Source organism: Rhamphochromis sp. 'chilingali' (genome assembly GCF_963969265.1).
Source record: "Rhamphochromis sp. 'chilingali' genome assembly, chromosome: 7".
Classification (NCBI taxonomy): domain Eukaryota; kingdom Metazoa; phylum Chordata; class Actinopteri; order Cichliformes; family Cichlidae; genus Rhamphochromis; species Rhamphochromis sp. 'chilingali'.
Window position 1 is genome coordinate 3,466,596 of NC_137934.1, and position 144,179 is coordinate 3,610,774.

Genomic DNA, 144,179 nt, shown 5'->3' on the forward strand with positions numbered 1-144,179 from the left:
GAGACACCAGAGCAGCTTGTAGCTTTTGGCCATATCAGTTTGAGGTCCAGTTTGGGTCAGAACGCCTCCGGGCCATCTTTTTATTGGTTTGGTTCGCTCCGTAGCTGATGCTTTGAGAGACATTTTCCTCTGATATAGCATCAATGCATAGACTGTGATATGAGGGGCAGACAATATTGGCTTTATATGCATTAGATATCAGGCAGCTGCTATCAACCACATCTAATACAATGTGAGTCCCTCAGGGATCGCTGACACAAAGAAACTGATTGGAAACGCTGCAGTAAAGCTTCTGTTTTTAAAAGAGGGGTTTCTAGTTCTGCTTTACATGATAAGTAAGGATTTATTTGGTGGTATGTAGGTTTAAGTATGACAAATCAGGAAATGTGTTTCCCATTTCTGAATAGAGTACGCCACTGCTTCTGGGCAAACAGCTAGCTTCCATTATGCTAAGCTAACAGCATCTGGTTAAAGCCTTACATTTAATGGATGTGCATGTGAATGGTATCAAGGTTCATTTTATACTAAATTTTATGTGGTATTTCAGTGTGTGCATGATCCAGTGGACTTTGTGAAATACTGATATTTTTGATTAAACAAGGACTTGTTGTTCTAGTAGTTATGAAGGATAAACTGTTCATATCTTTTCTAAACAGTCCCTCTCACATCTGCACACCGTGCTAGTTGTTCAGTGCTGTTGGATTCTCTGTTTCATGGACAGAAGGCTACCTCATCTTTAACAATGAATATGTTTTCCTACAACCTAAACAAACATTTGAATGAGGCGAGTAAAGACGAGAGGAGGGAGCAGGAATGAACACAGTTGGATGCTTTTGTCTTACTAAGAACTACAGCGCTGTAAAAAACCAAGTACACTATCGTTCAGTAGCTTGTAGCCTTTAGCAGCAGTAATGTGAACTAATCTTTTTTTGTGTGACTTTATCAGTTTATCACAAAGTTTTGAGATTTCGGTCGGGCTGTTCGATATGACGAAATATATTCGATGACAAAATTAAAAGATCTATTGTTTCATATTATAGGCTATCGTTTGTCACAAAATACACTGTTTACGGAAATATTTTTTCATCGTTTGGATGGTCACCACGTGGATGCAGGCACAGAGAATACCAGCATGGCCAGTAAAGATGAGGCAGAACCAGTTAGGTCCAAACAGAAGGACCAGTCCAAATACATTGAGGACCTTATTCCTAAACGTGGGGCTACCTCTGCAGCATGGACATGGTTTGGTTATGAAAAGTATGACACGGACCAGAAAACTGTACTATGCAAATTATGCTGCAAACCGGCCCCCACCACAGTGTGGATTTTATACCAGTTTTTAAATTGTGTTGATCGGTTATGATAAAATTATATGCAATGTTTGTTTTTCTTCCTGAATACTATCGTTGTTTATATTTACTGTGGGAAGAAACTAAAAACTGTGTTTTATAAGGAAAACGCTCCAAAGCTCCGCTGTGAGCAAAAACAACACCAAAAAAACCCCACCCTTTCCTATTGGTCGAAAAATGTACCATGTCAACCAATCAAAAAAATGATATGGCAACATGGCATTTAGATGTTTAGGGAGGGGGAAGTTTTAGGAGTGACACCATGTTTTGACGTGAGAGATTTGCGACGTTTAGCACAGATCTTGTGTAGTTAGTGTTCAAGGTTCAAGGTTCTTTATTTGTCACATGCATAGTTATACAAGTATAACACACAGTGAAATGTAGCCTGACACGCTCCTCGACATGTGCAAAAATTGGGGGGGGGGGTGTAGAGGAAGAACATTATATATATACATATAGTATATACACTGGGTGAATGTGCAGTAGTAGCAGCAAGCAGGTGAATTCTGTACATTAATATGAATAGATATCTGACTATTTTACAGGATAGACAATATAAACATATTTAAAATTAAAGGAATTTGAAATGTACATTGTGCCTTGGTTTAGAGTGTCTGGAAGAGTCCTGTCTCAGTCAATTATAGATGATGTGAGAGGGCGGGTGTGTGTGTTTAGGGCACGGATGGCTTGGGGATAGAAGCTCCTCTTGAGTCTCTCTGTCCTTGCCTGGAAGATGCGGAACCTTCTACCAGATTGCAGAAGTTGGAACAGTTTGTTGCCTGGACGGGACGGGTCCTTCAGTATCTGCGCTGCTTTAGTCCGGCATCTCCTGGTGTAGGTGTCCTGAAGCGGGGGGAGAGCAATCCTGCAGCAGCGTTCTGCTGTACGGATCACTCTCTGGAGAGCTTTTTGGTCCTTCACACAGCTGTTCCCAAACCACGATGTCATGTTCTGTGTGAGGATGCTCTCCACAGCACCTGTATAGAAAATCCTGAGGATCTTTGGAGAGACCCTGAACTTCCTCAGTTGTCGTAGGTGATACAGGCGCTGCCTAGCCTTTTTGGTCTGGACCTGAATGTGGGCAGCCCATGTCAGGTCTGAGGAGATGTGGACACCAAGATACTTGAAGGACTGCACCCTCTCCACTGGAGCTCCATTGATGATGATGGGCTTGTAGTCTCTGTGCTGACCCCTTCTGAAGTCCACCACCAGCTCCTTGGTCTTGCTGACGTTCAGCTGGAGGTGGTTGTCCTGGCACCACGATGCCAGATTCTTCACTTCATCCATGTAGGCCGCCTCATCGTTGTTGGAGATGGCACCCAACACCACTGTGTCGTCAGCAAACTTCACAATTGTGTTGGAGCCGTGGGTGGCCACACAGTCTGAAGTGTAGAGGGAGTAGAGCAGTGGCGAGAGGACACATCCCTGAGGTGCTCCTGTGTTGATGGTGATGCTGTTGGAGAAGCACCTGCCCACCTGTGTGTAGTGTAGTCAATAGTTTTGTTGTGTGTGTCAGAACAATGAGGCCACTGCTGAATGTTACAGGTGTTACAGGAGTGATATGTCTCCTGCTGTCAGGCCTGCAGGTATCAGGCTGTTGTTCTCCTTTATCTCATAGTGGACAGAAATTATTTTTTGGAGTGCCACAAATAATTTGTGTGGCATCAGATTTGATGCAGAACAGCTGATTGTTCTGTAAATAGTTTGAAATGTTTATTTAAAAACGCCTTGGCTGCATTTGTAGGTAAACAGCTGCAAAAAACTTTGTTGTTTGCATAAGTCAGTTACTTTTTTGAAGAAGTAACTATATAATTAATTGTCCAACATTGGTCATTATTTACTGTATTTTGCAGACAGAGAGTTACAGACTCTCTCCCAGACCACAGACTCACTACACAGGTCAATTTTTTTTTTTCATTGTAAGTGGGCTAAAGCAGTTAATTAAAAGTAGCCTAACATAAATGTAAATAATAAACCATGTAATTTGGATGGATTCGATGCTGGTGTCACCACAGTGCAGACGTCTGATGTTGCTCACTGTGGTCCATGTGTCCGCTCAGGGAGTTTGTGTGTTCGCTCAGACACATGAAAAATTAGAGGGAACATTGCTCGTGAGCACAATCGCTGTGTGTGTCGCATACTTTACAGTTGCGTTTGTTTTTAGTGCACCTTTTTTAAACAAACAATTCCTTGATCGACAAATGTGTCAGATCAGTTCGGTGTATCAAATTAGGGCTGTCTGAGAGTAAATTCCCACTGCAGCAGTCCACACTTGAATATGCAAGTACGACTGGATGTCAGAGTTAAGCCGGTAGCCACACAGCTGTGAACGAGCCAGTGATTGCAACGCATGAATGGAACAGCTGATGCCAATCAGCTAATAAAAGCACAACGTTTGCACTCTGCTTCAAGCACTGTTCCACTATTTTACTTCGCTAAAATGTCTTTAGCGTAAAAAGATACTTAAAAATACGGTTATAGAGCACATTTTTATACAGTACCAAGCATACAGTTCCTGATGAGCATTTAAATAGGTGTTTTCATGCATAAAGCATGAAAAACATTCAGAGTCATGAATAATATATAAAACCAGTGAATGCTTTATACATCTTTAACTTTTCCCCATTTTTCCATAAATATTTGGCTGCTGCTCGCATTCGAGGCATATTTTACATTTGCTGCATAAAATCTACCTTTCATAAGGTTATAAAAAAAGTGGTTGGAGTGTGTTTATAGAGTCCTGTTAAAAGGCGAGAGACAAGAGAAGCGTAGGAATAAAAAAAGGATTGGAAGCAGCTGGATGTGCTGCGGTTACAGCCTCAATGCAACATCAAAGAATGGCTACATATCCGCTGGGCCGCCCGTGTCCCTTCAGTGTTTAACCTAATATCACAACATTGTTAGTGAAGTGCGCTTAGCCTGAGCACTAGTATGACAGCTAATTGCCAACCGGCAGCACTCAAAGGAGGCTGACCTGAAACTCTGCAGCTTTACAGGGAATATGGTTTGACACTGTTTTGAAGGTCAGCTTCTTCTGCATTCAAACCCCAACAGGTCCTTCCCCCTGGGGTGCCCCATCCTGCTGAAAAGGCGATCACAGGAAACTGGAGAGGCGTATTGTTCTCTCTTTGCTTGGTGACCCTCACCGCCCCATTAAAATCTAGCCTGAAACTCTGCCTGAGGGTCTTCAGCCATCATCGGCACGCATAGCCTCGCTGATGCATTGCATACTAATGAGACAGCGGGGAGCGGGCCATGTGGAGTGGGCGACAGGATGGGGTGGGGGCATCTTTGAAGTGTGAGTTTTCATTGGTCACCATTAACCAGAATTAATATGAGAATGATGCGTGATTATTAGTGAGTTAATTATTGAGTTTGATGCAGGAGGAGCTGCACTGTGAGTGCAGTGAGAGTTGTTGGTCCCATCCAGGTGATTTTGTGTGCTGACTGTTAATGGAAAGACACACTGAGATATTATTCATTCTGCTGACTTGCTGAAGCATTATTGCCTCCACCTTGGAGGTTCTGTTTTCATTTGGCGGTTTGTTTTTGTGCCTCTGTGTCAGCAGGAAATTTGATATTTGAAAAACTTTTACAATTTATAAGCTGGGCATCAGACTAATGAGACCACTGATCATTTTTTTGATGGGATCAAACTAATATAGCAAAGAGAGTCTGGTGGATTATAACTTAGAATCAATATATAATTATACTTGTAATTAAAATTAGGAATATTAATGTCTTGATGCATGTTCAGTCATCCAGGTAAGTAAATCCCCAAAAGTTGATTCTGTTCATCTCATTTTCGGCGTTCTCTCAATGAGCTTCACGAGGTCATCACCTGAAATGGTTTTCCAAAAGTCTTGAAGGAGAGATGCTGAACACTTGTTGGCACCTTTGCCGTTAGTCTACGGTTCATTGTCATAGGTTAGGTGACTGCAAGCCAGGCCATCTGACGCATCACTCTCCTTGGTCACATAGCCCTTACACAGCCTGGAGTGTGTTTGGGTTCATTGTCCTGTTGGAAAAGAAATGATGGTCCAACTAAATGCAGGATGCTGTGGTAGCCATGCTGGTTCAGTGGGCCTTCAATTTTGAATAAATTCCCAACAGTGTCACCAGCAAAGCACCTCCACACCATCACTCCTCCTCCTCCATGCTTCACGGTGGGAACCATCCGTTCACTTTTTCTGCGTCGCACAAAGACACAGCAGATGGAAGCAAATTTGGAGTCATCAGACCAAAGCACAGATATCCACTGGTCTAATGTGCATTCCTTGTGTTTCTTGGTCCAAACAAATCTCTTTTGCTTCTTGCTTTTCCTTAGTCGTGGTTTCTTAGCAGCTATTTGACCATAAAGGTCTGATTCAGGTCTGACACAGTCTCCTCTGAACAGCTGATGTAGAAATGTGTATGCTACTGGAACTCTGTGACATTTATCTGGGCTCTAATCTGAGGTGCCTTTAAATTGGGATTTCTGAGGCTGGTGACTCAGATGTATCCTCAGCAGCAGAGGTGACTCTTGGTCTTCCTTTCCTGGGGCGTCCTCATGTGTGCCAGTTTCCTCGTAGCATTTGATGGTTTTTGCGACTGCACTTGGAGACACATTCAAAGTTTTAGCAATTTTCCAGACTGACTGACCTTCAGCTTTTAAAGTAATAATGGAATTTGGTTCTTGCCATAATATGAATTCTAACAGTTGTCAAACAGGGCTGTCAGCTGTGAAACAACCTGACTTCTGCACAACACAACTGATGGTCCCAACCCCATTAAGAAGGCAAGAAATTTCACAATTGACCCCTGACAAGGTGCTCCTGTCAAGTGAAACCATTTCAAGTGATAACATCATGAAGCTCATTGAGAGAAGGCCAAGGGTTTGCAGCGCTGTCAACAAAGGGTGGCACTTTGTGCAAATCTAAAATATAAGACATATGTAGAGTTATTTATGAATTTATTCTTTGCTACATAATTCCATATATCTTGCATGATATATTTGATGTCTCCAGTTTGTATCTACAATATAGAAAGTAGTAAAAATAAAGAAAAAACAATACCTGAGAAAGTGTGTCCAAACCTTTGACTGGTAGTGCACATCTGTGTTATTGTCAAAGAAAACCACAGCCAACATTATCATAAACATATAAGTAACACTTAATAAATTAAAGATGCACTAATTGATATTTTGATATAATTATCAGTATGTTCATGTGTCCAGAGTCACTCTGTTAAGCTCTGAGCTTTTTAACATTTTCCAGTTTATTATTTTTGCAACCACCAGCTGCAACGGATATTCATGCCATGTTCTGTACGTGCTGGACAGTGTTTAAAGTTTTATTTAACAGAAAGTAATGAATTACATCCTTCCACAAGTCACGAGAATCATTAGTCCTCCTGCAGTATTGGAAGGAACTTAATTAAATGTGCATATAATGAATGATTGCCTAATATGTCTTCACCCAAACTGTAAAGACCACATGTGGTCTTTACAGTTTGGGTGAAACTGGTTTGGATCATGAGGCAGATGTACTACTATGTCACTGACATGCTGATTTAAAAAGTTCTGGGTTATGTTACTTATTTGCTTCCTACAGACCACAGGTGGCTTTTCCTCCTTCTTTGGAATGTTTTTCACCAACTTTTATGTTTACTTTGTTACACTTAAGGATTGTGTGTGGCCTGATTAGGGTAGGAATTATTAATGATTGGGACTGTAACTATATTATACTGTTAATTTTTGAATTATGTGATTTTGTATCTCAGGTCATTTTGCGGGGTAACATAAAAGTAATGTAACGAGTAGTTTAATGAATTAGTGTCTATAGCAGGGCCGGTATCCTTAAACTTTTCCATGTGTCTCTGCTGCAGCACACCTGAATAAAATTAGTAGGTGATTAGCAAGACTCTATAGAACTTGACTGCAGGTGGCAATTCAGCCATTTGATTCATGTTACAGCAGCTCATGAATGAATATGGTTCAATAAAACTAGTTTTAGAAGTGCTTTTTAAAAAAAAACAAAAAAAAACTTAAGTACATTTAAATAAAAGTGTAAGTAAGGTTAGGTGTTGCCACCTCAGCATGCAGTCAAGTCTTGCTAATCACCTACAAATCTTATTCAGGTGTGTTGCAGCACGGACACATGGAAAAGTTTCAGGATATCGGCCCTGCTATAGACACTAAGGCTACATCCACATGTACCCGGGTATTTTTGCAAACGCAGATTTTTCTATGCCTTTGCACCTTTCGTCCACACGTAAACGGCGTTTTCGGTCACTGAAAACGGAGATTTCTAAAAACACCTGCCAGGGTGGAGATTTTCTTAAACTCCGTTTTTGCATTTACGTGTGGACGAGAAAAACGGAGAAAACGCAGCGTCAAAGGTGTGCGCCTTTTTTGACGTCACACTGTGCGCCACGTTATTGTTTCGGTGAAATTAATTTCTACAATACTGTTACTTGTACTCTCTGCAGTGTTTAAATGCTCACATATACACACACAGTTACTGTCCCTCCACACATACGACTCGGTTCTGCTTCTATGCCCCATCTTTGTTTACTATTTCCCACCGAGGCTTCTAGACTTCTGATTGGCCAACATTTCTACACGGTTAGGAATATATCGCCACCTGTTGCTTTGGCATGTTCCTAGCAGCATTTTCCTTCATTTCTGCGTTTACGTGCGGATGGGATTATTTTTTAAAACGAAAACGGAAAATCTCCGTTTTCAAAAATACCCGTGTACGTGTGGACGTAGCCTAATTCATTAAACTACTCATTACATTACTTTTATGTCACCCTGCAAAATGACCTGAGATACAAAATCGCATAATTCAAAAATTAACAGTATAATATAGTTACAGTCCCAATCACTGATAATTCCTACCCTAATCAGGCCACACACAATCCTTAAGTGTAACAAAGTAAACATAAAAGTTGGTGAAAAACATTCCAAAGAAGGAGGAAAAGCAACTCTTGTATCAACAGAATCAGACAGAAATGGAGTCTATAATGCTACATGTAGCATTATAGCTACATGACTGCTCATTCCTGCTTTTGTCACCTGTTGAATTCAGCTGCTCGGCTGGCGTCAGCATTCACTCCCTTTAACATCACTCGGCACTTGCCAGACTTCATATATCTACAGATCTATAGCTTTGTGATAAAATGATGTCTTTGCATTTGCTTACAGAAGAGCTAATTTAAGTCACGTGGAAAGGTAACTATGTTCTAGATCAACTAGCCTTCTTTCTGACAATAGAGGAGTCGCCTCCTGTTGGCCATTAGAGAGAGTGCAGGTAAAATACTGCTAAAAACCTCACAGGTGGAGGCTACATTATGTCCATCTTTATATCCAGTCTGTGGCTTGGTTTAACTTTCATTAGCTATCAGTCAAAACGTAAAATCATAAACAAAGTCAGGGACAATCGTTCATTTGAATACATACATAGTTTATTTAGCTAATGTGATTTGTGATATCTTTATATTAGTTACAAAAACATAATTTAATTTTCTATACCCGTGTGGTTCTGTTCCCCACTCTGACATGACAGTTGCAGAGGTAGTGGAAATAAGTGACGCAATCTGAAAAAGGATCATGTTGTACAGGATAGTTGCCCTGATTGAAAGCGCATATTACATCTGGTACTCGAAGGATGAAAGACACTGAGATTACTGCTGAGACAAACTACAGTATGAAGGTCCAAACACACCACACGCACAAAAAAACGTACATGTGTACATACACAGAAATATCTGGATGTGTGACTATGTGTACAAAGCTCCATAAACACAATACATAGTGAGTTCTGTCAGACAAATGACAAAAAAATACTTTTCCAGATTCAGTGCATACACATTCTCACATCATCAGCGTATTTGTTCATATGTGGTTTAAATATGGAGTGAATTTCTTTTTCCTTTCCTTTACACAAGTTGATCGTTTAGAGTAAAAAGAAGGACTGCAGTGATGTGTAAACATACACACAACATAAGCAAGGGGAGAAGTTGCACTATTGTCCATGTTTATATCTGTCAGTTTAAAACAATAAGGCACAGTTAGCTTACATTTCCTCCTCCTCCCAGAAGCAAATGACCTTCTATACAATCAGCAGCAACACATACTGATATCCACATCAACATAAAGCAGTGTGATACACGTGTGGGAAGATTCCACCTGCAAGCTGGAATTTTGTTTGCTTGTGTTTTTTAAAGGTAATTTGAAATGCACAAAAAGACAAATTTAACTGAGAATAAACCTCTAATTCCCCAAATTCTCATACAAAAAGAAAATAATTTTATTGAAATGTAATACACATTATTCAAAGAAAAACAGATCATTATAGTTAACAGTTCACGATTTGTTTTATATTATTTAGTATATGAATGAAAAGCTCCAATCTGCTGTCATTTCAACAAGCTAAGGGTGTTAGCTGCAAAGTGCTGTCCAGTGTCCAACAACGTTAGCATCTGCATATATCTTACAGCGAAGTGACACCTCCTCCACACACCAGGATAATAAATTAAGCTGCTTAATAGTTAACTGTGTTTAAAAAAATAATGCCACAGGGGGAGGAGTCATTATTATTCGCTTAAATGTCATCGCTCTGCTAAAATTGGTTTTAAGCAAACTTCAAAATAAATGTCTTCTTTCTAAATATACACACATAAAAAGAAAATAAACACAATCTTTGAGATGCTACACCTTATAATTGATAATAAACGTAATTTAAAAAAATACACAAAATGCTTGTTTTGGATGTCAATATGTAAATATAAGAACATTCCAAGCATGTTATTTACCTTATCACACATTAAATTTAATGGTATATGATTTTTTTTTTTTTTTTTGCATAAATAACATTATCCATACTGCATCATTTTAATTACCGGGAAAATTGGGCATTGGAAAAAATAGGAATGAAACTGAAACTGAAATTAATTTATATTCCCCTTATTTTCACATGACAAGATTTTGCTTTGTTATTTGTGTATAATTCAACCTATAAATATCAAGAAAATATAGTTTAGAAAAGAAAAATGCTCATGCATTTATCCCATGAAAAATTAATTGTTTTTGATATTATAAATAGGTAAATGTAACAAACAACAACCTGGCTTTCTTGACCTTTCATGTGGCTTGAAACCAGCAGGGGGCAGTGCTATTTGATAGAAGTGATTTTGCAGCATTCATAGTGAACCTCTTTCCACTAATTAAGTGCAGGCTGAATAAAGTAACATTCACAGACTTTAAATGTAGGAGGGTACAGACATGACAGTATATAAAAATACTGTGTGATACGGGAATGAAATGCTGATGAACTAAAGTGCATTTCTGGAGACAAGCGGCCATAACAGGAGATTCAGATTAAGTGATTCTTAAAGGAAAATATATGTGAGACTAAGTCCAGGACAAAAAAGAGCTCAAAGAAACTGAACAATCTTACTTGCAAGAAACAAAACAAACAAAGAACACAGCAGTGGTCAATACTCATACCAGAGTTCACACAGACAAGCAAAACAGCAGCCGATTCAAACCCACCTACAGAGGATATCACAGCACTATTATCATGAGTCTTAGATAAAGACAAGATATGGTTGAACCACTGATACACAGCTTGATATCAGGATTTCAGAGTTCTGAATACACATCCCACCATTTATAAAGGGACCAGTGTGTATGTTCATGATTACTTGCAAATGTGTTTGGCTTTCTTATCTGTGGCAGGATATCATTTGGTCATTTTTAGCTCCAGGTTTTCAGACAAAAACTGATCAGCAGCACAGCAGGGTGACGTTTACAAAAATACACATGTAATGGATATCATACTGAACAACACTGACATTTATAACAACCAAAATATCTGAGTGAACACGACACACTTGGACACAATTAGCTTTTCTTAATTAGTGACGTGTTCCTTCATTTTGTTAACATACTGGTGCGCGGGTTGTTAGTGAATTAGTTTGTTAATGACTACAGCATATAGAATACAATTACTTAAAGCTTTATCACGTAGTATATACACGTTACATTGATTTCTCATGAGTTGGGAAGTTAATCAAACCAAAGAGGTGGACCACGTTTAACACAAAGATTTATCAAGATTCATCAAGTTTTCACTGTCTCCCCTGCACTGATTGCACTAGATTTAAGGCAATGTATCACAGTATGGAGAGGCAATGGTCACTATAAATATGTTTCCCTGTATAGCTGTGTTACAATGTGAGCATATTGCTTATGGGCTTCATATGTAGAAAACCACTCGTAATCGATGGTTTTTGGTCATTAATACCTTCTTAAGGCCCACAGAGGAAATTACATTCAACCATAATTAAATTCACTGAATTGCAGCAATTTCATAATGAAGTCTGGAATGAAGTGTGGCCATTTCACTTTTAGTGCGGCACACGGTATATGTGAGTATAAGAATATGGGACCCAAGACATTTAACGTAGCATTTTATGACCCGATCAGAGCTTGGACTTTTTGGCAGGTTTTACTGCATAAAGTTAGAGTTCTCAGATGGACAGCATAATACACAGGCGCCAGCTGTGAACACATCTGTACCTTATTTATGGAAGTTGGAATTTTAGGGCACCCAGTTGCCATATAAAGCACAGTGCAATTAGGTACAGTCCCATTCTTCACAACTTTGCATTTAAATGTTGATACTTGTAGAATGGGTGTGTTCATTACTATGGCCAAAGGTGATTCCTTCATCTGCCTTTTCTGGTAAGCTATTTGCACTAGCAATTTAGCACCCTCCATTTAGCTTGTCCAATATGGGTGTAGAACCTCAAACAACCCAGATGCTGAAAAAAAATGCAATGAAATTGCTTGTTGGCTGAAGCCAGAGGTTGAAATTAGTTCAACTTCAAGAACAGACTGTATATAAAAGATGGATTTAACCACCATGTCATTAAGCATCAGTTAAAGAAGTCCCAATGCGAAGCCTTGAGCTAAGCATTTTTTCCATCGCTACCTTTGAGCTTTGAAAGGATTGGTTCCCACAAAAAGGAAGTCCTGCAATGTAACAATGTGTCAATCACAAAGCATGCCCAAAAGGATACTCTTAAGTTTTATATGCACAATAATTAATGAAAATTTATGTCATTTTAATAAGATCTAGTGATCTGTATTGACCTTCATTAAACTGGACTACTGTTTGCACCCCCCAGTGGCCATTAAAAAAAATGCATATTTAAGGCACTTCCATACTGGCTTTGCGTTTATGAATCAGAAGTTATGTCCATCTTTTATCAGCAGTCTGTGGTCAAGACATCACAAGTAACGGAGACTGGTTTAAGTGACGGAAATGTCTTTGAATGCCAAAAAACCCCTATCTTATTTACCAGTTATGTTGTTAAGGAGGCTTATTTATTTTAAACATGTGGTTGCTGGTGCTGTTGGAATTATGATGCATTCAGGTCAGAAGACGCAGCAGGAAGAATGGAAAGATATTTTCTGTTGGGTCACACAGAAAATCTATTTAAAACAGAGTCAGTACTATTATTATTTTAATAAACGGCAGCAGATAAATCTTTGATGAAGGTTTCAAAATTATCTGCCAATTTTTTTTAATTTGCTGCTACAATTGCTCCCACTTGTCCTAGTTTTATAGGACAGAAACAATATTCCCTTGTACTGACTCAAACAGCCACTGTGTCATGTGAGTGTTTCTCCACACGCCACAGTTTATAGTATTTCCGATACAAGCTCAATGTTGGAAAAAAGAAAATACAGTTAGTACTACCACAAACATTTTGACTTTTAGCCTCTTCACATGCAAACAGTATGTTACACTTTACTTTTTGTCAAAGAGAATTTATCCCTCACAGCCTCTCCTACAACACTGCTGTTGCTTTGGCTTTAGAGAAGTAGAGGACCCCAGATAGAGCCTGGCGGAACACCGGGAGGCACCTCTTAGCTCGGAGCTCAGTCTGATCATAGTGGAGGGTGTGGCAAGATTGCAGCAGTGGTGACAGTGAGGTGTTTGCAGAGTAGTACAATCTAGATGTTGGTTTCCCGCTGCATAGGTTGCTCGTCTTTCTGACTTTCGTCGACCAGTTCTTCAGTGGCCTGGGCTTCGCCATCACCCTCCTTTTGATCCAGAGTTTGGTCCGGATCTTCTGTCTCAGTCCGTTTGTACATCTCTGCACGCCTGCGCTCACGATCTAAGAGTCTGTAGTTAATGAAGTTTCCGATGAAGAGCCAAATACTGGCCAGAATCACAATAGCTCCACAGCAAAAATACATATACTTGTAATTTTTTGTGACATCGACCAGTTTCCCTGCAAGACAACAGAAAATATTAAGATATAAATAATATACATTTTAGAGTATCACATGTAAAACTGAGGTACACTATACCGAAAACATGTTTCAGCTAATGTCACTTAATTTTGAATTGTGGGTTCGGTCAGTGTTTTCCTTAAAGTTGTGTTGCCAAATCATTTATTTTCCATTTCTGGGATTCCACCAATCAGCTGGTTAACTTGTGGAGGGCAAAATACTAAAGTGTTTTTCAGGACTGGTATCATTTTCAACTAGCTGCAGTAGTCCAGGATCTATTGACTGCAAATAGATGCTATCATTCGTTGTTCTTGACAGCATTAAATTGAATGGAAACAGGTAAATGAATGAAATATGCTCAAAAACAGAAAGACTGTACCTGCTAATGGTGGCCCAATGAGAACTGGGCAGCACTCCACAATGGTGGTCAGTCCCACAGCACTGGAGAACCTCTGAGCTCCAACCAGGTCCATCAAGGTCTCAAACAGCACTGAGCTGACCATTCCAAAGGCAAAGCCAAAGAATATTGCATACACCACCAAACCAGTGTAACTTTCAACCAGTGGACAGAGGATATGGCATACTCCATTGTACAGTACAGCAAAGCTGAAGAAGTACTGGATCTTGGGTCTGACCCAGCGTGAGTTGGCCAGTAGCCCCATGGAAGGCCTGGCACCCATGTCCACAAAAGCCAGGATTGAGAGCAGGAAGGCAGCAGAGTACTCATCTACACCCATGTCCTTTGCATAGGCAGCAAGGAAAACAATAGGTGCGAAGAAGCCTACGAACATGATGACATTGCCCGACAGGTAAATGAGAAAGCCACGATGCTTGAACAGAGATAAGTCCAGATACTTGTTAACTATTTGCAAAAAACTGCGCTTCTCCTTGCTCGTGGTAGCAATGGCGGCCAACTCTTCATCCTTCTTGACCTTGCCAGGTGGAGGTCCTAAAGGCCTCATGAGCGAACCTGCCACACAGCAATTCAGCAGCAGGCCACCCAAGATGAGGAAGCTTCCTCTCCAGCCAAACTGATTGTAGAGATACTGGTTGAGAGGAGCCAGGGTGCTGAGGAAGACTGGACTGCCTGCCATTGCCAGCCCATTAGCAATCGGACGCTTCTTAAAGAAGTATTTCCCTATCATAGTCAACGCTGGCTGCAGGTTGAAGGCCAGCCCCAGTCCTATATTGAAAGAAAGGCATTGAACTTGAAACAACTGTGCTTTAACTGCAGTTACAATAATCAATACTACAGAATACTACTTTTATTTTTTTGTTTACCTAAATAAGAACTAAAATTAAAATAAAGTTTGAAAAAAAAAAAGACTTATAAGAATAGCTTTAAGCAAAAAAGGATTTTTGTTGATGTTGCTTTGGTGCTTATAGCTATGCTACAGCAGCAGTTTGGCTTGAATCTATAAAACTAAGGACATTCCTGTCAGCCACAACTATAATTTGTGCTTATTAGGAGGCTTGATATTAGCAGGCTAATGCACGAAATGAAAAAGGTCATCATTATCCCTGCTGTGGAACAGCATTAGCAGTGTGCACACTGCCTGCACAGAGAAAATACCAGCAAATAGAAAAATGCTGCAATAGCACAAAAATTTGAATAAAACACTGGATATATTTAAAAAAAAAACAGAATGGAAAATGAATAAAACACAGTGGAAGTAAAAAACAAAAACAAATCACAAAACATAAGGAAATTGCAGCTGGTTTTTTTTGTTGTTGCTGTTTTTAGTATTTCTGTTGTTTTTGTATGTTTTTTTCATGCTTTTGCAACAGTTTTCTATTTGATGGTGTTTTCTTCAGTTGCACTTGAGTTTTATTCATAAAGAGGTAAGAAAAAAACCCTTCCTAATGCAATGCACTGCGAGCGAATGATTTAAAAAGCTATTAAATAGTTTAACAGTACAACAGGACACTAAATGGTTTGTTCCCCACATGTGAATATTGATCATTAGATGGTAAATTTGTGACATTTTAATGCTCTGTATTGATACTGTTGTACTGTACTGTAGCTGATTTCTGGAAAACATGAAACAAGTGCCACGTCCAAATATGGAAATGATTAATCTTACAAAATTTTAAATAAAAGAAAATGACTTAAATATATACAGCAAACTATTTTCTTTTCTAACCAGATTCCAATGAATAATCAAATTAACCCAAAATGGATTTAAACGGATTCAGATGGACTTACCAGTAACAACTCCCATACAGATGTAAAGCTGCAACACGTTAGTGCAGAAGGAAGCTGAGATCATGCCCAGGGCACAGAGGCAGCCCCCCATCATGACGATGGGCCTGCAGCCATATGTGTTCACCAGTATGCTGCTGATGGGACCTGCAAAATATAGAAGACAGAAAATCAAACCACATGTTTGCATGTTTACAGCTGTCAGGATCACTGAAAGTGAGCGCATAATGACTTAATCTTGTTAGCGCCGAACACCACCCAGAACCCAGCAGCTATTAATAGCAGAAACTAGGTTGTTTCAATTTTTAAACGAGGCACTCCCACCATCGTGTGTCAAATTAATTTAAGTAAAGTGACAGTGTGATTAAACAGAATAGACTTGCATGTAAAATTACTTTTTAAATTCCATTTGACAAGTTTAAGTTATGTAAAAAAATGCATTGTGTCGAAATACATTAACTAATGTTTTATTCTCCCGGCTGCACATTTAGAGGCTGTGCAAACAAACAGCCTTAAGAAAACATTCAGTTTACTCACTGAATCCAGATTTGTAAGGGATACAAAAGAGTTGCCTACTGCGAGCATGTGAGGTCACTAGAATCAGAATCAGAATCAGAATCAGAATACTTTATTGATCCCTGGGGGAAATTATTTTTTACTAATTATGCACTAATTATTATTCACTAATTATGCAACTTCAGCATGTAATGACACTGAAAGCTCACAGCCAAAGTCTTAAATTAGGTTAATTAGGTTATAAGAAATCCCTAATGTAACCATGTTATCTAAATGACTTAATGAAAAGAAAAAACAGAGGTCTGTGTGAATATTATTAAACAAATGTTAATAGGAAAAGACTGATTAGATCTCACAAAGGCACTTCCATAGTTTTACTATGCTATGAGCTGTAGGTATGTATGACTTGTAATAAATCTCCGAATGCACCTTCATTATGAAATCCATGAATCTCAGCACTGAATTCATCAGCCAGGATGCACTTCCAATGTGAAATCCAGCACTGAGCAAGACTTTCAGTGGAGCCTGCCTGATTTATTCACACATCGATATTATCAGCCAACGTTTTAATGGAAGAGAATTGAATAGAATAGGTTTTTTTTTGTTGTTGTTGTACATGTAGAACAAAATTGTGGGCAAAGAAATTTTGAAAAGTCGAGACTGGAGAAACACCCTTCAAGCATTCAAGCACTGTTTAGATTGCTACAAATGTAGCAAGCAGTTGATCCCAGCAGAGTTGGGAAGAGTGTAAACAAGCAAATGCTTAACTACACATAACAAATGTTAGGGAAATCGAATTACATTTCATGTGTCAGAAAGAACAAGAATCATTTTTTTCTTTTTATCACCATTATCGTCATTAGTCTCAAAAATTCCACATCAGTCAGGCTTTAATTTTTAAAGCTGTAGTATATTTGGACAATTGTGGTCAACAGGACACCATGTAATCACATTACTGACATATAATGATCTAATAAGACTAGTAGACTAGTAAATTTGAATCCAATATTAACCCTCAGCCTTGGTTCAGCAACTCATGAAGGAAAATATCTGGCTCTCTAGCTGCTAACTGCTATCTCACCGCTTTGCCAGCTTAATCGGGGTCCTAACTGTTAGTACAAAGTTTTCACTGTATGCTACTAGTTACCATAATGGAAATAGATGCCTGGTGCTAATGGAAGCAAAACTCATAAGAGTTAAACATGAAGCTATAGCTGTAGTGTATAGAGTCAGAAAGTAAGACAAGTTGAAAGATGGAAATTGAAGCTATCGCTCTATTAAGCTAATAGAAACTGGAGTTGGGTCAACAACACAAAAAAATCATCAAATTATTCAGGGTTAAAATGAAAATATTTTAAAATATTAGTAAGGATGATAACCACAGGTATTTACTGTATTATCTCCGCCAAGGAGGTTGTGTTTTTGGTGTGCATGTCACTCTGTCTCTAAACACAATAGCTTGAAAATCTTTGAATGAATTCAGATAAAACTTTGAAGGGGAGTAGAGTGGGGTCACAATCCATCCAAATTTGGCTTGCATCCACCAAGGTTTTCAAAATAAACTCAATGATTTATTGGTGGAAAATTTACAAAAAGCCTTGTAACTTATAAACTATGATTGGTGCAGGTGGTGTGTATTGTCAACATGTAAAAAGTACCGAAATATGATTTAAAATCATATGACATTTCAAGGTCAAGGTCAAATAAGGTCAAACGTTTATATCTTTTATCTTAAAAACTATGCTTAAAATAAATTCTGCCTTTTTGTTCGTATTAGCAACATATAGGAAATGACACTGTTTATGATTATTATCTAATTCAACTCAGTTCAATTTATATAGCGCCAAATCACAACAACAGTCGCCTCAAGGCGCTTTATATTGTAAGGTAATACATACAGAGAAAAACCCAACAATCACATGACCCCCTATGAGCGAACACTTTGGCGACAGTGGGATCGAGAAACTCCCTTTTAACAGGAAGAAACCTCCAGCAGAACCAGGCTCAGGGAGGGGCGGGGCCATCTGCTGTGATTGGTTGGGGTTAGGTGTTATGTACTTTACAGTAACAGCTTGTAACCAACAATATGTAACAACATTACTAATAATTTTACTAAACAATGAAATGAATGCTACAAATGTACTACATCCACATAAACAAATAACAATTATATACAAAATGATGTCAAGAATGTTGAAATGGGATTCATATAACAAAAGCCTGCATCTTGCACTTGCTTTAAGTGCACTTCAAAGCTATTGCAGTGCTTCTTGCTGTCATTAAAATCTAGTTCTTCCTGCATTAAAAAAAAAAAAAAAAAAAAACCGCAGAGAAAGTCCATTTCCGTTCTAATAACAGTGATGGGAAAATCTCCTCTAACTTAATGACTTACTGTTTGTTATTCTCTGTTGGGCCTGGAATGAATTTTCATTCACATTTTTCTGCTTTGCTGCTCGTTTCACTGATTTTAGCTAAAAATGGTTGACTCAACAACTCAGATTATATTGCTGCTGTGGCACTTTATGTTCTATTGTTTACATTTTGTTCCACTTGAGATGTGTGAGAACATTTGATTGCTTTCTCTGTACAAAGCACCCTGTTTATAATGAGGCAGCAATAAGAATTGTTTGAGAAATCTAAGCATCTTTTAACTCACCCCGTCTCCTAACCTTTTTGCTGAATTTTAAGTGCAGGAGTTGTAAATCGAACAGAAAGAGAAAAGTAATGAAAGATGTTTTTTCTTCTTCTTCTTCTTTTTTTGAATAATGCTCTCATTACCAGGCAGAAGGTGTATCATATTTCTGCCAGGCCCAATGCAATTTAAAAAGCCACACTGGGCGAGGAGTCATCTCACTTAATTTGCTCTGCATGAATCTTTTTTCGACCTTGAGGAAAGTTCCCCTCATTTGCATCCGCAGCAGTGATCGGTATTCTCGGGGGCTTGGCGGGACCCGAATCGGCCAAGATGAGGAAGCCCCTGAGCCTGCACATTACCTCTCTTGCAAAAGGGCTTATCATCTCCTGGCCAGACACAGCGTGGACTTCATTACACAGTGGACAAAGACCCAAACTAAATATAAGCACCTAGATCCCAAAAGGGAATGACACATATAGAGACGCGTCTAACAGGGTTTTTTTTTTTTTTTCCACGAGACTTTAATGTGAGCTGCAAGCGAAGAGGCTGGTTCAGCTCACGATAGATGCCGGCTATCCATCACACTTCAAACAGGATAAAGAGTTGACAGAAATGGAGGCAAACAACTTTTAAAAGCTGTTCTGCGGTTTTTTGAAGTGACTCACCGCCGACCCATTACACGGATGTTTTAAGGGAAATAACGGAGAGTGAACCAGCCCGAAACCCAGTTTATTTATGTGATAAAAGTTTATCCAAATTTTCGGGCTCACAAGAGGCTTTGATGTAAAGTTTACACTTGTAGAGCAGTAAGCAGCAACATCCTGGATGATGCTAACACGGTGGCTTTAAGCCGGAAAAAAAATAAATGCAGATTTTTAAAGGTACTTGAAATTCACTGGCATGATCAGTCAGGGCGGGTAAAGTTTTCACCACAGAGGTGCTTCTGAATAAGTTACATAAGTTCTCATTTTTAAAGAGACGACAACACTTACATGTTTCCTCACAATATCCACATTTCTAATGATAATTCATGCACGTCACTGGCAACAGTTCTCTTTTCAGCTACTGTGCAGTGTGGTAAAAAGGACTGCTCAATCACTTTGACATGCAGCAAATACAGCAACCTTAAGGTATTAATGAGGTGGAAATGACATCTCAAGTTCAAGAAACAAGGTTCCCATTGACTTTTTCCACTGAGAAATAAGAGTAAATGAATGTATAAAAGTATATTTACTCATCATCATAAGCAATATTATTGTTAATATTTTTCTAAAATGACCAGGTAAAACATTAAAAACAAAATATTTGGCTGTATTCCTTATGAGAAACCAACCTTTGTATCCTGTCTTTAAGACTAACCGTGAGAGTGATACAGTGTGCAGCGTTTCCACAGCCAAGGTCAGCGCTCTCTCTCTCTCACTGTGGATTAGCGACACTAATCCAACATAAACACACAGCATGCAGATTAAACACATCATCACAGTGCGACACTCGCTGTGCTGAGTGGATCATTGGCGGTTGCTTCACTGCTGCCTGATGTAATACGAGGCAGGATTGCACTCTAGGGCTGAAGTATGCCAAAGGCCGTCACAAAAGATTTCCCATGTTGGGTTTACAGCTTTTAACCACACCTTCTCTTACAGAGAAACAAAAGAATAGCATCGATAGTTCTTTTGTTCTGGAAAACATGTTGTCAGCCAGGTGATATGCACATCAGGGCAAGCAAATGACTACGCAAATTTTTAGTAGCAATATCTGTAGAGCTTCTGTAGAGGAAGCTCTGTCATGCAAAAACTGAAACTGAAATGTAGCTACACAGTTGTACTGCCACTCAAAATGTCTGGTTCCATAACTGAATGCTCAGGGCTATAGACCCGCAGCGAAAGATTAGCTTATTATTTATTATTTTAGTTATTGTTTTTGATTTTTCCTATAAAATAACAACAAAAGAGATCAATACAAATATCAAAAAGTAGCCAAAGTGGCGATATGGAGCGGGGTTCTGTGAAACTGAAGTATAAGCCTAATGCTAACCTCCTCTGACAGAAGGATAGCTTAGCATGCTAAGGTTGACATGATGTGGATGATAAACTGGGTGCCATCAGGACGCTACAACACAGAGCGAACACCATCCCCACAGACACAGCGGCCAGGGAAGCAGAAGAACATCACATCAAGAAGTCCCTGAGTAAATGTGATTATCTCAGCTGGACATTTGTCAAAGCTGGGAAGGCGCCTAAAGAAAGCTCCAGCTGATCCAGGAGAGAAGAAAGATAATTCCTGCCTAAGTGAAAACCTGTAGTGATCCCTTATGTGGCACAAACAGAGTAATGTAGTGTACAATGTTAAGTGCCAGCAGGTCTTACACATCGAGGAAACCAAACAAGCAGATGGCACAACACAGAAGAGCTAAGGACTAAACAGTCTATTTACACCTACAGGCCAGTGGACACATCCTGGACAGGGAGGAACGCTGGTTTGAGGGCGGAGTCAAGGAGGCCATTTACGTTTAAAGGGAAAGACCATCTCTGAATCGAGGTGACAGATGGCCTAAGGGTCCATCTGTCACCATCCTATATCTCTGTGATTACAGCCATTCCCCAACTCTCTGTGAATGTAATAATAGCCCAACTTGCCTCATTGTCTATAACTGCTTTCTATGTATCATTCACCAGCATTCATAGGCCGATTGATGCATCGCAGAACAACTTGGGGTTAGTATCTCGCCCTTGACTGGAGGAGCCAGGGATCAAACCAGCAACCTTCCACACACATCTCATGTCGTGTGGGACTTTACAAATGTGACCTAACTGGCTTATAAACTATAATCCACTGAGCCAAAACCATCATTTTCAGTATTTTGTTCATCAAAAAGCTTAGCAGGTTGAAGAGACACAGGGTAGCTCAGGGTAGAGGTAATAAGTAAAAGGTCATTTCAGTCATTTGGATCAATTAGATTATTACTTGTGGGTGTCTGGGGCTGTCGGCTCATTACCAGGCAGCTCCACAGTAATGACAGGGCCATGCAAACACCAATACACACACGAAAGCAGCAGTGGGGAATTAGAAAGGTGTTAAACTCTGATTGAATCATCAGCGTGAGAGTCAGAACAAGAGAGCAGGTGTTTAATGAATAGCTGAATGGCTGCGATCAATGTGAACGAATGAGAAACAAGAGCGGCTCGCTCAGTAAGCGCATGTATTGATGCCGTAACCACGTGATAGCGGCATATAGACACTGCTAAGCTAAAGCAGCAGTTAGCGATCGGTTAAAAAGCCAAGACAATCAGCAATAACCACTCAAGTTTTTTACTGTTTGATAAATATGTTTCGCTAGGAACATTAGAGAGGTTGTGTCATTACCAGAACAGCAACCATTAGCTTGTTTCAGCCTGATGAACGCCACCTGTCCATAAGGTGTTTACTCATAATCAGAATTACTCACAATCCCAAATTACTTTATGAAACCACAATACTTAATTTTGAGCAGAAGACTTTACCTTATAGTTACTGAATGAAAATTTGTTTTCAATTGAACACAACATAGGAAATGAGCTTTGCGGGTCTGACGATGATAACAGCACACGACAGAGTGACAGGAGGATTACAGCGTGGACAGATGGCACTACCGAGCCGGGAAACTGCAGGCTTGAAGCCAAAGTGGGGAAATACAGCAGGTGATCAGAGCAATATGGTGGAGAGGGCGACCTGCTGAAAACAAATTCCAACCCTTCAAAGGTTCCTTTTTTCAAAACAAAATGAGGGGCCAGCTGCAGCAATGTGGCAGCATTTTGAGAAGATAAAGGATTTGTCTGAATCGTGCTCTGAATTTGATTAGAGGCTGAAAACTATTAGAAATTCTAGTACGCGGAAATAAAAATTCTGCCTCAGTGAAATGAAAATTCGCCTCTTTCCATGTCAGAAGACAGATCAATTTATTTCAAAATCCAATCAACAACCAATAGATTATTTTTTCCCAATTTCCAGGCTGTAAGTGATTCTGACTCACAAGGAATTACAATTTGTTGTTGTTGCTGTTGTTCGGCTTCAATTTCTCTGGTTATCTGCAGGCTGTGCATGTGATGCTTTGCTAGCATCTCGTGTGGATTCAAATCCAGGTCATGATCCAATGACACAAACTAGTTCCATTTCAATTCTGTCACTGCATATTGTGTTTACAGGTAGAAACAGTGTGACAATGATGAGAGAAACTATTGAATAAACCATGTCCCATCCTATGTGCCTTTCCTCATATCGTGCTTTTCAGATTTCAGATGGTGCATCTGCTAACTCCAACTATCTAGATTCAAGTTATTTAGCATTATTAGGTTGTAGCATTGACAAAAACACAAGTACTCAGATATTAATTAATAACAAATTATTACTGAATAAAAATACTAATTTGCAACTGTATCAATACCAACAATAGCATCTTTGCCTCCGTCAGCTCACACACAACAACCCAAAGCAAGGCTGCTAGCTAACAGCTGCTAGTTTACACTGAACAACACTTTAGAAAGAACTTCAGAAGTCAGTAAAGCTCTCGTTTCAACAGCAGTAAAGTATTAAACAGTTATCATAAATTTTAATCTGGCTGGCAGACATGTTGACGTTCGCTGTTTAACAATTAGCAATTAACCCATAGCTGTGTTAGCCATCAGTTATTGTTAACGGAGCAGCAAGTGGACTTTAGTTAGATCCAAGAGAAATAGTTATTGCAGGCAGCCACGATAAAGCAGATTATGGACATATGGAGAACAAGCCTGTTCTTTTCTACTTTAACAATGATTTAATTAAACGTTCTCTGGGTTAAATTTTGAAAATGCAGACAGAGACCGGTTCAATCAGTTTCATAGTGGGAGGTCTGTTTTTATGTCTTCTTTAGCATAACTAATATGACGCCTTATACAAAATTCATTTGTAACTTTTCCATAATACTTTTATGCAATAATTAAATGATCTATGTTTTACGTCGTGTAGTTGCTGTAGCAACAACCCATGACAACCCCACTCTAGAATACCAAATTATTATTAGAGGCTTTCGAAACATGAACAGGTTTAACTATGTTAGAAAAATTTCATTTAGCTTTTCCTTTGTTTTAACCAGTTATTTACCTGCAGCATACATGACGGCGAGCATGATGGAGGAGATCCATGCGATCTGACTGTAGGAGGCGCCGAAAATGTTCTGGATTTCTTTGAAGAAGACTGTGATGGCTTTCGGGAAAGCGTATGAGAATCCTATGGAGATGAAAGATCCAAGTACCACAGCCCACCCCCACCCACCATCTGGTGGGGGCACAGCAGGACTTGTGGCTGGGGTTGGCATCACTGGCCCAACTCAATGCAGATTTGCTGAACGCTGGAAAAAGAAAGAAAGGAGGATATCAAAACTCACAGAGAACTTTAAGGTTACGGAAAAAATGACCCGAGAAGTTCTGTTTCTAGGAAAATGTCATCGATCATTAGGGGTAGTATATCCTGTAGATAAATCACAAGCTGTAGCTCATATTGACAGTATACAGACACCTGTGGGATGACAAAGGAGGTTCAAATGTTTGTTCTCTCTGTTTTTCAGATGCGCAGCTGCAAACAGTAATGTGACACAAGAGCAAGGAGGACATGCCAGAGGCCCTTATCCTTTATAGGGTGTGGGCAAACACAGGATCACGAGATTCCAGAGGGCATGCACTCATTATACCTGAGAGGCCAGATCTCCCCCGCCCACTGCTCACCGTGAGCACACCTCCTTCCCACAGGCATTAATGAAACAAGGGTAGAGCTTGACTTACAGAAGTGTGGTGGCAGTTTAAAATCACGTGGTGTGTATACAGAGTAAACCTGACCTAATTATACGTAAGGGAAAAAAAAAAAACAAGTATGGAAACTATCTACTGCCACACATCGCTGTACTGATGCTACAAGTCAAGTAAAGAAAGATGCACTTATATTCACGGACACGTGATAAACCAAAAAGGCCAGCTGCTATGTTTTTAGCTCTGTGTAAGCTCATTAGCCTCACCTCTGTCATCAGTCAGAGGTGAGGCTGTATAATTTACAGCTGTATAATTAATTTGAGGCACCCACTGAGATGATGGCAGCTAGTGTGGCGTCACAGAAATGAGCAACCTGTCGAAGAGTCAACATGTTTGCTCATGTCAGCGGTGCAGAATCACAAGTGAGTAATTATTGAGATTAACACAGCCAGACTCGGATTACCGGGTACGAGTCTGAAATAATTGGCACCGCTGATTTCACTTCAGCTTTGTGTTATTATGTTTTCATTAGAGAGCGAGACCCATTTTAAGGTTTAAAAGTCAAACTGGTTCCCTGTTGATCGCTTAATGATGACCTGTTCCTAGCAGACAGGTATCAGCAATAGCTGGTTGCTAGAATACCTGCCAGTCAGAACAGTCATTGTAAGCTTAAAGACAATCCAAGCGTTTAAATCCACCATGAAGTTGTTAGTAAGGGGGAAATTAGCTATAAAGACCTCAGGTCTCAGTCATACAAGCCGAGAGTACGGTCGGCGTCCCTTTGGCAACCACCAGTCTCTAGGGAGGAAGCTGCATTCCTACATGTGGTGAGCGGTTGCTGGAAGTTGCTGGCAGGTGTAACTGGTTGCAAAGAGCTATGTGGTGCTGCACTTTGGTTGCGTACTGCTAATACTTACCAGCTACTTGTCATGAATAGACCATAAAACGTGTCTATAATTCTTTCAAACTGGAAGGAATTAATTAATTAAATGTGTCAATAATGAATTACAATTAAAATAAATACATAATTATTAAATGTTTTAAATTAAATTAATTAATATTTTATTAATTATTTTCTACTTTTATTTGTAATTTAATCCATTATTTAATTATGTATTTAGCTAATTCATTTTGGCACCCATGGCCATCTACAGTCCAGTGGTAGTGAAGCTGCAAAACCAAAAATGGACAGCATGCTTCAAGGTAAGGTTTACAAGTTTTGAAGCATGCTGCATAAGGCAGAGAGTTTCCATTCAGTACAGGTATCTGCCAGCAACCTCCAGCAGCTGCACACCAAGAAATCCACATTTTTACCTAGCGACAGTTTCTAGGCCTCTCTGACCGAGGGCTAAAATGTTTCTTGTTGTAGACTGTGGCTGAAGTTGGGCATTTATGGGGATGGAGTTCTTTTTGGAGTCAGACTCCAGTGGCCATTAAAGGAACTGCAGTTTTTTGCATTCTGCATTTGATTCATTGTTTAGGGGAAGAGATTGCTGCTGGGGTAGCCGTCACCCGCTATTTCTCAGACATCTAAATAATTGTCAGTGTTTTATTATTTATTTAGAAAAAAAACAATGGTCACGATTAAAACTCAGACCGGCACAGTGCATATCAAGTTTCACCTGTCTGTGCGCTTAATGATAGCATCTTCCCCGTGCCAGTTGACTGATCAAGCAGAAAATTGACTAAACATAAACATCATACGAAACCTCACTATCCAGCTTTGTATCTGATCAAGCGACTCGACCATCAGCTCTGACAGTTTCCTCTACAACACAACAGGCAACCACTGGAAAATTCAAACCACAACTTTAAGTGAAATACAACATCATTGTTTTTAACTTTTACATGAAAATATTCAGCTGGCTGATCCAAACGTACCGGCCCTGAGTCGACATCTTACCAGAGCAAGTTTCATTTAAGAACATCAAAGGATTTAACCAGGAAACATATGGTTCTCCTGTCCGAGTGCATCAATGACTCGTAAAGACCAGTGTAAATAAATGATGTCACTCTGCTTCCTTGTTCCAGCTCAGGTATGAGCAGACTGCATTGTTGTGGAGACTCGTACATTTGCTACTGTCAATAATTTTGAAAAGCTAAAGAAAGTCAGGAAGCAGGAAATAAAAGACAAGATTATTTCTTGGCAGGAGGCCAGAGAGTGACATCCCAATGAACACTTTTAAGGCTTTAAAACGAACGAACTACAGTAGCAAATTTGGAAAAGCAAGTTCAAACAGGATTTGTGCTGTTTCTTAGCAATGTAGAGCCATTCGTGCATTATTAGCATGACAGCACAATACCTGCTGTTCTGTGCTTAAAAAGTTCACAGAAAGAAATCTGAATCGGAGCGGTGTTTCATTTGGGAATTTCGACTTGGATGTCTATGGATTTCTAACTTTCCACTTCAACTGGAACGCACCAGTAAATAAGAAACTTCAGGGGCCCTGAGACGTGCGGCTGTAGCAAGTCTGTAGAGATTTTGTGTAGTAGATGCATTTCGCTTTTAGCCAACTAGAACAGTTCCTCCAAGTAGATTTTCAACTCATATAACAAGTAAACTATACTAACAATGTTGTATGGACTTTTGTGACTAAATGAGCCACACAGGCACTGACTAGTTTCAATGTGCATCACTGTGTTCAAGTGATAAAAAACAGGCACTGTGTTGATGGATGAATGACTCTACCTGGCTAGCAAGCAAAAGGAATATTGTGTTTTTCCTTCCTTTTGTCTGTTTTTCCTTTACCATATTGGCAGATATATTGGATATCCAAACTGATATCGTATTGGTACTGGTCTTAAAAATCCTGTATAGTTCAGATAATAATAATTAAAAGCCAAAGGGGAATGATTAAATTTGCTTTTATTTTGGAATTCAATAGTTGTGGAACTGTGTTTTAAATAAGTGAATGATTTAAGCAAAACATCACTTGTGCTAAAAACTGTCCTCTATATATATATCTTGTATTGCCCCTTTAATCAAAGTTAAAGATTAGTCTTTCTTCCCGGAGTTTCATATAGTAGGTCTAATCCATGCTAATCAGATTACAGACTGTCCAGAGCGGCAATTGGTGGAAATACTAGTTTTGATTGATTGAACGTGACAACAGTGCACGAAGGATCCTCAGAACCCATAAGCAGCTTATAAATTGATGGCTGTTAATATGAAGCTCCAAACAGATTGGTCATAAAAGATCTAGTAGGTAAAAAAAGGGAATTGTCCGCACAAGCTTGATGGATCTGGTTTATGATCAACCATATAAGTACACAAGAAGTCAAACAAAGTAAAGTCACTGTTCGGTCGTTACAAAGTCAACACTTACTTCCTTCCAGATCAGTGTCATGTGCCGTCTCCCCTGTGCCCTTCACACCAGTGATCATGAGAGCAGCTACTACAGCCCTGACTGCTGCTTGGGTCAAAGCTGGTGGGTTATAAAACAGTGCCAAGGAACAAGTCAGGTGACAACAACAGGACTGTACAACCACACCCACTTGAAAGACCACTTTTAGAATAAAACATTCCAACTCACCAACCAAACATAATTCATTGTCAAGGTGCTAATAAAACTTTATTGACTCCTGTCTGGAATTTTTTTCAGATTTGTCTTCCACAGAGGTCAGCAGTTACAGACCAGTATGCTAGTTTGACTAAGTACCAGCACTGATGGGCTGATTGCCATGGTGAGTATTTGTATGTTTCACATAATAAATAAGGGCTCGTTTACAGTGGTCATAAAATATGACTGTAGCTGTGAAGTCTTTCCAAAGCAGCATGTTAGACACAGAGCAGCTTCTGTCCTCCATCTGCGTATACATTCACTGGGTCATCGATCATTTAGCCCAAACCTATGAAAAACCCATTGTCCATTTTCTAGCAGAACCATGTCAGAAAGATCCACAGTCATATTATTTAGTGGTCCAATGTCAGTGAATTAAGATTCAATCACAATCTTTCCTGAAGTTCTTATGTCTTCTTATTATATGTTTTTTTAGCATGTTTCCTTGGCCTAGCAATGTTTTCCACTGAGTTCAGGAAACATGATTAGGAAACATATTAGCACTTTTCTTCTTTTGCTTTTTATATATATATGACTGCTATGTTATCTACCTAGCATTAGCTCAGTGACATGAAACAGCTATCTAATAATAACACAAAGGATACATGAAGCTTACTTTGTGTTTTGGCAGAAACCAACGTAAACAGAAATCTTGATTGGAAGACGGCAATAGAAGACAAGTCAAAATGAGCTGAATTCATTATTTTCCAGTAATATCTGCCAAGTATTTTTAAAGATATCTCACTCTGACCCAAGAGGAAGGATTGGCCAACTGGCACTGATTTGGATTAACCGCATTTTTCAAGCATCATAATAAATCCCCCAAAGAATCCATCACAAGTCACCATGTTAGAAAGTGTTCTACAGAGCGACTGTGAAACCGCATTTCTCAACAAGTGTGGAGCCATGCACAGAGTCGCTCAAGCTGAACAGACTGAGTTTTTTTGGGCCTGTGTGATCTCAGTGCACTTGAATTGACCACCTGACTTCACCCTGATGAGTCTTATCCGGACAACAGAGCTCAGTGGAGGGGGCAGCAAGGACACGGCAAGGGGAGCAGAAACCAAAATAGAGTTTCTATAATCAAATCATAGAACTGGCAAAAGCTGGGTTACATACTGGACAGAATGTGTGTGCTGTTTGAGCTACAAGTCTTTGTTTGTAGGGTAAGGTTAGAGTTTGGTTAGTCGTGACAGGTTAAGGTTACAGTAACTGTGCATTATGACAAGAAATGTTCTCCGTGCAAACAGGTCTGCTCACATCTGTGTGTTTGTGTTTTTGTGTGAATGTGTATGTGTGTGTCCTAGAAAGACATCACTTAGTGCCTTGGTAGGAAGCCAAGACATGAAGAAGAATGTCAGGTTTCATTCACAACAAGGACAAAGCTGAGACTCAGTGTTGGATTTCATGTCAGTAAAGAGGAATAAATGAACTTTGCCCTCTTTGAGTTGGCACACCAGACCTACTGCATTTCCTGCTAACGGTAGTAGCAGCAAATCAATGACTACATATGATCATGTGTAGATCCAAATCTGACATTAGCATTCTGCCAATCTATTAGTATCTGAATTTATAACACCCGATAACTGAATGATGAAGAAGCAGATGAGACGAGAGAAACATCCTCCAGCCACGTCACGTGTGTTGACATTGAAAACTTTGTCATCCACACCAAAAACACAACAACCAGATGATCCGGGCAGAATGGTGCAGAGCTAAAATGAGTAAATAAATAACTAAACATAACAAATTGAAGTGAAAACTGTTTATTTGATGTATCTCAAAAATAAATAATATTGTCTCATATATCAGATTACCTAATATTGATATCTGTATCAGGCTTAAATATCCTATATCGGCTCTGCAGTAAAGCTAGAGGCCATAAAAAATCACATTAGAAAAGCTTAAAGACTCTAAAACAGTAAGTGCAACAACTCCTTGTACAAAACACATTGAGAACTTGATTTATTGTTATTACAAAAACACTGATTACCACAGGTTTAAACTTTAATATCTCCTTAAGGGAATCATGATTCTCAAACTCTGCCAACACAACTTCAACATCCAGTTATTATTTTTAGATGGAGGTTAATTATAGTTTCCTGAGAGAGATATTGCAGACACCTTTTAAAGGTAGCCTTCAGGGGCCATTAAAGGAGGATGAAAAGAACAGCAAAGACATCCTTCAGAAGAGCAACAATTCCACATTTTCATGTTCACATCTAATTAAAAGTTTTCTTTGAATTCTTATATGTTGAAGTACTTTTTCCACTTTTACTGATAGTGGAAGGTTGAGCAGTGGTCAATTACTAATGTTTTTTAATGGGCTTTTGTGGAGCCTTGTAAGACTTGAATTGTAATGAAGGACAACAGAAGGTTAACTAAATCAGAGTTACGGAGCAAGAGGACACCGGTTTTACCTGGAGGAGATAAATTAAAGCGTAGGATTTGTCTGTATTTGTGAAGACCTTGAACAGAAGAAATACTCAAAAGCTTCACTTAAAAGCTATTCAGGTGAACATATCCTGTAAGTACAAAAGGAAACTTGACCTCTACACTCAGCTTGCCAGCATGCCCCCCGCCTCCTCCTGACTCCGCCAAAGCCTCATGCTGGGACTTGAAGTTATGGCAATGGAAGATTAGCTCTAAGGTAACCTCCAAGTAACAGTACACCCATTGTTAAAATAGAAGTTCATTATTAACCCAATAAACACCTCTCTAAATGTTGACTAAAGCACACATGCCATCTTCTTATCATCACAACAACAATCTAATCTCACTTCAGCAGTCAGGCAAACACACTCGCCCATATTCTTTCACAAAGAAATAATTCCTTTAAAATCTGCTTTCTGATTAAAAAGGCCATCAGGCAGAGGGTCTCCCCATAAAGTACACTAACACTGTAGTTCCCTTTCTCCTCAGCTTCTGGCCTTTTACTAACTCCGGGATGCCTTGATTTAGAAAATAAATTCCATGTGTGGACACAAGAGCATGCTGGGAGGCTTATTCACTTTTCCATATGGGCTGCCAACACCCATATTAAACATCCAATCCTGAGCTCCCTCTCCGCTACACACCTCTGACCATGTCATGAAGGTCACAGAACTGTAATCATGTTATATTTAGTAGTCAGACAGCAAACGTTAGTCATGTCTAGAAATGTGTATGGGGGGAAGGATACTAATGTTATGTAATGATACTAATTCTGTTGCTCAGAATATTTGTACTTTTTGTACCTTATTACTTGACGAATAGGGTACCAAAAAAAACTTAACTAGCCATCATAAGAGTCCAAAGAAACTGTTTTTGTAGTTTTTGATCAGTGCCGAGTGGTTCTGTGATGGTGTGTCATGGGTGGGTTCACATCTGGCATGATTTCCATCTTTCAAATAAGAATCAGGTAGAATCAGTTTGAGTCTGCTCTTTGCTCTTTCTTTTCTCTTTTTAATGTAGGGAGCTAACTTTTTTTCATTTGTGAACTATCACTATTTTTCAAACCCTTGCAACTGTACTGCTGATCCATCAAGGTATGGAACTTCTGAGGGTGACCTGTGGTACCAGATCCTTTGGGTCTTGTGGGTTAAGCTTCTGGATAGGCCATGTTTAGGGACATCCTGTGGACGTTTTATCGAGCTGATCTGTGGAGTCTGGAGGCTTGCTCCGTACTTGGAATCTTTGACCCTCTTACTTATTCTTAACTGTTGTGTTTTCGTGATTTGCAGTACACTGTTGAGGAGGCAGCTGCTGTCAGAGTGCATTTACATGGGTTTTACATGACAAAATAACAATGCTGAAACCCAAGGCCTGGCTGTAGTTTGACTATTCTGGATGTTAAGTGATTAACAGTAAGTAAGTAACATATTTTCTCAGTGTGGAGTATACGCCATGTTTAGTGTTCATGAGGTCATACTAATGAAACCTAATCCAGAGGTTTAGCAGGTTTCCAAAACAGTCCTGTCCTGTTAGAAAACCCAGTTGTGTCCAAGTTTCTATCATCCAGCTGTTGATGTGAAGTGAAGTTAAATAATTTGAAGGTAGTCCTTCTTCATTATTCCATCCACTGTGCAAAACAGGCCCAGAGCATGATGATACCACCACCGTGCCTGACAGTTGGTACGGACGATCTGATATCCTCGTGTTCGTGTTGTTCCCTTGTCATCATAAATAATGTTGTTCCAAGTTCAACATTGCAAGTGACCTTCTGCTGACGTCATCCGCGACATCGAAAAAAAACAAACGCCTTCAAAAAATCTACTTCACTTGCGGGAAGAGAAACCGCCTCTGTAAGGACAATATTGTAACGGTGGACCCAAGAAATACCAGCCGGAGCGACTTTGACAATGCAGAACTTTTTATTAAACTCGGGGTTGTACGTGGACACATATACTCCCGCGCTCTCTTTCTCTGCTGTCACCTCCGTCTCCGTCTGTCACTGCCAACATATAAAGAGACACAATCACTGTCAGATCCCAGCACACCTGTTCACCCCGCCCCTGCGCCGCCCCGGGAGCTCACTGCGTCACCCCTCCTCTGCAGCTGGCCAAGGACCACACCCACGCCACACATCCCCACCGCCCGACTGAGGCCGGGGCCCATCCGGCCGAACCTACTCCCCCCCCCGCGAGCGAGAGAGGAAATCGGCCACGACCATCTGCGCGCCCGGCCTATGGATCACCTTGAACTTAAAGGGCTGCATGGCCAGATACCACAGAGTGATCCGGGCGTTGGCATCCTTCATGCGGTGGAGCCACTGCAGCGGGGCGTGGTCCGAGCAGAGGGTGAACGGGCGGCCCAGGAGGTAGTAGCGAAGGGAGTCGACCGCCCACCGGATTGCCAGGCACTCCTTCTCCACGGTGCTGTACCGTGACTCGCGGTCCGTGAGCTTCCGGCTGATGTAAGCGACCGGCCGGTCAACTCCCCCCACCTGCTGGGACAAAACGGCCCCCAGCCCTCTGCTCGAGGCGTCAGTCTGCAGACAAAAAGGGAGGGAGAAGTTAGGTGTGAACAGCAGCGGCTCTCCACAGAGAGCCCGTTTCACCTGCACAAACGCCGCCTGGCACCGCTCCGTCCACTGGACCAGATCTGGGGCACCCTTGCGGGTGAGATCAGTCAGGGGGCTGGTCAGGTCCGCGAACCCTGGGACGAACCGCCGGTAATAGCCGGCCAGCCCCAGAAACCGTCTCACCTCTTTTTTCGTCTTGGGACGCGGGCAGGATGCAATCGCCGCCGTCTTCTCCACTTGAGGTCGCACCTGCCCGCTCCCCAAGTGGTACCCCAAATACTGTACCTCCCTCCGTCCAACCGCACACTTCTTCGGGTTGGCCGTGAGCCCCGCCTGCCTCAGGGACTCCAGCACCGCGGCCACACACCGCACATGCCCCGCCCACGTGTCACTGTAAATGATGACGTCGTCTAGGTAGGCGGCAGCATAGGCAGCGTGGGGCCGCAGCACCCGGTCCATGAGGCGCTGAAAAGTGGCAGGGGCGCCGAACAAGCCGAACGGAAGCGTCACGAATTGGTACAACCCATACGGAGTGGAGAAGGCCGTCTTTTCCCGGGACTCTGGAGACAAGGGAATCTGCCAGTAGCCCTTGGTTAAATCCAGAGTCGTAAAAAAGCGAGCGGTGCCCAACCGGTCCAGGAGCTCGTCGACCCGGGGCATGGGATAAGCATCAAAACGTGACACCTCATTCACTCTGCGATAATCGACACAGAACCGTATAGACCCATCCTTCTTTACTACAAGGACGATGGGGCTACACCAAGCACTGTGTGATTCTTCTATTACTCCCAGCCTCAGCATTTCCTTCAATTCCCGGAAAACAATTTGCCTTCTATGTTCCGGCAGCCTGTACGCACCGTCACGCCAGGCCGCGTCTCAAAATGGTGCTCTATGAGAGAAGTACGGCCGGGCAAGGGGGAGAACACGTCGGCAAAGCGCTGTTGCAATGCAGCAACATCCGCCCTCTGGGCCTGTGTGAGATGGTCACTGCAATGGAGGGAGGCGGGGATGCTAGACTTTGGCGCCTCCGGCCCCAACTCATCTCTCCCTCTTACCAAGCTCACTAGAGAAGCGGTCTCCGCCTCCCTCCAGGCTTTGAGGAGGTTGAGGTGGTAAATCTGCGTGGCCCCGCCCCTGTCCGACCGTACCACTTCATAATCAATGTCCCCCACTCGCTGTGTGACCACGAAGGGTCCTTGCCACTTGGCGAGCAATTTAGAGCTGGAAGAAGGAAGTAACACAAGCACCTTATCTCCCGGTGAAAATTGCCTGAGTCTAGCCCCTCTGTCGTACAGGCGTCGCTGCCGCTGCTGGGCCTGGAGCAAATTCTCCCGTGAGAGCCTCCCCAGTGTGTGCAGCTTTGCTCGCAGGTCCAGCACGTACTGAATTTCACTTTTCGCAGGGCTCGGACCTTCCTCCCAGTTTTCCTTAATCAGGTCGAGCACCCCCCGCGGCTTCCTGCCGTATAACAGCTCGAAGGGAGAAAATCCCGTGGAGGCCTGGGGCACCTCCCGCACTGCAAACAACAGAGGGTCTAACCAGCGATCCCAATTGCGTTCATCCTCGCGAATGAACTTACGAATCATGGATTTTAAAGTCTTATTCAGCCTCTCCACCAACCCATCAGTCTGAGGGTGGTAGACGCTGGTCCGAATAGATTTAATACCCAGTAATTCGTACAGTTCCCGCAATGTGCGCGACATGAACGACGTGCCCTGGTCAGTCAGTATTTCTTTCGGAATACCGACTCGGGAGATGACCTGAAACAGTGCCTGCGCCACGCTCTTCGCTGAAATGGTGCGTAGCGGCACTGCTTCCGGGTACCGCGTTGCGTAGTCCACCAGGACCAGCACAAAGCGATAGCCGCGTGCACTCCGGTGCAATGGCCCGATGAGATCCATGCCAATACGCTCAAACGGGATCTCCATCAGCGGTAATGGGCGCAACGGCGCCTTTGGCACGGCCGGCTGGTTAACCAGCTGGCATTCGGGGCACGACGCACACCAGCGGCGCACGTCGGCCCAAATGCCCGGCCAATAGAATCGGGCCATTATGCGCTCCAGAGTTTTCTCGCCACCCAAGTGCCCTGCCATGGGGTTCGAATGAGCCGCCTGGAAAATCATTTCCCGGCGGCTTTGCGGCACCAATAACTGTGTGCGGATTTCATTAGTGTGAGTGTCACGGCTCACTCTATAAAGCCGATCGTTCCGCAATTGGAAATGAGGGTACGTTCGCGCAGCGTCGGGGCGCACCGAGCGACCATCAATATCCATCACTTGGTCATAGGCTGAGCGTAGGGTGTCGTCCCGAGACTGCTCTAGTGGAAAATCTTCCGTGGGGTACACAACGGGAGGCGGCGGGGCTTCCGTGGAAGTCCCCGCCTCCTCCTCCCCCCCAGAGTCAGCGTCGGTCGACCCCGCGTCACCGCCGAGCGCCGCGCAAACGTCACACGAATTTACAGACCGCGATCGCATCCCCGCGTACTGCCCCAGTAAGCTGTGGAACCCCGGCCAATTCGTACCCAAAATAAGGGGATGCGACAGGCGCGGGCTAACCGCCGCCTTCACTCTATGCGTTTTGCCCCTGAATTTCAGCAACAGTGACACTACTGGGTACTTGTGAATATCCCCGTGCACACATTTAACCTCCACCCAGTCAGCCTCCAACAATGCCCCGGGGCGAACCAAACTTTGGTGGACCAGAGTCTGCGTGCAGCCCGTGTCCACCAAAGCATGGCGAATACCCCCTTGACACCTTACCGGCACGCGGTACGTCACTCCTGGACCGGGGGCGGGCGCTGGAGCGCCGGCAACGCGGAACACCTGCCCCACCTCCATGAGCGGACAGTCTCGGCGCAGGTGCCCCGGCCGCCCACACTTCCAACAGTCCGGCCCCGGCGTCTGTGCGGCTCCCCGTGGCTCCGGGGCAACCTCGGCGGCCGCCGGGGTTCCGGCGGGAAGCAGCGGCCGGAACGGGTTCCTGGGGCTCCACCCTGCTGCCTGCTCCGTTCCCGCAGGGCCGCCGCCTCTCCTCTGCGACGCCGCCGCCGGTGGCCTGGGCGGCGGAACACGGGCGCCCCGCCGCGGCTCCTCACGGCCCGGTACCGGGTCGGCCGCCAGATGGTCCTCTGCCAGCGTCACCGCCGCCGTCAAATCCGCCGGGCGGTGGCAGCGAACCCAACGAGCCGTCGCCTCGGGCAGGCCTCCCACGAACTGCTCGAGGACGACCATGTTCAGCATCCGCGTCTCCCCAGCCGAGGGGCCCGGTCGCAGCCACCTTGCTGCCGCATCCTCCAGCTGCCGAGCCCAGGCAAACGGCCGCTCCCCCCCCCGACATCCTGCTGGCCCGGAACTGACGGCGGTAATCCTCTGGGGAGAGCCCCAAACGATCCAGCACCGCCCGGCACACGTCCTCGAACACCCCCCGCGAGCCGGGGGGCAGGCTCAGCGCCGCCGTCTGGGCCTCACCCGACAGAAGCGGCAGCAGCCGGGCGGCCCACTCCTCCTCCGGCCAACGACAGGCCACCGCCGTGGCCTGGAAAGCCTCGATGAAAACCAGCGGGTCCTCCCCATCCCGCATCCGGTGCAACGTCACCGACAGCGGAGGGGCGGGAGCCGGCGCGGCCGCATTCCCCAGCAGCTGCCCCAGAGCCGCGGTCTGCTGCTCCGATTGCAGGCGAAGCAACGCCAACTGTTGGTCCTGCGTGGCCGCCTGACGAGCCGCCATCGCCGCCATGTCCACCATCATCTGGCCCAAGATCTGCAGCGGCTGGGCGGGCGGCGGGGCGGGCGGCGGCGCCGCCGGGGGAGCAGGGGGAGCCGGCAGGGGACCGGACATCACGACTGGGTTTCGGCACCAGTGGAGCGACTTTGACAATGCAGAACTATTTATTAAACTCGGGGTTGTACGTGGACACATATACTCCCGCGCTCTCTTTCTCTGCTGTCACCTCCGTCTCCGTCTGTCACTGCCAACATATAAAGAGACACAATCACTGTCAGATCCCAGCACACCTGTTCACCCCGCCCCTGCGCCGCCCCGGGAGCTCACTGCGTCACCCCTCCTCTGCAGCTGGCCAAGGACCACACCCACGCCACAAATATGTATAATGCTTACCGTTTATTAAAGGAAAGTATCCTGAAATGCAAAGAATTCAAGTTCCTGGATCGGCGGACAGAAGCGGTTTCTCTTGTCACAAGTGAAGTAGATTTTTTTTAAGGCGGTATTTTTCAAAGGCACAAAAGGGGGACGTCACAACAATGTGATTGGTCACTTGCAATGTTGAACCTGGAACAACATTTATTATGATGATTTGGGAACAACATCGACACGAGGATATCAGATCATCCCAGTTGGAACAGTGTTCTCAGGTTTGACAGCCTCACCTTAACTCCATTTGTCACAGTCTGGCGAGGGCAGACTGTATGAATTGAAAAAGGACCCAAAACGCAGACGCCAAGGAACAGGGAACAGAACTTGAAATGTTAACAAAAGGCGAGCCGTTTAATAAGGCTAGTAGAAGAGGTACAAACAAAGGGCAAGGCAAACTGAAGCAAAATTAACACAAACCTAAACTGGGGAATCTAAACAAGCAATAAGAAAAACCTAGGCAAGAAACTTGGAAGCATGGCATGGGAAACATGGCGTGGACAACAGACGACCTGACAATCACACACTGAAAACAGAGGACTTAAATACACAGGAGGTGATTAGGGGAAGTGGGAACACATGGAGGAACAGCTGAGGGTAATAAAGCAGGACGAGGCAAGGGAAGCAAAACTAGAAACACTCACATGAGACATGGACCTTCAAAGTAAAACAGGAAACACACTGACTGAATTCTAAACATGCAAACTTAACAGCAACTGGGGAGACAGAATATAGGAACCTGAAATATGGTACAAAACCATCACAGTGGACATAACATGGAACACAGGGAAGCCATATGACGAAGCCAAAGAGCAAAACCTAAGATAACCATAACTGAGATCTAGGGAAACACGAAACAGTACCACAAAGGACTCAAAACATAATCCATAATATAAAAACACGAGATCTCTCCAAAATGAAACAGGAACATGAGAGGCAGACATAACAACATAAGACAACAGACATGAAACACACGAAGGGCAAGGGAGATTTAACATAGTTGGAACACGAGGGGGAAATAATAAGAACTAGAAACACTTAGGCATGATAACAAATAAACTTAGGAAACCTGATAAGCTTAAACATACACTATGAACATCAAAAGAACTGAAACTCAAAACACTGGGTCATAAGACCCAGGACCGTGACACCATTCAAACATACTGTACCTCTTGTTAATGTGACCAAAAAAAAAAAAAGCTATATAGGCATTTTGTTTTTTATGTGTATAGCTGCAAATTTCAATTGAGCTTGAAGTTGTGTATTTTGGAGCAAGGGTTTCTTTTGCTGGTTAGCACCCTTGGCCCATGTCCATCTAAAACTCACTTCTACGTGGACAGTTATGGTGGGGTTTCAGCACTTTTCAATTCATGGCAAGCCGGAGCCGTGGTGATTCCTGGATTGTTTCTGGTTCTCCTAACCAATTTCCTCTCACCTTAGATTGACGGTTTAGCTCTTCATGCAGATTTTGGAAAAGTGATGACACATAAAAACAACTTGTACTTATGAACCTCAAGAGACTTTCCTAATTTGTGTCAGTTTGAAAATTGTGGAGTTAGCTGGACTTCCCCATTGTTTTGAGTATTGGAATGCTGTCAAACAAATACGTTTTATGCTCGCAAAGATAAACTGAATAAGCCTTTGAAACCTAGCCCTAGAACCAATTCAATTATTAATTGATTTAAATGAATCTATATATTTGAGTCTTTATGAATACTGGCCCTGTGTGCATTAGAGACAAATATAAAATGAATTCAAATTTGTTCACCTGATTCTTGTTTTTCTTAAAAAACATTAAAGATATATGCTGTACAATCATTCCACCCAGAAAAAAAGTTCAAATAAATTACCATGACATTCATGCTCATGAAGAGTGAATGTAAACTTCTGACCACAACTGTAAGTATAACATTTACAACAACAATCTCCTCGGGCAAAGACATAAATGCTAGTCAAAGAGTAACTTAGTTAAAAACAAACAACAACACACATTTTAAGATTTCTGCCCACATGGTCAGAAAGGTCACTGCTTTCGGAGAAACAAACAGTGTGGACATTGTAAACTGCAGACTGTTTAGGTTAAATCTACAGACAAGACAACATTAAAAGCAACAAAAATAGGACGGAGACTAAATAGAGAAAAATGCTAACTTCGTTTCTGATGGAAGGGCATGATATGACAAACTTAGGATATTAAAAAAAAGCTAAAATGGAAATTCTAATCATAAGAAAATTCCGGACATATCAGTAAAGTAAGTTAAAGGAGCACAGATGACTAATATCACACGTATTACTTTATAGCAATTATAAGTTTTCGCTGGTTAGCCGTGCTTGCACCTGGTCAAAAAACTGTCCCACACATCTCCTCATAAAACAACACAGATGTACAGATTTGACATGTTAACTGGTGAGCTTTGGAGGAGCTGAAGCATGTTTTATTTTTCTTTCCTTTGGTACAAAGCAAGCTAGCTGCTGACCAGTTTATATGCTATACTAAGCTAACTAGCTGCTGATGGTAGTTTCATTTTTTTGGTGCGGGTAACAATATTATTATCAGACTCTCAGCAAGAAAGTTAAAAACAGTATTTCCAAAAATTGTGAGCTTTTTAAAGTTTTTTTTTTTTTAAAGTTTATGCATAGTCCCATGTAAATCTAATGCAAATAAATAATGGATGCAAAAGACCTTTTCATCTGCTAGCAAAATGTCATTAAAATGACGTTACTTTTTAATAACAAATTGTGACTGAAAAGTTGTACTCATGAGACATTTAACACACTGAAACTCGACTCAGAACATTTCAGTTCTGCTCCTATGGCCACAAGTGGTTTGATAAATCCGGTTTATACTAGCTACTGTAAGCCACCTAGAACTTAATGATCTTCAGTTTACAACTCTGCCTGTGCTTTAGCATTTTAGCATCTCACCACGGAGGGCGCTGTTACAACCACATATTTGATAACCTGCTAAGATGCTCTGTCACAGCCAACTTGCACGACAGGATCATAGATTACAAACTACAGACTTCATTTTTTCACTTCTACTCAAACCTAAAACTGGGGTCGTGTAAGCTTTTTGCCATTTAAGCTAAATACACATAGGGTATTCATCACATGCAGAATGTGAAGTTATTCATACAGATCACCAACTGAGCAGGAGTGAACCAGACCTGACGTGGACATAAATACTTGTGACATCCTAAGATAATAATATACTTTTTTCTCTTTCAAAGTTCGACTCGATCAGAAATGCCTATAGCTGGAAAGGCGCAGGAACCGGAGAGTGATTCCTCAGCACTGCAGCCTAATCATATGATGCTGCTGATTGAGACCGGATATTGACCGGATGAAGCCAGTCTTAATGCTCACGGCCTGCTAAACCGGATGCTTCAAAACAGCCCAAAAATCAGTGCAAATATATTTTAGGACTGTGCACCTCAGCTCTTCCACCTGCGACAACTGACAGCAAAGCGGCAGATGGGTTTCCCTTCTCTCCTCTCTTCAAAGGCTCCTGAACGCATCATAAAATGCGGTCACCCATCCGACTGGGACACTTGCAGCGCCGCAAGCCGCTGTCTTGACAGGCTACAGCGCTCATTCGCCGCAGCACACACGCATCCCTGCATCGCTCGGTTAATCCTCGGGCTCACCGGCAACGTCGGCGCGTCCTTCACTGCAGTCAATGACAACCGGCCACTGGATGTTACTTTACCTTCTGAAGGAGGCTGTGCGTGCGTGTCCTCCGCGGGCTGCCGGCTGCGATGACCTTGGAGCATAAAGATGCGTGCGGCTGTGTTGTGGACAGATCGCTATTTGAATTTCCTGAGTGAGCCGCTGCCTGACGTTGAGCTGTTGCGCACCACAGAGGGCGGCGCTGCCTGCCCCGTCTCCGTTTTAGATCGTGATCCGAGCAGCCCAGCTTTTTTGTTTTTTGTCACCATCCCTAGACCCTGATTTGGAGTGGCGTGGAAACACCACAGCGGAGAAAAAGACAATAGATTCTGGCGTTTTAAGCGTTTAAACAAAGTACATGTCTTTAATATAATAATTTAATAGTTATATAATATTTTAATAATTAATTATAATTAATAATTAGTTATAATTTAATTATATTAAATTCATATGGATTGCTTCTGAAAATGTCTGTCTGGTCTACTGCTGCACTTTAATCTCTGTCAGATGAGCTTGGCATTGTTATGAATTTAGCTTTAATTATATTTCCTCTTTGTAATGTAAGGAAAAAATGAGGATGTTATACATTTTTGTGTGTTTATTACAAACACACACACAAAGAAGGATAAGAGTAGTGCTGTGGGTTACTGCAAATATTGGCATGATCTATGCCAAGTACTGAAGTAAGTATTGCCAGTACCAATACTGATAACCATCATAAGCAGCTTGTGTTGGGGAGATCAGAGTGGCAGGACTTATTACATGAGTTGTCATCAGTTTCTGAACACATTTTAATGACCACTAAATCCACAATAGACAACACAACAAAGAATAAAACACTCCTTCCAGTTATTCATGTATTCTAAAACAGGGTTTTGTTTCTTTGAAGCTCTGGAATGTAAATGTACATGTCTCTAAAACACTTCGGGTGAACCTCTGTTGTTCAAACTGCTACAGGCTACAAATAAAATAGACATGACATCACAAAAAGATGCAGGCGGCATTTTTCAGAATGAATGCGTGAGGTATATTTTTTAATTCCCCCTAAAATAATTTACTTAACACAATTCAGTGGGACAGAAACAAAGTATTGATCCTATCGTGCTTGGATCAATTCAACACCAACACCATCAGTATTGCTACTATCGATATTTGGATTGTTCTACCACCGGTAACAGAAATGTTAAATCATTTTATATAATTATTACTTATACATTTACATTTGCAAGTCACGCCTCTTTTATAACTGGTAGTGCTGAAAAGAGTTTTGCTAAGGATAACACCAGTGCGCCCTCTTTCCTTCAGACGCATTTTAGGAATTGGGACTTTGACTTCTTAAGACTTACAGATTGTGTCAGTCTAAAGGTCACTTTGATGGAGGAGACATGGAATGAGGAAGAGAAGAGCTCTACATCCTAAAAATAAAATTTTAAAAAAGAAAGCTCATGCATGTCCATTTGAATGAAGGTGCAAATGAAAATGACAACAGGTGAACTGTAGAGCCAATAACAGAAGTTACAGCATACAGTGGTTTTTAGGTTTGGTTGGCTTTTTTAAAAATTGCAGTGATGAAAGGGACCTGACAGAAAGTTTGGGAACAGATCATTTAAAAAAGACACAAATGAGCACAGTTCATTATCTTACCATTTACCACTGTATGGTTTAACATTTAAAACTACCTGATGTTACCTGATACAACTTAAGCTGACTGTAAGCAAGCATTCGAAAATGATGATATAGCACAGTAAGTACTAACCTATGATGCACATACTGGTATTCAGAAATAGTGATGATTGAAAAGTTAATTTGTTAGATTTGTATAGTTTTACTAACATCTAGAACAAATAGATTCCAATTGACTCTATGGCTGATCTTCTTTGAGAACTGTCAACTGACTAAGTTTCTGGCCCTTTGAAGGATTGTAAAGAAAAGCAGTCTGTGGTGGCCGTGATAAGGGAGGTGGCAGTCATGTGCCCAACAGTCTTGCAGGCACTGCCAAGTCCTCACCCTCTGCTCAGTGCAGTGCACACACAGATAATTAAACATATGTACAAACCTTTGGATTTCAAATTAGCAGACAAATAAAATACATCACAGATGTGTGTTTAAATGCTGTGTTCCTGCAGGTAGTTTGAAACTGGAAGATGTTTGATCAGATGTACCATTATTGTCCTACTGTCACCACCAGCAGGACCATTCTCTGCTCTTTGGTGTGAGGAGGAGCCAAGGTTATTACAGTTAACTACAACTAAACTAAAAACTAAAATTATATATATTTTTTAAAATTGTTAACTAAAATACAAATAAAATTTTGAATTTTGGACTGAAATGATTTAATTAATTTGGTATAAATAAATACATAAATAAAACATGTATTAAAACTTGCCTGATGAGGCTTTGACAGATATATTTATTGAGACTTTGGACGTCTGCAACACTTTGAGTCAACTGCGTTCAAAAGGTTGTGTGTTTTTATTGTAATACCTGTACTATTTTGCCTCTGATATATTCCCTGCATACAAAAATAATCATTAAAGCCTAAAACTAAGACTCAAACTAATAGACGCTAAACTAAAGCTTAACATTTTCAAACTGTAATAACTGTGGGGGGAACAGGGGGAGCACTGCCAGAGACCTACAATATGGCCTCCAGCAGGCTACTCAGGTGCCTGATTCAAATAAACTGTCAGATACAGAATCCATGAGGGTGGCATTTAGTGCTCACAGGTCAGTGCCACCGTAAAGTACTCGACGGTGCTGGGATGGAATCCATCATCGAGAGTTTATGCTGATGCAGTGGGCCCTGGATTCCCGACAAAGGGCAATGCCTGGCCTCGTGTGACCGGAGTTTCTTGCTCTTATCCGGGGGCCAGATCGCAAGGGTAGTTGAGATGGCTCCTCCTTTCAATGTGGACCAATAACGGCTCTACTCTAAAACCCTCCCAAATGACTGAACTCTTTGCTCTCTCTCTAAGGGAAAGGCCTCAGTGTGTCAACCCTGCCAAATATTCTGGGAGATTCCCCAGGACACCGTCCACTGTCTCATCAGAAACATGCTCAGGGGCTGTCAGGCATATATGAACACAACTGAACAGGCTTGGTCTGTGATTTCAGATTTGAACTTTTGTTAAAACATTTTGCTCTGTATCAGTAAAAATTTTTAACTTTAACATTGCTTTCACCAGGCTCCTAGAAGCTGTTTTAGTGTTCCCTTCATTTTTCTGTGCAGCCTGTAAGAGAGACAATCTTACAAAATCCCAAAACGTTACAAAAGTATGCTCACTGCAGAAAATGTGCATCCAAAGGTCTTGAAATCAGCAACACTAGTGGATCAAATTGAAGAGACAATAGAAAAACAGTTCCAGAGTCAATGGGCATTAAAAATGGCAGTGTCTGAAGAAGCTGATATCTGTCACTACTGAGGGGAGTGGAAGTGTTGGTACTGATGAAAAGCCTCAAAAATATACCCAAAATCTGAGGAAGGAATCCAAAAATGTCAGTTTATGAATAATCTGTAAAAGTTTATATCAAATAATATATAGTTTTTTGTGGAATTCCATTATTCTAAAAAGAAGAACGTAAGACATGACTAAATAACTCAAGTTGAAATTTGAAATTAGTGGAGGGTTGATTTACTGCATACAGGGACCTTTGTTTTTTCTGTGATGTGAGGGTTTTAGTCTTTCTCTAAAATGTTCTTGTGTGTACAAAACGGCCGACATCAAACACACCCGATCTGGGTCATTTGACCTCAATCCACAGGATTAATCTGAAAGGAGCACAGTGACGCTTCTACATATGGTAGCACTGACTTGGCACGTGTAAAGATGACATTTAACAGCAAAGGCTCAATGAAACTTTAAAGATGCAATGAATAATGAAAAACATTCCTTTTTCAATTTTTGCAGGTTTTGCATGTTCTTCTTCTAAATGTTTCGAGAGATTATCTCAAGTGATTTCATCAGTCGTCTCTTCAAGCTGCAATGAGACATTGTCAATTTCATGCCTTTGTCTATAATCAAATGATCAAAAACCAAACCTGCCAAACAGCAACATGTTACCTTTATGCAACCAGTCACATCATAATTAGTTTTGTTCAAAGTACAGATATGGCTCTATTCTGTGAACTTAACAGAATTTTTCTGTTCTGCTTTTCTTTGGGCATTTTCTCATTACATTTATTACTTTCAATTTTGGGGTCATTTTAATTCATCTTTGTGCATTTTTTCCACGGCAAATTAAATGAATCTAAAGTGCAGCTCAGGTGATCCTGGCATTTAGTTTGCTCGAGAGGGTGCTCATTATATTTTCAAAGTCCATAAGCAGCCAGAGGTCATTGGATGGGGCACTGAGAGAGAATACCTAAAAATGAGCCAAGTGCATCATTCAGTGCATTTGGTCAAATGATGGGTTATCCATTCCAGAAAATATATCAAGAGCCCCGTTACCTCTAACACTAAATTCACCCATCCATCCATCCATCTATTCATCCATCCATTCATCTACTTGTTCTCAGGTCATTTAAATGCAAGAGGATATAAAACACATGAAACACAAACCTCCGTTGTTCCTTTTCCACATGGGATTTTACATAGAATGAACACATTTAAATATGTGATCCAAAAATGGATTTGTTGATTTATAACTTACACAAGTTAATTGTTGGATGAATATCTTATTTTTCTGTGCATGAAATTAAAATTCGTAATAAGTGTGTAAAAACACGTGAAAACAAACGAAAGCACAATTTTAGATCAAATCGGAACAAAAAGGGGAGAAAGGATCGATTAAAAACGGCGTGTGTATAACTTCAGTTTATGTCATTAATTCATCTAGCTTTTCACATTCTCTGTAGTTTTAAACCACAGACTGTATCTAAAAGATGGACATGCCTGCTGGATGAGCTAATAACGTTACAGATAAAAAAAAAAAAAACAATGTCATTGTCAACTCGTCAACCACACTAGTGCCTTGCTCATTTCTGTCAGTGGTACGAGTCTTAAAGTCTGAGGTGTGCAAGGTGAACAGGAATGGAGACACCACAGTTCCCCGTGTAGCTCCTGAACTGCACATCACCAAATCAAACAGCCCAGTCTCACACAGTGCAGTCTGTCTGGTAGTCAGTGATCCATGAGATGGTTCATCCATGTGTTTCCTGATGTTTCCTGCTGCTTCTCTCTCTTGTGTTAATTGGAGATAGTTTAGCCAGGAGCCATCACCATTCCCCTCTGAGGCCTTCCTCAAACCGCAACTCATACTCATGCCATCAGCCATTAGCTACTACAAATACTGTCAACTTTAAAACGAGGATGTGGTCCCACCTAGTAAAATACACTTAAGAACTCAAAGAAGGTGACCTGGATCGTGCAGCTGTTACTACCTAAAATAAATAAGCATAAGCTCTCTGCAGGATGGCTGCTTCATTCATTCACCGATTTGCTCTGTATAAAAAAATGAGAAGGGTTCAGGAGATGTTTTCACCTGGAGTCTCTCCAGCGCTTTGATCACATACAATGTGAGAGTAACTGATTGATAGTTTCTTAAACTCAGATGGTGTCAGCATGTTTGGTATAGGAACTAGACAGCGTGTTTTCTATAATACCAGCATCTTATCCTATTTCAGACTGTGGTAGCCAGCCGTCTGTGACTGGGGATTAGAGAGACCAGTGAGGATAGTGTAGGGTGTGTGGTGGTGGAGGAGGCAGCACAAGGCTAAACCTGTTGAAGAAATTCAATTTGTGATATAGCTACGGTAAGTATAGCAATTAAATATTTTAAACTTTTAAACTACACAACTTCATTTTAGTTAACATCTAAAACGTGCATCCATTTGTGATATACAGGCTATTGTTGCAGTCAGTGTTTCAGGAGCAACAGAACTAAAGGCTGACTGAAGTCCATGCTCATTACTCAGCTCTCCAGGGATTACACAACAACTTTAGCTCTGGGCCCTGCAGTCTGTTTTCTTACCAGAGATCACCAGACGACATGAAAACACTAATCATGGACCCTTATTTAAAGTAACATAAACTTCAATTATGGTGGTTTCAAATACAACGTTGAACCAGTGGAGACTTTAGATTTGATTCTGACTTTATGAAAAGCAAATAAACTGTCCCCAGTGCTGCACCATTCTGGCCTTATCCAAAACCTCACAAAACACTTTGTGTGTCCATTTTGAGCTAAATATTTCAGAGGCTTCAGAGGGGGAAGCTTTGAATGATCTAACAGTGGTTTTTACCAGTTTTGCTTCTTGAGCGCTTTGAAAACTATCAAAATGCTTATTTTCAAAAGTCTTTCATGTTTGGCAAAAGCTGCGAGCTATATCAAAATCATTGTTTTCTCTGTCACGTGTACAGACCTCTAGATGCCTCAATGTGTGACTGTGGATTTTGCAGAAGATTACATGCAGTTTTCTTAAACACCTACAGCGGTCCTTCGCTATAACACGGTTCACCTTTTGCGGCCTCGCTGTTTCGTGGATTTTTTTGTGCAACTTTGCTTGTTTTTTGTTTTTTTTAACAGCGCATTGTTTTCTGAGTCCTGATTGGCTGTAGACCATTGTAATGGAGACCAGGGGTTCCATTACCTGGTTGGTATTGTTAATAATAAATTGTTGGATTGGGAATTTAAAATGGGGTAATAAAGAAAACACATTAGTTCTTATGGAGTCTTTTATTAGGTTATTTGACATACGATTAAATTGACAGCTTGTAACAGAAAAGAGACAGTGGGACTGGCCATCCTACCTGTGTCGGAGAAGAGCCAAAGTTAGAGCTGCTTGCAGTTAATCATTTATCAATAACCTAAATATATGCGAAATGAGAACTTGTAAAGGTACTCACCTGTCCTAGTTGCTTCTTGCAGGATGTGGAGCAAAAGAGTGAAAGCGGCTCAATCACCTGTTTAAGAGCTCTTGGGGCAGACCAGTGTGCCAGGTTAGGGAGTATGGATAAAGAGGGTTTTAATTTAGATAGAAATGGGTGAAGCTTATGTTATTGGTTTGTTTATAGTATGTGTTGGAAATATGTATATGTTTGTGATGTGCTTTAATGTTATTGTATGTTTGTTTGTGTGGAGGGTTATGTGTTCATTTTGATTAGTTAACCCCCATACTTGGGCTATTCCGGATGCTCACCTGGAAAAGGTAGAGTATAAAAGGAAGCCATTTTGTTTAGTTGTGGTTAGTGTTTGTGCTGTTATCATGCTCCTTCTTTAATAAAGTGCCAAACCATGGATGTCTTTTACTCCAGTCTCGCGTCATATTATTGGACAGAACCTATGACCGCCGGCCAAAACTGACAACCATAGTCAATCAGTCTACTGCCATGTCTTCTGTCCAGTACAGAATGCGTTCAGCTTGTCAAATGTACATAACTCTTTGATCGCTAGCAGTGTGACTCTGAAGTGCTGCACTGTATGTTTGTCAGTTTTCTCCCCAACAAACACAACAATGTCGACGAAACATTTTGCACCGTCAAAGGCGCCTGCGGTAGCTCCCAAAAGGCAGAGGAAGATGATAACCATCGCACAAAAAGTTGGACTTCTGGACATGCTAAAGGAAGGTAGAAGTTACTTTTCGGGATTATAAGGTGCATTAAGCGAAACAAAACAGTCAGATAAGTCAAACTTTACTCAGCTTCCTCTACTTTCGTACCATTGATTAACTAATGTTGAATTCTCTGGCAGCTGCTCTATTCCCATGTTCTGGACCTAAAACAGGGTTTGATCTTTGGTTTCATTCTATAATACTGGACTTATTTTTCTGCGAAGGTTTGAACTTTGAGAGTTTAAACAAGAGAGAAAAGTGTGAAAATGTTCATGCCTGTCTGAGAAAATTGTATAAAATGTGTAGTGAGAGGTTTTACAGCCTTAAAACATCTATAATAACTCTAAAAAATAAAGCTGGCTACTTCGTATATTTCACCTATCGCGGGTTATTTTTAGAACGTAACTCTCGCGATAAACGAGGGACCGCTGTACTTGTTTAAATTTACTATGTGTAAATTTAAACTGGTTTAACAGCTAATATAGGCAGAGTTTTACCATTTTGTAAGTTAACTAAGGAACACACAAATGGTTTGAGAGCATTTTTAATTCATTAATGCTTCTCTTGCACATTTTACAAGCTCATCCCATATTTTCTGTCTCAAACCCTGTAAAGTCAGGTAATGTATACATCAGACAGCCATCCCACAGACTTTTATGTAGTGTAAGTTTAAAGAAAAAGTAGGTTTCTGTCATTGCTCACACAGCAAAATCTATATCATAACTAAACCTCAGAAATCTCAGCCAAAGGAAGAATAATCAAGGCCAAGAAAATATGTGATTCTTGACTGACTCCACTGACAAATCTTACAGTTGTTTGTGTTATGCCCCCTCTAGAGGTGACCAAGAAACATCATTAAAGGCATCCATCGGCCACAAGTCCCAAGCAAACAGAAGAACAACCTGAGATAAAATGTATTTATTTTTAACAACATTTTTACAAATAGAGGAGCATAAATTGATGTCAAAGTGAAACAAGGCCAACATGACAAACAACCAGATATGTCCAAAGAAGCACTACCACGATAATCAGAATCAGAATCAGAATACTTTATTGATCCCTGGGGGAAATTATTTTTTGTTACAGTGCTCCATTTTAAACCAACAATCTTACCAAGAGAATTGACATAAATACACTTATTTAAATGTAAACACAAAGCACACAACTGCAGGTGTTGCTCGTTGGAACGACATTATTGAAGCAGTGTGGGATCATTTTGACAGAAAATAGAACAGCCATCTTTCAAAGGAGGGCTTTTTCAAGACATCTGGAGAACGACTCCTGAAGACTACTTTAGTACATAATACTGTATATAAATTATTTTTTTCTGTGCAAAACACTCATGCATGCAAAGTTACAGCGCAAATCAGAGTCCACACTTTATTTTTTAACCTGTATTAGCATTGAAAGCCTTCCTGTAACAGCTGGGTGCTGCAGTTTTTAAGAACAAGAAAAGAAAGAAAAACAAAGAAAAAGGACATTTGAAGGACTATTTTTGGTCATGGATTAATACATATCGTTAGCTTCATAGCATAATTGCCTAAGTCATTTGACTAAGTCAATGACTTAGGCAATTATGCTATGAAGCTAACGATATTTGATATTCTGGTGAGGTTTTTTTTCTGGCAGCATGATGGTGAATGTGTCATGTTCATTATAATGAAGGAGAATGTCAGCTTGTCCGTTTTGGCATGGCCTTAATCATGCATGGATAACAGAGGAGCTCTGTGGCAAAAGTTGGTTTGGGGATTTTAGTGGGTTTGGTTTATGCTGTGATAAATTGGGAATTATTGTTTATCCCCTGCTGAATTTATTTATGAATTTATAAGCTTGCTCACTTCCAAACAAATGGAAATAAAGCCTCTCTTTTTTTATTGTATAATTATAATGAAGAGAGACAGAATAGCAACCAAAAATCCAGAACAAAAAAAAAAAACCACATTAAAGAAAAGGTATAAACTGACCTGCATGTCACTGAGTGAAATCAGGAGTTTGATCCCCTACAACCCAGCCAGAATTCTGAGTTCCACGATTGGCTGTCAGGGACTTTAAACTTGGCTGAAATGGACTACAATACCATCATTAAGAAGCTTGGTGAGAAGCTAAGAGCTTCTTAATGATCAGAAAGTAGTAGGTACCACAGTCACCAAGAAAACTACTGGTAAGACGCTGTGCTTTAATGGCATTCCAGTAGCTACATGCTAGCAGTTGCTAAAAGTTTAGATGTTTGTTATCTTCTCACTGCGTTAATATGAACCTAAAACATTTTAACTATGTATTTCTTCTAAATGCTGTCTAAATAATATCATTGTCACATGTCAAATCGCACAGTTTGAACAACTAAATTGCCGTTTATCAGTAAGCTAATAATCGCTAATTAGCTTACATAAGCGAACATACTTTCAGAAAAAGTGGGTAACATTACCATAAAGTTAACTTTACTGGTTTATATTATTTTAAGCAAATGCCAAAGGCATACACTACTTTAGAGTTTTGCTCATTATTTAGTAAGAAATATTTATTTTGTGTAAATTAACTGATAGCAATGTTAATGACATGTTAAGTAATATTAAGTAATGTTTCTATTTTATAGAAAGGTTTAAGAGTACGCAAAAACCAAATCTCTGAGAGATGCAACCAGAAGACGGATGAGAAACATACTTGAGGCTGAGATGACAGAATGACATGGGTAAGAATCAAAAATGTAAGATATAAAGAAACATTTTAAACATTGTATTATTTTTAATTGTGATGTTTAATGCCAATTATTGAATTTATACACTAGGACATCTCCCCCTAAAAGCGTAAGAGTGATGTATGCGCAGGGCATTGTTGCTCTGTCTCCATATCTGGAAGACCCATATTCACAACATGGATATGTAAGTAAAGGGAACTTTTCAACATTAAATACATAATTGCCCTCAGAAATGTTGATAACATAGTCCTTCTTCATTTATTTAATTACATAGAAACATTACTACGATCCAGAGAGCAGTTCAGGATACATTGCATGGCGGTTGAAGACCATTCAACGAAAAGCTGTGGAGGAAAGAAGCGTCTCAGTTTGCAAATCTCCCAAAAGTAAGTTCACTTATCATTTAAATGATACTGATGTACTGATAGAACAAGATTTCCGACTCCTGTTTTGTGAGGTCACTGGGAGCAAATTCTTGGAGAGGTGGCTCACCAATCTCAAAGCAAAGGTTGTAAAGAAAAGTCATGGACTTGTCCCCACCTCAGAGCTCTTGGAGTTAATGTGCAATGCTGAGTCAGGTACTGAAGTTGAGAATGGTATGATTGTGACTGTTTTTATTTGCCATTGTTGGTTATATAGGTAATTCTGTCAATTCAATGTATTTTTGGAATAATTCTTTATTTATTCGTCTGTAGGCTGGGACAGTGACTTGTCTACTATCTTGCTGCTGCTACATCTGCTACTACCATCTGCACAAGGGCGAAAGAGACCAGGAAAGATGTCTGCATCTCAAGCTGTCAATAACCTCATCAAATTCCCAAAGGTATGTTGTTTAAAATATACTTTCCATCACCTCTATTTTCATGGACAGTGAGTTGAGCTAATCTACTGTCAGAGGATAGTCACTTAATACTGTTGTTTAATGTGTTGTTGTAGGCTGGAACCAGTGTACAGCAGCATCTAGACAACATCACCCGAAGCAGTCAGCCCTACCTTCTTACTCAGGGATCCACAAGAAGCAGCATTCACACCTTCATTGTGATTGAGAAGCATGCACTTCCATGTAATGCGACAGGTTCTGTAGGAGCCCTTGATGAACTCTTTAGGGCCCATTATGTCTTTGGTACATCATACAGTTCATCCCTGACGAACTTTTTTACTTTTCTGCAACTACGACATTGGGGAAATGTCATATTGCTTTCTCTAGTGAGCATCATAGAACTGTGAATTGTAAAGGTTTGTTACGTTAATTAAATGACACTGAAATGAGAAACATAATAAATGCTGTTACTTTAACCTGTATATTTGTTATTTCCATAATGTAGGATAGATCACAGTTTAGTAATATAGCATCATAAGATGATTATGAAAAAAATCACACTACAGAGAAATAAAAATGATATATTATTACACATCAGAGTGTTATTATTAAACTAAATTTGGAGTAAAAATAGCTCTATAAAGTGTAATCAAATTACTCTGAACAGTGTGAATAACCCTCAGTGTTAAATATTTTTACACATTTTGTTGTTAATTTTTACACTAAATTGAGTACAATTAACACTGAAAAGTTAACACTGGCCATAGAGTAAATTTAACTCTAATTTTGAGTGGGACCAAATGTTATCTGAAGCAGAGTTAAAATTAACTCCCTAAGTGTAAAATTTACACTTGGTTTTTTACTGTGTATGTGACGCAGAAAAGAAAATGCTGCAGTTATGCTATTTAAGCTCTGAGCATGAACATTAATAGTGGAATACATCATAATACACTGAACTGATTCTTTTCACAACTTTTTAAAGAGAGAAAAAGAAAATCACCAGATTTACTGCAGCTTCAGCTGTGGTGTTGACTAACGTGTGAGTGACAAAGTTTGGTTGATGGTAATGAAAATTAAACCAACAAAATACTGTGTACATAAAGTAAGAAAGCGCTGTGGTTATTTAATTAGTGTCTTTTGGCCCCATTCATTTGCATACTGGTAAAATATTTTGTTGATATTTGTGTACTGCATGATGTGTTTTCATTAGAAATCGTGACAAGCTGTCGGTGCCCTTTTAGGTTTTACTTTTTAGGTGACCTTTAGCAACACTGACTGCAGAAAGCTGCCAACAAATGGTTAATGACAGCCCACGAATGGGTGTAATAAATCCAGCCAGCAGAGGGAGGTGTGGTGACTTCCTCCACAAGGTCATACTGCATGGACAAATGTTTTTAGTGTCCTCTGAGGACAGGAACTTTATTCAAGTCCATTTCTTGTTCTTGGTGAAGAAGTGAATTAAATAAGTGTTTCCTAAAACATCACATCAAGTGCTTCAAAAAGAGAATCATTCAGTTTATGAAAGTGTGGTAAAAGTGTAGAAGTGTGTATCGTGTGTATTGTACTAACAAATATCAGTGTTGGTTTGCAGTAACTAGGTCACATGAGAAATACCCTATTGATACCAAAGGACAAATAAGGATAAAAAACTGGCACAATAAACAGTAAGGCATAACAAAACTGGTACTTCTTTATTTTTAAACTCTACTGTAATAACTGGCATGGATCTGGAGTAATATTAAATGGAAGGGTGGAGGGCTATATAGGTTGACATCTATTTAAATTTAAATGCGTAAAATGTTTAATGCAATTACCCATTAGCAATCAAATCAATTGCATGCATTTGCTGTATGGCATCAGACATGGTATAAGCTGTGTCCCAAAACATAGGCATCCTCCTGAGGACACATTTGTAGACTGATTACATGACAGCGATGCGACGAAGGCTGTCCCAGTTCGTAGACTCCTCTGAATCCGGCCAACAAATAACCGACCGTGTTATTTCTGTGCCCTTTTGTTTGCAACCTCTACAGCAGGAGTGCACACACTTTTTCAGCATGCGACCTACTCGTAAAATGACCAAGTGAAAATTACCTACCCTACTATAAAAATGCAAAACATAGATTTGCAAACATATTGAGTACTCTTTATTTGTACAATATATGCTGATGTACCTTGCATAACTGTGTGAACCCATATTGAACAATACAACTCTGTACATTTCTTGTCATTACATTACTCTGATGACTTGCACTGAATGGACTCAGCCAGGGATGCATGGTCAGTTAATTAACATCATCATGGTGGAACGGTATTTGGATTTAATAATCTTCATGTGGGAAAAGGCTGAATCACATAAATAAGTGGAACTGAATGATGCAGTCAAGGAGGTAACACATTTCTTCATGTTGGGGTACTTTTCCTCTGTAAGTTCCAGAACTTTCCATGACCCCTTAAGTTAAATGTCAGCCTGTAGTGTCAAAATCTCCAGAGAAGTTCAGGTAAAACAGTGTTTAAATTTTTGACGCGAGTGAATCAACCTCAGCATCTTCCCGAAAAGGGGAGGACATGAATGTAGTAACTGGCTCCAGTAAAACAAAGTCTTGAAAGTGTTTGTTAAACTCTGACAGTTCTTGATCTGCTCTGTGTAGCGTGCACCGTCAAGCTGCACACACGCCTTCCTGTTCTTCAAGTTTGCCAAATCATGTCGCTGCAGCTTTGAGGACAGATGTTGGTCAGTTTGGTTAAAAATGCTAAATCTAGCAGCCACTGATCATCATTTAGTTGGTTGTATTCTGCATGTTTAGCTACACAGAAAAACTCCTTAATTCCCAGATAGAGCTCTCGAAATCTTTGCAGGAATTTCCCTCGACTAAGCCGTCCCACCTGAGTGTGTAGCAACAACTCAGAATGGTCGCAGTCGACCTTCTCCAGATGCACACGAAATAGCCATCTTTGAAGAGATCTGGTGTGAATGGAACAGGCGATCATCATTGCCACATCCATTGTATTATTCAGTGATAGTTGGGGAAGTCCGGGAGAGCAACTAGCAACGAAACTGTCACAGCTGCTACGGCAGTCGTGTGGTGTTTGTGGAAGGAAGGACCCAAGTCCAGGCAAAAGCTGTGATGCGAGTGAGCGTTTATTTGCAAAAGTGACAAAAACAATAACTAATGGGGAGTTACCTAAACCTTAACTGGGAAAACTAACCTCAAAGCTGACGAGACAAGGTAAGCAAAACAGAATACACTAACATGAGACAGACTTTCAAAGTAAAACAGGAAATACACTGACAGAACTCAGAGACACGACACTGACAGAGAACAAGGGGAACACACAGGCAGGGATGACTGGACACTAAACAGAAGGAGCAGAGAATCAGAATCAAGAACTAGAAAATCTCTCAAACATAACAAAACTTAGACCGAAACATGTGATAATATAACTCTATAACCAAAAGCACTTTGTCAACAGACTCAGGACCCTGACAGAATCCATTTGAGCAGAAACATTTCATCACGCTGGCAGCTCACTTCGAGTTTGATCCATGCAGTGAACCACAGAATGATGTTTCAGCAAAAGAACTGCTGCATCTCATCTATGCCACTGAGGACAAGATATTTCAACATAAAGTTTGGGCTATGGCTTTTGATCTTCATGGGAATATTGTACTCCCTGACCAAAGACTCAGTCTGTGCTCTAGAAATAACCTCACACATAAAAAACTATTATGTGGCAAGAGATTCCAGTGTTACCCTTAATTGTGAGTTTGTCTTTGAATCTGAGAACTTGGGATATACGGAAATAGCGTGGAACATTGTGCCTTCAGATAAACAGCAGGATGACAAGATCATTATCTGGTATACTGGAGGTGTGATATACAGTAATCTATATGAGAAGTTAAAGAATAGGGTCCACTTTGCCTCTCCTGATCCCCAAGATGGGTGACGCATCATTAAGAATCCTTGACCTGAAGCTGACAGATATGGGAACTTACCAATGCAAGGTGAAAAGGTTACCTGAGTTTGGTATGAAAATTTTTAACCTGTTCGTAATGGAGAGGCCAAGTACACCAGTATGCTACATAGATGGTGAAGCAGAGGAAGGAAACAACCTCAGGATGAGATGTAGATCCTCACAAGGTACTCCCCCTCTGGGTTACAACTGGTCTAAGGCAAACGGAAACAAGATGTTGCCTCAAAGTGCCTTTGTTGACACTATAGCAGGTGACTTGTATTTACGCAAGATCACAGAGAGTGCACGTAAAAACTCCAAAACATGTACAAACTCCAAAACAATAATGGCAGTTCTAAATAAAGACAATAAATTGAATGAATTACGAAACACTCATTTTATTTCTATTAGATCTGAAAATGTTGTGTAATACTACAACCTGAAACGACAGGTTTGCGTTTGCCTGTACAGGAGATAAAGGGAAAAAATGTAACAAGAGCTGTTAAATGGAATAGTCCAAATCACCAAAGTAAACTGGACCTGGGCTTGTTGCAGGGATCTGAAGTTAATAAACGTGAAGTGCATACACTCACGCTTAGGACCATATAATAATAAATATGTGCGTGATGAAAGTTGGGCAGCACACTAACGTCCTTACTCCACTCTGTATGCTCGTATGGGTCTGACCATTTCACTCCTTTGATTTTTTCCTCATACTTTTTTTTTGTTTCCTTTTCGTCAAGTCTGTCTTTGTACGGACCTGTCCTGTTCTCCGTCGTTTTGTACATAACTGTTTTTGGGGCAAATAAAATGCAAGTAGGGATTACAACCGCAGAATGAATGATTACCGGTGCTGGAAATATTAGCATTTGATGCAGTGTTTTGATTTTGTTGCCACGGGTACCCAGAAAGCAATGCGTGAAAGTCACGTGGTCTGTCAATCTCTATACCTTTCTAATGTGACGTTGATTGCCACGACACAACAGCTTTCCATCGCAGGACAGACGGAGAACCTATGCATTGGTCATCAGAGGAGGACAACAAAACGGTGAGGGAGATTTCTTCCAAGCACGGCAGCAGAGCCGGAGGAGAGAGAGCAGCTGGCTGCAGACCACTATGGTGCCCGACAGGGAAGTCGGACCGGACACGACCGGAGGTTTGAAAGGAGACCAGCTCAAAACAACTGGTATGTAAAACCCACCCGAATTGAGCGAGCTGGACCGCCTGTTAACAAAATACCATCAGATGATCCAGACTTTTCTGCTAAGGTCCGCATTATTCATAGACTGATTAAAGCAGTGCATCATCTGAAGAATGTTTCAAGAGACATTTAAGCCAGCCATCCCCAACAGAAAGACACAGACTCTGAGGGAAATGCTAGAAACTGGGCTCACACAGTCATTCTGATCCTCCGTGATCATTATACTGAGAGCATAGAAGAGGAAGTAAAAGCTCATTTTGAGTTCCCTAAACAGGACTGGAGAGGCCCAATTGAGTTAGCGATGTCCTGGGCCAAGAGGAACCTGGGCCGCCGCCTCCAGCCCGAATCTTTGGAGCAGGCCCAAGCTGAGATTGTGGCAAAACTGGCAGATTTGAGGGCAGCCACTGGACCTGGGGGAGAATACAACCAGCGACCCAGCACAACAGCCACAGGTGAGTGGGGCGGTGATGCAGTTTGACACTATTAAACCCCTCACTGAGGTAAAACAGCCAGCTGTTCTGCACACACGACCCGCCACACCACAGACCTCCATTTAGAAAGACAGAACTTCAACATGTCTTGAAGTTCTCCAGAGGCCTGGTAATATGAACTAATCATTTGATTCAGGTTAGTGATGAGATTTCCGGCTCTTTTTAGAGAATCGGCACGACTCACTAAAAAGAGCCGGCTCTTTCGGCTCCCAACCGGGCTCTTCAGGTCGTTTTGTTGCTTTAATTTATTATTAACAACAATAAAAAAAAATTTATGCACAAAAGGAATTACTAATGTAAACAAAAAAAACCCAAACTGGTTTTATTTATATATGTTTATATATAAATATATACGGTGGACCCTAGAGACAAAGCACGTACAAACTCCAAAACACATTTCTAGCGTTAACTGAACTTCCAAAACAGAGCTACCTAGATCAGCGGTCCCCAACCCCCGGGCCTCGTACCTGTACCGGTCCGTGAGTCGTTTGGTGCCGGGCTGTGAGAGTTGAGGCTCAGGTGTGAAATGTATGGTTTTTAATCGGTTTTCAACGTTATTTTGTTATTGTTTTTATCGTTAACTCAGTTTTCCTGTGTCTTTTCACGTGTGTTATGAATAAATCTTGTTTTCGGTACCGGTACTAGTTTTATTTTGTTGTATTTATCCGCGACACCTCAAAGGCCGGTCTGTGAAAATAATGTCGGGCATAAACCGGTCCGTGGCGCAAAAAAGGTTGAGGACCGCTCACCTAGATCACTTAAATTAGTCAATTGAAAGCATATGTGTATTGTTTGTGTATTTATACACAAGCACTGATATATATTCAAATAATTAACAAAAAAATAAAAAATGTTCATTTACCTGTTACTACCACACACCAAATCCGGTCGTTGGTACTTCCTGGCTTATGTAGCCACTAGGTAACAAGAGCTCAACACTGCGCCTAGCATCCTGGAGCACTTCTGTTGTGTTTTGTACGTGTTTTGGAGTTTTTACGTGTTTTGGAGTTTTTACGTGCAATGTCTCTAGGGGCCACCGTAAATATACTTTTATTTATTCACTCCACATAAAATGTAATAAATAAATCATATAATACAAAAACCAACTATTCACATTTCAACTTTTAAGTATTTAAATTTTCAGCTTTTTCCCTTTAAACAAATTTAAAGTGAAACAACACAAAACACTGCAAACCACAACACAATTAAATATAAATTAAAATATGAAAACATAAAGAAGATGCATATTCTGTCATATGGGCCCGCATGAATAAACCTTCTGAATCCTTTATCATACCCAACTGAAAATAGTTGTGGATGATTACTATAGAGATTGACAGACCACGTGACTTTCGCGCATTGCTTTGTGGGTACCCGTGGCAACAAAATCAAAACACTGCATCAAGCATCAATTTTATTTGCCCCCCAAAAAGTTATGTACAAAACGACGGAGAACACGGCAGGTCCGTACAAAGACAGACTTGATGAAAAGGCAAACAACAAGTACGAGGAAAAAAATCAAAGGAGTGAAAGAGTCAGACCCATACGAGCATACAGAGTGGAGTAAGGACGTTAGTGTGCTGCCCAACTTTCATCACGCACATATTTATTATTATATGGTCCTAAGCGTGAGTGTATGCACTTCACGTTTATTAACTTCAGATCCCTGCAACAAGCCCAGGTCCAGTTTACTTTGGTGATTTAGACTATTCCATTTAACAGCTGTTGTTTTTTTTCCCCCTTATCTCCTGTACAGGCAAACGCAAACCTGTCGTTTCAGGTTGTAGTATTACACAACATTTTCAGAGCTAATAGAAATAAAATGTGTTTTGTAATTCATTCAATTTATTGTCTTTATTTAGAACTGGCATTATTGTTTCATTCTATTATAGAATCTTACAAGAAAGAGGCAAAATTGTATTCCATTATGCTTTATTTAGCAGTTTCGGTGAAAAACAAATCAACACAAAACAAAAAAAAAAAAAAAAACCACATATCAAAACAACATACTGGAAAACAGTTATTCATCACTCGATTGCTTCCCTTGGGCACATATATGCGGGACGTTTCGTGGCTGTTTTGATATCGCTCTCTCTTTTAACCGATCAAATCTCGCTGCGGTAGCAGCTTTAAACTCGGTATGACCCAGGTTGATAGAGGGGCCCAGTCTGGATCGCATTCCAGCATTTGGTAGGCTGGTTTTCCTACAAAACACAACAAACATTAGCCCGCAAAGCCACAGTGAACAAAGCAGCATAGCACAACGAATTCAATTCAAATCAATAGAAGACTTATTTGTAACCTACATCAACAATTATGTTATGATAAATTACGTAATTACAACTACAACAGAAGACTTACCTTTGTGGAAATGCTTGGGGCAGACTAACATGTGAGCTGGAGTGTTCTGGAACGTTATATTTGGTCTTGGAATGGCTGCAATCCAGACCATCCGTCGGCTCTTTGTTACTTCGGAAACATGGCTTAAACAAATTTCTCTTCCACGACGTAATCTGATAAAAACCGATCTCTTTACCCGTCGGCTTACCATGGCTGTCGTGGCTGAGTTTTCGAAAACTCAGTTTTTGCGCTTACATGTGAACGAGGAAAACGGAGATATAGACATTTACATGTGGACAGGATTTATATATAAAAAAAAAATTTAAAAAAAGCTTAAAAATGTAGACTTGTTTTTAACGTGTGAAAGAAGACTAGACAATAGAAGGTTAATGGGATAAGTTAGGAATCTATTCTTACTGGTACTCTGTACGTACAGTATTTCTGTTTGTGGTCAGTTCTTACAGTTTCTGTGTCCTAGGGTTGCATTTGGAAAGAAACCCAACACAGTTTGATCATCATTCATTTTCAAACTGCCTAATGCCATACAATACATTTCTTTTAGTAAGTCTTTGGTTTCTTCATTTGGGTAGTTCAGTCTTGTGTATTTGTGATATCACAGAAAGGAACCTGGTTCATCAGAATTAAAACGCCTGCTTTGTGATAAAGTTGACAGAAGGAGAAACCTTTTACATTATCCAAAGTTCATGTGTGTAAAACATGTATCTTTGGATGTGTAGCCCACTTTGAGGCTGAATACACAAAGCTTGAAATGGTCAGAGGCGGCGACTTTGGATCCATTTTTGCTGGGAGAAGCAAAAGAGATAATTTGCCAGTGAGTAATAACATACATATTCTTATATATCTCTTATAGCGTTCCCTGCAGTAACCAAAGTACTCCTGACTGGCCTGTAGGTGGTGATCAAACACATCCACAAAGAAGATGTACAATGTGAACAAGTGGTGAGTGATCAGAACTTTTTAATAAAGATGTTTCACCTTCTTGTCTGAAAAACTCGTGTGCTCATTCACTTTTATTCTTTTTACAGTTTCTGTGGGAAAACCTGAACAGTTCCACTGAAGTTCTACCCATGACTAGAGTGGGAAGTGGGCCACCTCTGTAGGGAAATCTGCCGCCGTCTCCATACTGGACTGGTATGAGCTTGAGAAAAAGGTTCTTCTCATCATGGAGAGAGTCCCCTGTGTAAAGGAGAAGGTACTGAAGCTGGGGTGAAGGAAGTTTTTCTTTTTTAGTTTTATACAGATTTGTGTTGTAGACTTTCCCAGAGAAGCTCCACAGAGCTTGTTTGTTTGATAGCTGCCACACTGACAGGAACCAGTTTGTTCTTCAGCTCTGCAACTGTTTGTCTTTGTGTTTAACCCATGGGAGATATGAGGTCCCACCACAGTCTGGCAGTTGGGCATGTATGCTATATGACATGCTGGATTGAAAGCAACAATTTACCACATCCAAGTGTCTCTGCACGACAATTGCTTTTAATATTGAGATGTCCCAAGTTGAGAAAATATCTCTATGAAGGCCAGAGGCCGGTAAGTGGAACTGAACCCAAGCGCAGTACCCAGAGCGGAGGCAAAGAAAAGGTTTTGACAGTTTTATTGCTCAACACAAGAATAATATTTGATAGTGACAAACTATACAGGATTTGGGTGATGTGGCAACATGGCTGGGGTAAAACAAAGGGGCAGGACTGAGAAGGTAACCGAGTGGAAATAGTCACACTGGGAATTGAGGAAAACCAAATTAGCACTTAGCAAGAGGGGAGTTCCAGAGAAAGTATGTGTAATTATTCTTTTGGCTTAATTTGCAGGTGAGAGATGGATGCGTTGAAGGAGAGCCGGCAGAGGTCCGGGTGAGTTTGATTATGTGAATATGGCTGACCGGAGTTCCTTGTGGTTCCAAGACCAAGGGACAGCAGGAGGGCGGGCAGGTTAGGCAAGGAGTGAATCCCAGGAAATATAGGGGAAAATTGAAAGACCAAAAGGATGTGTGGTTTAAAGCCATGGAGCATCTGGGAGCACTGATACACAAAAACAACAAGGTAAGTAAAGCACCTACAGTCAGACGCGTGAGCCATACAGCCTGGTTACCAACGTAGAGTAGTCAAACTGGCGGAGAAGAGACGTCAGCGCAGAGCTTAAATCTGCCAGCCTAATTAGCTCAATCAGCTCCAGGTGGTAGAGGGTGTGGTGGCCATGCCCATGGGTGGAGACCAGAGAAGTTCAGGATCCTAGTGGAAGTTTCCAGCCACTCACCCAGACCATGACTGAAAATGGAAGGAAAGCTTGTGTTTTGGTGCTAACGCCGTGCAGTATGTTTTACTTACAAGTTCCAAACTATCACTGAAGTTTCCATCCTGATCGCTGCTTTTTTTGCAGATGTGTTTGACTCAAAGTCCATTAAAGTGAGCAACACTGGAACAAAGTCAACAGCACTCCTGGCTGCAAAATCGAAACATAAGGATTTAAAATCAGATGATTGTTTGCACCTGTGTCCCGCTCATCAACCCTCCTGCAACCACCTCTTCATCTTCTGTTATTTCCCTTTTATATATTTTTCTTTCTTTCCTCCTGTTGCTTTGCTGTCTGTAAATGTGTAAATGCATATAGTGCAGGTCTCTGGTTAGAGATACTGCAATTACTAAACAATTGTACATTAGAACATGTGTCTAAAATAAAAATATTTTTACTTTGTCTTTTTTTCTTAAAGTTTATTTTTAAACTAGTTCAAATTTTCTTTTCAAAAAGGAAAAAAATAGCTTTTTGTAAGCTGTAACCCTAGTTTAACCCATATTTTTAACATCTGTGTGTTGCAACAAATTCAGCAAGTTGTTGTTTGTTCGTGATTTTGCAGCTGCAAACAATGTTCATGTACAATAAGGTTAATTAAGGTTAATTTGAGGGGGTAGGGACTAATAAGTGTATACTTCTGCCTACTCCTTTTCAAACAAAAGAATGGAATTGTATTTTGTAATGATTGTGAATGCACATGTTTGAAATAAAAATGAACTGAACTGAACTGAATTACCACATAATCCATGAATATGTTACAGTAATTAATAGCTAAGCTTCATTTCTTTTTTTTTATGCATACAGTATATTTTATGATGTGAACCAACAAGTGCTCCGATGAAGCGCTCCTGCTCTTTAAATATGACCCATACGGGTTTTTCCAGACCACCATGCTGGATTCACAACCACACACACCACAGAGAGCCAAGTCTCCTTCAAAGCTTTATTTAGCACTTGATTGATGAGGAACGAGGAAATCAACAGAAATCCCTCATTCCTCATTAGGGGCAGAACAAAAACCAGCGTGAATGACCATTTTAGCTAATGGTAACAGTGCTTGCTTACTAGGTATCCAGCATAAATACACTCATCAGATACAACAGAGTTCACAAATAAACAAGCATGAGTTTTATTATTTACTTTCTTGGTATTTTTATATCCTGTCACAGGAAGTTAAAGATTATTCACCATTACTGGACCTGCTGAACTTAAAAAATATATTAATTTAGAGATTTAGGCTACGTCTACACGGGTATTTTTGAAAACAGATTTTCCTTTTTTTTTTAGATCCCGTCCACGTGCAGTTTTGAAAAATATCTCCGTCCACATGTAAACGCTAAAAACGAAATGTTGGCCAATCAGAAGTCTAGAAGCCTGGGAGGGAAAGAGTAAACAGGGTTTTGTACCCTCTCAGAACCTTAAGTACTTCTGAAAAGTTTTTGTTTTCCTGGAAAGGCAGATCATTTTGTGTTACTTTTCTCAAGTGCCTTCCAATATTTCACATGTTAAAAACTAAAGAGAGTATTTTGGTTGGTATAGACTCACAACTTAGGAATGAACAAAATGCCCACAGTATACATAAATTTAAATGTTTAAAAAAAAAGTAAATTTATTCAAAACTGATGTTGGGATTTGGGTTGTGACAGCGGCTGTGTTGAATGTAGAAGCCACGTCTGAAGTTCACCCTGACGCCTCTGTCTTTGTAAATGGAGGGACAGTAACTGCGTGTGTATATGCAAGTGTGTTAAAACTGCAGATAGTCAGATTCACAGCAGCAGTATTTTGTCGCTCTCCGCCATTGTAGAAATAATCGCATGCTTTGATGTTGCGTGACTAAATCTCAGTTTTCCTCGTCCACACGTAAACACAAAAACGGAGTTTTCCAAAATCTCCACCCTGGCAGGAGTTTTTAAAAATCTCAGTTTTCAGTGATCGAAAACCCCGTTTACATGTGGACAAAAGGTGCAAACGCATAGAAAAATCTGCGTTTTCAAAAATACCCGTGGACGTAGCCCTACATTTACAGCCTTGTGTTGACTGTATAGTTGGGGTGATAACATCCACAGTTTGTAATCAGTTGTTAAGTGATAACCCATAGACTGTCCTTCTGGGTCCAAACACCTAGTGATGGGATTTCCGGCTCTTTTTAGAGATCCGGCTCTTTCGGCTCGGCTCACTAAAAAGAGCCGGCTCTTTCGGCTCCGAACCGGCTCTTTCGGCTCCGAACCGGCTCTTCAGGTTGTTTTGTTGCTTTAATTAATTTATTATTCACAATAATATAAAATTATGCACAAAAGGAATTACTAACGTAAAAAAGTGGTTTTATTTATATATGTTTATATATAAATATATATGCGGTGGCCCCTAGAGACAAAACACGTACAAACTCCAAAACACATTTCTAGCATGAACTGAACTTCCAAAGCAGAGCTACTAGATCACTTAAATTACACAATTGAAAGCATGTGTGTATTGTTTGTGTATTTATACACAGGCACTCAAATATATTCAAATAATTAAAAAAAAAGTTCATCTACCTGTTACTATCACACACCAAATCCGGTCGGTACTTGCTGGATTGTGTAGCCACAAGATAACAAAAGCTCAACACTGCGCCCAGCATCCTGGAGCACTTCTGTTGTGTTTTGTACGTGTTTTGAGTTTTTATGTGCTTCTGAGTTTTTACGTGCTTCGGAGTTTGTACGTGTTTTTACATGTTTTGGAGTTTTTACGTGTTTTGGAGTTTGTACGTGTTTTTACGTGTTTTGGAGTTTGTACGTGTTTTGGAGTTTGTACGTGTTTTGGAGTTTGTACATGCTTCAGAGTTCGTACGTGATTTGAAGTTTGTATGTGCTTTGTCTCTAGGGACCACTGTAAATATACTTTTATTTATTCACGCCACATAAAATGTAATAAATAAATCATATAATACAAAAATCAACTATTCACATTTCAACTTTTAACTATTTAAATTTTCAGCTGTTTCCTTTTACAAATTTAAAGTGAAAACAACACAAAACACTGAAAAACACAATTAAATATAAATTATAATATGAAAACAAAAAGAACATGCACATTCTCTGTCATATGGGCCCGCATGAATCCGCACTTTCTGAATCCTTTATCATCTGCAACCGAAAATAGTTGTGGATGATTACTATACCTTTCTAATGTGAAGTTGTTGTCCCTGGCTCTCTTTCTCTCTCTCTCCTTCTGGCTCTGTTCCTGTGCTACTGAGTGTAACTACCGCCCCTCCCCCCTCTGCCCAGCGTAAAGCACAAGGCTCGCGTGCAGAGTGAAGCGGGAAAAAAGTGCGAGACAGAGGTTGAGAGAAAAAAAAAAAAAAAAAACACGAGCCGTCACGGCTCGCGATAAGGAGCCGGCTCTCGTCGTTCACGTCAAAGAGCCGGCTCTAAGAGCCATTTCGTTCGCGAACGACCCATCACTACAAACACCTATCCGGTTGTTCAGTCTGACGTCACTAGCCGTGTCTGGGTCTAAAACTCCGCTGCAGGTCCATATATCAAACGATCACTATGGCATTACTGAGAGTTGAAAAACTGTCTAAAGTCTTTCATCTTTAATAAAATGATCAGCGTTCTGCTCTACCAGGTGTAACAATTGAGTTTAACATCCAGGCATCCATGAAAACGGAATTTATGACATTTAACGGAGTTAGAAGTTAGCAGGGAGTTAGCTCGCTAGCTTCTATCTAAATACAATATAGCATGTCCTGACTGCGGGGTTTTGGAAACAAATTAAAACGTACAGCTCTGTTATCACTTCCAGCATAAATGAAGACAGAAAACTAAACAGCAGTGACGTTTGTAGGGTTACTGAAGTTGGGCTAGCTGGTATATAATGATGTGCTACGTGACCGCTAGCGACACAGCTATGTTAGCATAATATAAACAAGCTAACTTTTTTTCCACTCGATAAAAGTTAACGTGAGTGTTCTCGGTGGTCAGGAACAAATGTAATCGCATGGCAGGATGCTGTAAAAGGACCAAACTTCAGCCAGGAGAACAACTGAGATAATCCATCCACAATACGAGGTTAGTCATTCATATACTGCTGCATGGGCTGGGCTGTAGTTACATCCTAAGGTTTTAAAAACTGAGCTTAAATAAATGGTTAGCGATAATAAAAGCCGAGGGAGGTCAACAGTGATCACTGACTGTTTTAGGAGCTTTTTGAGATCAAATAGAAGAAAATACATAACATTAAACATGTTAACAACACAAAAGCCATATTAAACGCAGACTACTTTAGACCCGGAAGTAGGATTCGTCGCGTCATCACTGAACAACCGGATAGTGTTCATCAAGGCTGTTGTCTCGTTCCATTTAATCTGAAGAAGCCCCCCAAAATAGTCAGTGATCACTGTTGGCCTCTCTGCATTTTTTAATAGCAGTATTAATCTGCAGCATGTCCCATACGGTAAAAAAATATATTTTAAAATACATTTTGAAATATATTTCAAAATATACAAAAAATGGCCAAAAAATATATGTGCTAAAATACATTTTAAAATATATTTATATATTTAAAATGTATTTTAGCACATATATTTTTTGGCCATTTTTTGTATATTTTGAAATATATTTCAAAATGTATTTTAAAATACATTTTGAAATATGTTTATGTATTTTGAAATGTATTTTAGCACATATATTTTTTGGCCATTTTTTGTATATTTTGAAATATATTAATAAAATATATTTCAAAATACAATTTAAATTTATTTAAAATCATTCAAAAAAATATAAATTTAACCCTTCATATATTTCTAAGAAAACACATTCACATGTAACATCTGAAAGAAATCTTTATTTGATGTTTAAAACATACATATAGCATATCAATCAAGCAAGGAATATTCATTTTATAAGTTTATTCTCATTACATACTTAAACATTCTAAAAGAAACACACACACATATACATATATGTGTGTGTGTATATATATATATATATATATATATATATATATATATATATATATATATATATATATACACACACATACACACACACACACATACATATGTGTGTATATGTGTGTGTGATTGTATGAACATAAGTCAGCATACTTAAAATGTAATTTCTTTTCCTTTTCCAGCAGTCTCAGTTCCCCCAGCTTTCACGGCAATCCTCAAAGCCCTTCTGGACACGCTGGGAAACCCCTTCCTTACTGCCACTGTAACAAACAAAAGTCACAGTTCTATTACTTTTATCAGAGTTAAAATAAAAATGTGATTTATGTTAGCTGGCTTCATTTAGCAAACAGATATTTCTGTTTATATAGATACAGATATTAATACAGATATATTTTACGCATAATTTTACCTCTTTTTTTTCCTAGATGGGAAGTCTATCCAATTCACATTACAGTAATGCTAACACCCCTTTTGGTCGTCTCTCCTTACCTTCCAGCATTCATAAATCTGTTGACCTTCTTTGTCTGAGACCAACCACTACAATGCATCATCACCTATTTGTATTGGTAACTTACTTTACAACCTATTTTAATGGTTGCAAAGTAAGTTACTTGTGCTGTATGCAATTTTAGATACACAGAAAGTCTTCACTTACAATATATGGCTGTCATAGTGTCCTTATCAAGGGCAGTTCTTCACTCTGCGCCGATGTCCGTTTTGCTCTGTCCTCCTATAAAAAGCATGAACATTTGAGTGTTTGACTAGTTTTAGATTTCCAAAAATTTGATATTTGTACAACTAAACATTTGAACTACAATATATGCTATTGAGCGATACTTTTATGGGTAATTTTTGGTAAAGAAACTGGTGACAGAGTTGTAGGCTTTTTAAAGTACTATTAGCTAACCATTTGAACTGACTTTCAAAGCTGATTACCTTTTAAATTGCTGTGGATCAAAACCTCCAGTGGGAAGGCGGCCATTAGAAGAACACGCACCATTGAACCTGAAAATAACAAAAACAAACAAAAAACAGAACAATATATAAGAGTCCGGTAGGGTAATAAATCTCTTCTGAAGCAATATAGTTCATTTTGGGTGAAAAACAAAACATTCCTCTAAAATATATATACTGACATCAGCAATCAACATCATGATTGTAATTATTTCCTTTTTAGTACATCTACTGCTGTTTGCATGTGTCAAGCACTACGACTGTATCTATGCATATGCAATGTCTAAGCAGTAGTATTGGTCTGAATGACAACAAACCTAACTAGTGTTTTGGAAAATCTGTTAGAAAACAGTTATTTCAATAATTATGATTAGCATGTGACACAGACACCGCATAAAAAACTACAACAACAAATACTTACTTTAGGAGGATGGGGGAGGGCAGCATGAGGTTGAGACTTTGACATCTGTAAAAAACAAATTCATGTATTACAAACAAGTCACTTAAAAATACATTAATGTGGCAGACTGTTCCCTGTTCAGATGCAGTGTATAAGTACAATCAGGGCTGTCACAACAATGGGGTGGGGCCAAGTGGCTGCAACCCTAGGTACAATGTGCAGGTATATATAATTACATATAATATATGTGAATAAAGCAAGAATCTGTTTAGGTTAGTCACTGTGCTGACTGATGCTTGCTAGGTTTATATGATTGCAAACTGCACAAAAACAACAACAGCAACAACATTAATGACAATGACAAACAAAATTACTTACATTTATGTAAATCTCACATTAGGAAGATCTGCATTCGATTTCATGGGCTGAAATAAATAGGCAGAAACATTACTGCTAAAAAAATAAAAAACAAAAACTCTAAAAAGCCTAAAAATGACTTAAAAAGCAAGGAAATGTGGAACATTGTAATTAGCGAACATTAATAAAGCATAACTGTTCTTTGTTTCTAACCTTGGTAAGTACTCTGTAGCCAGAAGGAGAGGTAGGATTTCTGTGAAAGCCAAATTAAATGTGAATAGGCTTTGATAGTTATTGAGAAGGCAGAATAATAAGAAAAGGCAAAAGTACGTCACAATATAATTAATTAAGTTACATATTTTGATTACCAAATTATGGAAGCGTGGAGCTGCCACCCAGGCAAAAGAAAAATAGAGCTGTATCACGTTATGACGTGAAATGTTTATTGTTCTAACATTATGCTTTTCATGTTTGTATAATATAATATCACGTTATTATAATATACATAATTGTCACGTTCGCACAATATTGTACGGACGTGATAATTATGTACATTTTTCGTACAATGTTGTTCAAACATGTTGTTCAAACATGATAGTATATTGTTAGAACGATAAACTTTTCACGTTATAACGTGATATACTTATATTTCTCTTTTGCCTGGGTGGCAGCTCTACGCTTCCGTTCCAAATACACGAGAATAAAGTAATATTATAGGGGAAAAGGCACCTGCTAGCTTGATGATGGAGGCTTCTTAGACTGGCCACCCGCCTTGGCTTCTTGTCGCCACTCCACGAAATAAAGGTCCGTTTCCTCCATGCCGGCTAATTATTCATCCTCATTAAAATCTCGTATATGTTCAGTTGGCAGAATTGAGAATTTTACATCTTCCAACCACTTAATTAACGCGAACATAATCGGCTTGTTTCTTCCCGTCTCCTGTATCCGGCCGTTCCTCTCGCTGTCAGATTTCGCGCCTCAGAGACGTCGTTATTTTTCAAAAAAAAAAAAAAGAAGAAAGAAAGAAACAGCAACAACTACTAAAGAGAGTTTTTGCACGTTCATTGCACATTTGTGGGAATGTTTAAATATTTAATTTTTATTAATTACTTTTCATTATATCTTTATTTTTTAAACCACCGTGGCAATGCGCATGCGCATACACTCCTGCACGCAAAGGGCTTTGGAGTTGACGTAATGTCGCAATGCATTGTGGGAGCGCAGCACCATCTTGGCAGGTCACGAATCAAAACAAGATTGCTACGAACCATTCTGAAACGTAGCTCAAAAGAAAATGACGGTATAGAGACAGATTCTGTCCAGATGCAAAGAGACGGTACTTGATTGTTGAAATGTGGACCCGTATGAAATATAGCCGTGGAGTAGAAACCCTGAAGACCAAACCGCTATTGACTTAGCATGATCTACTCTCATACCTTGTCTGTGGAGTCAGAGCATACACGGCGCACCAATTTCGCAATTATAAATCTCTGGAGGCGCACATCCAATTCACCAAGGACTGGGTACAAGATTTGGCTATTTTTAAGCCTCCACGTTGTGAGTACGCCGTCATTCAAGCAAAGGTAAGTCAGCTTGAGTACTGCGAGTAAAATGCGTTTGATTCCCCCCAACATTCAAATTAGTGCTAGTAAAAATTCATTCGTGAGGGGGAAATTACAGTGAGAACATGTAGAGGCTCTGTTAGAGGGATAACATAGTGAGTTCAGTGCATTGATGTGACATTGTCCTGAAGGATTTAGTTATTCTTTATGGTTAAAGAAATTGCCCTAATTAATTCATATTTATTATAAATAATCCTAATTACACATCTTGCACACAAGAATTTCACTCACATGTGCTGTACCAATGTACCTGCACATGTGATGTGACAATAAAAAGTGATTTGATTTGTGATTTGATTTGATTTGCTTCCTTGTTTGTGTCCTGTGTCACTAAAAATACATTCATTACATACTTTAGGTTCATTTTTTGCTGATAGGTTTCTAAAAAGAAACATGCAGATTTAGAATATAACATGCAGCGTTCTATAGATGGATACATAAAAACACTTTATTTGTTACATTTATGATAAATGGATTTGAAAGTAAATAAAACACATTTGTGTCGGACTTGGCTTATTAAAGTTCTTGTCTTTAAATGAACTTTGTCTGTGTGTGTTTTAGGTCCTGCACTCTTAAAGACTGAATTGCAGCATTGCAGCCACAGGTCATTGTGAGCATCACAGGGAAGGTTGAAGCCGCCCACTGCAGCTGTATGACTAGAGTCGTGGAGACTTGCAGCCATGTCACTGCTCTTCTGTTTAATGTAGAAGCAACAGTGAGGATCTGTGGCACAAGGACTGTTACAGATGAACCTGCATACTGGGTTTTGCTGGGTAATATGACCAAGATACAGCCAGAGGTTGGCCATAAGATAGACTTCTCCTCTTCAGCTGCCCAAAAAAAGGTTCTTGATCAAAACATAAACAGACCATTCGTTGTGACAGGTAAAAGAAGCCATCCTCAAAAAAGAAAAGTTCCACCTGCTACTGTGGAGGAGTTGGATCAACTGATGGGACAATATTTTTCCAAGCATAGTTCTGTTCTGAATAACCCATAATGTTTTAATTTAGGGGGCCATGTAAATACTTTGCATTTACTGAATATGTACTTACTAAATACCACTGTTCAAAAGTTGAATAAAGAAACAAAGAAATGTTTGCCTATTTTTAATTAAAAGCACTTTGTCGAACATCACATCAGTTACAATGTAGAAAAAATGTTATGTATAGTTTACAAATGACAAAATGTTCACATAAAATCATGACAGCATTTGTATAATATCACCCACTACTAGCATTCTGTAATTTACTGTCTCTTTTGAAAACTTATCACTACATAAACAGCACAAGACTTAAAAGTATTTAACAAGAGCATTTTTCCCTGGTTTTACTACCACACTGGGGCACATGTTCACCAAAACGCAGCAAACCTTTGCCATCTTATCCAGGAAGGTCACCTTTTTACCCTCACATGGAAGAAGTAATCTGATTGGCATGGTGGTATGTAGCATGTAGTTTGAAGCAGGGATTTCGTAGTGCCCCATGTGTAGTGTTGGAACCCAGTCAGGATTTGTTTCATTCATTTCATAGGCTGGTTTGTTGCAATAATGCCAAATAATTAGCAACTCTATAAATAGAAGGTAGTTCTGCATGTTTGTTCTAAGTTTGTGCTATTGAAAATAAAATTAACAGGCTATAAATAATAATATGAACTTATTTAGAACTTACCTGAATGAAAATACTGGAGCACACCAACAGATATCTGTGGCTGGTAGAGATCTGAATATCAGCTCGTCTCGCAGCTGCTATCCAGGCTAGACGCCTTCTTTTGGTAACATCCAACACATAAGCTCCCTCATGATGTTTCCAGGTGAGGAAACAATGAAAAGAGAGCCTGTTTTCAAGCTTATTCCTTTGTCGGTAGTGCAATCTAACATTACAACCGACCACACAGCAAGCATTTGTTTGGCCTGCTAATATGGCGCCTTGACCAAAAATCGTGGCTACGCCCCATCCCGTAAGATCACGCTCCAGAGCCCTATTAACGTACGGATCTAGAAAGAAGACGCTGCATTTTTAACTCTGAGGGAGATGGAGAATGAGCCTATTTCCAAAACAGTGGAGTGTGTTCCTTTAAATACTAAATTGTATATATTGTCAAAAACTAAAGTGTACATAGCAGTTGTTGTATCTTGTTTACTGTATCACTGACAGATAATTTCAAAGTCAATGAACGCTACATTATAGTGAGATATTGTGTAATGTGAAATACTGTAAGCAAATGAATAAACAACCTAATTCGTGATAGACCTTTGACTCTGTTTTGTTTGAATCCAACTGTTTTTTGCAGATGTGCATAAAACATGTTACTTTTAGTATTGTTATCATTATCATCATTATTGCACTAAATATATTTTAAATAAAGGATACTTTGATATACATTCTACTGTAAGGTTGGAAATGTATTTTCTTCACCCTAAAATATGTTTTGAAATGTATTTTGGTTTGAAAGAAATACATTTTCAATTTCAAAAATATTTTTTTTTGGAGCATCACAAATACAAAATATATTTACCATATATTTGAAATATATTTTGGCCAGGAAAAATGTATTTTTTTACCGTATGGGGTTTTAAAGCTCAGTTTTCAAAAGCTTGTCCCTCACCCCATGGTTTGCCAGACACCAAATATTTGAACAGGTCACAAAAGAATCTCTCTGAGTCCAAAGAAAGATGAAGCTGAGGATTAAGAATTTTAGATAGCACTCACCCAAACCATGCAGTAGTACATTAATGACGAACCTTGTGTTATGGATGGATCATCTCAGATGTTCTCCTAACTTTAGTGTGGCCCATTTTCAGCATCTTTTACTGCCATGCAACTACATTTGTTTCTGACCATTGGGGACCCTCACTTTAACTTTTATTGAAAAGGGTAAAAAAAAAAAATGGAAAAGGGTAGCCTTCATTGTCCAGCTTCACTATGCTAATGTGTTCATATTATCCTAGCCATAGCTAGCTACCACGTAGCAGACCATTATATACCAGCTAGCCAAACAACAGTAATCCTAAAAAATGCTGCAGTTTAGTTTTTTGTCTTCATTTATGTTCACGCTGATAGCAGAACTATACGTTTCAGTTTTCAAGAAATCCCACGGTCAGTGTGTCATCTTTTGATGGAACACAGCACGCTAACTTCCTGCTAACTTCTAACTCTGTTAAACTTCATAAATCATGCATCTTCTTCCATAAGACACAAGCAGTGAAAGAGAATTTGAAAAAAATGTGAGTACAAATGGGAATTACAGCTGCTGGAATTTTAGCTAGCAACACATTGTACGACAAACTGCACACAAACAGTTTGTGTGTTTGCTGATGTTTGTTGAGCTAATAGAAATGTTGAATTTAAAAACTTTGGGCGGAACTAATGGTACTCCCTTTATGCTTTGGCAGCGCTAACTGGATGCTGAAATACCATGACCGTAACTTACGGACAACTACACTGTTCTGGTAATCGTTTACTAAAACTGATTTTTTTCTTTGATTTTTATGCATAATATCTTTACTTAAATGAGTAAATACACTGAAGTAAAGAGTATTTATGAAGGGGTTATATATAAAAAAATGTTTTTTACTCTACTCATTGTACCGGATTACAATCAATCCTCTCCTTTTTTGGAAACTTAAACTGTGCTTATAGAACTGTGATGTTATATTTCTTACAATTTCTGGTGCTCTCTTGACCAGATCTCTCTTAAAAAAAAAAACACATTTTTAATGTCAATGAGATTTTTTACCCAGTTACATAAATTACACAGAAGAGTCATTTTGCCAACAATTGATTGCAGCTTCTACTTGGTGATGGGAATCTTACGTCTGGCTTAAAATGACTTGATATCAGTCATGAGAGATATGTTTGACCTAGGGTTGCCACTTTTATAACTACCAAATAAGGGACACTCTGGTATGGCAGAAGCACAATGCACAGACAGCTGGGCATAGTGTAAATATAAATGCATGTTCATATTCTTATAATAAAAATGCAGTACAATGTTGGTTTCAGTTTAATCAATACCTCATCTAAAGCAATATACAAAGCTGCAGTAAATGATGACAGAAATCACATGGGCAGTTCCTTCGACAAATAAGGAAAAAAAATAAAAAAATATTCAAATACAAGCACTCGTCTGTTACAATTGCGGCCAAATCAGATTTGGTATTTGTAAGTGTGCCATCTGTGGCATTGCGGGCAATGGCAATATACAGGACATTTGAGGTAGAATAAGGGACGAACCAATTTTGCTCATTATATGGGATGTCCCGAATAAAACAGGACAACTGGAATCCCTAGTTTTATGTACTTTTAACTGATTTTAGGTCAAAAAGTCATTTTAACAGTTTAAATTCCCACTATCATTTTATTGCACATCAATGGCAGCATGGTGGTTAGCACTGTTGCCGCACAGCAAGAAGGTCCTGAGTTCAATTCCACCATCAGGCCGGGGTCTCTCTGTGTGGAGTTTGCATGTTCTCCCCGTGTTTGCGTGGGTTCCCTCCGGGTACTCCGGCTTCCTCCCACCGTCCAAAGACATGCAGTTTCAAATTGCCCAAAGGTGTGAATGTGTCTGTGTGTTGGCCCTGCGACAGACTGGTGACCTGTCCAGGGTGTACCCCGCCTCTCGCCCTATGACAGCTGGGATAGGCTCCAGTGCCCCCTGCGACCCTGAAAAGGACAACCAGAAGCAAATGGATGGATGGTTACCAGAAATCAGTTGTATCAAGTTGTATTTGTTGTTATAAGTTTGTTTTTGGCGCGTTGCTTTAAAGACAGCTTTGCCATCATAAAAAATAAAAAGTTAAATAAGAATGGAAAAAATAAAGAAAATAAGAAACTCATGAAAACAAGTTTTTAATAAAAAAAAACTATAAAAAACAGTATGCAGTAAGATAAAGATAAAGCAGATCGGTCACTGGAGTGTTTTGTACAGATATATAAGAACACAGAAACATGCAGTGTAGTTTTTAAAATTGATGTCCCCTCCATGGTCTCCACCCCTAGAGGTCACAATACACCAGACATCTCCTTGACAACAGGCGAAAAGCAGCTCCATTCTCTCACATCATCACGTCAGCTCTCACATCATAATTTCTCATCTCTGCTGGCCGATGTTTGAATTCACGGCCTCCGCTCGTGATTTAAAGCTGCAGTTAAACTGGTGCGGGGCTCTGTGACTGATGAGACCACCAAAGGAAGAGGCTCTTTCCACACCTTTATGTTTACCTTTCCTGTCAGCTTGTTTCCACAAAAGCTGGGAGTGCCCTGACTGTTTGGGTCAGAGGGACTGCAGCTGGAGGGAGGGCTTCATTCTCACCTCAACACCTCCCACTTGGGTGGGGATGAAGGAGAGAGGGGACACCGAACAGCTGTAGCTACCTGTCTCTGCTTTTCACACCAACACATTCCTATTTTACAGCACAGTCAAATTACCATTCAATACACTTCAAAAAGCAACTCTAAAAGAACTGCAAATTTTCACTTACATGGTCTATTTAGCAGCATGCCTGAGATGAGAGTTTTGTCCGATAATACATTGAGCTGAAGGTTTTCACATTTATGTAAAATGCTGAAAAGCTGCATGATCTATGGTGGTCCTGAGAGGTCAAACTCACTGTAACCTAGGAAAAAAACACACAATGGAAGTTAAATAAAACACAACGGATGTAAAAAATAAATAACAAAAACACAACAAAGGTGTATTCGGGGGGCACAATAATGTTGTAGAACAGCTTCTGAAGTGATAGGAACCAAAACATGCCAGAGATTGCAACAAGACCGACTCCCAAAGGGAAGGATTCATTGATTAGTCGATAACTGTTAGCTTGTCACTTCCACATGTGATATTTTCACGTTATTGTCTCCCCATGAACACTTTGGTTGTGTTTTGTGAGTTTTCATTCATTTTTTGTAATTGTGTTTTATTCAACTTCTGTTTTGTTTTGTGTGCTTTTGCAGCTTTTTTCTATTTGTTAAGTAGTGATTCATACATAGCACCATACAAATCAGTACTTTCAATTTGAATATTGGTTAGATCAATGGAAAAAAATAATCATTGAAACCATCCTGATCAGAATCCTTCATTAATCCAAGAGTGATCATAATATTAAATAATACAATATATTACAAAATAGCTCTAGCAAATACAAATACTTCTAATATATCCCAATACAGTATGATACACAAAACTGAATATTGACAAAGTTGAAATTGAGGTATTCTTTTTATCATACTGACTTTGCTGTTTTCTTTGTAAAGGATGTGCAGATATTACGGCTAACACACAATGAAACCTTGGAGACCAAAAACCAAGAGAAAAGCAAAGTGAAAACTGAACTACTGAACCTCGCACTAAATGGTTTTTTTTATTTTCATCCATGCATCCATTCTCTTCTGCTTACCCAGTTCAGGGTCACAGGGGGGCTGGAGCCTGTCCCAGCTGCTATAGAATAAGAAAAGTGGGGTTCATCCTGGACAGGTCACCAGTCTGTTGCATAGCTGCGACACAGAGACAGATAACCATTGATACTATCATTAACACCTATGGGAATCACCGATTAACCTAACCAAACTAACTGCATGTCTTTGGACTGTGGGAATAAGCCAGCGTACCCGGAGAGAGCCCAGACATGGGGCATATGGTGGATTCAAACCCAGATACCTACCTTCCACATAACCTGACGTCCACCTCCTGAGAAATGTAACTACTCATCAGGTCAACGTTCAGGGTTAAGAGGGGCGTCCGGTCTAAATCGAAATCACTTCTAACCTTGTGCATGTCCTCATTCACTACATACTCGGAGGTCTTGCTCTTCTCCTCCTGCCTTCATCTTCATCCTTGGTCCCATGTATTCACTATCATTTCTCTGCATATGTGCAAACTATCGTCGTCTCGCCTCTTTAACTTTGTCTTCAAACACCTTGACCTGAGCTGTCTCTCTGACGATTAACTCCATGTCGATTCTGGTCACTGCAAATGAAAATCTTGCTTCAGATGTTTCAGGGGTGTTTTTTCAGCAGGACATAGTCTAGTGTTTGACAGTCAGAGCTCATACTCTTTCTTGGAAAGTAACTAAACAATACTGAATGTACTTACCACAAACCTAAAGATTCTACCTTCCTTTTTTCAGGTGGTTGACCAGGTATCTCCTGCTGCTCCGGAAACAAAGAGCTCAAGCCGGTTTGAATGTTGTGCTTCATCAGTCAGCAAACAATAGGTCAGGATGGAAAAACAGAAGAGGTGAAAGGAGGAGGGAAAGCATTCAGGAGACAAGCAGCAGGAGGTTCCTGGGGGATAAAAGCCGGGAGGGGGTGCTGGGTTGAGATGTCAGAATCCCTGTGAAGGTGCACTGCCCCACTCCTGATTAGACTGCTAATAGTTAACTATTGTAAAGGTGTTACACTATAACAAGTGATAATGTGTAGCAGTTAATGTTTAGAAATGCAAAACTTAAAATGCAAAATCATTTCGAGGGCATTCAGAGTCTTTTGTTTCAACACAGAACATTTCAAAAAATATCAAACGAAAACATAAAGAGCATCCATTGTATATTTGTGTTATAGTAAAAGTCCTCATTAACTGTGTGTCCCCTGCAGGCCCTCTCCCTGTTATCTCCCATCAGATATGCTTGCTTCCTCTATTCTATTCAAAATGAGTCACTTATTAGCGGTACATTGTTTTCCGCAGTGACCCTTCAACCCATTACTGATTTGAGAGCCAAGCTATTAAATCAAACAACTATGCTTTGAAATGCAAAAGCAATGACCGGAGCAGACATGCGCAAACACAGTCCTGTCAGCAGCAAAAGGACACTGTTTGGGGGGGTTTTCAGCTCTGATCAGCAGGTGAGCGAGATCAACTATTTTTGATATTTTGTTTCAGTAACTCTTACTTGTGGGTTTCAGTGAGGGGTTTTGCCCCGGGGCTGCCACTGAACAAGCTGTCGAGATCAAATGTGTGACCCTGGCTTTGTATACTTGAATATAGGTTCCTTTTTAATTACAGCTTTTCTTTTTTTGATCATCTTATTTCAAAACCTACCCTATCCTAGCGTATTTGTTACGGACACTATAACAAGGGGGTGTCAAACATAAGCAAAGACTCCCTACTGGACAGCATAAGTTTTGGACTCATAAGTGTATTTTCATAACTTTTACAGCGTTTTCTACTGAGAGACCTCCCCCATGGCTGTTGATACTATCTCAAAATCATTTATATATTAACAATTAAATGAAAAATTAAATGAAGGATAATCTGAGCAATGAGCTAACTGCCAAAAAGGGACATTTCAGTGGTCCGGTAGCATTTTGGAACACACTCATTTCTGTATAGCCAGTGAAAAAATGTTGTAATTAATGACATCCATGGATTTTAACAAAACTGTATCCATGTCTTCAGGCAGCATAGGTTCGTTCTCTGTGTGTTAGCTAGCATTATTAAAAACGGTGAAGAGATGAGACATGTTTCTTCTGCACTGTTAAGATTCACTATTGCATGTAATGTATGTCATGCTATACAGTCATGTGGTGTTAGCTTGTCCACTATTTTGAATGTGTGACCATCACTGTAACATAAAGTGAATAAGGCCTGTGTCACATAGGCCTATAGACATGACAGTAACCAGCTGGCAACCACCTGTTGCTAGGGGAAAACGTGTATTCCACAAAGTTAGCAAAAACATCCTCGTGATTGCTTTGGTTTGGCTAACATTGTGCTTTAAGCCTAGTTTAAATGAAAGTGATGCACTCAAAAAAAGGGTGATCAGCTCCTCTCTGAACTGCAGTGAAATTGTAAACAGGAACTGGAAATTGAGACCCTTTTCCTTCAAAGTAAAAGTTGGGGCTTTTCATACATGTTAGCTACAGCACAGGTTTTGCATTGAAGGCGAAGCTTCTTCATTTCTCGTTTGTTTTTGCACATTTTACTATCATTCAGCTAGTGGTTAGTGAATATTTGCAGGCTACCATGGCAATCTGCTAGCAACTTTGCTATCTGATCCAATATAGTGGGTTAACTCTTGAGAACTGTGCACTTGATGTCACATGAGAAACCTCAATATAGCAGCATTCAAGCAGCACGAGACCTTCCCAACTGCTAACTCAGGGACATCTTTGATTCTATTTTTATCCTTATGTGGAGCTTGCATTAAGTTCTGCGTCATGCTGGGGGCTCACTGTTTACTCCGTGGTTGACTTTGTGGGTGATTTACCCTTTAAATTTGTAGTGGTTCAATCCAGCGCTTATTTGGGCTCTGGTTCGACCGGTAGGCGAGTACCCTCCCCTTAAATACCAATTAGTCAGCCTGTTTATGTGTGAATGTGTGATTGGTTCATTTGATTTTGTTTTTCTGTAGTATACTTTTTAATTTAAACACTAACTGTTTTGTATTTTGTAATGGCCCAGATCAAGGCCACAAACCTAAGCGTGTTAGTCTGCTGATAAAGTTGTTCCCTAGTTTTCCATGAAAACAAGAAAAATATGGCACTTTTTTGCAATGAGAGGAAAACATTTAAAACATCTTCTCGGAGATGTGTCTCTTAGTTAGAAATTGAAATAGGGGCAAACAGAATCTCACCAAGTTAGACAGGTTTCAGGGTCATGTTTGACGTGAGGCTTTTGCTCTGATTAATCAGTGGTCTGTTGATATGCATGGATATTCATTTCTGTAAATTAAATAAGCTGATGTATTCCTCCGACCATCCCCGCTGTATTCCTTCCAACTGTTTTAACACCTGGGCTTTCTTTATCACCGCTGTGGACCTACCGCTGATTCTTCCTGCTGGGAGGGGTAAGTGAGGTGAATAAGTAAAGGTGGGGGGTCCCGAGGTTGGAAGCACTCAGCAGGAAGGAGGGCTGTGACTACTGCCTTGTTTGGCCAAACTCAGTCGAGGATAAGGCATCACCAAGAGATTTACACTACTCTGGTTAATCATGAACACTGGAGCACAAGTGCTTAATATATATTAGTGAAAAGAAAAATAACACCTTATTTTTCACAGGACACACTCACAAACACCAGGACAGAGATCCACTGTGGACTACAGGAGGTCACGTAAGGATTCAGGCCCTGGCCAACATGTGGTTCAAAGAAATCCTGCAAGAATCGTTTTTTCTTGAAAAGAGTAAAGATCCAGTGAGCAGCAGTTCTTTGGGCAAAAATGCTGATGTCAATGTCTACCATAGACTGTATATAAAAGATGGAGGCACAGCAGCACTAACCCATTTTTGAACATTTTGAAGCCTCAGTGTTGTTGCTGCCCATGATATTGTTCTTGGAAGCCAGATGTTACTATATTTGGACAAAAAAGCTACCAGTATTGATGCAATGCAAAGACACAGATAGCTAATCATGCTTTATATTATGTGTTAAATATCCTGTTATTTTGTTTCTAATATTGTAGCGTTCTCTTGCTTTGTATTATATGGCAAACACAGTTACAGCTAGACTGAAAGCATGTGTGGACTTGCTTGCATCTTACTTTTCAAAATAATGGCGCACACATACTCAGCCGTCTCGAGGCGCTCACTGTTCACATCTCCAAAGATGCACTATTATATTGCTTATTGTTGATATATCTTTTGCAAGGAAATATTTTTATAACTACTCTTTTTTTTGACAAATGCCCATTCACTGCTCCTTCTTCGATATGTTTATCCATGTGAATTAACATTTTAGAAATGCATACTCGCTCATTAAACGGAGAACCAGAGTATGATGTGAAGTAAATGTCAGTGAAGGAAAGTGCAAAAGGTTGATTGGGAAGTTAAATTGGATATTGAGCTGACTGAGCTGTGTGCATCTCGGTCAGTGTGTCAGGATTATTGGATGATAGCCGTGCCTGTCTAATAAGAGCTAGCAAATACAGGACAATTGGGTTACAAATGAGCAACAATTCTACCTCAGGGTGAAAGATAATTACAATCAATACTAACCTTACGCTAAAGTCCTGTATCGTCTGACCTTGAGCCTGACGTATATGCAATGGGGTTTTTTTTTTCACAGTTGAATTAATGGTATTGATGTAGTTAATTATTTCCATATTAAAAGTGAAATTTCCCTTCACACTGGTGTCAAGGGCAAGATAGTGAAAATAGGTACGATTTGTATGATAAGAAAGTTGCTAAAAGGCGAAACTGTTGCTTGGTTTTCAGGCAGTGTTTGTATGTGTGTGTTTTTGCCGGGGGTGGGGGTGGAATTATGAGGTGAAAGGACACATATTGACAAATCATATGGCCATCAGTCTGGGCCGGCACACTCCATGCCAAAGTCAATCGTCCCATTAATTATAAGAGGCAGGCACCCTCACCGAGTGCCGCACACTGCCTCGTTTATTCCTGCTGATCTGTTCGCACAGCAGACATTTTGTTTCGGGCTCGGAGATTTGTAATTGGCAGAGGCCACACAGCGCAGACCTTAACACGGGCCACTTTGGAGCCTCTCAGCCACCCGTCAACATCAACCTCGCACAGGCTCGGCCCTGACAACACACGCACTGTTTTAATGCTTGAAAGATCCTGTGTTAGGTACCGAGAACACAAATATGGCTTGACACCTGGAATGAGACTTGATGCAGCACGATCCACGGAACATCTCCTGCACCAGTGTAGCATTAAAAATACACAAATCATCGCCATGGTGGAGCACTGATACCCTCAGCATCACCCCACCACCAAAATAGGGTTTCTTCTGCATTAACAGTCAGACCACCACATGATTAAACCTGCACAACTTCAGGTTCATTAAAAAAAACAAGACAGACTTTTGTAATATTAATAAAAAGCACTCAATGACGCAACAGAAAGTTTACAACCGTGCTACAAATCAAACCAGATTTCTGACTTGCTGACAAAGAAATGAGCACACGAGAATTCCCAAAAGTCTCATTAACCAAATTCCTTGACACAACTTTCTTTGGGCTTCATTTGTGAAAGTGATGTGGTAGAAGATGATGCTGGTTGGATTAAACCAAAACAAGTCTTAATATAATACTGACGTTGTCTTCAGTAAATGATGATGATGAAAAGTTAGCTACACATTTGGCAGAGACAAAGAAACATTATCAGTCATGTAGTTATGTGTTTCTTGTAATTTCAGTCCAGTTTTTTTCCCGTTTAGCTTCTGTTTGGGTGAAAACGTTCTTTTTAGCCTTTAAATCCCACCCCACTAGCTGTTAATTTTGCATGTTTGCCATTTAATTTTGTTTGAACTTTACATAGCTGTAAATGTCAATGAGAGCTGTGACTCTCAGCAAAATCAGTAAAGGTTCTAAACTAAAACGGCCCAGGTGAGTATTCCTGAAATGACATAAAAGGGATCCCACTTTACATGAGCAAACTATTTCATTTCAGGAAATGTCAAGTAGCATGAGGCATAAACCCACCATACATTGTAAGGCAGTACAATGTATTGCTTTAGAAATTTGATGCTCCCTATTAATCATCCCCCAAATTATCTATTCAGTCATTTTTTAGCCAGAATTGAAGAAGATTCAACTTCAAGGTAAATTCAGTGAATGCTCACGTCAGGCTGTCAGTTCAGTCAGGCGTTGCTTGTACTAAGTGGTCTTTGGCATTTGTGCCTTGACTCAAAGGCCACATCAATTGTTATCAGCTGTTATTGTTATAATATTGTTGACTGAGAGCAAACAGTCCTTTAGTAAAGAGCAAATAACCTCTGCAGTGTAAGAGGGCCAAACGCTGGAGGCGTCTTGTTTGGGAGGCACTGTGTTGAAGACTTTTTTTACCCAGTTTTCAGACGGGTTTTGTGTTTAACTTTAGCATTACACTATACCGCATATAACCTAAACTATAGTTTGGGTTCAAGTGCACCTTTTCACACCTTTAACCCTGTGAATGAAAAATGACTCTAACCAGGATGTTTAAACAACATGCCAAGGACTACTTTACAGGAGCCATATGTTATGTTAGTGACAGACCCGTTTCACGTTGTCTAAACCCTACCTCAAAACAGAAACCTCCATTAAAACTTCATAATATTATATTTACAGCATTTAAATGAGGTAAATGCATGTGCAAGTACATCACATTGGCCAAAATTTCAACCTTCAGACTGCATTAAATATTTGGCTTCTTACAGTATTTGGCTAAATGATGTCATAGAGAAGACATATTCATTTAATCCCACCGTTTTAACCCCCTATTACATGAACCAAATTAAACACATTGTGTGTAGGGGGAGTCTAAGGGGTAAATACATGCACTTATTTTGCAGGGAAAAATTGGGGATTAAATGGGTTAATAAAGCAGTCTCACTCCACACCATGAAAACCTTCTGTTTGTAAAGGACAACTAGTCAGAAATTGTTAAAAGCATTAAAACATGTTTGCGTTCCTCAATCTTGGCTCCTCTACCAGGAAACACTGTGAGAGACTGTGGTCCATACTGACATACTTTATTGGATGGAGATCTTCTGACTGTGGTAAATGGTAAAAGGGTGAATGGACTTCCATATTTTTCTCTCTAACTGAGCACTCATTTTTACTATAAACTTAATTCACCTGGTCACACACAATTTTACACAAGCACCTTGTCTAACATTGCAGACACATTCACACGCCATTGGATGCATCAGGGAAACTTATTCTGTAGTATCTTGCCCAAGGATACTTCCACATGCAGCCCTAGCTGGGTGTCGAACCTCCTCTACCTCCAGAGCCGGAGGAACCCAGAGTCATTTGAGTACAGTGAGCTCATTGTCATGTTCCAGAAGCCGGTTTGAGATTATTTGAGCTTTGCGACATGGTGCGTTATCCTGCTGAAAGCAGTCGTCAGTACATGGGTGCACTGTGGTCATAAAGGAATGGACATGGTCAAAAACAGCACTCAGGTCGGCTGTGGGATTTAAATATTTTTCACTTTGTACTAAGAAGGCCAAAGTGTGCCAAGAAAACATCCCACACATCATTACACCACAGACAGGATGGTGTTGTTTACGCCAGATTCGGACCCTTTTTTCCCCCCAATCTTCTAACAGGAGTGCGGTCTTCTGCTGCTGTAGCCCATCTGCTTCAAGGTTAAACATGCATGTGTTATATATTCAGTGATGCTGTTCTGTAACAAGTGGTCTGGCCATTCTCTTCTGACTTTAACAAATCATTTTTGCTGGGAAAACTGACGTTCATTTCTTTTTGGACCATTTTCTGTAAACCCTAGAGATGATTGTGTGGGAAACTCCCAACAGATCAGCAGTTTCTGAAATACTTTATCACTTAACTCACCTTTCTTCGCCATTCTGATGCTCATTTTGAACTTCAGCAGGGCGTCTATACCATGTCTGCATGACTGAAAGCAGTGAGTTACTGGCATATGATTGGCTGATTAGATATTTGTGTTAACAAGCAGTTGAAGAGGGGTACCTAATGAAACGACTGGTTAGTGTATTACGTAATGAAGATGCCACAGTTTACCCAAAATATTCCCAGATGATTTTCTTCTTCTTCTTTTGGGAAAAAAGAAAAAGAAAAAAAACTGATGAGTTGACAATGTGCATCTGCAGAATTCTACTCATTTATTTAGGAAATAATCTTAAAGTTTGGCTGCGTGTTCAGCCAAACCTTTCCTTTTTTTTTTTTTTTTTTTTTGGCCTGTCCCGTTTGGCTCTTTTGCCCTCAGAATTGTTGTCTAAAGGCAAAGAAAGATGCCCAACGGATTTACTTTACCAAACTGACCATCCCAGCCTTGCCGTAATGGTCCATTTGATTCACCTTTTATTGTTTATTTTATTTTCACTTACTGAATACGGGACAGACTTGACTGGGGGAAAGAAGGGGAGAAAGAAAGAGGGAAAGAGAAACAGCTGAGAAGAGGGACGTGGGAGAAGGGCAAAAGACAAAAACCAACAGAACGGGCAGAGAAAAAAAAATGCATATATCAATCACCTGGATCACCTGCTGAGAAAGAAAAAAGAAAGCAAGCAGAAGAGAACAAGAGTAATAGAATAAACAACATCACAATGATATATGGGAATATGACAGTAAATACTAAATGTTAAACATTATTGTGCAGCACATAAGATCAACAGAACACAGTGTGCTTTGAGGTAGGAGCCAAAAAGGGTGTAGTTTGTGGGTGTGATCACCCGTGTGTACACCTGTGAGCATGGACGCGCTTGTTTTTTTAAAAGGTTCCTTCATGTAATAATCTGCTAGAGGGTGTGGGGGGGCCACAGCCCCGTCCTCCAGGGCGTGAAGCAGGTGTGGAGGAGATCAAAACTCCAGACATCCAGAGGCCCCCAGAACACAAGAGACCAAGGAAGACCAACAGAGGGGCAGCCGTGCCACTGTCCCGGAAAGAGCTGAGGAGAGTCCCAGATGAGGGCTCACTCAGCAGCCGCGGAGCAGAAGCCAGGGGGAGTTGCAGTGACGCGCCCGTGAGCTCCGCCGGCAGCCAGCTGCGCCTGAGTGACCGAGCCAAACCTTTCCTAGCGCTCCACTCCTCTGCTGTATGTTGTTCCTGGCAGAGATGATACCTGGAGCTGAGCATGCTGGGAAAGCATTTTTCAGTGCCATTGCTATTCTGAGTATAATGTCTGGCGGCCAGCCATGCACAGCATTAGCAGCTCCACGAGCTCACTGCCAACATCTGTAGGTGCTTCACACAGACTCTGCAGAGACTGACAAACCGTTTTTTTCTTTTCAGGTCCACATACCTCCAAACTTTCTGGGGCCGAGGGTTGGGTGGAGGAGGGGATGCAGAGAGGGGTACAGGAGGTGTTTCACAGCCAGAAAAACATCTATCATGCAGGCGCCGCTGTGACCAAACAAATCAGCGGCGGCTAGAAAATATGATTTCACCAGGGGAGGAATGCAGGAGCTGAGACGCTTCGAGGCTGGCGCACACTGTATGGCTGTGTGAGAACGACGGCAGGATGGGATGAGGAGGTTCTGCGGGCCTGCAGCTGGTGAAGGCTCACGTTAAAGGACATCTAAGTGCTCAGGGGGTCTGGGCTGAACATTTGCAGTTGTGCTTTTTGATTTTAGGCTGTTCAAAACTTTCAAGAAAAGAAAAAAAGTGGGAGAAATTACCCCAAGTTACTGTTACATACTCAGTGAAGATTTTCTCCTTCGGTTGGAGATTAAGCAAGCAAGTCCGGTGTTGGTTTCCTGCTTGAGACCTCAAGCAGATGAAGCCATGAGGAAGCAATCAGCCCATCGATGAGTGGGCCTGTTGGGATGTCTGAACCCCTCCTCCGCTCTCCAAAATCCTCCAGGAGTCTGCTGAAATCCAATCAATCACTACAAGCAGGATAAATACCCAGACATGCCATTTCTGCCCTGCATTCCTGCTAAGTTTGCAGTTGTTTTCCCCCGAATGTCAAATCAGTATACTGAGCTAGTGAAGAACAGCAAGTTCCCTGAAAAAAAAGTGAGTTATTATTCGTAGTTTTGATCTGTTGAGTCTATTGGCACATTTATTGTTATTCAGCTCCAGTAAAGATTAAATTTTATTAAGTTTCTGCCAGTTAGTCACGCCACATGGCTTTTACATCAAATTTGACATCAAACAGAAAAACTTTTCATCTATTCAAACGAAAAACAAACTTATCTTTACACAAATAGTTTAGATTGATGCCGCCGCAAACAACTGCAGAAATTTAGTTTTCATTATTTTAACCACCAGAGAGAGATTTTATTTGTGTATTTCCTAAGAAGTTGTGCCATCCACTGGGAATTGGTTGCCTTTTAATTATTTTTCTGCTAATGCTAGGAGATGTTTTTTTGCTTTAATTAAAAAAAAACGAACACGGATTTTGGTTCATTCGATTAATGTCTTTGCGTTCTCTCCAGCTATAACCGTTTAGTATTGATAATGCATCCTGCTTCATAGGAGTGGAATCGATACACTGCTCAACAACCTTGTTTTCAGGGTTTTTTTTGGCACAATCCAATTTATTGAAAATTTGTAATTAAAAATGACTGAAGTTGGCAGCAAATGGAGCAACAGGAAGCAGCTGACAGGTGCTGAAAGAGGCATAAACACATTAAACAACCGAGTTAAACATCTGATTAAACTGTGATATTAAATGCGGGGATATTTATTAACATTTATCTGGTACAATGTGCTTGTACAGTGTTGTCTATTTTAATAAATGATCCTCACAGTTCTTAGCAGTGTGCAGGGATGTGTCTCCGTTAGCTGTTGCTCTCGCTTCGCTTTTTTGTTAACATAAATGAGTTGCTGCTTGATTAGAGGATGACTCTCGCACCAATAGGTAGCTGTTACTGAGACAATAAAACCCACTCGGAAGGCAACAAACAAAACAAAGCAAAAACAATGGAGCTGCTTACCATCAGTTGCCTGCATTGTAAAATCACAACAGCCATCACACAAGAACCTCTGAATTTACTGAAGTGTATTAGCTCAGAGTAATGTTAGTACTGACGGGCGGGTATTCTATAAACGGGATGTTTATTGGTGAGGCACAGACACTGGTGCGTATTGACATATTGCAGAAAGGTGTTTTAGCTGAGCTGACCACAGAGATGGAACTAACACTTCATTTAAAAAGCACTTTCGAAGTTAAAAGATCAAATAAAACACAAGCTATAAATATAGCACAGTTACATAGTCTGCAATTTTGCAGAGGCTATGGTGGGTGAGCAAGTTGAAAATCCTACAGTGCCCTAATCTGACTCTTAAGATAAGCATAGTTATAGTTGTTACATGTAACAACCTAAAATTTATACTACTAACTAGCTTAGCTAGATAAGTCTTCAGAAATAGTCGGCTTTAAAGGTTCACACTATTTGATAGGACCCGTAGAAAAGCTTCAAATATTAGAAGCTTGATTGCAGCAAGGAAAGTTTAAGTTTTTGAACGGTGTGGTTTAAACAAATATCATCAGCTTGTCTGAAAACAAACAGCAGTCTTCAGTATCTTTTAGACTTTTTTTGATTTTCAGAAAAATGACCTGTCAATAAATGTTTGGAGATTACATCATGTTAAGCAGTAAAACCTTTATTTTTTGGTTTTAGCACACAAACTGCAAAAGCGGCTCCAACACAGTCTAATAAAAATGCCCATCATTTAAATAATACAGAGCTGAATATTAATCATACCTCGAGTGGGCACTTTAAAAAAATATATAAACACATGATCTTTGTCTGAAGCATATTATGCCTCTTTGAGCCACAGATAGCATACAAAGTGACTCGATGGCATTTAGTTTTATTCAGCATCAAGATAAGTAATAATGAGTCTGTGTCCTCACTGAGAAGTTGAATGGTCAGTCAGCAGAGAAAGCATGCCTTTGGCCACACAGGAAACTGCTCCACACTTTGCCTAAGGTGAAACTAACACATTTGCCTGGCCACGAATTTCCTATGAGGGGTCTTTTCATGTGGAAATTTTAAAAAGAACTCACACCTTTTAAATTGCAAATTAGAAAATATCAATGGGCTTTCAAGTGTTGAATGCCAATTAAATCCTCTGTTAATAACTCTATCTGTAAGGTGAAGGACACTGTTTGGTGTCCTACAAGGAGAAATATTGCCTTCTGTGTAATTAGCATTGCTCATGAATTAAGCCCTGCACTATTACACAGTGAATGTAAACAAAACATCAATTCCAGCCACCGTCTAAATGACAAAGCATTTCTTGTAGTTTTGTCTGTTTTCAACACTTTTGCAGGTTTATTATTGTCCATAACCCACATGTTACTGATAGGTTACAGGTGGGTGTCATCAACCATTGCACCAGGCAGTGGCTTCTGTTGTCTGCGACAACGACCAGCACAAACAAGACCTGCAAAGGAAGATTTCAGAGCCTCCCTTAATTAAAAGTAATGAGGCCACGATGGAAAATACCCAATTACAAGTAGAGCTGAAACGATTAGTCACTTAATCAAGTCAGGCAACAGAAAATTAATCTCTTTGTTGCTTTCCTTTGAGGATAAACGCTTAATGTGCACCGCTTCCAGCTCCTAAATGTGAATATTACAGGTTCTCTCTTGCCCGTCTTTGAATAAAGTGAATTTCATTTGGACTTGTCACTGTTACCAAATTTTCCTATTTGACAGCTGGGATTTTTCCGCAATTATCAGGCGTTTGATAGACTAAAAACATAATCAATTAAGCAAGACCGCAATCCAGTGTGATTATGAGCCCTAAATACAAGTTCCAGGAGGATTACCAACAGTATGTGCAAAGTGTGTGTAATTAAAAACGATTAAACTCTACATTTTACAAATATTTAATTACTGATACATAAAATATAAGCAGAATTCTATTATTGTTGCACTAAAGGACACAGTACACAGCACTTAACGCCAGCAGCAGTCCTATGGACTACATTTCCCGTGCACCCCTGTCGTCCCGCCCACATACCTCTGGCGTGCGCTCACGCTGCGCTGTGGGGATCCTGCTCAGCGCGAGTTGCCCCAACAGAAGCAGCGAGGCTCACGGTACAAAAGTTTCTCCACAGGAATGGGCAAGTTTGAGAAGAACGCTTTTCTTTTACACCTCACCCCCGCGATCCCCACAACAACAACGGATTGGATATAAGGGTCGACTGCGCCCCGACAGACAGCTCCAGATCTGGACTTTATTTCGTCTTCGTGTTTCTTTTTCTGGGGGTGATAACTTGGATAACTTGGATTCATCTGAAGATAAAAGCAAAACAAGTTGGGAGGTGTTCGTTTGGGGGGAAAATGCGTTCCTCTACGCTGCCTCGCACTTTTGCAAAGTTCGCTGTGATTTTCCTGCTATTGTTGAGAGTGGAGAGCGGATCTGGTACTAACGCCAGGACGTGTCCGTCTCCCTGCGCTTGTCTCAGGGAGCTCGTGGACTGCGGTCGGCTGAAAAGGGGACAAACACTACCAGCCGTGATCCCGGAGTGGACAGTTGAACTGTGAGTCTACTGGATCAGCTTTTGATTTGAATCGCTGTGAATAAGGGTTTAAAGCTCTGCGCACCTCTTGGGGAACAAGTTTAGTTTTCTTGAGATGAGATGGGATGATCCGCATTCCTGTCGCACTGAAAAGGGAGCGGGTTGTAAAGTAGAAAAAGTAGAAGAAGACTGACTTAATTTGCTTTGATTTTATTGTTATTTGCTATAGATCCAGTCAGGAGTCCAGAAAAAGTTGCGCGTAATGGTGACCTTAGTCATGAATCCGCTTGTGTGAGTTATATTCACTGATCCTTTTTAGCAACGTGCCATTTATGTGAGGGAAGCGTTAAACACACCATACATACACCAAACCCCCCTTTCTACATAACCTGCAGTTAATTGTGAACAAATCCGCCGAGCGACTGCAGGTACTGGGCGTTTAGTCAGGCTCTCCCATGGGCGATCGCATCATAGAAGCAGCTGCAGAAGCTGCCAGTAAGTAGTTATTAATGAGCATAAGTGCTGTTAATAAAGAAGAATATTGCGTTTCGATTTGAAAGACGAGCATCTACACGTTTATCCGCACTGTTTGGGTGTTTTCCCTGTCCAGATTTTTAGTGTCACAAACCCCCGCGGGCCTCCCCACAGCCATATAAGCGTAAACCAGATGCAGTCTGGTTGCAGCACTGAAGTCTTTCCTCGACTCAGACCTCCATTACTCTGTCCACAGGCTGCTTTTGGTTGAGCTTGGCCTGCGGCCTTTTTTGAAGCTGGGACACCATATCCAGCTGTAACAGCGTGATCCTAGATGTGTTCTACTTAGATAATTATTCTTAGTGACTTATTTTTTTTACATCCTGGCTTTAAGGTGGAGTGCTTGGTTTTTATTGCCCCGTGTTACAGCGCTTGATTTCGGTGCTTGGTTGTAGTTCTTGCCCTGCTGCTGCTGAGTGAGTTTTCTCTCTCCCTAAAATGTGCTGCTCTGGAAACTTGAAGTTGCCAGAGAAAACAGACCCAGCCTGAGCCTCATAACCGAGGCCCAGTCTTCCCAAAAAAACAAAAAAGTTCCATATGGGGGGAAAAATTCTTTTCACTCTGGCATGCTAATTTACGAGTGGCTCTCCAGCACATTTTAAACCCCTTAGACCGCCCGACCCTTTGTTTTCCAGCACCCCATTATTTCTGCTGAATTAGCAACACAAGAGCCAGCGATGGTACTGATTAAGGGGGAGCGTGTAGGATTAGTCTCAGAAAGAGGAGGGGGGCATGGAGAAAGTATGGAGAAGTAGGATTAAGCCTCACATATATGAGGGGACGTTGAGAGAAAAGGCAAAAGATTAGTCCAATTTTTAAACTGAGAACATATTTATTAAATGGAAAGTGCACCATTTGATTTTTAGTTCCTTTTAAAAAAAAGTCTCAGTTGCATAATGTTAAACATATATAGTCAAGTCAAGGTAACTTTATTGTACCTCGACAAATACATGATTTTTAGGGAGACCCAATATCACAGATGGATAGATATACTGATAGTGACAGGGTTTCTACATTAAAATGTCTACTTTGCATTTTATGTTTTAAAAATAGTTTTTATGTGAGTGAATCTCAGACACCACATTTAAGATATAGATATATCTGTCATGTGGCAGTATCAGTCGACTGGTCTCTGAAATGTAGTAATGACTTGATAGTACGTCATAAATGTGAATTTTCTAGCACATTAGCCAAATTTTAAAATTAGCCTAATTTTAACTAGATACTTGTTTAGTACTTGAATAAAGTATTGAAGTGCTAAACAATGCAATGTTGTGGTAACTTACTTTTACTTTGGGCTGCTTCCTCATACACAAACTTTGTTAGAACATGCAACGCTGAAAAAGAGGTGAAAAAATTAGTAGTACAGTACCTGATGAGTTTAACTAGCTAAAACTAGTGAACCCCAGCTGCTAGCCAGTTAAACTATTAGTTTTTCTATGACATTTGAAATGTGACAAATAGTGTATATTTGATTAAACATTTATTGGATAACTTTACTGAGACATTCATTTGACCAGGTAGAAACCATAAGAACATTTTCTTAAAAGTCACGTTCCATTATAGCTGATGCTAAATCTGTTTGCTACTTAGCTAATTCCTTAGTGTGGTGTCTAAAATCTGAAAGCCAGTAGTTGCTACATGCCTTCCAAAATCCTATTTTTTGTGGTTGGTATTTTAAAGCTGAGAATAATTTAAGTTTAACTGTAGTTTGTGATGTGACAGTCAGATTTCAGAATCAGAAACTTGTGGCTAACTTGTGGTGTTTATGCATCGTTAGAGAAACAGTTGTCATATTTAATTTGAAATCTTGTTATTTCCCCTTTTATTGTAAAATGTTAATGACAGCTCTTGTAGTGTGTAGAGTAGCTCATTCATTTTCTTTAGTGAGTGATAAGTACATTTTCACCAGCCCAGCAGATATAGTTGTGCAGCCTGCACGCAGCACTGCTTGTTATCTTGCTCCTCTCAGAGCCTGCTTTGTGAGGGATATGAAAGTGTCATGGCTACTCACGGTTTATCTCAGGAGTATGATAGGGCACCTTTCCCTTATGGCCCCCAGCGCTGGAGCTGTAACAACAACAACAACAACACACAGCTGCATGCTTGGAGGAAAAAAATGGGGGGAGGGGGTGAAGGAGGTTAGTTAGAGTAAAACTCTGGTTGAGTGGCTTGAGAAACTTTCCACCAAAGAACAAAAACAGGCCCCAGAAAATTCAACAGGGGTGTTTCAGGCGTATGAAAGGCGTCCCTCTCACTTTTCCCGGCATTGAGAATACATTAGCAGTTGTTAGGTTCTCCCCCTCCTTCCAGAGCTGCTTGATGGATTCCAGATGAGGGAGGTAAGGGGGGCGAAGAGGAGGAGGGGAGGTGTAAAAAAAAGAAAGAAAAAAGTGTCTGGCACCACAGCGTCGATCGTGCGCAGCAGCATCAATAACTCCAGTGCTTTATGGCGCACGAGGCTCTGCTTGCCAGATTTCTTGAGCTGGTTTTCAGGCTCCTTTTCAAAAAAACAGGCAGCAAAAACAAGAGTCTCACCCCGAGTGAGCTGCAGCCAAAGCTGCTTCAGACGAGTCCAAGACCAGGCTCGTTTTGAGCCAGGCCTCCATCCAAATGGGGCTCAGACAAAACCAAGACATAGACCAGATCAAATTGAGCAATATTCAAGACTAAAACAAACATACTCATACTCATACTTCTAAATAGAGTATTATATTCAGGAGTTTCCAAAATTGTCAAAACTTTAGAGGAGTTGTGATTGCTAGGGGTTTTTGAGGTCAACTACACAACTAAATAACACTGAAAGTACATGTTCAATACATGTTAGATTTGATTTTCAGGATTTGTAAATATCGAAGTCAGAAAAAAGGGATTTACGAGTCCAGACACCAACAAAGACGTCCGGACAGAGACTCAGTTACTAACAAACCTCTGCCAACTCCACTCGTCCCTTTTACTCTCCCCCCCCACCACACCACACACACACACACACACACACACACACACACGCACACACACAATAAGTTATCAGGTTGTAGGTTTTTGGCTTTCTGTGCTGACGTCTGGTTTTGAAGGAAGCTGTTTTGGCATCAGCTTTTTCTGCTGTGTTTCAAAGGAGAGACCAAATGTCAGAAGCAGCCTTTTAACTTGTGAAGCATTCAGAGGGGAAAAAGTTGTATTGGAACTTTTTTTTCTCTTGCTTTGAGATGTTGTCCAATATTGGGCACTTCTCTAAAACACCTCAAACAATCTTAATGTTGCTGCTATTTGACTGTATTTCAAAGGGATATACCTGTGGTTTGAAACCAAAGTCACGCCCACCCTTAAAAACAACTGGAACTAAAATTCAAACCAGTCGAGGGACTTTGTTTAAAATTTGCGACTTTATTTGCGACTCTAAGCATTCTGTTACGTCGTGGAGCTTTAACCTCGTAGTTACATTACAGTGAGTTTTTCTTTGATCCGCTTTCACTGTTCACAGTTTTAAGGCACAATAACACACCAAATTTGTATGTAATTATGTTTGCTGCGCAGACCCAAATGTAAGACTGTAGCAGCTGAAAACTACAGTGCGTGGGGTATACTTTTCCCTTAATTTTTCCTTCTTTTTTTTTCCCGCAGGGACCTGAGCCACAACAAATTGCAGGTGCTCGACAGCACTTTGTTTTCCAAACTACAACATTTAAAAGAAATGTGAGTATGCCTCGTGTTTCGCAGCACATTTCAGAGCAAACTCGGGCTTTTCCAAAACAGTGTGTCTCTAACTCTTCTTTCACCGTGTCTTTTTTGATGATATATTCAGAAAGCTGAACCACAATGGACTGGAGGAGATACCAGATCTGGGCCCTTACGCCTCAAACATCACAGTTCTTATTCTGTAAGTAAACCTTTCCTTTAAATCGAAAGCTTCTCTGGATTCTCACCTCAGCGTGGTGTGGAGGGTAATTCTCCGCCGGGACTGTCATGGCTGGTTAAACTAGCGAGCGGGGAAGTGGTTCCTCCCCCTCCTCCTCCTCTCTAGAGAGCAACCCATTTGACTGAGCTGGTTCCCAGACGGGGCAGTCAGAGAGATGGCAGTCAGCCCCAGACGGGTCACGTGTTTCGAGACAAATGCCATCAACAGAAATGGGGGAAAAAAAATTTTTTGGTGGCTTTCACTGCTTGTTGGTGTATTTTTAAACTGGAGGCAGTGACGTGAGACTGGGAAGAAAGAAAATCTGTCATGTGAAAAAAAAATTTTTTTTTGGTGTGATCCCAAGTGGATGGGTCACGTCCAGTCCTTTAAAGAGAGTTGGAAGAAAATTCTTCAAGTTTTAACATTGTCTTGTTGTATCAGTTTTTCTAACTTTTGTTGAGAACGATCACTTCGTGTGCTTGAGTGATGCTGAGTATGCAGAAGGCGATTTGACTTGTCGTAGTCGGTCCCTGTCAGATTTTAACCAGTATTGTTGTGCAATACGTGCTCTCGGGGCAACGCCAGATATTAGTGTGTGAAACCGCAACAATTTTATTTGCTTTCTGTGGCACGTCTCTCAAAACCAGCCAAAGTGAAGTTACTGTGGAGGAATGTGCCTCCACTCTGAGCTAGATGAGGCCTTCTCCTCATCAAGCCCCAACACGAAACCCCGCGGTCGCCACAGGGCGTGCAGTCTTCAGTCAGTCAATTGACAATTTGTTTACAGATTTCACTCAGGAGCGTCACCTCCAGCTATAAGTTTCTTAGCACAGAAACATGAGTAGGGTAGACTTTTTTTTAAAATCCAAAAACCCAAAAACCCTTCATACTTTAGAGCAGGGATGTCAAACTCATTTTACATTACAGCCCAGTTTGAGCCTTAGTGGGCCGGATCACTGAAACTCTGTTTTCTGTCAGTGTAAAGAAGTTTAACTACACATTTAATCGCTAACACATTTTAGGTAAACAAGTGCGACTGCAACAGTACATCTTAGTTTTTATTCATGATTTAAAAATGCTGCTATGGTAAATGAAAAAGTTCTGTAACCTACTGCAGAGACTGTCCTGTAACTATAAAACAGAAAGTTTTTGTTCATTCAGAGAAAATGTCTGATATATTTATTTATACTGTGAATCCATTGTTTGTTTGTTTTAAAAACCCTTTCTAAGCACTTAGTGAATGTGAATTGTTTGTCTATTACATAATTACTTTGGTCTAGTGTGAATGGCCAAGGGGGAGGTGTTTATCAGTAGGAAACTGATGTTAAATTTTGTTAACATAAGTTAAAATTCATTCTCTCCTTCGTATTGTTCAAAGCCATGCAGTGGGCCAGATTGGAGCCTCTGCTGGGATGATTCTGCAAATGGTTTTGCAAATGTTTGAGCCATTTTTGAAATAAAACATACCATTTAATGCTGACAATTAGTGAAAAACAGGATGCGCGAGAAGCTGTAGCTAATATTAGCTAATACACATTTCTGCTAGTCTTAACCATGAACTGTATAACAGATGGAACTAGCTTCCAGGTTTGAGAGGTGGAGCCAGTGTTGAAGTACCTTTAAACTGTATTCTATTTAATTGCCACTAGGGGGCGACTTCTGGGGTTACAAAAGGACATAAGGTTTAAAAGAAAACAGCTCTTGTTTTCCTTCTTGCAAACATTCTCCTGATGAGTTTATGGGTTCAGTCACTAGTTTTAGGTCATGCTAAATAAAAATTGAAGTTTATTTTTGTACATTTTGGTAAAGAGTCAGAAAGGAGAAATATCAAAGTTATGCTCATTGGCTAACAACTTATCAATCACAACACGTTAGCAAGTAAATGTGAGGTGAGCTCTCTTTTGTCTCGGTCGTATTCAACTCAATGAGATGGCAACGCCCACGCAGGGCTACGTCCATCTTTGAGCAGTCTTTCATTTAAACAAACTATTCTAGTTAATAGCTACAGTTTGTCATGCTAATTTTCTGGAAGTGGATAGTGCCGTGGAGCTTCATGAATCCTATTTTGCTGACATACAATTTTTTTTAACCAAAAAGCTCACAATATGCAGTTCAAGGTCTGTTTTAATTTGAGAAACATAAAAGAATGTTCTGTGAAACATTGCCTGTGCTATATAATTAAGTAAATACTGGCTATTTTGCCTTAAAAAAGATCACATTGCAAAACTGTGGTTATCAGCGGGTTTGCCAGCATTCAAAAACTCCCGTATTTGTCAAACCCAAAACACACCGCATTGTAACTCTGTTATTGTTGTCAAGCACAATTCATCTGAAATATGCAAAAACCAGAGTGAAGAAAACGAGCTCACGCAGAAGAAAACGAAGTGAACACTTGCTCTCTCACTAGCCATCCTCCTCCTTCAGATGAAATGGCACAGTGTGTGATTTTTCCCTCCAGTGAAATATTTTTCCAGAATTTCTCTCCCTCCTTTAGTTTCTCCAAGCTGGGATGGTTGTAAAGAGGGGGGGGAAAGACCTCGGGGTATCGAATACCACTTATTCAAACAGCCAGTCAGACATAGCGGCAGCTCTCGTCGACTTCTTTGACCCCGTTGCTCTGAGTAAAAACAAACGGCAATAACCCTGCAGCTGGTAGTAATTGAGTCGTGATCAGTTTAATTAATTGAACAATTTCCCAGGAATTTATGGAGGGGGTGAACCCCACCACCACTAAATCCCTTTGCTTGTGTTCAAGGAGGGTTCAACAAATGACCAGAGATTCCAGGTTGGATTAGGTGTATAAGGAGGTGAACCTCTGTGTTCCTCAGGAAATGGGAACCTTGTTGAAATGAAGAGATCCAAAGCAAAATTGGCACAGATAAAGTAATTGTTTGTTGAATTTTTCATGTGATTCAGCTGCTAATGAAAATGTTTGTTGGTTTGCTTTTGATAAATCAGGGTTTTGTTGAATCTGTTCTTTAAAAATCCCGGCGGTATTCCTTTACAAGGTGTTTAGTTGTTTTTGCCTGAGTATGGGTTAAGCTAAACATGATTTGATGCTAATTGAGTTGTTGGTTGTACTCCAGATAAAAGACTATGACAGCTTTGTTATGTGAGGAAGACGGCTGTGAGGTTAGTGTGAGTTGTGTTAGCTGGTTTCAAATATACACTATTTGTGTTAGATTTAGAAAAGTGTGTCACTGTAGCGTTTCTTTAAACTCAAAGTTAAAAATGTCTGCCTCAGTGCTTCAACCAGATGGTTTGATGGACAGTTAAACTTGAGAAACTGCAATTAAATGAGGGATTAAAAGTTTGTTTCTTGTTGTCGTTGTCTTTTTCGCTCTTACCCATGCTCACTTCCAGCTCCATACTTTGGTTGTTGGGGTCTGCTTAAGTAGAATTGTATGATTAATAGTTGAGAGGAATCCGTATACCAGCCCTCGTTCGTCTTTCTGATACAAGCAGTTTTTGCTCCTCTACCCTAGGCCCTGTCCATGCATACTCGGGTATTTTATTAAATGTTACTTTTTCTGTGTTTTGGCCTTTCAGCCACATTTAAAAATTAAAAATTGAGCTCCTTCTAGGGTTCCTTCTGTTTCTACGTTTGTATGTAGACAAAGAAATCAGAGTTTCTCTTATATCTTAAAAGGAGTGTGCCTGTATCTCTTTTACTAATGTAATACTGTGTGCCGTGTTAGTCTTTGTAAGCTTTTAATTGGCAAACATGTGTATATGTTTAAGGATATATGGCCACCAGTTGCTTTGGCATGTTCTTGACAGTCTCATCTTTTTCGTGTGGACAACGATGTTTTTCAAAATGAACTTGTTTGAAACAAATACCTGTGAATGTGTAGCCGGAGAAAGGCCACTCTGTTTTTTAAGCCAACTTTCTTCTGATTGGCTGCCCCTCATCACCAGAAAATATATATTTACAGATTGTGGGCAGAACTCCTGTGTGTAGGTCAGAGGTTGACCATATTAGGGTTATACACTCTTACTGATGTCACACAGAGCCAAGAGCAGAAAAAAGTGTCAGAAACAGAGTTCTTAGAGCAGTCTGAAACCGGAGGTTTTAGCTGAAATTGTTACTATTTGACTATGTTCACTATTGGTATTCAGCATTCTAACATTATGTATTTGATAGAATTTAAGAAATACAACAATGTGTTTTAGTACTTTGTGCAGTGCAGAAACGTACAGCCTTAAAGACATCCTTGTTCTACACAAGTGTCCTTCAGTTCACGTTAACACAGTGTGTTCTTCTCACTGACTGACGTGTTAAGATGATCTGCCATTTAAGTGAGATATGCAGATATGTGCGGAGCTTAATATGGCGTCTCAACAGTGAAGCACAGCGCTGGTTTTCATTACAGGCGCCACTGCAGAGAGGGAGAGAGTCATCAGATGGCTTCTGCAAACTCTGTTCTTTTTCCAATAGGAAATACCACACACACACACACACACACACACACACACACACACACACACACACACACACACACACACACCACAGGCAAGATACATTTAGAAAAAAAAGCAACTTTCCATTTAAAGAACTTCCCCCTCCAAAAGTATTATTTGCCAGTCACTGCAGCGAGCTTTGCTGAACACGGGGCAGTAACAATAAGAAGCCTCGACGAGGATCTCAGGTTTTTGCAGTGAGTAAATGTGGTCAGCTCGATGGCGGCTGAGGCCAGAAATACTATCGAGCTATGCAACAAGTGCTGACAGGTATAAGCTTGTGTGAAACCTTTGTCTTATTGGTGTAATAGGCCTGTGAGTATAAAAAGGCTTTACCTGATTATATTGCACATTGCAAGCATTTGAGAAGGTTTGAAAAAAAGACCATTACATGCGATTAAATCGTTTTGTAGCCACGAAAGCTGCGCAACAACAACGTTACCCATCCATCCATCCATTCGCTTCCGCTTATCCTTTTCAGGGTCGCGGGGGTGCTGGAGCCTATCCCAGCTGTCATGGGGCGTTACCATAGTTTAATAATTATTGCAGATTTCCTCAGTATTCAGCATCCATTGGGCTGTTATTGACACATGCTTGGCCTTCCACGGACTTCCAGAAGCTGCAGCAAAGCCCTGCAATCACACTAGTAATGACTCCATAATCACATTAGATTGAATGAACAAGTTTGGAGTGAGTGGATTTAAAGTGTACAGAGCGCTGTTTGTTTGTGTGTGGCAAGGACTCTTTGAGTGGCAGTGCAGATGTTGAGACTGAAAGCACGGTCTCGACGTACAGTCCCGCAATTGTCTGGGCATGCAGTCGCACAGAGAGTCACACAGAGAGTTCACGGTTGGGTTAATGTTTAAAGATGAACAGCGGAAGATATTTTCTACTGCGAAATAACGGATAGGATTGTGCAATAATTACATGGGAGACAGCGATGATACCATCTAGCAGTCAAATCGAAGGCTAAGCTCTTTCCCCGGGAGCGAGGAGCAGGCACCGAGCCCCTCCACCTGTCCCCTGTTTGAGCTCTCTCTCTGAGCAAAACTGGAAAGACTGGTTCTGTCTCACCAGGCAGCCCTCCTTCTCTCAGCGACCAGTCAGGGGAACATGAAAACTGAGATACAGGTGGTGTGCGGCACTTTTGTTTGGGACCCGAGGGCTGTGATGCACGGAAGGCTCGCTGCAAATCTCCAAACAAAAGTTGCTGACAGTGAGCCAATGTGTTTTACTTCGGTAATGATGTAGTTCGTGCACACTGCAACACATGTTTAGGTTTGACAATTCAGTTCAGTTGAATTTTAATTATATAGCACCAAGTCATGACAACAGTCACATCTATGCACTTTATTTTGTAAGGTAAAGACCCCACAATAATACAGAGGAAACCCTAACAATCAGACGACTGCTTTTGAGAAAGGACTTGGCGACAGTGGGAAGGGAAAACCCCCTTTTAACAGGAAGAAACCTTCAGCAAACCCAGGCTCAGGGAGGGGTGGCAATCTGCCGTGACTGGTTTGGGATGAGAGGAAGAAGACCGGACAAATTCGAAAAAAGTGGAACAAGAAAAGAAAGTGAAGGCACGCTCGCCATTCTGTGTGACAGTTTAATGGAGCAATGTTTTCATGTGTTTCATGAACATATGAGTCTCCGGCTACGTCTACGCTAATCTGGATAAATTTGAAAATGGTGTTTTGATTTAAAAACGCTCCGCGTCCACACTATTTTCAATCGTTTCCGAACAGTTCTTCATCCACGCTGAAACGACCAGAAATGCTTACGTTCCTTCACTGTACTCGACCTGTGTCATTTCCATCTGCTGCTTATTTACTTTCCAGCTCTTTGAAACATCGTGGTAAAATGTTGAGGAAAAGCACTGAGTTTTTTAAATGGGTTACAAAGTTGCAAAAGCGAGTGAGAATTAAAGAATTTGAAGAAAAGCTCTCTGGAGCAGGTACAACAGCTGTGTGAAGGACCATAAAGCTCTCCAGAGAGTGATCCGTACAGCAGAACGCTGCTGCAGGATTGCTCTCCCCCCGCTTCAGGACACCTACACCAGGAGATGCCGGACTAGAGCAGCGCAGATACTGAAGGACCCGTCCCATCCTGGCAACAAACTGTTCCAACTTCTGCAATCTGGTAGAAGGTTCCGCATCTTCCGGGCAAGGACAGAGAGACTCAAGAGGAGCTTCTATCCCCAAGCCACCCGGGCCCTAAACACACACACCCGCCCTCTCACATCATCTATAATTGACTGAGACAGGACTCTCTTCCAGACACTCTAAACCAAGGCACAATGTACATTTCAATTCCTTTAATTTTAAATATGTTTATATTGTCTATCCTGTAAAATAGTCAGATGTCTATTCATATTAATGTACAGAATTCACCTGCTTGCTGCTACTACTGCACATTCACCCAGTGTATATACTATATGTGTGTGTATATATATATATATATATATATATGTATATATATATATATATATATATATATATATAATGTTCTTCCTCTACACCCCCCCCCCCCCAATTTTTGCACATGTCGAGGAGCGTGTCAGGCTACATTTCACTGTGTGTTATACTTGTATAACTATGCATGTGACAAATAAAGAACCTTGAACCTTAATCTTTTTTATGGCTGTCAAAATTGAGAGCAAACAAAACAACTGCTTTACGATGCCGTCCGCCATCTTGGTTGAATTGGTCACATGACTGTATCACATGACTAAAATGTGTCAAGGTTTTCGAAAAGCCCCCATTTTTGCAGTCTACACTGTGACAGCATTTTCAAATGTATCCACTTTGGAGTGCGTTTTCAAAAAGCTCAGTTTTCCTTGACCAAAAACGCCGTCTCAGTGAGGACAAAAGGCCAACACGGAGAGAAAAAGATGCGCTTTCAAACGAAAATGTATTAGTGTGGACGTAGCCTCCATGCCCGCCAAACTCCTCCATCTCTCCCGACTCTTTGCTTCCCATCATATCACCCCGTGAATGAGAAGTTTACAAAAAGGTGTTGCAGTTCCCACCCAGTTCTATGAATCTGCAGCACACCACAGTTTCATAGCAATGTGATGCAGGTTCAGCTAATTTGCATTGGTTAAACATTAATGGCACCGCATCTCATATTAAACCTAAATTATAAAACTGTCCTTGCTTCTTTTCTTTTTTTTTTTGGCTGCTGGAAAGAGGCTTCAGGAAAACCTCTCTCCTGGTCAGCAAGGTGTAGCTGGAGGAGGGACTGTAAGTAATGAAAACTAGGCCTGTAGTCTGCTGCTTTGGAGGGAAACCCCCCCCTCCATTCCACTTGCTCTCTCCCTCTCTGGTGCAGAGTCTCATGCACAAAGAGGGCACTGTAGAGGCTCTGTTTATAACTAAGCAGTCCCTGCACTGCAATTTAGGAGGCGTGCAGCTCAGGAAATTGCTGGCCTCTGCTGAGGCATGCTTTCACTGAGGGAATGGTATTCATCAGCCAAGTAATTGGCAGGTTACTTTTTTAAATACCTTGTTGGTAATTACCTTATAAACAAAATAACACATCAGTAAAGTGAAAGCTTGTTTGGTGTGAAGAGCAGCAACATTAATCATATTGAATAATTTGTTGGCTTTTTTTATGAAATGCGCGTGCAACCTCAGCAGAAAAAAAAGATGACATAACTTCATGTTGGGTGGTAAGTTTAAGCTTTAAGAGCGCGAGAATTTGTCATTTTTTAATTCCGCAGCCGAATTTTGGGAACGCGAGTGCTTGTGTATCTGGAAATGTGAAACCGATGCGCACCGCTAGCCAAATACATGATGTTTTTGTCATTTATTGGAGCAATGGTGTCTGTATTTTCAGAGCAAACAACAAGATCACTGCGATCTCCGAGGCTCAGCTCCGGCCCTTTCTTGCCCTGGAAACCCTCGACCTCAGTAACAACAATGTTGTGGAAATAAAGTCCGGCTCCTTCCCTGCTCTGCCTCTCAAGAACTTGTGAGTGTTATGATTTTCTTTATCTTAAGAAAAACATGCAGATCAGAGCACAAGCATGGCGCTGTCATGAAACTCATTCATTCAGAGCCAAAGAAAGGTGGTGTTTCCAGCTGTAGTCATTTATATTTGGCAGCATATTTCTGTTCTGGGACCCCACAGCAGTCAGTCGGCACATAACACAATACATTTGATCACAACAGAGATGACAGTTATTAGTCAGAGATGGCATGAAAATGGGCGGAGGTGGATTGCAAAGCAGCTTGCAGATGCACACTAAATGTAGGCAGGTTTAATCACTCCATCTAGTTCAACAGTAGATATTGCAGTTTTTCTGCAGTACATTTTTATTTAAAGCAGATTTTACAAGCATATCTTCCTTTTTCAGGTTCCTCAACAACAATCGGTTATCCTCTCTGGAGCCTGGCTGCTTTACCAATCTGTCGAGCACGCTGCAGGTTCTCCGGCTCAACCGCAACCGCCTCTCCAACATAGGACCCAAGATCTTCACTCTGCCTCACCTACAGCATCTGTAAGCAAAAAAATGACAAAGGCTTGCTAGACAGTTTGACCATCCATCCATCTGTAGGACTTACGGCTCTGGGTCATCGGGGTAATAGTCTAAACAGAAAAGCCCAGATGTCCCCCATCCCAGCCACCATCGAGGTGTTCCCAAATTTTGTTGCCCCATAATTCCACATTTTCCTCTGGCTTCTAAGGGCTGTTTATCCATCTAGATTATTTTGGTATTGGTTTCCCAATTTTGGACATCGCCTGTCACTTGCCATGTTGGGCTCATGTGGAAAATCCACAGGCAGTCTCTTTATACTAAATTCCACCTGAAGGAAGCTCGCCCACTCTATTGCCATATTCCACGACCTGACTTGTTGCACAGGTTGCTATCGTGGTACCACGTTGGAATTCACTGAGCTCCTGGGAGCGACCCATTCTTTCACGAATGTTTGTAGAAGCAGTCTCCATGCCTGAGAGATTGATTTCATCCACTTGTGGCCATGGACGTGATTACCATTAGCAGTATAGTGTATCCACCAGTGGTGAGAGATGCATGCTGGTGACACCTCGACAATAGAGCTGTCCTCCTCGACTGAGTTGTAGTGTGAGCGCGGGGCATGCTTGTACTGCTTTTCACTGTGAAAATAGTTTGAGTCCTGTTTCCACTTTAAACTTTCTGCGTGTGTTTCAGAGAACTGAGCAGAAACCGGATTCGCAGGGTGGATGGGCTGACGTTCCAACACCTCCCAAGTCTTCGCTCCTTGAAGATACAGAGAAACAGCCTCAACCGCCTGATGGACGGATGTTTCTGGGGTCTCAGTAATATGGAAGTCCTGTAAGCATTTTTTGTGATATGTTTTATTCCTGAAAGGTAATGTTGTTTGCAGAATAAAGTCTCACTGTGTGTGTGCACGTGTGTGTGTGCAGGCAGCTGGACTACAACAACCTGACAGAGGTTAGCAAAGGCTGGCTGTACGGCCTGCTGTCTCTGCAGCAGCTCCACCTCAGCCACAACACCATCAGCAAGATCAAATCTGACGCCTGGGAGCCCTGCCCGAAACTCAGTGAGCTGTGAGTCCACCTTTTTTTTCTCTTTCCCTGCCGTCCCTCTGGATATTTCCCCCCACTTTCTATTCACACTCTGAACTCCCAACACTTCTCCGTGTTGCCCTCTCCTCCTCTCTGGCACTCCCGCCTGCCCTTCCTCACACTCCAGTTCCTCCCGTCGCCAATACACCCCGAACCCGACACACACACACACACACACACACACACACACACACACACACACACACACACACACACACACACACACACACACACGTAGACAAAGCAGTGTCTCTTGTGCTCTGCCAGTCAGTGCCAACATTAAAGCACTGCCAAAATATTACACACCCCTTTGCCTCCTTTCTGCTCTGCTGTCACTTGAGCCAAAACATTGGCCTCTGGAAGTCCCGTTAGTTGTTTGTTTTTTTTGGAAATTCCATTATTAGTTGCATTTTCGTTTCTTTGAAATACCCACAAAATTGATTTCTCAAGCCATCAACGCACGTTCCTGCGAGCGGATTGAATTTCCTTTGTTGTGGTTGTTGTTTACAGCGGTGGCCGGTTTTAGTGTTCGCCATGTCTGGAGCTTTTTTTCACGGATAGCTTGTTTTTTTCTTTTCTTCCTTCTTCCTCCCTCTCTTTCCCCACTTTTTTTCGCTCTTATCACACAAGCCTGAGAGTAAACAAGTCGCCTGTGGGTTGTGAACGTGTTCAGCTATCTTGATTTGTTCTCATCAGAGTTTACTTTGAGGGAAAAAAAAGTATATTCGGAGTGATTCACAAATTCTTTTTTGATGCAAAATTTGATCTCTGCAGACTGATTGGAGATAAGGTTGGTCTGGAAATATAAAGAGTAAAAAAAATGGCAGTTCTGTTTTGTTTGTTTTTTTAAAATATGAAACATGAAGCATCACAACAGCCGAGCCAGTTTGTAATCAGCGCTTTGCAGAAATGTATTTATTATTACCTTCTTGTTTTTTCCATAGCAACCTGTCCTCCAATCACCTGTCCAGGCTGGACGAATCGGGATTCGCAAATCTCGGCGTGCTTGACAGGCTTGACGTTGGAAACAACCGCGTGAGCTTTATCGCTGATGGAGCTTTCCGTGGTCTCTCCAACCTGCAGATGCTGTAAGTTGTATTCACTGTTGACTAAGTAGTGCCTTACTCTCTTAACAAGAGTAATTTCTTACACAGCTTGTTGACTTATATTTTGCTTTTACATGGCCCGAGATGATAGACAGTACAAGCTGCCCTCCATGAGACGACCACACCATGGTGATAGCCGGGGTTACAATAAGACTGTCAGTCTTCTTTCCTGATGAGCTTATGAGTATTAAGTCATTTCGGGCCATACTGAATAAACAACTAGGTCTTTTTGGTTTTGGAAGCCAAGGTGCAGATGGTAAAAACGCTAATCTGGATACTTTAAAACAGGACTGCATGAACCAATGGATGGTGTCACGGCATCTACGTGCATCTCTTATACTGTCTATACCTGAGATGAATTGTTACATGTTTGCAAGTTAAAATTATAAACCTGCTGCTCCGTGCCCACACATAAATCCTTATATAAAATAAGAACATGCACATGATCTTTTATTTAAGTTTAAAAGACAAATCAAATTTTGGCTGGGATCAGCAGCCATATTATGTTACCATAAAATGCATTTTATGCCTACTATGCTTTGCAAGAGCAAGCAAAGTGTCAGTTTTGTGTTAGCAGCAGTGGATAGTCTTTCGTGGCCTAATCACGGTTTGCACTTTATTGTCTTGCCCTCTTGCACTACAAACAAAAATTAATGTAATGTAAGTAAATGTAATGTGATTACTGCTTGACATCTAGCACTGATTACTGTAAGTAGTTTCTAGATCATCGTGTAGAACGTTATTCACACTGTTGTTCTGAATGTTTCATTTCTCTACCTTTCTAAAAACAGCAGTACCACTAATCATGTTTCGTTTAAATTGCTCGAACACTTAGAAAATCCTTACCTACCCAGTCTTAACCCAAAGTTCATTGGCATACATATCGAGGCAAAATAGATTTCAAACTTTTCTTTTCAGGTTCTCCGTGCTAGGGAAAAAGAACACAGCTTGTATAAAAGAAAGAAAGAAGAAAAAACCTTCAGAGAGCCACAAACCCAACCTCAACACCCCCCTCCTCCCCACACACATACACACCATACACCCATCGTCCCCTGTTCCCACAGAGAGGCTCCCTAACATTTTTCCCAGTTAGGTCTTTTTAACTAGAACCAAATGTCTTCCTTAGGTCATCGTAGGGCAGGTGTGCACCTAGTTAGATGTAGATTGCTTCAGGCCTTCAAACCAAATGCCCCCTACACACACACACACACACACACACACACACACACACACACACACACACACACACACACATACTTCCTCAGTTTGTATCAGCCCTAGCAGGCGTGTCGAGGAGAAAAAGAACTGTTTGAAAGCAGGAAAGCCGCTCGGGGATCAAAGCAGGCAATTTCTCAGGGAAATGCTTTGCTTTTACTGATGTTCATACCCTAAAACTGTGTATTTAGTTGTTTTGCGTGTATTTTTCTTTCTGTGGATAGCAGGATAAATGTAACCATATTTTTTCCAGGAATTTTTAGTTTTGGTAGCAGAAAATGTTTCATCAACATCAACAGTTGGTTACAGTCTCTCGATTTCAAAGAGACATTTTTTTTTCTGTGTAATGTTTCTTTTTTTTCAACCTCGTGTTTTATTTCTATTCCCACGGGAGTAATTCTGAAGTTCAAAGTTCTAACTCAAACATTGAGTGGAAACTTAATGTTCTCACTGAAGTAGTTCGCATGTAGAGACTAGACTTGCTAGCTACTTGAGTTGTTTCCACAAAGCCAACGTAATATAACGCTGAAAATGGCTGAAATATGTAAACTCACAAGGACATAGCAAAATAAGCAATTAATGTCAGGCGAGCTTAACCAGTAAATATAGAAGGATATGTTGGTTTTGGTCCATTTTAGAATAAACAAAGTGTCTTTGTGTATGTTAAGATTTTGGTAAACTCCTTTGGGGATGATCACGTACAGATTTAAATTGCACGTGGAATATATCATCCCCTCGAATGAAATGCAGCACAGCTTATATTGCCGAGCTTCCTTGTAAAACTTTTTTCCACTATGCAACACAGAAATGCCAAAGCAGACTTTTAAAAAGTGCCACCACGGCCAAGATGCAACTTCCTGTTTGGGCACGGGGCCACTTTGTAATTTTAACATCTCGAGCATTTTCCCTCCATCACGCGAAATGTAAAGCCGCATAAAGTTTTATTAACATCACAAGCGCAGTTGTTTTCTGGGTGTGGATTTTTTTTCTTCCTTTTTTTTAAAGTGCTTTTTATGTTTGCTTCTCCTGAAAGGGATCTCCAAAATAATGAAATCTCCTGGACTATCGAAGACATGAATGGACCTTTCTCTGCTTTGGACAAGCTGAAAAAACTGTGAGTGTGGGATCATTTTGCCATAATCCTAGTGGAACACAAACAATGTAAGGTCACCGAGTCAAAAGTGAGGTTGGAAATTGATAAGACTTTTGTTGTTTTCCCAGATTTCTGCAGAGGAACCAGATCCGCTCGGTGACCAAGAAGTCTTTCTCAGGCCTGGACGCGCTGCAGCACCTGTGAGTCGGCCTCGTGTTTCACTGATTGTTTCCAAAAGTCCGAGCTGTAAACTAACCAGGATGAATCACACTAAGACAGAGAGGCTGTTTGTTTCTTCTCCCATTCCTCCGCTTTGATGTGGAATCAAGAAGAAAACTCTGCCATTAGTATCTTTACATGTGTGCCAGACTATATCGATCACTGAGGCAAGTGGAGATAAGTCTGTGTGTGTAAATGTGTGTGTGTTGGGGATGGTGGTGCAACAGCTGCATTTGATTCTAATTAGAGTTTTTTCCCAGCCGTTGCCAAAGCTCAAAAGCAGCCCAGCGTTGGGCCTCTCTTGATTAATGCAGCAAACTGCTGCACAGAGTTTTATTGTTCTGGAGCCCAGACTTTTTCTTCACTCGATTGAAGTTTTTGTAGCCTTCGCTCCACACGGCTGATGTCGGCAGAAAAAGCTGCCATCTTTGTGTGGGGATCTTAGCGGCCCTAATTTTCTTCTCTCTTTCCGCTCCGCAGAGATTTGAGTAATAACGCCATCATGTCCATCCAAGCGAACGCCTTCTCCCAGATGAAGAACCTGCAGGAGCTGTAAGTGTCTACGGGCAGCTTCAGTTAGTGTTTCCAATGTTGATGTGGGACAGAACACCAGGTGAAACTCATTATGGTCTGCTGGGAAAAGTCTGCAGCAAACAGTGCTTACTCCAGTGTTAATAACGGGTTCACGGTTTTCTTTGTGTCCTTCATTATAGGATAGCTTTCGCTGAAAAACCCAAGCAAAGCAATCTTTAAATTTATTCAAATTCAGTGCAAGTCTTGACAAATTACATACACAGTACACCGGATTAATGTTTCCTAAAGAAAACAGGTGCATTGTAGTTGGATTTTAGGTGATATTTTAGTATGTCTGTTCGTCTATATCTACATTAAATATCCAGTATAAATACCAAACAATATATGAATCTTATTTTTTTCCTAAACGTATTCACTTCTCCTAAGAAAAACACTCTACATTTACCTGATTCATATACACAAACCGATGGTCTTGTACTGATAAAAATCTCCCTCTGTAGATTCCACTGTGGTCTTTATTTGACACACGGCTCTACCTTCATCGGCTGTGTGAGGAAACGCAGACTACCAGCCATTCTAAATATTACTGCAAAGTGAATTAAACGCTTCTGGTATCTTCTCCCCCCGGCAGGCGTCTAAACACCTCCAGCCTCCTGTGCGACTGCCAGCTGAAGTGGCTACCCATCTGGGTGGCAGAACAAACCTTCCTGTACTGCGTCAATGCCAGCTGCGCCCACCCGCAAATGCTGCAGGGCAGGAGCGTGTTCGCCGTCCGCCAGGAGGAGTTTGTGTGTGGTGAGTGATGCTTCCACTTGGTGCGAGACCTTGACACAAATGTCCCATAATGTCTGAGAAACAGCCATTTATCCACGACAGGTTTTCCACTCACAGACTGGCCCAGATTGTTGGGTATTTTCCTCCTTGACTTCTGGGTTTCGAGAAGGAATATGATAGAAGTTTACTACGTTTTTCCTCCAGGGCCCCATCTGCACTTAGTTACAAATAAAATCCTAAGATTTACGCTCGTGTCTTGGCTCTTTAAAATAATGATAAGGACTAACAAAACATAACATCATATCAGAGCTGGGCCCTGTGCTTCGTACGTCACTTACTACATCCAAGATCAAATGAAACATCCAAGACCAAATCATCGCGCTAACTCTGAGCTCGCTATTCCGGTTCCCCGAACACACCTGTTGTTGACGATTAGTATAGCTGGATGAAGTAATGTGAGATCACTGGGTGGCCCAACAGGGGCTACGCATCGATAGTAGAAACATTGATCGGCAACCCTTTGATTGGTCGGCGAAAATGTCGAAGGAGCGCGCTCGGTATTTTTCGGCAGCAGAGCAAGAACTCTTGAGTGAGGGATTTCAGGAGTTTAATTAAAACGCAAGGGAACACTGCAAAGGCTGCAAAAGCAAGGAGAGAGGGCTGGCAGAAAGTTGCTGACAAATCAAACTCGTAAGTAATTCAATAATAACAATAATAATGGAGTGGATTTATATAGCGCTTTTCAAGGCACCCAAAGCGCTTTACAATGCCACTATTCATTCACTCTCACATTCACACACTGGTGGAGGCAGCTACGGTTGTAGCCACAGCTGCCCTGGGGCAGACTGACAGAAGCCAGGCTGCCATATTGCGCCATCGGCCCCTCTGGCCAACACCAGTAGGCGGTAGGGTAGATTTATCATATCACACCATATTATCCAATATTATATTACATTATATTATATTATAATATGTTATATTATATCCCCTTTCACATTAGAGCCACAACAGGACCCACTAGAACATGGGAACAAGTAAAAGTGAAATATAAGAATATGCTACAGAATGGTAATATTTATCACTTATATTGCTTGTCGTCTCTTGGAAAGAGACCCTGGAATAATCTGTTTGTTTGTTCATAACAGCAACCAAGAAAAGGGCAGAGCAAAAAAAAAGACAGGTGGTGGTCCTGCACCCCCTCGTCAACAAGTTGGTTAAGTGAATAATACCCTCACGGGAAAATCGATATCTCTCTATGAGCACACTGTCGCGCTGAGCTAAAGGATCCTGTCTATCCCGCAATATACGCTGAATTCTGAGGACTCTCCTTATCAATCTTGCACCTTCCGCAATGGGTGGCTCGCGTAAACGGACAGGACATGGCTGCGACAGACTTCCCAAATCCACCTTCGCTTTTATAGCCGTGGTCTCTCATCTTGATTACACGAAGTAATTTACAATTACTACTCTGAAATATGAATTACATCTGTAATAATCACATACATGTAATAGAATGTTAATAGTACATTTCCCTTTTTTAGGGAATGACCTGTATGTATCTGTGTGAAATCAATAAAAGGATCAAGTGCTGCATTATCTTTAGTTACATTGATGTTATTTATTTATGGTGAAACAGTGGTGGAATATCGCTGTTGCTTTCGTATGAATGACGCGGACATACCTGCGTGGCCGCGATCTAATCCTGTTTACATAAAGTAAACCTGCTCCCCAGCAGGTTTACGCTTACGGCTCTGTTGCTATGACAGCAAGTCCCGGATGGGCTTCGGGGAACCGAACGATCCAGGATCACGCGAAATCGTCAACAATCTCATCCAGTTAACTCACTTAGCGCGGTACGAAGAACAGGCCCCTGATCTGCAAGGTGTCGTTTAACCTGACAATTAAAAAGTTATCTGAAAGACTTTCTTGATTAAGAGATTTAGGAGGTCCTCAAACCTTCTGCAACTGAGGATATAATGTCAGTTATTAAAATCCAAAATCTTAAAAAATGGGAAATTGGAATGAGCTAAGAAAATATAAACACGTTATATATTTATATATGTACTTGCAGCTCAAAAATTCCTTTTTCTTATTCACACAGAGGATTTTCCAAAGCCTCAGATCACTGTGCAGCCGGAAACCCAATCGGCCCTCAAAGGCGCCAATGTGACGTTTGTGTGCTCTGCGGCCAGCTCAAGCGACTCGCCGATGACCTTCGCCTGGAAAAAAGACAATGAGGTCCTTAATGATGCGGAGATCCACAACCAGGCCCACCTACGGGTGCAGGGGGGAGCAGGAGGTGAGACGGAGGTGACGGAGTATACGACCACATTGCAGCTCCGAAACGTCGAGTTCTCCAGCGAGGGGAGGTATCAGTGTGTGATCTCCAACCATTTTGGATCTTCGTATTCTACCAAGGCCAGACTCACCGTCCACAGTGAGTTTGGAGTGGGATGTGTCATTTTATGGGCACGCACCTTTAAAGATCCTAAACAGCCTAATCAGAATGTATTTTGGTCTTTTTCCAGTGCTCCCTTCCTTCACGAAGACACCGATGGACTTGAGTATCCGCGCCGGGGCAACAGCTAGGCTGGAGTGTGCTGCTGTTGGCCACCCTTCCCCCCAGATCGCCTGGCAGAAAGATGGAGGCACCGACTTTCCTGCCGCCCGTGAACGCCGGATGCATGTCATGCCTGAGGATGATGTCTTTTTCATAGTGGATGTCAAGACTGAAGACATTGGCGTTTATAGCTGCACAGCTCAAAACACAGCTGGAGCCATTTCTGCAAATGCTACACTCACAGTTCTAGGTGAGAGAAAGGCACCAATTTCAGGTCCAAAGTCTTATATGTAGAAGTTGTTGGCCCATTTAAACTCTATTCTTGTGCTTGTCTTACAGAAACACCGTCATTTCTCCGTCCACTCATGGATCGCACCGTGGCCAAAGGCGAGACCGCCGTCCTTCAGTGCATTGCTGGCGGTAGTCCTCCCCCAAAGCTGAACTGGACCAAAGATGACAGTCCATTAGTGGTTACAGAGCGCCACTTCTTCGCAGCTGCCAACCAACTCCTTATCATTGTTGACGCCGCAGAGGCAGATGCAGGAAAGTATACTTGTGAGATGTCCAACACTCTGGGCACAGAGAGGGGCAACGTTCGACTGACGGTTGTGCCGAATCCCAACTGCGACTCTGGAGCACAGGGCGTCGTTGGGGTGGGTATTGGAGCTGGGGCAGGATCTGACGATGATGGGTGGACCACAGTAGGCATCGTCATCATAGCGGTGGTGTGTTGTGTGGTTGGTACTTCCCTGGTTTGGGTAGTCATCATCTACCACACCCGTCGAAGGAATGAAGACTGCAGTGTCACCAACACAGGTCAGTTCATGGGGCTTATTTAATTATCATTCAGTACCTGATTTCTTTTTCCTTGCATATTTAATATATAATAATGAAAGCAAAACTTAATCAAGTGTTCTTATGCTTTAGATGAGACCAACCTGCCTGCCGACATCCCCAGCTACCTGTCCTCTCAGGGCACATTAGCAGACCGACAGGATGGTTATATACCGTCTGAGAGCGGTAGCAGCCATCAGTACATGACGTCTTCTATTAGTGGTTTCTATCTGCAGCCCAAAGAAATGATCGGTAAAAAGCTGCCTTTTCTTCTTTGTTTCCAAAGGGAAAGCTGTAGAAACAGTAGGGTTTTTTAGTCGAGCCCATTCATTTGTCCTGACAGGTCTTTGTCATTTGGATACAGGAAGTGAAGTGGACATGGAAGTGGCCATTGATCCTCTGCTTTGCCATTACCAAGGTCCAATTGGCTCACTGCTTCAGAGAGATAACATGTACTTGACTGACCCAACTGAAGTCTTCACAGGTCTGCAAAATAGTCTGGCAACATTACTGTTGTTCAGCTATAAAAATCTATTCAAGTGTATGTGACGTACTTTAAAAATCTCAGACTCTTTATAAAGATTCTGACTGTTTTTCAAACCCTTCAGGTTGTTCCACTGACCAAAGGTCAGCTTGTATGGACTCCTACAACGGCAGCCTGACAAACTCTAAAAGGAGGGACTACTTCCTGACCGAGCATTTTGACCTCTGCTCGTCCACTGTCCTGACCCAGCTTCCCAATGCTAGTTTGCATCATGCTTCCTCCTACCATCAGAGCGACCATCGTTCATCAGTGGAGGAGGGGGATACGGTTGATTATGGGAGACCTAATGAATGTCTCTCCCCCTGCAACACCTTCATGGGTAGGTCTTAAATTCATGTTTCCCAAACCGTTCTTACTTCAGAATTTCCTGTGCTCCGGCCTGACTTCTTGTTGCACGTTTTCACTCAGGAACATTTGGGAAAGCTCCCAATTGGAGGCCTCAGGACCTTCATCCAGGATTCACCCCACTGTCAGTAACACAGAATGGCATAACTCTGCACGAGAATCCTTATACTGCTCCGGATGCAGAGTCAGACCACAAGGAGTTCAACGACTCTTCATCAGAGCAGAGCAACAGTGTGTATGAACAGCCATTTGACAACACGCGGACTGATTCCACCTCACAGTGTCTATCGAGCACTTAGCTGAGTGACTGAGCTCCAGTGAGCTAGTGTTTTTCATGAAGAGAACAACCCAAAAAAAGAACATTTCTACCTCACTGAATGTACACTTTTGCAATAAAAGGACTCCTCATGTGGACAACGAGTGAATGTAAAGGACAATTTAATGTTCCTGCAGAAAGAAAAAGAAACATATTACCAGCTGTTGTTGAGGATACAGATTCTGTTAAATATTAAAGATCAATATATACATTTTTTTATCAAAGTTTATTATATTTTGTAAATTGTATATAAAAAAGATTTCATTATTTTTGCTTACATTTTGAGTACTTTGCAGCTCTGCCTATTCACTTATTCCAGCTTTGAATGAAGCATTGTTTTGCACATACATTATGTAAACAATAAAAACACCTAAATGTGTGCTGCTAAATTCATTGAAGGCTTCACGATGTTACTCGCTTCATCTTGCAAGAGATGGAGGTGTGGCCATGTGGCATATGTCGGGGGGTGGGAGGTTAATGCTGGCTTTTATACCCAGTCTGTTTTTTTTTTTTTAGAACCACAAACCACCAAGGACAGTCTAGGTCTGTCATCAGTGAGCCCCCCCACACAGAGAGGATATTTAACTGTTAAGTATCACGGTCTGACTCCAGAAACAGCTTGGGAACAACTGGGTATTACTGTTTATTGACTTTCATAGTACCGTAATCATACAAATTCATGTTTCAGTGCCATATTGGGATATTCACCAGCCACTTTATTAGGTACACCTGTTCAGCTGCTCATTAATACAAATATCTGGCCAAACAATCACACAGCAGCAACTCAGTCCATTAAGGCATGTAGACAAGATGCCCTGCTGAAGTTGAGCATCAGAATGGGGAGCAAAGGTGATTAAAATGCGACTCAAAATCACTTGAGTATTTCAGAAATTGCTGGCCTGCTGGGATTTTCCCCACACGTCTCTTGGGTTTACGAAAAATAGTCAGAAAAGGAGAAAATATCCTGTGGCTCAGGGGGTTGGGAAGCGCACCTGTAACTGGAAGGTTGCCGGTTCGATCCCCGGGCTCTCTGTCCTGGTTGTTGTGTCCTTGGGCAAGACACTTTACCCTACTGGTGTTGGCCAGAGGGGCCGATGGCGCAATATGGCAGCCTCGCTTCTGTCAGTCTGCCCCAGGGCAGCTGTGGCTACAACTGTAGCTTGTAGTGAATGAATAGTGGAATTGTAAAGCGCCTTGGGTGCCTTGAAAAGCGCTCTATAAATGCAATCCATTATTATTATTTTTGATGTAAGAGGAGAATGGCCAGGCTGCTTCGAGTTGGGAAGAAGGCAACAGTAACTCAAATAACCTCGTTACAACCAACATATGCAGAGAATTATCTCTGAATGTACAATAGCTCAGATTTGAAGTAGACGGACTACAGCAACAGAAGACCACAACGCCAGTCCTGTCAGCTCAGAACAGGGAACAGGTTACAGTTCACACGGGCTCACAAAGATGAAGAGAAGAATGGAAAAGTCTTGATATCTGCTGCCACATTCAGATGGTAGGGTCAGAATTTATTGTAAACAACATGAAAGCATGAATCCATCCTGGCTCATATCAGCTATTCAGGCTGGTGGTGATGTAATAGTAGGGGGATATTTTCTTGGCACGCTTTGAGCCCCTTTGTACCAACTCAGCACCATTTAACCCTTTAAATCAGGGGTGGGCAACTCCAGGCCTCAAGGGCCGGTGTCCTGCAGGTTTTAGATCTATGATCCAACACAGCTGATTTAAATGGCTAAATTACCTCCTCAACATGTCTCGAAACTCTCCAGAGGCCTGGTGATGAACTAATCATTTGATTCAGGTGTGTTGACCCAAATCTGAGGCCATGGTTCTCAGCCAGAAAAGGGTGGAGTGCCCACTCCGGGTCGGGGATGAGTTCCTGCCCCAAGTGGAGGAGTTCAAGTATCTCGGGGTCTTGTTCGCGAGTGATGGGAGAAGGGAGCCGGAGATCAACAGATGGATTGGTGATGCGGACGCTGCACCGGTCCGTCGTGGTGAGGAGGGAGCTGAGTGTAAAAGCGAAGCTCTCAATTTACCGGTCGATCTACGTCCCTACCCTCACCTATGGCCATGAGCTGTGGGTAGTGACCGAAAGAACGAGATCACGGATACAAGCGGCGGAAATGGGCTTCCTCCGAAGGGTGGCTGGCCTCTCCATTAGAGATAAGGTAAGAAGTTCAGCCATCCGGGAGGGGCTCAGAGTAGAGCCGCTGCTCCTCCACATCGAAAGGAGCCAGCTGAGGTGGTTCGGGCATCTGACAAGGATGCCTCCTGGGCGCCTCCCGGGTGAGGGCATGTCCCACCGGGAGGAGGCCCCGGGGAAGACCCAGGACACGCTGGAGAGATTATATCTCTCGGCTGGCCTGGGAACGCCTTGGTGTTCCCCCGGATAAGCTGGAGGAGGTGGCTGGGGAGAGGGAGGTCTGGGCTTCTCTGCTTAGGCTGCTGCCCCCGCGACCCAGCCCCAGATAAAGTGGAAGAAGATGGATGGATGGATGGATGGGTGTTGACCCAGGGTGAGATCTAGAACCTGCAGGACACCGGCCCTTGAGGCCTGGAGTTGCCACTACTGCTTAAACCCTAACCCGTCGCTAACGACGGGTTAGGGTTTGAAGAGTTAAACCCATTTAGACACAAAAGCCTGAGTATTGCTGACCATGTCAATCCCTTTATGACCACAGTGCATCCATCTTCCAATGGTGCTTCCAGCAAGATGCACAAAGCTCAAACTGGCCTCTTGAAAAAAATAAGCTCACTGTTAATAAAATGGTTTCCATGTTTACCAGATCTCAATCCAAAAGAGAAACTTCGGGATATGGTGCAACAGGGATGCAAATCTGCATTAACTGTATGATGCCGTCATGTCAATATGAACCAGATTCTCAGAGGAATGTTTTCAGCATAGTTGAGCCCATCGTGATTGTAAGCTGGTAACAGATGCTAATGTTACGGGCCCCAGGAATGGTGCCACAATAACAAAGAAGAAATCCCTGCAAACACAGGTAAAGTTCAGGAGCAATGAAGACAGTGCACTCGGTTTGCCTCTCAGATTGCATCTCTTATTCAAGTTTCAATAAACATGAACAGCATTAACAATATCCACGTGTGCATGACTTTTTCAGTCCCAGTGTCCATATCTGTCCATTTCCCCAAAGTCACAAGTAGAAAAATAAATGAATTCACACTCTACACGTTCCACTATTTTACATGTACTTCACGCGATCGCTCAGTCTAAGCAAAACAAAAGTACACACCTGCTCTTACTTAAGCAGTTGGAAGCCACTGTAATCTACAATGAATTTACAGCAATATACGACTGTACAGATTCTGAATACTGAAATTGAGCAGAATTAGACACACATTTACAGCACACTGAGGATGAAACTCACTTTTGCATAGCATGGGCAACCTCTTTCTATTTCACATGTCATTAACACTCACATATTAAACAGCTTTATACTTTTCCAAACCTCAATGACACTTTAACAATAAAACATCTTTGTATCATAAACTTTATATAGAATAGTAAAGTGTGCGGGAGTACCAACTTTCATAATGAAAAGAAAATAAATCTATATGAATGACCTTCCTACAAGACAACGCTCTGGGCGCTACGACCCACAATACAAAACATTACCGCGCCATTTCTGCTAGCGGCCTGCGCAGCCTGACCCCGCTGTCTCACACTGATGCGAGTAGAGCTGGGCGATATGAGATTTTTTCATATCACGATATGTTTTTTTCATTTCAGGCGATAACGATATCTATCACGATATAAGCCAAATAACTATATTTGTAAGATTTAAATGTGCCGTTGCTCACAAGTAAAATGTGAAATAATCAGCAGCTTGTTTTTATTTAAATATTTATTTCCCATAATAAGTTCAACAGGGTAGATGTACTTAAGGAACATGAGACTTTTTCAGATAGATAAAGGCAAATATTGCAAACTACACAAAAGGCAGCCGCTAAAGCGTTTAAGTTTCAAAATAGAACAAACGAAACAGACTAAATTGTCAATTCCACTTAGAAACAAAATATAAATTCTAAAAATAAATCTTAGTTTGTTTTACAGAAGAACAGACAAAACTGACTAACTTTTGTCAATATCAAATAAACTGAGAACTAAAAGGAAATTCTCAATCTCTCCTTGTTGTATAGCTTAGCTTTTCAAACAGTTTTAACAGTTACTTTAGTCTGACAAAAGCCGAATGACGAATTAGCGCTTCCAGTCAGAGACTGAGGCTACGTCCACACGTACACGGGTGTTTTTGAAAACGGAGATTTTCCGTTTTCGTTTTAAAAATAATCCCGTCCACACATAAAGGCAGAAATGAAGGAAAACGCTGCTATGAACATGCCAAAGCAGCAGGTGGCGCTAGATTCCTAACCGTGCAGAAATGTTGGCCAATCAGAAGTCTAGAAGCCTCGGTGGGAAAAAGTAAACAAAGCTGGGGCACAGAAGCAGAACCGAGTCGTATGTGTGGAGGGACAGTAACTGTGTGTATATGTAAGCATTTAAACACTGCAGAGTAGAATTAACAGTATTGTAGAAATTCATTTCACCGAAACAATAACGTGGCGCAGTGTGACGCATGCACCAGTTTATTGTATTTCCAGACTTGCTTTCGGCACAATTTACAGTGCACGCTACTCTGTTTTTTGTCAGACTTGAAATAGCCGAAATACCTTCACACTACGGAACTTCTATGGCTCTTCCGTTCGACAATCTCTCCGGCATTGCAACCATCATCTGTTTTCTCTTCGGTCACGCTCGGTTGATTTTTCTAGTCGGCACACTCATTTCCTCCATTACGCGCTGGCTCCATTACCCGCTGGTTGTTTCCCAAACAAACACACGTGTGGCTTGGCACTTGTGCTGTACGTAACAAGTCACGCGACGTGACGCTGCGGCTGTGATTGGTTCGGCTCTGCGCTACTTAATTTGGATTGGCTGACCTTTTTTTTTTTTTTTTTTTTAAAGAGGACAAGAGCGGCGAGGTCTATCGCGATAGCTTAATTTCTCTATCGAGTAAAAGTTATATCGCGATACATATCGTTATCGTTCTATCGCCCAGCTCTAGATGCGAGTCGACCGCGCGGCAGTGCCCATAAGTGTTACAGGTACTGTTCTACTTCTTCACAAGTTAACATGGAGATAAAACATTGTTATGTACAAACAGTGGTAGTATTTCTTTACCAGGTACCAACCTGCAAACACAGGTAAAGTTCAGGAGCAATGAAGACAGTGCACTCGGTTTGCCTCTCAGATTGCATCTGACTCGTGGGCGGAAGTCCATCCCCCTAAAGCAACCGGGTTGCACCTGTCTTGGAATAATAGTTCCGCCTGGGGTGTTGCTCCATTTCTTTGTACTTTCTATACAGTTTATGTGACAAAATAATGCACTGGTTAGGTTGGTCATGTTGTCAAAGTCATTTTGGATATTAATAGCCACAGAAAATAACTGATAAACAAATTAAATAAATTAATTAAATGATTAACACAAAAGTGGCCATGCATTTTGGGTGTGCCACACTAACAAAGCTTTGCAGACCAGTATCTATGTGTTGTAGCTGTCTATCAAAGTGAGCCTTGAACCCACGAGGTGGGCTGCTCTTCGGTTGTCGCTGATACTTTGGATTTGTGGCATACCACAGAAAGGGCAGAAGTCATATTTTGCCAAAAGAAAACCCTTCTTTGTGTCAGAGTGAAACTGAGTGTTAGAAACAACAACCTAAACTGCCGACAGCAGCCATTCTCCATGCTTTTCGTGTGTGCCTGTTTGATCTTTGATGGCGTTTTGTTTTGTTTTTTTAATCCTTCTTTGTAGTCAACTCCACTGTGGTTTGCTTTCATGTTCAAGCCAACTTTTAAACCAATCGCCATTAAATTTACTCACAGTGTCATCACCATGGGGCTACATGCTGTTGGTTTTTTGGTGGACTGCTCAAAAAAACCGAAATGTATGAGAATTCTCAAAATCCCTCTGTCGCTCTACGTAGCCAAAAAGCAAACAAAGAAGATCAATGCGGGGCCATAAATCCTGCATGAGTGGACTGTATTAGAGTCAGAGCTAATAAATATTGAAACGAGAAGACGGCATGTGTCACTGGAAGAATACTGGCCTTTTGCCTCCTTTTATTGGCTTATACGTTTTTATGTCTGGATACTGAAGAGACCCATCCTGCACCACACGAATAAATCTTGTAAGTCCGAAATGTTGTTAATACCCCTCCACCCTCAGCTTAGCAGGCAAAGTATCAAGGAAAACAAAGTGTTAATGTCATACAAAAAGATAAACCAGCAGAAACTATGATAGGGGCCAGTAGCCTATCATTAATAATAGCTCTTTAAATAACGGTGCTTATAACTAAGTAACAACATGTAATTTGCATTAAACCCACAAACTGCCGTTAGAACAGTATGGCACAATATACCTTACTCCATACTAGACTCTCTGTTTGCTGGATGACTCATCCCCCTCCCCTAATCCCCCCAGCCCTTCTTGCCTGGCGGTTTGTTGTTTCAGGCCTCTCCTCTTCAACATGAGGAAAAAAGGTGTGCTTGTGCACCGGGCTAGCTGTTGAAACTTGCACTTGGAACTTGTCTTGCGGCTCCCTGGCTGCCACAGTGGAGCTGTGTGTTTATGAAATGGCAGATTCACGATGGTGGTGCCGGCAGTTTGGAAGAGGATTTAATCAGATCCCCTATTCAGGAGCAGTAACTTTAGTCTTGCACTCGGTCTACTGTGTGAAAAGCATTGTAGAGGAAAGCAGTGAAACTGACTGCTTTTCTTGTAGTCATGTTCACCGTAAAGTTCTTTGGATTCATGCACTCAGTTTGTGTATGGAAACACTGATGTAGACTCTTGCTTTCATAGGATGTGTTATTTCTCTCTCATCCTTCTGGTTGACTAATGTTTAAGTACACCTGGCTGTTGGCTACGCTGGTCTGGTTTGTATGCTTTTACCCCAGTCTAAAGGAATGAGGGGGTTTGTTGGAAGTCTTGCCAGTTCTTCGAGGAGGCTGCGATTAAGACAAGATGGTGGAGCCACACACATCCAAACACCTGGGAAGCAGCTGCCGTGCTTTTGCTGCTGAAGCAACATTCAAGGACTGGTCCACTTTTGTCTAATAATCTAAAGTCAGCGCAGAGCCGAGCTAGTTCACTTCACAAAAGGACTTCTCACAAACACGGCCTGAAGCATGGATAAAATGGGACTGGGGAGTGATAAATGATAAACTCAGTGGATTCTGATTACACTTCTTGTTCGACAAAATGTGGTGATATTTATAGGAGTGTCACATTTTATTGTTTTGCAAGTAAATAGTCAAACCTTTGCGTGAGCTCGATGATATATGGTGATCTGGTGCTGTATGTAAGGTATTCATAAACAGATGTTGGAACAGAAGAGAAAATGTACTTTCAGGAGATGTAGTGGTGAAGAAAAAGAAGAAGTAGAAAGGGGAAAAAAAATCTAGTTTGAATGGTAGATTTATGACTATGAATGTGCATCAGATACCCAAACACTGCACAATACTTAGAAGTACTTTAGAAGAGAAGTTTGGAAATCTGGAGAGTTATCTTGGCAACTTTTGCTTTGTCTTTTGTTGCAAAATCTGTGCATAAACAGTAGAAATCTTTTGCATTGTAAAGTAACATATTTCAGTTAGTAGCTTCCACGCTGGCCCTGGTGCACCCAAGTTGACCGTGGTACACAACGGGCTTTGTGTTTTGCAGAACATTACAGATATTCCTGTCTAGAGATCTTTTAGATCTCTGTAGAAAATGAAAACACAAATCATGATTGATACAGTATACAGTCATCATCCATCTATTTGTTGTCTTCCAGTTACCGAAAGTCAGGTCACGGGGGAGGTGCACGAGCCAAGGTATTCCAGAAGTCCCTCTCCCCCTCTCAGCAACACTTTCCAGTTCATCCTGGGGTATCCCAAAGCATTCCCAAGCCATGCATGACAGACATATAAAACCTTTCCAGCAGATTCAGAGTTTACCATGCTGGCTTTAAAAGTGTGCCCATCTGTTGACTCCATGTTAAATCACAGAGCAGAAATAAAATATAGAAAATGAATAAAGTTAGACTTAGCTACTGTGACATCACCTTTAGTTTTTGGACTTCACGTTTCAACTGGGAAATTAGCCTCTTGCCAGTCTTTTTTTTTTTTTGAGGGTGTAGCACTAAGTAATCAGTTAATTGAAACAAGCTCGATTAACAAAGTGCAATAAAGTGTACACATCCAACACTTATTACTGCTAATTGTTGCTATGAAATAGATACATATAATCAAATTTCACTTATCCAAAATGGACCACAGACCTGAGAGGTCTGTTAGTACAATTAACCACATAGCAAGCCATACTGCTTTAGGTAACAAGTGAGTGCTGGCAGCTGCTAGGTTTCCATTAGACACTGCCTTGATTAACCAAACTCAGCGTCCTCAATCTCCCAATCATATTTGTGGTGTTGGTAGTATTTTTAATGTTATTATTCAGCAAATTGCAACTTTCTGTGTAGTCAATAGAGTACAAATAGAAAATCTTCTCAGTATTTTATGAATAGGAAATTGGCTGGTATGTTTGAAACACACCCATACAGTCTATGCGCTCACATTTCTAAAACCAAGCTAACGGACGTTAGCCGATAGCCTACTACTGGACCTTTTCCTAATTTCTGGCTCCTAAACACCAAAATGTTCATATCCAAAATGCTTGGGGCAATTTTGTGGTCCACAAGACAGTGGGTTCTATCGCTGTGGCTTCATCCATCTTTGATAAATAGTTTTTGATTATTATTAAAAGCCACCATTTTCTACCTGCTAAATACAGCTGATGGAATATCCGCATCTATCTCACTGGAGTTTTCAGTATATATCTTTGGCTGGTGACGAGATAGGCCAGCTAGGCTGATGGAAAACAACCTTTTTCACAACCTATAAAATCCTGCAAGAATTATGTTAAAAAGCTCAGATTCAAGTCTGCTGACAGCAAGAAATTCTCAAGGTTTTTTTCACCCCAACTGCTGTGCTCGAGGTCCTTTCCTGTAACAGAGGGAACAACTTTAACTCCACTTTAGTATTTTACAGCTGGTCTGGTGGATTCAAGTCTTCTTATCAACAATATGTGATCTGCCTCTTGAAAGCAAGGTTTTACACTATGCATGTTACAATTAAGTGGGTGGATGTAATTCCCCTCAGAATGGTTTATTTACTCCTACAGTCTCTGAAATTGCTGCAACCAAAAAACAATTTGTGGCCTAACAAGCGACTGAGGCATGGAAGTTTCCCACTCTAACAAAAAAAAAAAAAAAACAAGACTGTGTATCCAGAAGTCTCCAGCAGTCAGTGACAACCTTCCCATTTCCAGCCGGGGGAAACACCCGCCAGATTGCAGAATAATTTCCCCTCTTTGATTCTGTGTCCAGAGAAACGAGACAGGAAGCTGACTGTTCCTCCAGACCACCAATGACTGGCAGACAAACATTGGAGCTCACTAATCCTGGTCTCAGATCAGACTCTGATCTCCATTTTCAGACTGTACTGTATACACAATAGCAGTCGCATGCCGATCTAGGTTCAGCTCCTTAGGTCATCGTTGCTCTCGACCCCCCAGGGTCTGAGCCAAGAAAATGAATTTAGCATGCCATGTTCTTATCAAACTGCCAGACACCCTGAATTTTGTAGCTAATTTGCTTTCATTATTACCAGATGTGGTGACATGCAGACAGATGTTTATTATATTAAATAGCTACAGGCGGCTCATAGAAATGATTATTCCTCTATTATGAAGCTCGGGAAAGCTGCTCAGGGATTGGTGTCTGAAATTTACGACTGCTGAGCTGTTTTTCCAGGATTATATATGCTTCGTCGATACTAGAATACAGATTTAAAAAATGAGGTGACCCTGGATTGTTGGTATGTAAGGTCACACTCACTCTGACTTCTCAACTGCTGACAGATGAATCCAGAGAGATTTGTGTAGTGCTGTTTTCTTGGAAGGTTTTCACCTTTCCTGGCTGTCCATTTGGGTTATCCTTTTATGTAGCCAAACATTTCAATCATTGCAGATTATCTTCAAGCCTGCAGAGAATCTACTGACCGTATCAGACAAGAGAAACAGCACTTGCTTGGCAAAAACACACCAGTGCCAAATTCAGCCTGGAAACACTGAGCTGGAGAAATCCCCTGGCCGTGTGTGACGTTCACACGAGTTGCCATCAGTGTGAATCCCAGCATGGACTCCATAAACCTCCATCAGCCCATCTCTTTTCGATCTCTAGCTCTTTGTATGATTAAAAGCATATACAAGAGCTTTGCATCTTGCAGATGTTACCATAAATCACCAGTTGGCCCTGCCTCTGCAACTGGCTGCCTGACAAATGCTCCACAATAACTACAGCCCCCACCCCACCCTTCCAGTAAAAGAGAGAGAAAAAAAGAAAAGGGGGGTAAAAAAAAGAAAAAAGAAAGAAGTCTGGAATTTCTACCCGGCTGCTTGTAACTCTTTCAGGACTATTGTAAAACCTCAGCCATGTCAGCACAGGTGGAAACCTGAGGGGTCGTAAAACTAGAAAGAAAAGAAGCCCGCCCACTCCAGGCTTTCTCTTTCCCCCACAATGTCTTAAACTCCCCACTGGCCTGGCTAGCCCTCCACTGTGACTAATTCCACACAAATCTAAAGAGCTAAATCAGTCAGTCTGCCTGTGTGTCTGTAACCGACACCCCCATGCCCGTAAAAAAGACGTGACCATAATGGCTGAGATGGAGACCAGGCTGTGAATCACAGTCTCTGGGGCTTTGGAGCAAAATGCTGTCTGTAGGCAACTTTCAAAGCTTAAATCCTCACCACCATCCGTGCAACTTTTAAAAGTTTTACACTGATATTGACAAGGAGGGGAAGCCAATTAAGGGCCGCTGGAATTGGACAGTTGAAGTCCAATTTTTCCTGTTCTGCAGGTTATTTTACGCTGTAAATTGATTTGAGGAGTGGCTGACAAAGTTGGATGGAAAGTTTGAAATCATGGGATTCAAAAGTTACAGAAAAGTGTCTGGCAGTTTGGATCAGTCATCGTACTATACATTAAAAAATATCCAAATTTTCACAAAGCTTAAGTGCTGAGTGATTAGCTTATCATATAGAGTGGGAGCAGAGTTAGTGCACAGATTTAACAAGAGAGATAGTGGCGGGCTCCAGGGATGGAAGTATTTTGGTTCAGAGTTAAGTGTCTCAAAAACTGTTGGATGACTTGCCATGAAATTTCTGTACAGATATCCAAGGTACCCAGAGGATGAATCCTAATTACTTTGGTGATCCCCTGACTTTTCCTCTAAAACCCCTAAGACATAAAGGATTTCAAAAGAAATGACTCAACATTTTTTATGCATGTATTGCCATGAAATAGAGGACAAAAATCCCTGTTCAATGTTGACTAATTTGTAGTAACTTTAGTGATGCCTTAATGCTTCATCTAGAGTCATCTGCTTCAATATAACTTTAGTTCATAAACAAATATTTACTTTGCACTCCTATTAGCTTAACCTTTTGGAAGCGATCAAATATTAGCATGCTAAAAGCGTTTGGCACCACCTATAGCAAAACTTAAAAAATGAAATAAAAAACTGGACAACTGTACTCACTGACAACTGCTATATTTATATATTATAAGTTATAAAGTTACATAATTGTCTAAAGGTACACTGAAGGTGGTAAACATTGTACCTGATTAATTAGCGCATTAGGTTAAATCTTGTTTATTTTTTCTTTTATTTATCTACTAAACTTTCTATAATTGGCATCTTAAATTTATGGCATCTTAAGGGCAAAGGTTCTGCCTGGAGAACTCTATGATGAGGATGCTAGTTAGCTTAGCATAAATCATTTCAGTTATGCTATTAGATTACCTTTAGCTCTCTAACAAAGTTCAGCTGTGCTCTTCTAGCCTTGTTTTAGATACGGTGTTTTATAATAAGGTTTTGGTGGGTGGGAGTGAGGTCTGGTAGTGATGAGAGTGGAGGTTTATAAGCAAGACACTGAAAACAAACTGCCCGAGGGTTAGCTGTTTCCCTGCACCTGGGATATAGTTGCTTTGTTTGTTTTGTTTCTTAACAGCTCTTACTTATTATCTCTCGAATACTTACATATTGCAAATGCCAAACTAACAAATTGTATGTTGTGTATTTTGATACCATATAATTAAGTCTCTATTAAATCTGAAATTATCTTTAAAGTGAAAGGAACATTACTGAGAACAACTGATATTGTTTCCATTGTTCCACACCCAGAAACTCTCAAACACTTTACCAATTAGGAAGTAATTGCTGTTGATGTTTAGCTTAGGTTAACCATTCGGTCTGGATAAATCAGGTCTGGTGAAGCACTAACCCACATTTTTTCCTTTTTTACAAGCCACAGTAGGAGATAAATGAAGAAAGGTGACCTTGTGGGTTAAGTTTAAGATCCAGGTGGTTTCCGCTCATCCTGTCATTGCCCATCTGATGCTTCAGACAGGCTGCATTCCTTCATTGTATGTAAAGAAAGCTGTGCTATGGTGGCTAGCAGTTGTTGCAAACGGCCTGCAATTATCTTAATGTTAGTATATGGAGAGCCATTTCAAAGCAGATGATGATAAAAACACCCACAGATACAGTATAGAAGGTGAATTATGGATAGCCCCATACTGTATATTTCAGACAGACAGAAATGCAGATTGCAGTAATACCTTTAAGAGGCAGAAATAAAGATCCACACAACAGCAAACTAATCAGTTTGGCATGTCGTGTTGCAACACGCCCAACGCTGACTCAATTCTAAATCTTACTAAATCTTTACATGTGGGCTCTTGCTTCAGTTGCACATCTATCCATATTTTTTTCAGTGCAAAGTGCTTATTTTGCCGTTACTGTCTTATTTCCTACTGAATACTTAAGTAATCTCTCAGAGAGCCTTTTGTGATATATTGTATCTTTTCTGCACACCGCTGGTAGAAGAGGGATTTAAACAATTATACAACAATGTATTGATCCTCTTGGGGTAATGCACAGCAGCAAGTAGTGACTCAAATAAAGCGAATAATAAATATCAGTGGAAAAAATGCTAAAATTTGTCAAATAAAAACTACGACAAATGGATTTGTGTAGACCCTCCCTGCTTTTAGACTGTTTTTAAAGGGGCCTTTGGTAGAATAGCTCAGTCGTCACTCTTCGCCTGACTTTTGACCTTATAGAGCATCAACACTTCAGACACTCCTGGATCAAACACACTGACACTGAGTGTGTGCTTGACCCCAGATTATGTGCTAAAAATCTCACACCTACAAGCTGATGCAAACTTGCCATAGAAACTATGCTTTTTTGTTAGTTAGCAAATGCTGTGTTCCTGTTGCATTCCTTTTTAAAAAATGATCAATTTCATGCATTCTTTAATATTTGGACGCTCCTTGCCTTTTTGGATGCTATCCCCTCCACCAAGCTGTTCTCAAAAGACGTGAGTGATGCTGTCTCTGGGAAATGATGGGAAAAGCCTAGCGCTGACAACGAGCAAACAAACACTAAAGGTTTTTAATTTCAGGCCAAGCCTGCTGTCAACAGCTCGAACAAATGAAAGCAAAGGAAGGAATGGGGATTGGTTGGGGGGGGGGCAGCAAAGACCAACAGGACACAGTGTTCATCGAGCCTCTTTCTTTGAAAAAAATCTCTCCCTTTTGTTGATGCTGAGAGCTCTTTGTAGAGTCCTAATCTGATAACGGGGTGTGAGTGTTTTCACAAGTTAACCTCTTTACTATTTACTGAGACCCAGGGACGCCAAATGGTGCATGTGAAACCTGCTGTGCTATACTGGGGAGCGACACTTCCAAACAAAGGTTTAATGATGTTCTGATGGTTGGCCTACAACTCACTTGGATTTTCAACGGCTTCTTTGGGAAGGAATGTTTAGACCGCTGAGTTTATACGTTAGCTGAAATGTCACAGCAATTCTTTGATACTTTCTTCATGTGTGCCAGTTTATTAATGAGTACAATGTGGCCAGTCTGTCCGCTGGATTCCATCTTGGCTGGGTGGAAAGTGAATCCAGATCCAAAGAAGTTAAACTCGAGTAGAGTGTAAGGACAGAAATCAGGAGTTGCTGTACAGAAGAAACGCAGCTTTGCATTTCTAACCTGGTCTCTGACAATACCATCATACCCAGTGAGCTTTGTGAGCATGTTCTGGCAGGCACTGTTGTGCAAACAGCTCAGGCTTTTTAAAGCAACTGAGCTGTCAAATATTTATTGTTTGGTTAAGGGTTCAGTGAGAAATTATGACATCAGTTACAGGAGCAACAGCTAGGAGCTGAGGAGATGGGAGAGAAAGGGGGGATTTCCCACTTTTTCCTCAGACAAACCCTGTCTGAGTCAAAATCCACAGATCTGTCCAGAAGGACTGCACTGAGGCCTGATGGGTCTGTCTTTGACTGATTCTTTTAACCTAAAACAGGCTTTTCAAAGCGACCGTGTGCTAATATTCTGGGTTTGAAACAAGCAGTTTAATGACCAGGGTGATAAAGCATCATTCTCTCCTGAAACCTGAGTGATTAAAAAGCAGTTCTCACCTTAGAGGTCGGATAAATTCAGAACACTGTCTTAATAGTTTATAAACCAACAGCAGGGGAGTTCAAAAGAAAAGTTGGATACAGGGGAAAAAAGCCTTTGATGGAGTTAATTGGGCATACTTTTTCACCTTTTCACTGCACTTAACAAATTGGTTTTTGGAGACATTCTCGAAACTCCCAAACAGTCGCACTAGTGCAGCCGTTAACTGAATCAACCTTTCCAAAGTGGATAAAAGTACCAGATTTTGCAGTGTTTGGCCCTCTGGAGCCATTCATTTGAAAAATATCATTAGCCTTTTGAAGTTTTAAAATTTCAAAATGTTCCTATTTGGCCATAATTTCGATTTTAGGAAGCAACATTTCAACCACTAGATACATTTCAGAGGTTTTACTCTTGAATTGTCATTTTTACTGCAAGTCAAATTTATAACTTTGCCAGAGAGTCTTTAAAATCATTGCAGTGGTACATATGCTGCATGTTGCTCCAATGGTCCGATGACAGGTCAGTATGAGAGTATTGGCCTTTAAGCTTTCTGACAGCACCATGACGTTCAGACATTTAACATTCATCCAGTGCTAATTTATTCCCGAATGTCATGTATTTGATGCATGAAGGCTTTCCTTTACCCTTGGCTCAGCTCTCTCATTGCTGGCACAATGCTTATTTATGTAACAGGCTAACACAGAGAGACAGATAACTATTTAGTGTCACACCAGCAACTACTTTAACATCACCAATTAATCTGACAAGCAGGTCTGTGGATGGGTTCACTCCAAGAAACGTCCTATGTCAAAGCAACCAGTGCACAAGTTATTTGCTATATCGGCTGCATCACATAACTAATCTAATCACATCTGTGTCCTCTGCAACTTTTACTCTTCTTTTTTACTCTCTCTTAGCACACAAAGCTACATCCACAGACCCATTTTTAATGCTCATCATACACTGTGCACACCCACATGGTATTTGCCTAAAAACACCTCCTTTTGCAGGAGCTGGGAATCAAGCCACTAACCTTGTGAATGGTAGGTAATCTGCTCACCATAAACAATAAAAGATTTGATGTCCACCCAGGAGATGTGACTGAAATATGTAGTGTGTAGTATCTGTGCAAAATATTTAAGAAGAAAACAACAACTCTGGAGTGATTTCAAACTTCTAAAGTTGACTTTTGTGTGGCAGAATGTGAATGTTTTGATACTGTGATCTTTCAGAAAGACACATGTAGTAGCATTTGGGTAGCGGCACTATACTCACCAGGCTTTCAAACATGGATGCACACTCTCCAAGCTAGGCATAGAGATTGTGGAAAGTGGATGTGGTAGTGAGTTGCTGCATGGTCTGCTTATGCTAACAATGATGTATTTTGAGTATAGCACCAGTTGTTCATTACAATTAGTATAACAATATAGCGTACCATTAACTATCACCAAAAATATCTGCCTATGCAGATTATATCATTGTATATCTCACAATCCCAAAAGACTAAAAGACCCAAAAGATCTCGTAGGACTACTCAACGAATCAATGTAAATCCACAATTTTCCTCTTTGTGCTGACAGCTGATGTGTATAAAACTCCAACATTCGCAGGGACAAAAGGCAACATCTGATGCCTCTGTGTTAATATTTCCACTTATTTCTTTAGGATTGCCAAGAAGTCATAAAGTACAATAAAGCTTAAAACTAATACGCACATGCCACTTTTCCTTTCTTGAAAGTCTGGGATTCATTTGCCATGTTTAGAGACATATGAATGAAAACTGTTTAAATAACTGCTAAAAAACAATCTGACAAAGAACAGCCTCATATTGAAGCAGAACATCCATGATTGATACTTAATGGCCCATACATCAGTCCAAATGTATTAAAAAACTGCTGAGAAATACAAAAATAATCCCTCACAGGCTTAATATGTTATGCGCTTGTGGGCCCACCCAGAAGAGTAACTTGCAGCCATTTGTATTTTTTTCATAAACTATTTTATCATCCAATGTGTTGTACAGAAAGCATACACACATCCTCCCACGCTGACTAAGCGAACTCCAGATGGAAAATGGAGCCATCTTTCCCCCAGCATGCAGGACAGGCATCTCTGCACTCTTTTCATAACAAAGATTTTTAAATGTTTTCCAGACTGGATGGCAGCAGCCTCCGTGTGGCGACTCCATCAGCGTCTTGGATGATGTCTTGGCACTCTCGGATAGATTTCTGAAACATAAATACAAGTACTGGCTGCCTGCTGGAAAGGGGCTCCAACAAGCCTCCTACTTAGTTGTTCAGTGCCCCCTCTCTTTGGGGGAAGGGGTGTTCACATGCTCTTGTTTGCTGAAAATAGGTAGATGTTCTCTGTTTTAAGTAGCATAACTTTTTAAGGCATACAGCAATCTATTATTTCTGTCCAGAGTGAATTTTTACAATATATGTGGATTTATGGTGCTATTAAGTAAAATAACAGCAATGAAAGCAATGAATGAAAACGTACCATTTGATGTGCTATGATTGCAGAGTATAGCAGAGTAACTTAAAATGAAATTAATAATGGTTTCAAACAAGCTAAAGGGCGCATCTCATATAAGGAAAAATATTGAAAGTCAAGGTAAAGGTGGGGAAGGGTTGGAGCGAAAGAAAAGGGAGGAAAGACGGCCCTGCAGAGGCTAACATGTCTTCTGGCCTGAATTACTATCATTATTGTAATGACTCTGTAATGTTTTCTTTCCTGAACCAGTAATTGTTACCAAGCCTGCTGTTCAGAAGTGCAGGTGGACAAATTGCTGCCAAGCATTACTTTCCATGATAGCGGGGAAACATAATCATTTCCATCTCGGCTTCAAACAGGACAGTGCCCTTTCTCAACCAAACTGGTGGCATTTGTGATAGTTAGTATACACGCTTGAAGAGTATAAAGCAAAAGAAAGAAATAACTTTTGCTTATGGGATATCAACCACTCAACCACACTTGCTGTACATATTCTGTTTATGTTAACAGCCTTGTCGACTCCTTTTAGGCTAAAGAATTATAACATTACTTTACTATTAGCTGACAATAATGCAAGAGAATTGTTTTAGAACAGTTCCTTTATTAAGTGTAGCACATTATTAAAATATCTCACAGCACATAAAACTGTATTTACAAATTTAACTAAAAGGATCAAATTATAAAAGTCATATTATTTATGCTGCAGAAAAATGTTCCTACTAGTGTTACATAGATCAGTATTACCACTGCAGAAACTTCAGGTTAAGTTAAAAGTTCAAATACTTTATATCTCCACTAACAAATGTTATTCAAAGAGAAATCATAAGATTGACAAGTGGCTAGGATGTGAGAATGCATCTTTAAAAATAGCAAAACAGCTCAAATTGTACCTCAGAAGCAGCTTGTCTAGCACACCAGAGACCACAGGGCAAGCACTGCCTGTCTTGCTTGCCCTGACAGAAAGCTGCTGCCTCGGTGTATAATCATGTCTTCCTCTGGGTTTTTGTCTGAGCCTTTACTGTGTAACCTGTTTCCTCTATGTAAATTTTTGTGTCTTCATGTTTTATAGTTTGGACCTTTTGCTGTTTCTGGATTTTGGTTGTTATATTTTGAAGTTTGCATTTTCTGTTGCTGCACACTTTTTGTCTGCAATTGCTGTTGAATGAAACCTTAACAAAAGGAACTACAAAACAGATGATTGATGAAAGCAAGTTAGTGAAGTTTAATATTTCTTGTTTGATTGATTTTTGAAAATTACTGCAGTTTCTGTTGTTTAGGAAGCAAAAAAAAATTTTTTTTACCTACTTGCAATGTAGTGCATTAGCCTCTAACAACTAGGGCACAGACGGCTGAACAATATTCAATTAGGGCTGAAACAATAACAGATTTCTTTAGCTGTCTATGTCATGTCTTATGGATTGTTTTTGCACTTTTGACTGTTATAAAACTAATGTTAGGTGTATATATATACATATATATGTTATAATATTTGTTATGTTTAATTTGTTCCATTTTCAGTTAAATATATGTTTGAAATGTCTTGCAAATAATTGCATTCTGTTTTACTTTGGGTCCCAACATTTCAGGAAACAGTGTTATACCTCTAGTTACTGTTGTAATGGCTGACTAAATGATATTACTTTATCTTTAAAGGTCATTTCATAAAAACAAATGGGAAAGAATGCACATTTTTCCTGCTGTTTTCTTATTTCCCCCTTTTTCCAGTTAACATGAGCATAAGCTATGTTGTACTTGCAGGTACTGACCCTTTTAAACTTCCACGGTCCATATAACCCACATGAACCTCCACCCAGCACCACCACCACCTGCGGCAAACTGTCCATGACTCTTAAAACCAGCCAGATGTTGCCTTAAGTCGAGGATTTCTGTGCAGTTTCACGATCAGGATTGATGCTAATTGCTTTGGTGAGGTGGGAGATTTTTATTGCCGTGTAAGATGTAGAATTGCATGTCTTTATTTAAACTATGAGGAAAGGATATCTCATTAAAGTAATCTAATTACTGAAATCATTTATTGTTCTCAACATACTTTCCTACATTTCCCAGAATTGCCTCCAACTACCCCAAAGGGAACATGACTGGACTTGTTGCTCTCAGCAGTTTTAAAAGTAAAAGGAGGGTTGAAGGAAAAGAAGAGCAACATTTTTGTTTAAAACAAAGGAAATTCTGGCTTGTTTTCCGCTACTACTAAATGTATTTCAGGAAGTGGGTTGCTGAACATCAGTGCAGGTTTGTGAGTTAAGAATTTAACACGAGATCTTTACCCAGAACATTAAATAGAATATTTTAGATTTGCAGGAGATGTATTAGAATTTGCTTTGTCTTCCTGGCCAATCTTCAAAGAAGAGATTGAAACATGTTGCTGCAACAGACTGCTCTTAGGCTTCTTTCCTACTCTTTGCTTTCTCTCCAAAAGGATTTGTCTTTTATTTTATGAGAACATTTGTTTGAAGTTACACTAAACCTTAGTTTTTCCAGTGTTGACCATTTCAGTTACAGGAGGAAAGGCACCTACTCTTACTCGGCTTTGTGATTATTTTATAGCAATTTAACTGAACAATCAACATTTAACATCTAATTAATAATAAATTGCTAAGCAAAAAGGCTATAACCTAACATTAAGATAACCTTTAGTTATATAGAAGTTGTGTTTAAGAATATCATACAAATTACTTGCATATATGTTAAAAAAAAACCTTAACGTCTGTATTTTCTGCTTTTTCACTACATCCAACGGGCACATAATGCAGCCTTGGATGCCACATTCCCTTTGCAAGACATTAATGTGACAGAAACACTTATTCCTTCTCTCTCCCCCCCCTTTCTTTTCAGTCCCAGATGTAGGCAACATCAAAAGCAAAATCTACATCTTTTGAAAGTGTTGTAATTGCCAACATGAATGCAGCGCACATGTGACACACACTGCATCAATCACACGGCAACACCTGACTTTAATCACCTCCCCATGGCCGCAGTAATCGTTTTGACACCCACAAAATAGCTGAGAGCTAAATGCTTGAAAGAGGAAAAGTAGGATATTAAAAACTATAATTTTTAGAGCGGGGAATGAAGAAAAAAAACACATGACAGCCACCAGCTCATTTTATTTTATTTTTTATAGAATGCACAGCAGTCTTAAATGACTGTGTTGTTTAGTTCTCTTCCCTGCAGTAAATTTGAAAAGAATGAACGCAGGCAAATAAAAAACAAAACATTAATTCAGCTCCACAATCCACAAATAATAACACAAAGATGTAGTGTTTTTTTTCCCATTTTGATGACACGGGGAGGGGGGATCTTTCAGGAAGACATTGTGTAATCTTAGACTTGACCACAATGACATGGGTTTCAACCACGGGGAATTTGTAAAATGTGTTGCTTATGTACTTGACCTCCCAGAAATCATTAGATAGTTAAACAGAAGAGGGCAGCACCATGACATCTGTTAATGAGGTTCTGCATGTTCTGCTAACAACTACTGATGTATTCTACTATGAAAATTCCTCACTGACTGCATAGGGTTTATGTGCTAGTCCTACAAAGTCAACTCAACATATTCTGCTGTTTGTTTCTAACATAAAAGCCCGACATTAGAGCTCATAGTGATACATTCAAACATCAGCGGTTATTCAGTCTTTTCAGAAGTAATTCACTTTACTGACTAAATATGTGTTCTCAAAGATGAATAAGCCTACCAGTGTAAATGATCCGTATTCTTGTAGCTGCAATTCCAGAGAGAATTCCAAGAGAGACTTGGCAGCAGATGATGACCAAACATAAAAAGCTGTATACATGCAAATTCCAGTGATAATGTGATGTTTACAGTTTGTGCTGCTGTAACTTTACAGCTGGGCTTCTTCCAGTGCAGTTCAACACACTGCATATACAAAAGGTATTCCTTCAGCACAGATCTATAATTTGTGGGGTTTCCAAACAATTGTAAACTGAAACTGATAAACTGAATTGCAGTAAATTACTAAAAAAATAAATAAATAAATATAAAAAAAACCAAAACACCCAGCACGCCCCTGCGGGCGGTTTATCCTTCAAGCTCGGGTCCTCTACCAGAGGCCTGGGAGCTTGAGGGTCCAGTATCTTAGCTGTTCCCAGGACTACGCTCTTCTGGACAGAGATCTCCGATGTTGTTCCCAGGATCTGCTGGATATATATATATATATATATATATATATATATATATATATATATATATATATATATATATATATATGGCAGCACAAATGAACCAGCTGCTAGTTAACGAGAGACACCCGGAATGGCTAACCGAAGGTCGGACGGTCCTGATCCCCAAGGACCCCAAGAAGGGACCGGTCCCCTCCAACTACCGACCAATAACCTGCCTCAGTACTACATGGAAGCTCCTGTCAGGCATCATATCGGCTAAGATGAACAGGCACATGGGTCAATACATGAGTGGGACACAGAAAGGAATTGGCAAGAATACCAGAGGCGCAAAACACCAGCTACTGGTAGACAGAACAGTCAGCCGAGACTGCAAGACCAGACTGACCAACCTGTGCACTGCCTGGATTGATTACAAGAAGGCCTATGACTCAATGCCCCACAGCTGGATACTGGAATGCCTAGAATTGTACAAGATCAATGGGACCCTAAGAGCCTTCATCAGGAACTCAATGGGGATGTGGCGTATAACACTAGAGGCCAACTCCAAGCCCATAGCACAAGTCACCATCAAGTGCGGGATCTACCAAGGAGATGCTCTGTCCCCACTGCTGTTCTGCATAGGCCTGAACCCCCTCAGTGAGATCATTAACAAGACTGGCTACGGATACCGACTACGGAACGGAGCAGTTGTCAGCCACCTCCTGTACATGGATGACATCAAGCTGTATGCCAAGAGTGAACGAGACATCGATTCACTGATCCACACTACCAGGCTATACAGCAATGACATTGGAATGTCGTTCGGACTGGAGAAGTGTAGTCGGATGGTAACAAAGAGAGGGAAGGTAGTCAGAACTGAGGGGATTGAACTACCAGAAGGCAACATTGCAGACATAGAGGACAGTTACAAGTACCTGGGGATCCCGCAGGCAAATGGGAACCATGAAGAGGCCGCTAGAAAGGCTGCAACCACCAAGTACCTGCAGAGGGTCAGGCAAGTCCTGAGGAGTCAGCTGAATGGTAAGAACAAGATCCGGGCCATCAACACGTACGCCCTGCCCGTGATCAGGTACCCTGCTGGGGTAATAGGCTGGCCAAAGGAGGAGATAGAAGCCACTGACATAAAGACAAGAAAGCTCCTTACCATGCATGGAGGGTTTCACCCCAAGTCCAGCACCCTGAGGCTGTACGCTAAGCGGAAGGAAGGGGGCCGGGGACTGGTGAGTGTCAGCACCACAGTCCAGGATGAGACAACGAACATCCAAGAATACATTGGGAAGATGGCCCCAACTGACCGAGTGCTCAGTGAATACCTCAGGCAGCAGAAACCCAAGAAAGAGGAGGGAGACGAGGAACCATCATGGAAGGACAGGCCCCTGCACGGTATGTACCACCGGCAGATAGAGGAGGTGGCTGATATCCAGAAATCCTACCAGTGGCTGGACAAAGCTGGACTGAAAGACAGCACAGAGGCACTAATCATGGCAGCACAAGAACAAGCTCTGAGTACAAGATCCATAGAGGCTGGGGTCTATCACACCAGGCAAGACCCCTGTGTAAAGATGCCCCAGAGACAATCCAGCACATAACAGCAGGGTGCAAGATGCTAGCAGGCAAGGCATACATGGAACGCCATAACCAAGTGGCCGGCATAGTGTACAGGAACATCTGTGCCGAGTATAATCTGGAAGTCCCGAGGTCAAAATGGGAGATGCCCCCAAGGGTGGTGGAGAATGACCGAGCTAAGATCCTGTGGGACTTCCAGATATAGACGGACAAAATGGTGGTGGCTAACCAACCGGACATAGTGGTGGTAGACAAACAGAAGAAGACGGCCGTAGTGATCGATGTAGTGGTTCCGAATGACAGCAATATCAGGAAGAAGGAACACGAGAAGCTGGAGAAATACCAAGGGCTCAGAGAAGAGCTCGAGAGGATGTGGAGGGTGAAGGTAACGGTGGTTCCCGTGGTAATCGGAGCACTAGGTGCGGTGACTCCCAAGCTAGGCGAGTGGCTCCAGCAGATCCCGGGAATAACATCGGAGATCTCTGTTCAGAAGAGCGCAGTCCTGGGAACAGCTAAGATACTGCGCAGGACCCTCAAGCTCCCAGGCCTCTGGTAGAGGACCCGAGCTTGAAGGATAAACCGCCCGCAGGGGCGTGCTGGGTGTTTTTTATATATATATATATATATATATGCACACCGGATTATAAGGTGCATTAAGCGAAAGAAAACAGTCAGATAAGTCAAACTTTACGCAGCTCATTCTTCTTGCTTCCTCCTCTTCCGTACCATTGTTTTATCTGGCAGATGCTCTATTCCCATGTTGTTGCAGTATATTAATGACTAACCTCGTATTGTGGATGGATTATCTCAGTTGTTCTCCTGACTGAAGTTTGGTCCATTTACAGCATCCTGCCATGCGATTGCATTTGTCCATAATCATCGGGAACCCTGCCATTAACAGTGGAAAAAAGTTAGCGTTCATCCTCCAGCTTCACTGTTTATATTATGCTAACATAGCTGTGTTGCTAGCAATCACGTAGCACATCATTATATACCAGCTAGCCCAACTTCAGTAACCCTACAAACGTCACTGCTGGTTAGTTTTCTGTCTTCATTTATGTTGGAAGTGATAGCAGAGCTGTACGTTTGAATTTTTCAGAAATCTCTCAGTCAGAACATGCTATATCATGTTTAGGTGGAAACTAGCGAGCTAATTTCCTGCTAACTTCTAACTCCGTTAAATTTAATAAATCCTGTTTTCATGGATGCCTGGATGTTAAACTTAATTGTTACACCTGGTAAAGCAGCAACGCTGATCATTTTTATTAAAGATGAAAGAATTTAGACAGTGTTTGGCTCTCAGTGATGCTGCAGTGTTCGTTTGTTTTTGGGACCTGAAGCAGCACCATGAGCACCATGTACCACATGAAATTGGTTCGAGGTCAGTAAGCACAACCTGAATTCATAGATAAGGCACACTGTCTATTTTTGAGAAAATTAAAGGATTTTAAGTGCGCCTTATAGTGCGGAAAATACTGTACCCCAAACATGCTCTATGAAAAATATCTGAACCTTTTTGATTTTATTTATAGCTAATAGCACATTGAGACAACAGAAGTTGACCCAAAGTGCTCTATGAGACAGGCACATTTACATTGCAGGTCTTCAAAAAACCCAGTTTCAAAATACATGAAAAGCTTAAACTTAAGTTTTGTTGTGTTGTCTTAATTAATTATTGTTGAAAACTTGCATTGATTTCGTGGTCATTAAAGTGTGTTCAGCATTTGCAAATTGATGTTGACTCATGTAATAAGTCATGACACACTGTTCTCCCCTATATAAGCTGTATCGGTATTGATATCGGCAATATTGGCCCTGTATTTAATTGGTATCAGATCCATAACAAAATGTGCAGTATTGCACAGCACTATATACTGTATACTTTCTGAATTAATTGTATCTCCTGTTTCCTTAGCAGCTTGAAAGAGTTAGTAAACATGCCTACTGTCACAGTAGTCATAATACAGCTACGTTACCTCCCACTGCGGTTCTGACACCTAAACTTTGTCCTTGGAATAGCCGGAACAGCCGTGACTTTTAGCATTAACCTAGCTGAAAATGTAGCTTCATACTGGGCTCTACAATTAGAGGGTTTTAGAGCCTTGTCAGTGAAAACAGCTGCGTGTAAAAATGATTCTGAGACTAGGGAGTGTGAAACGGTAAAATTGTGGGCTATAAAATCAAAACAACTAAGAAACATGAAAACTCTCTGAAGAGCTGAAGGGAAGTGCATTTGTGTGTTTGCTGCTACAAGTCACTCATTTTAGTCATTGTTAGAAGAAGAATATCGACAACAGAAGCTTTGTTTCTTGATTTTTTTAAAGGTTTAACAGTGTGACCTAATTGAATACAAATGTTTAAACACCTAATGGAAAATAAAATGTATTGTGCTTTCAGGTCAACTCCCACTGGGTGGCTTGTCATGCTTTGCGGTGTTTTTAAAGGTCACCTCGCAGCATTAGCAAACATTTGACATGTATTTTTCCTTGTGTATGTATGTGTCGTTCACACATGTTATTATTCAACCCCTGGATTATTGTCTGAGTTAGCGAGCCTCACCATGTTGTGGGGGGGGGGGTGACTCATGCAGCATGTTGAACCATGTGAAACCACAGCTCTGTGCCCTTGTGTTAGTTTGCCAGGAGGCCTGCAGGACTGTCGGAGCGTGCCTTGCAAGCCGTTTCCATGCTCTGTCAGCGAGCAAACTTGCAAACAGCTGCATTTTCCATCAGAAGTGGTTTCAGGAGATGGATTTCTTTCCTGTCTTCCTCGGGAAGGGGAGGAAGGAGAGGGGGGTTGGGAGGTAAGAGCTGCAGATAAAAGTGAGACGTGCCTCGTACACGCTGGTACAACAAAGTCTTGAATTTGCGCAGACCAAAATTTACTGATGGGAACGGGCAACTTAAAGAAGGTCAACCTGGCCTGTGGGAGAAAACCAATCAAGAGTGTTTTCCTAACTAATGAACTGTGAGATGAGTCACTTCAAGTTACATTAAAGGAAGGGCTTTTTAGCAAGAAGTCTGGCGTCTTGTCCTGACTTCAGGTTCAGTCTTGTGTGCAGTTTTTATAACTTAATGCAGGGATTTAAAATGCAAACAAATCATTCAGGAGGTCTGGTTGATGCTCAGGTACTCCTCTGTACTCCTACACCTCCTCACATGCTGGGTGTATAGACACTGTATGCAAATACAGGATTTGGTGTGCACTGTGTGACTGTTCCTCATGTTAATGCAAGGGTTAATAAGGTGGATTAAGGCAAAACAGAGAACTATATGATACAGAAAGCAGCGTTAGAGCGACCTCTAGTGGATCCAAGTGTAATTTTAGTAGGTAATCAGAGAAAAGAGGAAGAAAAATTTGGGGAGTGTTTTGTACAGATTCTGCAAACGATGTTATTCTCCTGAGAAATGTGACAACACGTTTTAATTTGATGACGTTTTCAAATGAAATACAGAAAGACATGTACAGATGTTATTAATGAAAGTGTGGAAGGTTAAGAAGCAGGCTCAAGTGTCTCCAGGGAAATCAAAATATTCTTCCTTTCCTCATCAGCTTTAGCAGAGCTGCCCTCAAGCAAGGCTCTTAATCAATGTCTGTATTCAACCACAAGGATAGCCAGTGGCAAAATGACCAAAGATTAGCCTTCTAATATAATCATTTATAGAAAGAGAATCAGTTTTAACCACATTTCCTTTTGGTATTGTTGCAGTCAATGCAGCCTTTGTACGTGCGCTGCCTTTGTCACTTCACTTTGAGCCTTTATCCGAGCCACCCAAGTTCACTCCAAGATCGATGTGTTTCTCTCACTCCAGCACGTGTGATAAGTAGAGCGTTTTAAGGTCATATTCTATGTGTGTTTTCTTTTTGTTTACTCTGTAATTGCCCGCCGACTGAGAGAGACAGAAAAGTGCCCGAGCCAGTGGCTGATCAATAGCGGTGGGTGCAGCGTTAAAAGCGGCGTAGCGGGCCGATCCTGCCTCATCCGTCGCTGACTAATGAGTGTGATGTGTGGTGAAGATACAGGGTCAGAGTCATCCTCATGAACCCCATGCTGAGTTAGAGTGCATGTTAACTCTCTGGGAAATGATAATGAGACAGAATGCTGCAGGAGTTCGAGATGTGCTCTCATTTAAAGTCGTGTTTTGATGATAAATGGCAACATCGTAACCTTAGGTTGTTGTGGTGCTCTTCCCCTGGTCAGGACTCCAGTGATTTGTCCTGAGAATCAATAACTGCACAAGTGCCTCTGAGGTGTGTGACCTTTATAAGCCCAGGTTACTGGGCAGGTTGGACCGAAAAGGTGTGAAAAGACACAAACTACCAGTAAATACCAATAAAGAAAAGCAAAAGTGTATTTGTTGCCAAGACTTTGCATGTATGAAGCTCAAGAACACAGTGTAGCAGTTGAAGTGATCAAAAATTTGACCTTTCAGTTATCGAATAGTAGGCCTGTGTCTTGCCAAACGCTCAGTCTGTTGTCCCAATTCCTATCTACGATGTCAGAGACAGGAAAATGTCAGCAAAAAAGAAAGAAAAGAAAAAAGGAAGACACGGTAATCCCTCCAGTTGTGGATGTTCAGGTTCAGCTGTTCCGCCCGCTGCCAGAGCTCAGTCACACAACTGTGACAAAGCCTTCAGATTGGAGGACACTTATCTGGACTTGGGACGCAAGAGACAAGAGGTCAGACTAAATTGGCTCACCAGAGAGTGGAGTCCACCCTTCAGGCAATCTCCTACTCCTCCCTTCAATGAATTGGAAGTCCCACCGGTGGCACGCTTTGGCTCCGAGAAGGCCGGACACGTTTCACAAATGGGGCGAGGAGGAGAATGAGGTGATCCTCCGACGTCCTTGGAGTTTTGCATGACAAAGTATTGAAAGGCAGGAGAGCATTCAGTCTTAGCTGTCTTCACAAGGCTGCCAGTCTCCAGACCGCTGATCTGGTCCCTTGGACAACAAAGAAAAACGACAAAATATGTCAGAGTTTGATAATAAAATCGATAATTCTTCCTGAAGAAACAGAGAGTTGAACATATTAGTTATTCAGTCGAATTTTTATGTATATAGAGGAGTACAGGGTTGCACAGAAAGGGCTCTTAACATCTCCACTGATCCTCAAGAGTCTTTCATCTTGAATGCTACCTAATTAAGTTCTCACTCCACAGCTTCCTCTCAGCATGATGCCAAGCTGATTGCTACAACAAAGGCTGTGACTTTAGAGCTGATATGTGTTCTTTTAAAGCTGCACTAATTGATATTTTTGTACAGGCAATGGAGAAATTGCCTGCATTTATATTATAGTTGTCACTTTTGGTGACAAACCCACATAGAATAATCTGCAAAATTCTCTGTGAAATTTTAACACAACTCTCCAGAGAGATTTAAGTACCTTTGTTTATGTTTGACAGCCCACAACTTCACAGTTTGAGTTCGATCAATTCAATTTTGATAGTGCCGATTCACAGCAACAGTCACCTCAAGGCACTTTATGTTAGATAGACCCAGAAGACCCTACAGAGAAAGCCCCAACAATCAGACGATCCCATACGAGGAAGCACGTGGCACCAGTAGGAAGGAAAAACATCCTTTTAAAAGCGCTCGTAAAACCAGGCTCAGGGCAGGGCAGCCATCTCAGGAAGGAGACAAAAGACACACTGTGGAAGAGACCCAGAGATTATTAATAATCTGTGTATTTTGCATAGTTGACGTAGACCAAAACAAAGCTAAAAGATAAAGAAATGGTTACACTGCAAATTTATACTAATGTCTTCTAGATCACCGACCTGACTCACTGATACCAGGCGGCGAGAGTTGAGACTCGGGTGTGAAAATGATGATTTTCAGGGTTTTTAGCATTATTTTTTTGATCGTTTTTATCGTTAACTCGGTTTCCCCGGGTCTTTCCCGTGTGTTATGAATGAAGCTTCTCTTTTTTTGGTACCTCTACTGGTTTTATTTTGTTGTATTTATCGACACCTTAAAGGACAGTCCGTGAAAATATTGTCAGACATAAATCAGTCGGTGGTGCAAAAAAGGTTGGGGACCGCTGTCCAAAAGTTGAGCCACCCCTCATTTCTTTAGGTTTCAGGAAATGGATTTGTTCATTTATTGAAACAAGTGGAAAGGGGAAAAGTTTCAAGCTTGTACAATAGCTTGAAAATCAGTATTTTGGTATGACCACCTTTATTCTTCAACATGGCTTGAACTCTCATAAGCAAGCTTTCTTTAAGTGGTCTTCAGGAATAGTTCTTTTAAGAATAGGTTGGCTTCAAAGCTCTTCTTGCTGAATTCCTTTTGTTCTGTTGTCTGTAAAGATGAGCCCGCACCGCTTCAATAACGTTGAGGTCCGAGCTCTGGGAAGACTAATCCATGTAGAATCACCAGTGTGTGAATATGTGTGTGAATGGGTGGATGACTGAATGTGTAAAGCACTTTGGGGTCCTTAGGGACTCAGTAAAGCGTTATACAAACACAGGCCATTTTTACTATTGGAGGTCCATCTAGGTATGCTTTTACTGCATTTGCATTGTGTTTGGGATCATTGTCATGCTGAAAAATGAAGCCACTGGCAATCACATGTTTTCTAGATGGTGCTGCATACACGGTCAAAATCTAAAAGAACTTTTGTGTGTTCATAATGCCATCAGTTTTGACAAAATCCTTAACAGCACTGGCTGAAATCGAGCCCCAAACCATGACAGAGCCACCACTGTGTTTTACAGATAGTTGTAGGCACTGACTGCAGATGTCGGCA

General features: G+C 41.0%; 2 protein-coding genes, 4 long non-coding RNA genes and 1 pseudogene across 11 annotated transcripts; 4 read left to right on the forward strand and 3 right to left on the reverse strand.

Moving 5' to 3' along the window:
- Positions 1–8,816: 8,816 nt before the first annotated feature.
- Positions 8,817–41,290, reverse strand: LOC308399740 (monocarboxylate transporter 2). Of its 2 annotated transcripts, XR_013972248.1 has the most exons (6): positions 41,169–41,290; positions 24,108–24,354; positions 15,845–15,988; positions 14,018–14,821; positions 10,817–13,637; positions 8,817–10,775 (listed from the first exon to the last, which is right to left on the reverse strand). XR_013972248.1 is itself a non-coding variant. In XM_080887173.1 (5 exons), exons 2-5 carry the CDS (start codon positions 24,319–24,321, stop codon positions 13,357–13,359), a joined length of 1,443 nt encoding a protein of 480 aa, XP_080743299.1. In that variant the 5' UTR covers positions 24,322–24,354; positions 41,169–41,290; the 3' UTR covers positions 8,817–13,356. The 2 variants fall into 2 exon arrangements, 1 of the variants encoding a protein (XP_080743299.1); XM_080887173.1 differs by having other exon boundaries at positions 8,817–13,637.
- A 10,607-nt stretch (positions 41,291–51,897) lies between these two features.
- Positions 51,898–52,365, forward strand: LOC308400027. Its single transcript, XR_013972301.1, has 3 exons — positions 51,898–51,950; positions 52,068–52,195; positions 52,309–52,365. It is a non-coding gene; the product is annotated as an uncharacterized lncRNA (long non-coding RNA).
- A 3,391-nt stretch (positions 52,366–55,756) lies between these two features.
- On the forward strand, positions 55,757–57,825 carry LOC308399794 (coxsackievirus and adenovirus receptor homolog; annotated as a pseudogene). Its single transcript has 3 exons — positions 55,757–56,454; positions 57,133–57,302; positions 57,622–57,825. The product of its transcript is annotated as a coxsackievirus and adenovirus receptor homolog (transcript).
- A 10,263-nt stretch (positions 57,826–68,088) lies between these two features.
- On the reverse strand, positions 68,089–70,128 carry LOC308399345. 2 transcript variants are annotated; one of them, XR_013972135.1, is made up of 6 exons: positions 69,865–69,999; positions 69,349–69,388; positions 69,157–69,203; positions 68,800–68,844; positions 68,361–68,429; positions 68,089–68,154 (listed from the first exon to the last, which is right to left on the reverse strand). It is a non-coding gene; the product is annotated as an uncharacterized lncRNA (long non-coding RNA). The 2 variants fall into 2 exon arrangements; XR_013972136.1 differs by having other exon boundaries at positions 68,093–68,429; positions 69,865–70,128.
- Positions 70,129–70,245: 117 nt separating this feature from the next.
- Positions 70,246–71,850, forward strand: LOC308399344. Its single transcript, XR_013972134.1, has 2 exons — positions 70,246–70,718; positions 71,319–71,850. It is a non-coding gene; the product is annotated as an uncharacterized lncRNA (long non-coding RNA).
- A 2,707-nt stretch (positions 71,851–74,557) lies between these two features.
- Positions 74,558–77,981, reverse strand: LOC308399979. 3 transcript variants are annotated; one of them, XR_013972282.1, is made up of 5 exons: positions 77,847–77,981; positions 77,416–77,720; positions 77,152–77,248; positions 76,237–76,371; positions 74,558–75,418 (listed from the first exon to the last, which is right to left on the reverse strand). It is a non-coding gene; the product is annotated as an uncharacterized lncRNA (long non-coding RNA). The 3 variants fall into 3 exon arrangements; XR_013972283.1 differs by having other exon boundaries at positions 77,152–77,720; XR_013972284.1 differs by lacking the exon at positions 77,416–77,720 and having other exon boundaries at positions 77,847–77,975.
- A 12,141-nt stretch (positions 77,982–90,122) lies between these two features.
- Positions 90,123–114,993, forward strand: lrig3 (leucine-rich repeats and immunoglobulin-like domains 3). Its single transcript, XM_080886112.1, has 19 exons — positions 90,123–90,617; positions 94,752–94,823; positions 94,933–95,007; positions 103,327–103,461; positions 103,847–103,990; positions 104,663–104,806; positions 104,899–105,042; positions 106,005–106,148; positions 108,415–108,495; positions 108,603–108,674; positions 109,174–109,245; positions 109,859–110,022; positions 112,103–112,438; positions 112,530–112,811; positions 112,901–113,377; positions 113,489–113,647; positions 113,760–113,879; positions 114,004–114,258; positions 114,348–114,993. Exons 1-19 carry the CDS (start codon positions 90,418–90,420, stop codon positions 114,581–114,583), a joined length of 3,312 nt encoding a protein of 1,103 aa, XP_080742238.1. The 5' UTR covers positions 90,123–90,417; the 3' UTR covers positions 114,584–114,993.
- Positions 114,994–144,179: the final 29,186 nt, after the last annotated feature.

Excerpts from the sequence above, each read along its gene's own strand:
- LOC308399740 (XM_080887173.1), bottom strand. The coding sequence starts at position 24,321 with ATGCCAACCCCAGCCACAAGTCCTGCTGTGCCCCCACCAGATGGTGGG. Across the intron at positions 15,989-24,107 it reads CGCCGTCATGTATGCTGCAG|GTCCCATCAGCAGCATACTG; the intron begins GTAAATAACTGG and ends TATATTTTGCAG. Across the intron at positions 13,638-14,017 it reads CATTGGGCCACCATTAGCAG|GGAAACTGGTCGATGTCACA; the intron begins GTACAGTCTTTC and ends GTTGTCTTGCAG.
- lrig3 (XM_080886112.1), top strand. The coding sequence starts at position 90,418 with ATGCGTTCCTCTACGCTGCCTCGCACTTTTGCAAAGTTCGCTGTGATT. Across the intron at positions 109,246-109,858 it reads ATGAAGAACCTGCAGGAGCT|GCGTCTAAACACCTCCAGCC; the intron begins GTAAGTGTCTAC and ends TCCCCCCGGCAG. Across the intron at positions 114,259-114,347 it reads CCCCTGCAACACCTTCATGG|GAACATTTGGGAAAGCTCCC; the intron begins GTAGGTCTTAAA and ends GTTTTCACTCAG.